The sequence below is a fragment of the Penicillium subrubescens genome (genome assembly GCF_028828155.1).
Source record: "Penicillium subrubescens strain IBT 31985 chromosome Unknown utg000003l_segment0_segment0, whole genome shotgun sequence".
Taxonomy (NCBI): domain Eukaryota; kingdom Fungi; phylum Ascomycota; class Eurotiomycetes; order Eurotiales; family Aspergillaceae; genus Penicillium; species Penicillium subrubescens.
Window position 1 is genome coordinate 983,555 of NW_026643153.1, and position 112,446 is coordinate 1,096,000.

At 48.5% G+C, this 112,446-nt stretch overlaps 25 protein-coding genes across 25 annotated transcripts; 12 read left to right on the forward strand and 13 right to left on the reverse strand.

Moving 5' to 3' along the window:
- Positions 1 to 135: 135 nt before the first annotated feature.
- N7473_004424 (uncharacterized protein) lies at positions 136 to 483 on the forward strand (the record flags this gene model as incomplete). The annotated part of the gene is made up of 1 exon (XM_057150364.1): positions 136 to 483. One exon carries the CDS (start codon positions 136 to 138, stop codon positions 481 to 483), a length of 348 nt encoding a protein of 115 aa, XP_057010474.1.
- A 4,690-nt stretch (positions 484 to 5,173) lies between these two features.
- On the forward strand, positions 5,174 to 9,236 carry N7473_004425 (uncharacterized protein; the record flags this gene model as incomplete). The annotated part of the gene is made up of 3 exons (XM_057150365.1): positions 5,174 to 7,180; positions 7,256 to 8,564; positions 8,659 to 9,236. The coding sequence occupies 3 exons, from the start codon at positions 5,174 to 5,176 to the stop codon at positions 9,234 to 9,236; spliced, it is 3,894 nt and encodes a 1,297-aa protein (XP_057010475.1).
- Positions 9,237 to 16,694: 7,458 nt separating this feature from the next.
- On the reverse strand, positions 16,695 to 16,964 carry N7473_004426 (uncharacterized protein; the record flags this gene model as incomplete). Its single annotated transcript, XM_057150366.1, has 1 exon — positions 16,695 to 16,964. The coding sequence occupies one exon, from the start codon at positions 16,962 to 16,964 to the stop codon at positions 16,695 to 16,697; it is 270 nt and encodes an 89-aa protein (XP_057010476.1).
- Positions 16,965 to 33,276: 16,312 nt separating this feature from the next.
- N7473_004427 (uncharacterized protein) lies at positions 33,277 to 33,456 on the reverse strand (the record flags this gene model as incomplete). The annotated part of the gene is made up of 1 exon (XM_057150367.1): positions 33,277 to 33,456. The coding sequence occupies one exon, from the start codon at positions 33,454 to 33,456 to the stop codon at positions 33,277 to 33,279; it is 180 nt and encodes a 59-aa protein (XP_057010477.1).
- A 2,592-nt stretch (positions 33,457 to 36,048) lies between these two features.
- Positions 36,049 to 38,730, reverse strand: N7473_004428 (uncharacterized protein; the record flags this gene model as incomplete). The annotated part of the gene is made up of 3 exons (XM_057150368.1): positions 36,049 to 36,539; positions 36,640 to 38,107; positions 38,206 to 38,730. The coding sequence occupies 3 exons, from the start codon at positions 38,728 to 38,730 to the stop codon at positions 36,049 to 36,051; spliced, it is 2,484 nt and encodes an 827-aa protein (XP_057010478.1).
- A 1,468-nt stretch (positions 38,731 to 40,198) lies between these two features.
- Positions 40,199 to 41,817, forward strand: N7473_004429 (ribonuclease H1). The gene is made up of 3 exons (XM_057150369.1): positions 40,199 to 40,715; positions 40,780 to 41,373; positions 41,453 to 41,817. The coding sequence occupies exons 1-2, from the start codon at positions 40,327 to 40,329 to the stop codon at positions 41,342 to 41,344; spliced, it is 954 nt and encodes a 317-aa protein (XP_057010479.1). The 5' UTR covers positions 40,199 to 40,326; the 3' UTR covers positions 41,345 to 41,373; positions 41,453 to 41,817.
- A 1,550-nt stretch (positions 41,818 to 43,367) lies between these two features.
- Positions 43,368 to 43,622, reverse strand: N7473_004430 (uncharacterized protein; the record flags this gene model as incomplete). The annotated part of the gene is made up of 1 exon (XM_057150370.1): positions 43,368 to 43,622. The coding sequence occupies one exon, from the start codon at positions 43,620 to 43,622 to the stop codon at positions 43,368 to 43,370; it is 255 nt and encodes an 84-aa protein (XP_057010480.1).
- Positions 43,623 to 48,418: 4,796 nt separating this feature from the next.
- On the forward strand, positions 48,419 to 49,483 carry N7473_004431 (uncharacterized protein; the record flags this gene model as incomplete). Its single annotated transcript, XM_057150371.1, has 1 exon — positions 48,419 to 49,483. The coding sequence occupies one exon, from the start codon at positions 48,419 to 48,421 to the stop codon at positions 49,481 to 49,483; it is 1,065 nt and encodes a 354-aa protein (XP_057010481.1).
- Positions 49,484 to 50,804: 1,321 nt separating this feature from the next.
- N7473_004432 (ankyrin repeat domain-containing protein) lies at positions 50,805 to 51,932 on the reverse strand (the record flags this gene model as incomplete). The annotated part of the gene is made up of 1 exon (XM_057150372.1): positions 50,805 to 51,932. One exon carries the CDS (start codon positions 51,930 to 51,932, stop codon positions 50,805 to 50,807), a length of 1,128 nt encoding a protein of 375 aa, XP_057010482.1.
- A 1,623-nt stretch (positions 51,933 to 53,555) lies between these two features.
- On the reverse strand, positions 53,556 to 54,783 carry N7473_004433 (uncharacterized protein; the record flags this gene model as incomplete). Its single annotated transcript, XM_057150373.1, has 4 exons — positions 54,497 to 54,783; positions 54,250 to 54,331; positions 53,891 to 54,173; positions 53,556 to 53,830 (listed from the first exon to the last, which is right to left on the reverse strand). Exons 1-4 carry the CDS (start codon positions 54,523 to 54,525, stop codon positions 53,556 to 53,558), a joined length of 669 nt encoding a protein of 222 aa, XP_057010483.1. The 5' UTR covers positions 54,526 to 54,783.
- A 1,090-nt stretch (positions 54,784 to 55,873) lies between these two features.
- On the forward strand, positions 55,874 to 56,993 carry N7473_004434 (cysteine hydrolase family protein). Its single transcript, XM_057150374.1, has 2 exons — positions 55,874 to 56,360; positions 56,455 to 56,993. Exons 1-2 carry the CDS (start codon positions 56,069 to 56,071, stop codon positions 56,724 to 56,726), a joined length of 564 nt encoding a protein of 187 aa, XP_057010484.1. The 5' UTR covers positions 55,874 to 56,068; the 3' UTR covers positions 56,727 to 56,993.
- Positions 56,994 to 59,391: 2,398 nt separating this feature from the next.
- On the reverse strand, positions 59,392 to 60,336 carry N7473_004435 (uncharacterized protein; the record flags this gene model as incomplete). The annotated part of the gene is made up of 1 exon (XM_057150375.1): positions 59,392 to 60,336. One exon carries the CDS (start codon positions 60,334 to 60,336, stop codon positions 59,392 to 59,394), a length of 945 nt encoding a protein of 314 aa, XP_057010485.1.
- A 562-nt stretch (positions 60,337 to 60,898) lies between these two features.
- Positions 60,899 to 62,480, forward strand: N7473_004436 (uncharacterized protein; the record flags this gene model as incomplete). Its single annotated transcript, XM_057150376.1, has 2 exons — positions 60,899 to 61,333; positions 61,389 to 62,480. 2 exons carry the CDS (start codon positions 60,899 to 60,901, stop codon positions 62,478 to 62,480), a joined length of 1,527 nt encoding a protein of 508 aa, XP_057010486.1.
- Positions 62,481 to 64,060: 1,580 nt separating this feature from the next.
- N7473_004437 (uncharacterized protein) lies at positions 64,061 to 64,474 on the reverse strand (the record flags this gene model as incomplete). The annotated part of the gene is made up of 1 exon (XM_057150377.1): positions 64,061 to 64,474. One exon carries the CDS (start codon positions 64,472 to 64,474, stop codon positions 64,061 to 64,063), a length of 414 nt encoding a protein of 137 aa, XP_057010487.1.
- A 7,198-nt stretch (positions 64,475 to 71,672) lies between these two features.
- On the reverse strand, positions 71,673 to 72,496 carry N7473_004438 (uncharacterized protein). Its single transcript, XM_057150378.1, has 3 exons — positions 72,246 to 72,496; positions 72,025 to 72,184; positions 71,673 to 71,955 (listed from the first exon to the last, which is right to left on the reverse strand). The coding sequence occupies exons 1-2, from the start codon at positions 72,282 to 72,284 to the stop codon at positions 72,098 to 72,100; spliced, it is 126 nt and encodes a 41-aa protein (XP_057010488.1). The 5' UTR covers positions 72,285 to 72,496; the 3' UTR covers positions 71,673 to 71,955; positions 72,025 to 72,097.
- An 8,087-nt stretch (positions 72,497 to 80,583) lies between these two features.
- Positions 80,584 to 81,745, forward strand: N7473_004439 (DUF2841 domain-containing protein; the record flags this gene model as incomplete). Its single annotated transcript, XM_057150379.1, has 4 exons — positions 80,584 to 80,716; positions 80,779 to 81,228; positions 81,279 to 81,464; positions 81,516 to 81,745. 4 exons carry the CDS (start codon positions 80,584 to 80,586, stop codon positions 81,743 to 81,745), a joined length of 999 nt encoding a protein of 332 aa, XP_057010489.1.
- An 815-nt stretch (positions 81,746 to 82,560) lies between these two features.
- Positions 82,561 to 83,783, reverse strand: N7473_004440 (uncharacterized protein; the record flags this gene model as incomplete). Its single annotated transcript, XM_057150380.1, has 3 exons — positions 82,561 to 82,574; positions 82,630 to 83,249; positions 83,458 to 83,783. 3 exons carry the CDS (start codon positions 83,781 to 83,783, stop codon positions 82,561 to 82,563), a joined length of 960 nt encoding a protein of 319 aa, XP_057010490.1.
- A 538-nt stretch (positions 83,784 to 84,321) lies between these two features.
- N7473_004441 (uncharacterized protein) lies at positions 84,322 to 85,275 on the forward strand (the record flags this gene model as incomplete). The annotated part of the gene is made up of 2 exons (XM_057150381.1): positions 84,322 to 85,170; positions 85,216 to 85,275. 2 exons carry the CDS (start codon positions 84,322 to 84,324, stop codon positions 85,273 to 85,275), a joined length of 909 nt encoding a protein of 302 aa, XP_057010491.1.
- Positions 85,276 to 86,525: 1,250 nt separating this feature from the next.
- N7473_004442 (NAD(P)-dependent oxidoreductase) lies at positions 86,526 to 87,176 on the forward strand (the record flags this gene model as incomplete). Its single annotated transcript, XM_057150382.1, has 1 exon — positions 86,526 to 87,176. The coding sequence occupies one exon, from the start codon at positions 86,526 to 86,528 to the stop codon at positions 87,174 to 87,176; it is 651 nt and encodes a 216-aa protein (XP_057010492.1).
- Positions 87,177 to 89,735: 2,559 nt separating this feature from the next.
- Positions 89,736 to 90,731, reverse strand: N7473_004443 (uncharacterized protein; the record flags this gene model as incomplete). Its single annotated transcript, XM_057150383.1, has 1 exon — positions 89,736 to 90,731. The coding sequence occupies one exon, from the start codon at positions 90,729 to 90,731 to the stop codon at positions 89,736 to 89,738; it is 996 nt and encodes a 331-aa protein (XP_057010493.1).
- Positions 90,732 to 90,793: 62 nt separating this feature from the next.
- N7473_004444 (uncharacterized protein) lies at positions 90,794 to 90,982 on the reverse strand (the record flags this gene model as incomplete). Its single annotated transcript, XM_057150384.1, has 1 exon — positions 90,794 to 90,982. One exon carries the CDS (start codon positions 90,980 to 90,982, stop codon positions 90,794 to 90,796), a length of 189 nt encoding a protein of 62 aa, XP_057010494.1.
- A 3,012-nt stretch (positions 90,983 to 93,994) lies between these two features.
- N7473_004445 (uncharacterized protein) lies at positions 93,995 to 95,670 on the forward strand (the record flags this gene model as incomplete). The annotated part of the gene is made up of 3 exons (XM_057150385.1): positions 93,995 to 94,971; positions 95,034 to 95,594; positions 95,654 to 95,670. The coding sequence occupies 2 exons, from the start codon at positions 93,995 to 93,997 to the stop codon at positions 95,371 to 95,373; spliced, it is 1,317 nt and encodes a 438-aa protein (XP_057010495.1). The 3' UTR covers positions 95,374 to 95,594; positions 95,654 to 95,670.
- A 2,969-nt stretch (positions 95,671 to 98,639) lies between these two features.
- N7473_004446 (HAT dimerization) lies at positions 98,640 to 99,725 on the forward strand (the record flags this gene model as incomplete). The annotated part of the gene is made up of 1 exon (XM_057150386.1): positions 98,640 to 99,725. The coding sequence occupies one exon, from the start codon at positions 98,640 to 98,642 to the stop codon at positions 99,723 to 99,725; it is 1,086 nt and encodes a 361-aa protein (XP_057010496.1).
- Positions 99,726 to 100,769: 1,044 nt separating this feature from the next.
- N7473_004447 (FMN-binding negative transcriptional regulator) lies at positions 100,770 to 101,576 on the forward strand (the record flags this gene model as incomplete). Its single annotated transcript, XM_057150387.1, has 1 exon — positions 100,770 to 101,576. One exon carries the CDS (start codon positions 100,770 to 100,772, stop codon positions 101,574 to 101,576), a length of 807 nt encoding a protein of 268 aa, XP_057010497.1.
- Positions 101,577 to 105,466: 3,890 nt separating this feature from the next.
- Positions 105,467 to 106,321, reverse strand: N7473_004448 (uncharacterized protein; the record flags this gene model as incomplete). Its single annotated transcript, XM_057150388.1, has 1 exon — positions 105,467 to 106,321. One exon carries the CDS (start codon positions 106,319 to 106,321, stop codon positions 105,467 to 105,469), a length of 855 nt encoding a protein of 284 aa, XP_057010498.1.
- Between the last annotated feature and the right edge of the window lie 6,125 nt (positions 106,322 to 112,446).

Sequence of the window (112,446 nt, forward strand, 5' to 3'; positions counted from 1 at the left end):
AAGCAGTACTACATCCCTTCATTTCTTAAGGTATAAATCTCCTCGACGTCCTCGCTTCCCATGGTAATATTATGACCCAGATCCTTCATTTTATTCGCGGCGATAAATTCGAATCAACCATTCCTGATACACGATATGCCTTGGAACACTGTCCTTAGTGAGCTTTCTCAAGCGGTCCGAAACAATGTCGACAAGATCACGAAAATTCTACCAGACAATTTGACCACCCGCAGCAATGCTGTTAAAACGGTTGATCTAAGCATAGATGTTCATCAAGATTCAAAGGACCCAAACAAAGCTGTTGCTAAAGTCCAGGCGAATGCACAGGCCAAGGACAACGCTGTCAAAGATTATATCAAATCCGGAAACAAGGGTGGTGGTCACAAGGGAACGCACAAGAACATCACTAGACCTCGCCACGACCCGCGGGTCACCCTGACGACCCGGACCGCGACCCGAACCACGGAGGTTCCTGGGTCGTGAGTCCCGACCCTGACCCTCTAGGAGGGGAGGGTCGTTGATGCTGGGACCCGACCCTCAGGGCTACGACCCTCCCCTCAGGGTCGTAAAACAATGCAAACATCAGCAGGTCACGAGGTGCATAAATTGTGTAGATTTTGGCGGTATTTTTGAGTATCTCACTTACAGTCTTACAGCATTCGTAGGTCTACTTGGTTAGCTTTAATCACTCTGAAAGCACTGAATCAAAATGAAATATTCAAATAAACAGATGAATTAAACGAACTAAACTGCATGTTCTACGTCTCATATCCATCAAGCAACCTTGAACGCTTGCGAACTCTACCTGACACTCGGTGCTGCTGCTGCATCTTTGGCAGAGACGTCACTTTACTATCATCCTCCTGATCACTTTCCGCATCCTCAGCTATATTCCTTAGGCGTCTTTTGCCAATTGCCTTTGCAGATGGGCCATGCGAAGTTGCTCGGAGCTGTGAAGTTGCTTGGAGCTCGGTAGAAGGCCCTTCATCCTCTTCATCATCACTAATTGGATCAACAGTGATTTGTTGCTGTGTTCTCTCTTCCTTTGCAGCCTGTATCTCCTGAGCCGAAAGGTATTCAGAGAGCATTATTCGCTCTTCTTCATGAATCTCAAACCGTGATGTACACATATACATCATAAGGTCCGAAATCGTTTGAGGCTGTAGAGAGCCTCGACGATAATGACAGATATCTCGTGCAGAGTTGAAAAGCCGCTCTACTCCTGCACCACTAGCGGGAATAGAAAGAACATCTCGTGCAAGCCTTGCCATTGCAGGGAATTCATCTTGGTGATATTTCCACCAGGTTCGAGGCTGGGCATTTGGGACTGTGTCTAAAAGAGAAATCAGTCATTATTTCCATCGAGATCAAGAGAAACTGAGACACTCACTGCTACCAAGATACCTTGTAAGCTCGTCCGACTGAACTGGCTGTGGAATCTGAGATTGCTGCGACTCGTCTCTAACACAGGCTAAATCAAATTCATCTGTTGCCGTATTGGCCAGAGGAGCACCCAATATCTGCTGCCCCTGGGCAAGATTCTCCGAGTACTTCTCGAGAGACGACTCAAGGCTCTGGCGATAGGTTGCTCGGTAATCAATTCCGCCTTCCTCTAGGTCCCAGTCTGCGGTTGAGAAGAACTGAAGTTTATCCTGCGGAGAAAGAATGGTGCCAATGGCGTAGAGATGACCATCCATGTTGTCAGTGTCTCGGTAGTAAATTGAGAGCTTGTTCTTTGCCGCTTCGAGGGACGCAAGCATCACCTGCTTCCACGCAACTCTCTTCCGTCGAAGCTGTCTAATCGACTTTTCCAGGTGGTCAAACAGCTTATTGTAGACCTTAAAGACCCGATGGATAGTGACATCCTTGGACTTCGAGAGAAGGGTTGTGAATTGGTGAAAAGGCTGAAGAATGCAGATAAGATAGTCCACTTGCCTCCACTGTTCCTGGCTCAAGGAAAAGTTCTCTTGGTCGTACTGAGAGCAGAAAGCATCGAAGGCCTGCTGGAGTTTCTTTGCGCGTACGAGCATTAAGAACGTGGAGTTCCATCGAGTAGTAACATCTTGGATTGGCACAAGTTTTGGCTCCTTGGTTTGCAAGTTGTAGAATGACTCTCGGCGCTGAGGACTCGCGTTGATATAAATCGCAAGGCTTCGAACCTAAGAAACACATTAGGATAATGAATGATAAATTGCTAATAAAGTCACGGTGTGTTACCTTATTCAGAGTGTCCACGATCTCGCGTTTCTGCTGTCTCGCACGAAGACTATCCACTCGATCATCAGACCATGCCTGCTCAACCGTGTCATTTTTTGGAGCAGCCTTCATCTTCCCAAGGAGATTTTTGAGGCTTAGCTGGATCACATGTGCAATACACGGTACCCGAATAATAACGACATCGTTCGAGGATTGTAGTGACTTAATTGCCTCGTGGACACTTGCCATGAGAGTAACGTTATTGGAAGCGTTATCGGTGGTTACCGCAAGCACTCGGTCTGTGATCCGGTGCTCCTGTAGCAGCTGGAGGAGCACTTCACTTAGATTTGCACCGGAATGAGATCCATGTAAATACTCGAATCTAAGTAATATCTCATGATACTCCCAGTCTTCGTCCAAGAAGTATCCTGTAATTGCCATAAATGCCTGCCGAAATGGAGATGTCCAGCAATCGAGGGCAAGTGATAGCTTCGCACCAGAAGGGAGTTTCTGAAGAATATTCTTTTAGTTCTCACGGACGAGGTCTCGAAGCTGCCGGCGCATAACCTTGGCAGAAGGAATTTCTGGCATTGATGGTGCTAGCCGGGCGTAAGAGATCAGATCACGAAACTCGGTGCGCTCGAGAAAAAGAAAGGGAAGATGCGAGACAGCAAGGAGCTTAGCAAGCTTCTGCTGCTAGACTCGCTCGTCAAATATTCGTACCGCCGTATTCTGCGCCTGGACGTCTAGGTCAGGGTTGGGCTGCTCACGGTCAAAGTTAGGTCTTAGACATACCGCATGCTCTAATGCTAGCTTGATGTTTGGTTTCTTGCCTGCAGCTGAGGCCGCTTTCCGGCAATTGATCCTATTGTAATGCTTGTTCATTGAAGATGTCCCGGAATGAGCCCATCCTGGGTGATCAAGCACCTTCCGATATTGCTGGCACATAACCCCAGGCTTTCCATCTTTCTCAAGCGCGACTTGATCAAAATTTTTCCAACACTGCGCGGCTCGCTTCGCATCCCAAGATATCTGTTTCTTTTTCCCAAAATCGGTCTGAAGCCACCACTGCACGAATTCGTGACCCATTTCCGGGGAGTACACGATGAATGATCGGATCCGATTAGGGCAAATCCGGGGAAGACAATCAGGTGCCGCTCGAGTCTTAGACGACGGAAGGGGGGTATCTTGACTTCCAGATGGGATAGGAGAGTAAAGCTGATTTCGACCATCATCAGCAATGTATTCAAGAAAATCCGAGGGTGGACCCCCATAAGCAGATGAGAATGGGTCAGAGAACTGGGACATGGTGAAAATGGTTAGGACTTAGAAGAGGGAAGACTTACCAGATTTCCTTTGCAGTTCAGCAAAGAACTCAGGGGTAATTGAGACTTGTAGACAATTGTTTGTCTCTGTGGACACAAGGAGATAAAATGACAGATCACATTTGATACTGCTCATGCTAATTGGCTAGAACTTGAGGATCGTGAGGGTGACCCTGAGGTTCATCCTCGCGACCCTAGGACTTTGGCAGGACATAGTTGGACTTGATTGATATATTTCGCTCAATTTTGACAAGTATAAGTATCGAGAGAGTGAATAATATATACTAAATATAATTAAGTCAGGATTTTCGGAGGTTCAAGGGTAAACACCATGAATGTCAAAGTTCTCCAGATTATAGTGCAACTAGCGCCTATGATCAAAATATATTTCCCCGTTGTTACAGGCGACTCTCTCCAACTCTTCTCAATACATACCACAATGGTGTTACTGAGACAGAAAAAGGTGTCAATCTAGTATTACTGAGCAAGGAAACTTATTCAAAAGGGATATTTCATAAAAATACGTTGGGGTTCTATAGAAAAAGATGGATTCGCCGTCGGACATACGAAACAGGTATAAGAAACAGTAATTTACGAGTGTGTGTCAGCAGATTTATGCATCCTAATTAGGAAAAGCGTGAAAAATTTATGCATATGCGGGTCGTGAGGGTCGCTTGGCGGGTGACCCTCCAAAGATTTTATGACCCTCAGGTGCGACCCTCCCCTCCGGAGGGGCGGGTCGCGGGTCGCGAAGAGGGACCCACGGCTCGGGTCATGGCGAGGTCAGCTTGCTCTCTCCGTGTTCCGGTCCCCCGCTTCGCGTTTCTCACTCCTCTACTTTCCTTTCTTTTTCCTGACCGTCCTTTCCCCGTCCGCCTCCGGCGTCGCCTCGTTCGACTGCCTGCTCCGTGCCCCTCTCTGCTGCACGCTACCGTCACTATGCTGCTCGCCGGCTGCTTCGGGTCTCCTGCCACGTACGGGTACGGGGATGGGACACTGGTCGCGCTCGTGCACCTATCTGGGGGCGATCAGGAGGGGGCGAGGGTTTCTTCCGCTGCCATATCGTTCACGTTCGCAGCTTCCCTGTGCGCGACGTTCTACATGTATATACTCTACCGTAAACCGTCTCGTGTTCAATATACTACGCTTTTTCACCCCGCAAGATCTCCGCTCTTCTGCACATGGCTTCTTCACTCCCTGCGGCCCAGCGGGTGCTTTGCTCATTGTGTGCGCGGCCCTGGCAGTCTACTCGGTATAAGACGTGCGATAACTGTCGCCGGAAGAATAGGCTTCGGAGACGCCCGACTTCTCGCCAGTCAGTCCCTTCCAGTCGCCCCCCGTCCTCTCCGCTCCAGGCTCCTTCTTTGTCTTCTCCATTGCCCAGCTCCTCAGCCCCGCGTGGACTCTGCTCCCGCTGTGCACGACCTTGGAATCCCGTACAGTATAACACCTGCGATGCTTGCCGCGTAAATAGAAGTCGGGATCGTCCGCCAGCGACTTCCACATCCGACTCTTCCCAGCAGCTGCATGTACTCTGCCCCGGATGCGCACGACCCTGGAATCCTGTGCAGTATAAAACGTGCGATACTTGCCGCGCGAAGAATACCCAGAGGCATCGCGCTACAGGAGATGTACTGTCTTGGTGGGAGCACATGAGTAAACATCCAGTCTCTCCATTTCACCAGGATTGGTCCAAGCGCTGCTCCTTCTGCGGTGTTACTCTGCTCTCCCAGGAATCCGACGGATGGTGCTGCAACAAGGGCCGGAGGCGCCTACCGAAGCGGCCACAGTGTGAGGAGCTCCTAGAGCCCCTTCTGGACAGTTACCGCGGTCGTCTCTCTGCTATAAGCCGTCGTGTGAACAATCCCTTTGCGTTTTCCGCCATCGGCACCTCTGGCCGCTTTGTACACTTCCAGGGCCTTGCCAATGTAGTCTTGGAGGGCCGTGTCTATCACCGACTGCTGGATGTGGCAGAGAAAGGTCACAGTATGCACTGGTTCCTCTATGATGAGACCGGACGCGCTGAACATGCAAAGCGGCTGGATGTCCCCCAAGATGTGGTACAGGTGGTGCGCTCCTTTCTCAGTCAGGTCAGCCCATATGTACGTTGCCTGAGCCATGCCATCAGCCAGACGACTGAACAAGCTATCCCACTTGGTATCGAGCTCTGTGTACCACCAGCTGGTGGCGAGCTTGCTTCTGTCATCAATACGGAGAATCTTCGCCAGATCAGCACTCGCAAGATTGTGTTCTTCCGCAAGGGAGACCGCCGGCCACGCTTTGTTCCAATCCTGTCTTGCCAGTATGAGCCGCTGCAGTACCCGCTCTTATTCCCACACGGCACATCAGGCTGGGGCTTCCGAGCACCCTCGCAGAAGAATCTCCCCTGTAGCCAGATCCAATGGTACCGCCACCTATTCCTGACGGAGCCGCGTTTGCAGATCTTCGGCCGCCTCGCCTGTGAATATGCGGTAGATATGTTCTCTCGCACAGAGGAAGAGCGGCTACACTTTTTGAAGACCGGTCGACGTCAACAGGCGGTAGGGATGGATGAGGCGCAGGATCCGGCTGTTCCTGATCTCTTTCAGAATAAGATCCCCGCCAGCTTTATGGATTCTCGCGCGTGGGCGTCAGACCAGGTTGCAGACTCTCTAGCTATCGCGCGCCAGCTGGGAAAATCATCTTTCTTTCTCACCATGACCACCAATTCTCACTGGCCGGAGATCCAGTCACGGCTGCTCCCGGGCCAAGATGTCACTGATATCCCGGCTGTGGTATGCCGTGTTTTCAGCCGACGTCTCCTAGCCTTAAAGGCCTTCTTGCGCCAGAATTTCAGTAGAATACTGTATGAGATCAGTGTGACAGAGTTTCAGAAACGGGGCCTACCACACGCCCATATTATCATCAAGGTTAGCCACGAACCCCCTCTATCTGTGCTAGACACCATCATCTCCGCAGAGCTACCGAATCCTGTGGAGAAACCATGGCTCTATACGGCGATAAACCGTTTTCATATACACTCTCGTGACCATCTGACCCGCCCTACATCCCGCTGTAACCGCAATGGCCGTTGCATCTATGGCTATCCCCAGCCGATCGCTCTACATACGTACATCGACGATATTGGCCGCGTGCATTATCGCCGGCGCAAGGAAGAGGACCGGTGGGTGACTCCTCACATACCAGCTCTGGTGGAGTTAATGGACTGCCATATCTTTGTGGATGTCTGCTCAACCGCCGTCATCTTCCTCTACCTCTTTAAATATCTGTTCAAGGGGCCGGATCGCACGCGCTTCAGCCTTCCCGCCCTCTCATCTCCACAGGATGGAAATGAGCTGGTAGATGAGTATGAGGACTACGTCAGCGGTCGATATCTCTCCTCTTCCGAGGCTGTCTATCGCATCTTTGGCTATGACACTGTCCGGAAGAGACCGGCTGTCCGCTGTCTTTCAGTGCATCTGGAAGGGAAGAATCTGCCCCGCATGCATCATCCGGCTGCACCAGGCTTCACCGCCATGAGTGATCTACTTTGGTATTTCCAGCGCCCACGAACAGCAGACCTTCAGGAGCTAAAGTATTCGGAGTTTTTTAGTGTCTACTATCTGCAAACTCGGCCATTTGATATCCCCCTGGAAACCACCCAGCACCCTATTATCACTGTGAGTACAGATCACGGTTTGTAGTAGAGGGTGATCCGCCGGCGGACCCATGAGCCAATTGTCACACGCCTTCAGACAGTCCCAGTGCGCTCAAAAGAGCTCTTATATCTTCGAGCATTGCTGCACGTGCGGTCTGCGTTCAGTTTCCAGGATCTCCGCACAGTCCGTGGTCATTGCTACCCCACATACCAGGAAGCGGCGACCGCTCTGGGATTGTTTCAAGATGTCCATGAGGCAGTTTACGCTATGAATGAGGCAATTCGGGCATATAGTCGTCCATCCCAGCTCCGTTTTCTCTTCGCCTATCTCCTCTTAGACTTGCCGTTTCCAGCGGTGGAGCTTTGGACACAGTTCCAGCAGGAGCTTTGTGTGGACTACCGACTGCATCACCATCCTGTTGAGTCGTCGAACCTGGCGCTCGCAGATATTGCGCGCTACCTGTCTGCGCAGGGCTCCACCCTAAGCCAGTGTGGTTTACCAGAGCCACATTATCATGCCTCTGAGCTAGACCTGGAGCTAAATTTCTTCTGTGATCGGATACCCACTCTCCGCAGAAGGAGCGAAGACGCCTATGCCAAGATGAATGCAGATCAGCAAAACATCTTTGACCGCATCCTCAGCCACTGTGGCTCTAGTGAATGCTTCTTTATTGATGGCCGCGCTGGTCGTGGCAAGACCTTTTTAGTGAGTACCATCTGCGACCGCGTCCGGGGGGACGGACAAATTGCGTGTGTGACTGGCACGACTGCACTGAGTGTTATCCACTATGAGCGTGGTCGTACAGCCCACTCTGCCTTTGGGATTCCGGTGCAGGAGACGGATGTGGGCTTGGAGTCCAGGATTAGTGTCCACTCGGGCCGCGCGGAGTTACTGCGGCAGGCCGCTATTATCATCTGGGAAGAGCTGCCGATGGCAAAGAAGGCTATAATAGAGTGTGCCAATCAGCTCCTGCAGGATATTATGGGGAATAACCTACCCTTTGGAGGGAAGCTCTTTATTGGCTTGGGAGACTTCCGCCAGGTGGCACCGGTCATCCGCGGCAGCTCTGGCCCAACGGCTACTCTCAACAGTTCAATCCGCACTTCGGACCTCTGGGAGAGATTCAAGATACTACGACTGACTATCCCCATCCGGAATGCGGGCGACCCTGTATATGCACGATGGGTAGATCAGGTTGGTGATGGCATCACTCCGTACGAGACCAGCGTGTCGCTGCAGCATCTGCGTCATCTAGAAACTCTGGGTGAAGCAGCAAACTTCCTCTTTCTTAATGATGGACTTCAAACCTCTCCCGCTGCAGTCCATCGCGCCTTTCTCAGCCCGTTCAATGCCCGTGTAGATTTATTTAATCTGCTGATGTTGGATCGTCTATCAGGATCGCCAAGTATATCTCCCTCTCTTCTGATTCTCTTATATTTTGCTTTCTTTTTCTCTCTACATACTGCTTGCCACTCTATTGATATATCACGGGATTCCAGCCGCGTACTACAGCCAAGACACTATCAAGGAGCTGGATGACACCACCTTCCATCTTCCTGCAGGCGCTGAAGCTGATCTGCTGTCAATACTGCACGAGTCAGGTGTGCCACCGCACGCCCTGTCGCTGAAGATAGGTTGCATTGCAAGCATCATGCGGAATCTCTCTATTGAGAAGGGTCTGGTGAAGAACGCGAGGGTGCAGGTGGTGAACTTGCTCCCCAATGTGATTGAGGTGCGACTGCTCCAGCAGCTGCAACCAGTACCAGAACAAACTAACTCTCCTTTCTATCTGCCGCGAATCACGTTCGAATTCAAACCACTACGCGCAAATTGGACTGTCCAGCGTCGGCAGTTTCCTTTGCGCATTGCCTACGCCACCACGTTCAACAGCTGCCAGGGCCTCACTTTAGACTGTGTGGTATTGGACCTGGCCATGCCTGTCTTTGCCCATGGCCAGCTGTACACCAGCCTATCCCGGGTCCGAACAGCTCCGGACATCTGCATCCTACGGAACCCCGATGAGACGGATCACTCAACACTGAATGTAGTATACCATGATCTGCTGCTCCCTGCCTAATGAATTCAGAGTAGTTTCCCTTCCATTACACTCTCCTGCGTAAGCTACTCACATCTGAACCGGAGCAGCGGCCGAAGGCCGCTGCCAATGCGACTCGTATAAGATTATTATTTTCCCTTGTCTTCCTCGCTGCTGCCTTCTCTTCCATGTTTCGCTTTTCTGATGCCGTCTCTTCCTGCGCGACGTACTCTCTGTTCTGGTTGCGCCAGACCGTGGCAATCCACACAGTTCAAGTCGTGCGATAATTGCCGCCGCAAGGCCTCTCAGCGAGCATTAGCTTCTCGACAATTTACGGCCGCTGCGGGGGGAGTAAACGTTCTACTGGACCGCCTCCTCTAAATTCCGCTTCCGCACCTGCATTTCCCACCCTTCGTGTTTTAAGGCCTCTGGTACCAGTTTCGCTCGCCCTGCACCCCGTTCATGATACTGGGGCATCCTTGCCAGCAACGAGGACTCCTTTAAGGCCTCTAGCACCAGTTTCGCATCCACCACTCACTCTGCCTCAATCGTTACACATTTCAACCGCTACACTTCGGCCAGTTCCTGTGCCATTAAACCCGGGAGCTGAGCCGAGAACAAAAAGAGTGCTGCTTCCTGCGGGTCCTCTGCCAGTGCCTCCCTTACAGCTGCCATTGATCTCCGAGCCATCCCCAGTCGCCGCCGGAAAGCAAAGGTGCAACCCGGGAGCCGAACCGAGAACAAAAAGAGTGCTGCTTCCTGCGGGTCCTCTGCCAGTGCCTCCCTTACCGCTGCCATTGTCCTCGCAGCCATCCCCAGTCGCCGCCGGAAAGAAAAGATGCAACCCGACTTCATTGAGCGCCACGCTCAAAAGGCAAAGACCGCTAGAGCTGGGCACGTCACAAGATAGTTTACATCGGGCGCTGGGTTTTCTGCGCGATGAGCTGGAGGCTCGCGCCGTCGCCTCCGATGCGTTTCCCCCTGAGATCTCCTGTTCACATATACGAACATCCGTAGCCAGATTCGAGGATGAGATTTCCGCTGCTGCGAAAAGATGTGTCTGTTGTTCATGCGGAAAACTTGTCCCCAGCACTAATATCTACCATGTGGATAATGATGACCCTTTACTGCTGCCATTGGAGGGAGCCCTTGATACTTGCGGCTGGCATGATGACACTTGGGATCTCTGCTCGTCATGCCATGCTTCACTCAATCGAGACATGATTCCTAAGTTCTCTGCGAAGAACCTGGTGAATGTAACTCTGTGCCAGGACTATCCGTCCGCTTTGGAAGGCCTCACACTGACGGAAGAATGCCTCATTGCAAAGTGCCATCCTCTTGGTGTCGTTTTGAAACTGCGGCCAGGCGGCCGCTCTGCGCCAGTCAACTACCATGCCCTCCGCGGCCATTTCATTGTCATCCCACAAGACCCAGGACCACTACTCGAGATCCTACCGAGCCCGGAGTTAACTCTGCATAGCCTAATCAAGGTGTTCTGGCTGGGTGCTCGACCCCCAAGGACTCGGACCTGAATCCATTCCTGCTCGTTCGGAAAGCGAAGGTACTGGCGGCCTTGCAATACCTTGTTCGACATAACCACCTCTACCATAACCTCATAATCAACCGTCCCGTGATCGATAGCTGGGGCGATGAGTTCATCCCGCCAGGGCTGCGCGATAACATCATCAGCCTCGACGAGCCCGATCACCATGAGCGTGAGGGGTACACCGTAAACCTGCAGACAGGGAATTACGAGAACGATCTTCAGGCTGCCCAAGATAGTGCGCTTGACGCCAGTGGTGGTGGACCTCTCATCACCGGTTCCGTCTCTACAGACATCAATAGCGAACGTCAGGACCCCAATCTTCGCGCGTTGGACGCACTGTTTAGCGTAGCCGTGAATAGACCAGCGCCATCGCGTCAGGACATGTCGGCTAGAGAAAGTGAGACAAACACGCGGCCCCTCGATCATAAAAAGATGCCGATAATCTCTTACACAACCCGTGGAGAAGCCACCCTGGTGAATCACTGGTCAGATCCCCATTACTTTACCGCCGCATTCCCAACCTTGTTTCCGGCCGGGATCGGGGGCCATCTCGATGAGCGAACTGTCACGGTGTCACTTGGCGCTTTTGCCGACTGGGCTTTGCGTCACCATAGTAGAAGGTGGGTCGCTTTCTTTGAAAATATTTAAGTAGTGATGCTGGCCTCTGCTTATTCGCGTAGGTTCGCACGCCACAAGACCTTCATGTACCTGCTGTATGACGTGATCCAGCTTCGGAAGTCATCAACGGGCAACATGTTCCTCATCAAACGGCTGAATTGGCAGTCAACAATGAATGACATCGCCTCTCTGACGGTGAACCGGCTCCAGGATGCAGCGAAGACGGTCGCAACTGGCCAGAAAATTGAAGACCCGATCATTCGACGACTGCTGCGAAATATCGAGACGATCGGGATGCAGGTCCCAGGATCCTTCGCCCAAAAACTAAGAATGCGCGCTGAAATTCGAGGACTGATTCTCCGGTACGGCATGCCCGCTTTTTGGATCACTATCAACCCCTCCGATCTGCGGAACCCCTTAGTCCTGATCCTAGCCGGTGTTGAGTACTCTAGGGACAACTTGGCCGCGGCAAATGCCGTTATACGTGAGGCTGCAGTTACCTCTAACCCCGTCGCTGTTGCTGAGTTCTTCCATCACGTTTGCAAAGCCATCCTGGACGGCCTTCTCGCTACCAATACTGGCCAGATTGGCGTCCTGGGCGATCTCTCGAACCATTTTGCTGTTGTCGAGACGAACGGTCGAGGCATGCTGCATCTCCACGGATTAGCATGGGCCAGAGGGAATCTCACTTTCGACAGTTTACGGGATCGGCTGCTCCAGGATAGCGACTTTGCGGCCCGTATAATTCGCTACTTGGAGTCAATCATTGTACAAGGCGTTGATGAGAGTATTCCGCACGACCCTGAAGTGAACCTTCCCAGCATGCCGCCATCGGCCAAAGACTTCGAATCCAATCACGACTTTCATCTTCGACTATCTCACGATAGTAATTGCGTCGCTCGTAAAATGCAAGTCCATTCCCGAAACCATCTCGCCACATGCTTTAAGTACCGGCAAACGGGATCCAGAAAGAATGCCTGTCGCTTCGGCATGCCCCGAGATCTAGTTCCTGCCTCTAAGATAGACGAGTTTGGCTTGATTCACCTCGCTCGAAATCATGCCTGGATAAATCCGTGGAACCCGGCCATTGCAAGTTGCATCCGCTCCAATCAAGATATCTCTTGGATTCCAACGATCTCTAAGTCTTTGTCTCTGATCTACTACATGACGAACTACGCCACGAAAGACGATGTCTCTCCGTGGCAGATAGTTGCCAAGGCGGCTTTGCTGAAGCAGTCCATTGAGAAGGCAAAGCTTGCTGAGCCACCAACAACGACAGACCTACGGCTTCGAGAAAAGGGGGTCGAAAATTTTGCACTACGCTGCTTTAATGCCCTCTCTCATGACCGAGAAATCAGTGGGGTGCAGGTCGCCAGTGTGTTGCTCCAGCTACCCACCTACTACACGCTTAACTACGGCTTTACCCGCCTCAACCTGTGGTGGTTAAGGCGTTATGTCCGGGCGATCCTTCAGCCAGATAACCTTGAAAGTAGCCGCTCTTCCGACCCCATGGCAGAAGAACCTTGCACGTATGAAACTGGAGACACCGCCCCCGTAAGCATCTTTGACAACTATAAATGGCGCGGACTGCACCTTGCATCTCTTGCGCTATTTGAATACTGCATGCTTGTAAAGACCAGGCATACTCGCGATGCTATTGCGGACGATATGTACTTCGACCCAAACCACCCTAGATATGCCACGCATGTACAGCGCCTGGCGCGCACCCCATCCCAAGTAGCTACCGTGACTTTCAACGGACAGCTAACCGAATTCCAGGTCGCAGAAGACGCTGTTCCGGGGGGCATCCCCAAACGACTGCGATCATGAATGATGTGGCCGAGATATTATTGGGGCTCTTTGTTCCCTGGAACCAATTGAGTAATCTCTTCCGACGGTATGCAACACAACGGGACGCCTGTGTTCAAGCATGGGCCGCCGCCGAACTAACCCTCGCGTTTCACAACCGAGGTTTTGCGAGAAATATCGAGCTCCTGCGGAAATCCAAGGAAGACTGCCAAGCTGACGCAAAAATGTGGAAATCTGCAAACGGCCCAGCTGATTCGCTTCAACATGATGTTGATGGGTTTGATCCAGCAAATTTTGATTCTGGTAGCGAAGAGGGCGATGAATTCTTTCGCCTGCAGGATGAGAATTTTAACGCGGAGACATTGATCGCAGCCTACCACACCGTCAGCACAGCATGGCATCGAGAGACGCTGGTCACTGGACGGCGGATCCCTCCCTTGCTCCGTGGGATAACCCCCACGCGACACTTGCTCCTACGGAACCTCCAACCTCTGGATATCTTTCACACTCCTGCATACGAAACGTCTGGCCTAAGGTTCCTCCCACCACCCACTTTACAAATATGGGAGTTTCGACTGAAAAGTTTCACCAATCTTGATCATGACGAAAGCACGGTTCGTGCGACCTCTAGCTTTGCACTTGACGATTTCGACATCCAGATTGAAGATGGCATCTTGCAACCTACGCTGGCTAGCTTAGACACGATCCCTGCTATGGATGATCGCCAATCCCGGGTTGGCCAGAATCCCACTGGCGCCTCTCTTGCGTCCCTCGTCAGTGAAGTTATCCCCCTAAATCAGAAACAACGAATGATTGTAGAGAGGGTGCTATCTGAAGCTTTGGCCTGGGCGGACTACCCTTATGATTCGGCGCAGCGCAAGCAGACCCTCCTCTATATTGGAGGTGAAGGCGGCACGGGAAAGAGCCAGATCGTCAAGGCCATTGAAGCCGGTATGAACCTCATCGGACGGAAGCACGAGGTGATCCTCATGGCGCCAACGGGTGCCGCGGCCGACAATATCGGCGGGAACACGTACCATACGTCTTTAGGGATCTCTATCGACCGCTCACGAGCATCTGCAATGAGTTCCCGAGTGAGACGGCTCTGGTCTCGCAAAACCATTATGTTCGTGGACGAAGTAAGCATGATGGATCTGACCATGATCAGCGTGATTAATAATCACTGCAAGATCGCCAGATCTCTCGACAGATCCTCCACCGATCTTTTCGGTGGGCTTCCCGTTGTCATCTTTATCGGTGACTTTTTCCAATTTCCACCAGTTCGGGGCCAGCCACTATGGAAGCAACCAAGAAGGGGCGCGGATGAGGATGAGAACGGTCGGCTGCTGTGGCATCAATTCAAACAGGTAATCATCTTGGATGAGCAAATGAGACAGTCAGAAGATGCTCCGTTCCGCGATCTCCTATCGCGAGCCAGGACAGGGACTTTATCTGAAGCCGATCGATCCGTCCTTAACAGCAAAACCATAACGTCCTTGGTCAGCCCTCAATTAGAAGATGCCACTGCCATTGTCAAGCTGAACTCTCTGCGCCACTAGGTGAATCGCGTTCGAATAGAGCAATTTGCACGTACCCGATGCCAAAATGTCTATATATTTCCTGCGCTTCATACGCGGACCAGGTCCACTGGCCTAATCAGCCTGCGACTTCGTGCAGATGACTTGATCCAGCAACCGGACCAAGGCACCAAGATCCCTTTCCCGGGACTGTTTCTGTACACTCCGCATATGCCTAGCGCTATGCTAACCAACATCTGTACTCTGCTGGGCCTGGTCAATGGCGCAGCGGGAACTGCTGTAGGGATCGTGGTAGATCCGACTGGTAGGTTAATATTTCGTTACCTGTCATAAACCCAACTACCTGACACCTCCCCACTAGCTGAATTCTTTCAAATCGACGACCTCTATATCATGTGCACCACACCGCCCGCGTGTATTTTATTCAAGCCGCATAAAGCAAGGGAAACAGGATTTCAAGACCTTGAACCTTCCGTCATGCCAGTTTTTCCATTAGAGAGATCTATCACCCTGAAAGGCTATTCGGTCCGAAGAAAGCAGGTCCCTATGTGCCCGGCTTTCTGTCTCACCGACTACAAAGTGCAAGGCGCGACCCTCACAGCTGCGATCCTTGACCTCAAAGATGACCCTACTATTCGGGGACAAGATCGTCACCGGAAGTATTGCTCGATGTATGTGCAGCTATCCCGACTTCGATCGTCAAAAGGACTCCATCTCCTGCAGAAACTCGACATGCAAGACCTCCGATTCGGACCTGACCCTCAACTGCTAACTGAAATGCAAAGACTGCAAGAACTAGAGAAAAAAACAATGTCAGACTGGGAAGGAGATACGTGGAATAAAGGTCATAGCTTATCCCAAGCAGATGAGAGAATAGAATGATGTCGTTCACGTCTGTCTAAAAAACAGCTACGTCAATCTGCAGCAAACCCAACCAGTAAATAACACGTACCTTTCCTAGCGATCTTCTCGATCCCCCGGCACACAAAACATTTTGTGTGTCCTCCAATCTGCTTTCTGATGCTCGATCCCGCAGTAAACTACAGCCTTGCATCGGGCACATCTCTTTATTCCCTCCGACTTCCCACACACTTTGCAGTCCTTCGCTTCCGTGCGCATTTCATCTGAAAGTTGCCGTCTCAGCCTGCCCACGATCCTGTCCATACCATTCCTCGTCTGTGTTTCACATTTTGATTTCCCGCAAAGAGAATGGACCCACACCGAAAGAAACGGATGCCCAGTATCTTGAATAATGGATATAGGCGTTTGCAAGATTTGCTCCGTGGCCGAACCACAAACACCACACTGGGGACTTGATGCTGCCTGACAAGCAACTTCATGCTCTTTGAGGATCGGCAGTAATGCGCGTTCAAACAGCACGGCGTATTCGGAGTCCTTCGGAATGACCGTAGAATCGACGGGAACGAGACTACGAGGAAGATCGTGAACGTATGAGAGCAGGTTAAACGTATTTTCACAATTGAATTCAACCCGAACTGGGCACAGAGACATGGCTAGACGATAGACCTCTGAAGCAAATCTCTGGTTTGTCTTGTCATTCAGGAATAGATATGGGGTGACAGAGTTGGTTCCCCGCCTAACCACAGATGTCATCACATGCTAAATATATAAGCTTTGCGGTCGCATTTCCTGCACGTCCGTGACCAATCAAATGACTCTACAGACATTCACGTCCCTTTCTCACCGTATTGTCTAATATCACATCCATACTCATATTTCTTACAGCTATCTCCACTTTCTTCACTTCGTTTCAGGGCATCAGCGTGCGGAGCTTGCGCAGCGCGCGTCACCAGTTCCTTACGTTTCGCCCTGCTGATTGGTCCGTTTCGGGCGCCAAGTTTTACTCCTATTTGCTGTTTTAGCTGTTTCTTCTTCGCTTTTACTTGCTGTTTCTTCTTTTTCTTCTTCGTTTTCACTTGCTGTTTCTTCTTCACGCCTTCGACTTTCATTTGCTGCTTTTCTTTGCTATCACGTGTCTGTCGCGGGCGTTTCGTGGCGTATTTTGGGGTTCTCCACGCTCTCTTCTCTTTTGCTGTTCTTTCCTTTCCAGGCTCTCTTCCGATTGATAGTTTGTCTGATACCTGTCTTTCTTTCCTCCTTAGCCTTGGTCTCCTTAGGCTTGGTGCTTCCCTGGCTCGTATTAACACCTCGTGCTTTTTCTCCATCTCTTAATGAACGGATACGGTCGAAGGTATCGGGCCTACAGGATGTGCCACCAGGTGTGGCTGCATGGGTCATGGCGCGGTTAGACTTGCGGGAGACAACGGCTGAATCCGATAGGGTTCGTTTGGGTCTTGGTAGTGCGAACCGCTTCACAACACGAACATAGTGTTACACAAAAAGCCCCGTGCACAGTCGGTCCTCGCTCGTGATAGGAGATTATGAAATGGAGCATCCTCTGCCTGTCTCATTTGTTCATGCAAGATGATTACCTGTTTGAAATGATGCCAGAGGATCCGACCGTTCTCATCCTCACCCGATCCCCTTCTTGGTTCCTTCCATAATGCCGGGCCCCGAACAGGTGGAAATTGGAAAAAGTCGCCTATAAAAATGACGACGGGAAGGCCACCAAAAAGATCAGTGGAGGATCTGTCTAGGGACTTCGCGATCTTGCAGTGATTATCAATCACGCTGATCATAGTCAGATCCATCATGCTCACTTCGTCCACGAACATGATGGTTTTGCGAGACCAGAGCCGTCTCACTCGAGAACTCATTGCAGTTCGTCTTGAGCGGTCGATGGAGATCCCTAAAGATGTATGGTATGTATTCCCGCCGATATTATCGGCGGCGGCACCCGTTGGCGCCATGAGGATCACCTCGTCTCTCCGCCCGATAAGGTGCATACCGGCTTCAATTGCCTTGACGATCTGGCTTTTCCCCGTGCCACCTTCACCACCAACATAGAGGAGAGTCTGCTTGCGCTGCGCTGAATCATAAGGGTGGTCTGCCCAGGCCAACGCCTCAGATAGAACCCTCTCCACGATCATCCGTTGTTTCCGATTTAGGGGGATCAATCCACTGACCAAGGATGTAAGAGAGGCGCCAGTGGGGTTATCGCCAACTCGGGATTGGCGATTATCTGCAGCAGGGACCATATCGGAGCTAGCCAGCATGGGCTGCAAGATGCTATCTTCAATCTGGGCTTCGAAATTGTCAAGTGCAGAGCTAGAGGTCGCAACCTCATGATCTATGCTTTTCTCATAGTCAAGGTTCGCGAAACCTTTCAGTCGAAATTCCCATGCCTGTAAAGTAGATGGTGGGATGAATCTTAGGCCCGATGTTGCGTACGCGGGAGTACGTAAGATGTCGAGTGGCTGAAGGTTTTGTAGAGCTAAGCTTCGAGTTTGGGTTATCGCACGGAGCAAGGGAGGGATCCGCCGTCCAGTGAGTAGAGTCTCTCGATGCCATGCTTTGCTGATGGAGTGGTAGGCTGCGATCAATGTCTCCGGATTAAAGTTCTCATCCTGTAGGTGAAAGAATTCATCGCCTTCTTCATCAGAACCGAAACTTGCGGGCTCAAAGTTATCAACATCATGGCGAAATGAATCAGCAGCACCGTTTGCTGACTTCCACATTTTTGCATCAGCCTGGCAGTCTTCCTTGGATTTCCGTAGGAGTTCGATGTTTCTTGCAAATCCTCGGTTGTGAAATGCGAGGGTTGGTTCAACGGCCGCCCATACTTGAATGCAGGCGTCCCGTTTTGTCGCGTAGCGTCGGAAGAGGTTAGTTAGGTAATGCCAGGGAACAAAGAGCCCCAATAATATCTCGGATATGTCATTCTTGACCGCGGTTGTTTTCGGATGGCCTCCTGGAACCGCATCCTCCGCGGCCTGGAATTCAGTTAGTTGTCCGTTGAAAGTCACTGTGGCCACCTGGGATGAGGTGCGTGCCAGGCGCTGTACGTGCGTGGTATATCTAGGGTGGTCCGGGTCGAAGTCTATGTCGTCCGCAATGGCATCGCGTCTATTCCTGGTCTTTACAAGCATGCAGTATTCAAATAAAGCAAGAGGAGTGAGGTGCGGTCCACGCCATTTATAATTGTCGAAGATGCTTACGGGGGCGGTGTCGCCAGTTTCGTATGTGCAAGGTTCTTCTGCTATAGGATCAGAAGGATGATTACTTTCAAGGTTATCCGGCTGAATGATTGCGCGAATGTATCGCCTTAGCCACCAGAGGTTGATGCGGATGAAGTTGTAATTGATCGTGTAATAGGTTGGTAGGTGAAGCAAGACGCTGGCGACCTGCACACCACTGATTTCTCGATCATGAGAGAGAGCATTAAAGCAGCGTAGTGCAAAAAGGCAAAGACAGCTAGAGCTAGGGACGGTACCGGATAGTTTAAATCGAGCGCTGGGTTTCCTACGCGATGAGCTGGAGGCTCGGGCCGTCGCCTCCGATGCATTCCCCCCGGAGATCTCCTGCTCACACATACGAACATCCGTAGCCAGATTCGAGGATGAGATTTCCGCTGCTTCGAAGAGATGTGTATGTGGTTCATGCGGAAAACTCGTCCCCAACACTAGTATCTACCATGTGGATAATGATGACCCTTTACTGCTGCCATTAGAGGGAGCCCTTGATACTTGCGGCCGGCGTGGCGACAGCGACACTTGGGTTCTCTGCTCGTCATGCCATGCTTCACTCAATCGGGATATGATTCCTAAGTTCTCTGCGAAGAACCTGGTGAACATAACTCTGTGCCAGGACTATCCGTCTGATCTGGAAGGCCTCACCCTGACGGAAGAATACCTCATTGCAAAGTGCCATCCTCTTGGTGTCGTTTTGAAACTGCGGCCGGGTGGCCGCCCCGCACCAGTCAACTACCATGCCCTCCGCGGTCATTTCATTGTCATCCCACAAGACCCAGGACCACTTCTCGAGATCCTACCGAGCCCGGAGTTAACTCTGCATAGCCTAATCAAGGTGTTCTGGCTGGGTGCTCGACCCCCTGTAGATTCAGACCTGAATCCATTTCTGATCGTTCGAAAGGCGAAGGTTCTGGCGGCTTTACAGTACCTTGTTCAACATAACCACCGCGAGCCTGCTACCCGAAGGACGGCGGCATCTCATAAGGTACTGGGTGTGGACCATTCTCTGATTTGCTACTATTTTTGACGCTGTCCAGCGTGCACTGCACCCTATTCGAGACTCTACGTCATCCTTGCCAACAAGGGGATGTCTTTTAAGGCCACTGGCACCACTTTCGCCCACACCGCATCCTGTTCATGACACTGGGGCATCCTTGCCAGCAATGAGGTCTTTTTTAAGGCCTCTAGCACCAGTTCCGCAACGGCCACTCACACTTCCTGTGGCACCAGTTTCGCCCACCCCGCATCCTGCTCATGACACTGGAGCATCCTTGCCAGCAACGAGGTCTTTTTTAAGGCCTCTGGCACTTCATCTCCTCCAGAAGCTAGACGTGAAAGACCTGCAATTCAAACCCGACCCGCGATTGCTCGCCGAAATGCAAAGACTGCAAGAACTGGAGAAAAACACAATGTCAGACTGGGAAGGGGATATGCGAAATAAAAGTCATAGCTCATCCCAACCAGATGAGAGAATATATTGATTTCGTTCACGTCCGTGTAAAAAATAACTACATCAATATGCAACAAACCCACTGATTAAATGGAACGTGCCTTTCTTAGCGATCTTCCCCATCCCCCGGTACGCAAAACATTTTGTGTGTCTTCCAATCTGCTTTCTGATGCTCGATCCCGCAGTAAACTACAGCCTTGCATCGGGCACATCTCTTTATTCCCTCCGACTTCCCACACACTTTGCAGTTCTTCGCATCCGAGCGCATTTCATCTGAAAGTTGCCGTCTCAGCCTGCCCATGATCCTGTCCATACCATTCCTCGTCTGCGTTTCGCACTCTGATTTGCCGCAAAGAGAATGGACCCACACCGAAAGAAAAGGTTGCCCAGTATCTTGAATAATGGATATAGGCGTTTGCAAGATTTGCTCCGTGGCCGAACCACAAACACCACACTGGGGACTTGATGCTGCCTGACAAGCAGCTTCATGCTCTCTGAGGATCGGCAATACTGCGCGCTCGAACAGAACTGCGTATTCGGAGTCCTTCGGAATGACCGTAGAATCGACGGGAACGAGACTACGAGGAAGATCGTGAACGTATGAAAGTAGGTTAAACGTATTTTCACAATTGAATTCAACCAGAACTGGGCACAGAGACATGTCTAGATGATAGACCTCTGAATCAAATCTCTGGTTTGTCTTGTCATTCCGAGATAGATATGGGGTGACAGAGTTGTTTCCCCGCCTAACCACAGATGTCATCACATGCTAAATATATAAGCTTCGCGGTCGCATTTCCTGCACGTCTGTGACCAATCAAGACATTCATGTTCCTTTCTCATCTCATTGTCTAATATCACTTCCATACTCATTTTTTTTACAGCTATCTCCACTTTCTTCACTTCGTTTCAGGGCATCAGCGTGCGCAGCGCGCGTCACCAGTTGCTGCGCTCCCACTGCCCTGAAACGAAGGAACGTAGTGAAAGGGTTTTACAACCCTGCGCGAGCTGCCCGCAGAGCTTGGCTGCGCTCCCACTGCCAACCTCTTTGTTTTTCTGCTTCCTAATTGGTGCTTTTTACTGCCAAGGAATACTCTTATTGACTGCAAAGGCGCTCTTCTCGTTTGCTGCTCTGACTCTCCAGGCTCTCTTCCGATTGCTGCTCGCATACTTTGTTTCTTTCCTCCTTAGGCTTTGTGCTTCCCGAACTCGTATTCGGCCTCTGTTGCTTTTTCTCCATGTCTAGGGATCCCAGTCTTTCCGCTAGTCTTGCTGTCGGTGGGCTTCAAGCCTTCTCGCCTTTCTATTGTGATTCCATCCTTATTTGTCTTGAGCATCCTGCGGATAGTAGTCCTGTGCACTCGTGCGCACGGCGGACGTGTTCGATTTCTACTATATGAATGTTCAACACGCATCTTTCTTGCTGGCCCCAACCTTCTCGTTTCGCTACTCTCCCAGTCCGCCTCGAAACGGATGCCGTTTGCTAGCTCCAAGTCGTCTCTTCTCTAATGACATCTCTCCCTGCGCAACGTACTTTCTGCTCTGGTTGCGCCAGGCCATGGCGCTCTACACAGTTTCGGTCCTGCGACAATTGCCGCAGGAGGGCTTCTCAACGGGCAGTCAGAGCCCGACAGCTTTCAGCTGCTGTGGCCCGGAGTGATATCTTAACTGCGCCACCTCCGCCTCTAACTTCCCCTTCCGCTCCTGCCTTTTCAACGCTACATTTTTCGTGCTCTACATGTGCGCAGCCCTGCCGGTCGTCGTATCGTAGGACCTGTAATCGCTGCCGCCAGGCAGGTACACGGAGGACGGTGGCATCGTACCAGGTACTGGGAGTGGTCCGTCCTTATCTGCTGCGGTTTTTGACCCTGTCCAGCACACACTGCAGCCCATTCGGGACCCTGGAACGTTTTTGCCTGCAAAGGGCTCTACTCTAAGGCCTCTGGCCCCAGTTCCGCACACGCCGCATCCTGTCCATGATACTGGAGCATCCTTGCCAGAAAGGAGATCCCGTTTGCGGCCTCTGGCACCAGTTCCACAAGCGCCGTTGGCTCTGCCTCTATCGTTCGATATTCTAAATGCTGCGCTTCGGCCAGTCCCTTCGCCATTATATCCGAGAACCGGGCCAGGAACCCAGAGAGTGCTACTTCCTGCGGGTCCTTTGCCGGTGTCCTCCCTACAGCCGCCACGGGTCTCACAAGTATCTCCTGTCGCTATAGAGACTAGATGCTATCCAAATACTTTACAGGCCACGGCCAACAGGCAGAGAACGGTAGATTTGGAGAGGTCGCTGGCTAGTTTAAATCGAGCGGTATGCTTCCTGAGTGCCGAGCTAGAGGCTTGTGCCGTCGCCTCCGATGCTTTCCCCCCGGATATCTCCTGTTCGTATATACGAGCATCCGTAGCTAGATATGAGGATGAGATTTCTGCGGCTGCGAAGAGATGTGTCTGTTGTTCGTGCGGGGAACTTGTCCCCGACACAGATATCTACCACGCACATAATGAGGATCCTTTACTGCTTTTACTGTTGGGGAGTCTTGATCCCTGCGGCCGATATGGTAACACTTGGAATCTGTGCTCGTCGTGCTATGCTTCGCTCAATCGAAATATGATCCCTAAATTTTCTGCGAGGAATCTTGTGAATCTGACTCGGTGCCAGGACTATCCGTCTGCTCTGGAAGGCCTCACTCTGACGGAAGAATGTCTTATTGCAAAATGCTATCCTCTCGGTGTCGTTTTGAAACTGCGACCGGGTGGCCGCTCCTCGCCAATCAACTACTATACTCTCCGTGGCCATTTCATTATTATCCCACAGGACCCGGGACTACTGCTCGAGATCCTACCGAGCCCGGACTTGACGTTATATAGTCTGATCAAGGTGTTCTGGTTGGGTCGTCGACCTCCTGTAGATGCGGACCTGAGTCAATTCCTGCTCGTGCGGAAGGCGAAGGTTCTGGCAGCCTTGGAGTACCTTGTCCAACATAACCACCTCTACTGTAATATCATAATTAACCGTCCTATGATAGATGACTGGGGCGATGACTTTATTCCGCCGGACCTGCGGGATACTATTATCTATCTCGACGAGCCCGATCACCACGAGCGCGAAGGTTACACGGTAAACCTGCAGACAGGGAACTACGAGAACGATCTTTAGGCTGCCCAGGATAGTGTATTCGACGCGAGTGGCGGTGGCCCATTCAATACTAGCTCCGTCGCCACGGATATCAACGGAGAACGTCAAGACCTGAATCGCCGCGTTTTGGACGTATTGTTCACCGCCGTTACCAACTAACCGGCCCTATCTAGTGAGAATACCTCAACCAGAGAATGTGCAGGAGGCACGCGGCCCTTCGAATATCGAAAGATACTACTAATCTCTTACATAATCCGTGGCCAAACAACCCTGGTTAATCACTGGACAGACCCCCGTTACTTTACTGCCGCGTTTCCAACCTTGTTTCCGAGAGGTATTAGGGGCTATCTCGATGAACGAACTGTCCTAGTGTTAATTGGAGCTTTTGCTGAGTGGGCTTTGCGTCACTATAGTAGAAGGTCCGTGGCTTTCTTTGAAAAAAAATATCTATAAATACTGATCCTTGTCTCTCCTTATTCGTGTAGGTTCGCTCGTCACGAAACCTTTATATACCTGCTGTATGATGTGATCTAACTCCGAAAGTCGTCGCTAGGGAACGCATTCCTTATTAAACGGCAGAATTGGCAGTCGGTAGTGGACGACATCGCCTCTCTTACAGTGACATAGCTCCAGAATGCAGCGAAGACGATCGAAAGCGGCTAGAAGATTGAGGATCCGGTTATCCGACGACTGCTGCGAAATATTGAGACTGTCGGGATGCAAGTTCCGGGGTCCTTCGCCCAGAAACTAAGAATACGTTCTGAAATTCGAGGACTGATTATACGGTACGGTATGCCGGCTTTTTGGATCACTATCAACCCCTCGGACCTGCGGAATCCCTTGGTCCTGATCCTGGCCGGCGTAGAGTACTCTAGGGATAACTTGGCCGCGGTAAATGCCGCTATCCGTGAGGCTGCTGCTACCTCTAATCCGGTGGTAGTCGCTAAGTTTTTTTATTACGTCTGTAAAGCTATCCTGGACGGCCTTTTTGCTACTAATACTGGCCGTATCGGTATCCTTGGCGATCTCTCGAACTATTTTGCTGTTGTCGAGACGAATGGTCGAGGTATGTTATATCTCTACGGATTAGTATAGGCGCGAGGAAACCTGGCTTTCACTACTTTGCGAGATCGGCTCCTCTAGGATAGCGAGTTTGCGGCTCGTATAATTCGCTACTTAGAGACAATTATTACCTAAGGCGTTGACGAGAGTATTTTGCAAGACCCTGAGGTGAACCTTCCCAGCATGCTACCGTCGGCTAAAGATTTCGAATCCGATAACGACTTCCATCTTCAACTATCGTATGACAGCAACTGTGTCGCTCGTAAAACACAAGTCTATTCGAAACACCATCTCGCTATATGCTTCAAGTACCGCTAATCAGGACCCGGAAAGAATGCTTGTCGATTTGGCATGCCTCGAGATCTGGTCCCTACCTCTAAGATAGATGATTTTGGACTGATTCACCTCGCTCGAAACTATGCCTGGATAAACCCGTGGAACCCCGCTATTGCTAGTTGTGTTCGTTCTAATTAAGATATCTCTTGGATTCCGACAGTCTCTAAGTCTTTGTCGCTGATCTATTACATAACCAACTACGCCACGAAAGATGACGTCTCTCCCTGGCAGATGGTGGCCAAGGCGGCCCTGTTGAAGCAATCTATTGAGAATGCAAAGGTTGCTGAGCCACCAACAGCGACAGATCTGCGACTTCGAGAAAAGGGTGTCAATAATTTTGCACTACGCTGCTTTAATGCCCTCTCTTATGACCGAGAAATCAGCAGTGTGCAGGTCGCTAGCGTCTTGCTTTAGCTACTAACCTATTACACGATCAACTACAACTTTGTCTGTATTAACCTCTGGTGGCTAAGGCGTTATATCCGGGCAATTATTTAGTAAGATAACCTTGAAAGCGGCCCCTCTTCTGATCCTATGGCGGAAGAACCTTGCACGTATGAAATAGGCGATACCGGCCCCGTCAGTATCTTTGACAATTATAAGTGGCGTGGGCCGCACCTGGCTCCTCTTTCATTATTTGAATACTGTATACTTGTAAAGACTAAGAATATACGCGATTCTGTTGCAGATGACGTGGACTTCGAACTAGACTATCCTAGATATAGCACGTATGTACAGCACCTGGCGCGTACACTGTCCTAAGTGGCTACCGTGACTTTCAATGGACAGCTAACGGAGTTCCAGGCCGCAGAAGACGCGATTCCGGGAGGCTATCCGAAAACGACTGCGATTATAAATGACATGGCTGAGATATTATTGGGCCTCTTTGTTCCCTGGTATCACTTGGTTGATCTCTTCCGCCGGTATGCGACAAAGCGGGACGCCCATGTTTAAGTATGGGCGGCCGTTGAACCAACCCTCCTATTTTATAACCGAGGATTTGCAAGAAATATCGAGTTGCTACGGAAGTCTAAGGAAGACTGCTAAGCTGATGCAAGATTGTGGAAGTCGGCGAATGGCGCAGCTGATTCATTTCACTATGATGTTGACGGGTTTGAGCCGGCAAATTTTGCTTCTGATGGCGACGAGAGCGATGAATGCTTTCAACTGCGGGATAAGACTTTTAACACCGAGACGTTGATCGCCGCCTATCACTCTATCAGAAAGGCATGGCATCGAGAGACGCTGGTCACTGGACGCCGGATTCCTCCCTTGCTCCGCGCTATAACCCCGATACGAAGCTTGCTACTACAGAACCTCCTGCCGCTGGATATCTTTTATACTCCTGTATACGTAATATCTGGCCTAAAGTACCTCCCACTATCCACTTTACAAGTATGGGAGGTTTACCTGAAAAGTTTCGCTAATCTTGATCATGAGGAAAGCACAGATCGTAATGCCACTAGCTCTAACTTCGCACTCGACGGTTTCGATATCCAGATTGAAGATAGTATCTTGGAACCTACGCTGGTTGGCTTATACACGATCCCTGCTATAGATGACCTCTAGTCCCGGGTTGACCAAAGCCCTACTGGCGCCTCTCTAGCGTCCCTGGTTGTTGAAGTGATTCCGCTAAATCAAAAACAGCGAATGGTCGTAGAGAGGGTGCTATCTGAAGCTTTGGCCTGGGCGGACTATCCTTATGACTCAGTGCAACGCAAACAGACTCTCCTGTATGTTGGAGGTGAAGGGGGCACCGGTAAGAGCTAGATTATTAAGGCAATTGATGCCGGTATGAACCTTATCGGACGAAAACACAAGGTAATCCTTATGGCCCTAACGGGTGCAGCGGCCGATAACATTGGCGGGAATACGTACTATATATCTTTAGGGATCTCTATCGACCGCTCACGGGGAACTGCGATGATATTAAGAGTTAGACGACTCTGGTCTCGCAAGACCATCATGTTCGTGGACGAAGTAAGTATGATGGATTTGACTATGATCAAAGTAATTGATAATCACTGCAAGATCGCTAAATCCCTCGACAGATCCTCCACTGATCTTTTCGGTGGGCTTCCTGTCGTTATCTTTATCGGTGACTTTTTCCAGTTTCTACCTGTTCGGGGACCGGCCCTATAGAAGGAGCCTAGAAGGGGTAGAGATGAGGATAAGAACGGTCGGCTCCTCTGGTATTAGTTTAAACAGGTAATCATCTTAGATAAGCAAATGAGACAATCGGAAGATGCTCCGTTTCGTGATCTCCTATCACGAGCGAGGGCAGGAACTTTGATAGAAGCCGATCGAGCCTTTCTTAACAGCAAAACTATCACGTCCCTGGTCAGCCCGTAGTTGGAAGACGCCACTACTGTCGTGAAGTTAAACTCTTTACGTCACTAGGTAAACCGCGTTCGAATTAAGTAATTCGCGCGGACCCGGTGTTAGAATGTATATGTCTTTCCTGCGCATCATACGCGGACCAGGTCTACTGGCCTAATAAACCTGCGACTCTGTGCAGACGACTTGCTCTAACAGCCGGACTAAGGCACTAAGATCCCTTTCCCCGGGCTTTTTTTGTACACGCCAAATATGCCTGCCGCTATACTGACGAATATCTGCACCCTGCTCGGCCTTATTAATGGAGCAGCGGGGACTGCTATCGGAATCGTGGTAGATCCTACTGGTAGGTTTGTCTTTATATAGATAGTCGCGAACCGAACCCTCTGATATCTCCCTATAAGCCGAATTCTTTGAGATCGACGACCTCTATATCATGTGCACCAAACCACCTGCCTGCATTTTATTCAAACCGGACAAACCAAAAGCCACTGGATTTCAAGACCTTGAACCTTCAGTCCTGCTAGTCTTTCCATTAGAGCGATCTATCACCCTAAAAGGCTATTCGGTCCGTAGGAAGCAAGTTCCTATGTGCCCGGCTTTATGCCTCACCGACTATAAAGTGCAAGGCTCGACACTTGTGTCTGCGATCCTCGACCTTAAAGATGACCCCACGATTCGGGGACAGGATCGCCACGGGAAGTATTGCTCGATGTATGTGCAGCTATCCCGACTGCGTTCATCTAACGGCCTTCATCTCCTGCAGAAACTCGACACGCAAGACCTCCGATTCGGGCCTGATCCCCGACTACTAACTGAAATGCAAAGACTCCAGGACCTCGAGAAGGAGACGATTGCTGCATGGCGTGAAGCTTCAAACAATTGACGCCGTGCTCTATCATAACAGAATAGTTCCTGCAACGAATTAACTTAAAGGTACTCATTTCGGACCTCAGACTCACTTGCCAGACAAAACACCCGTGCGAATGTGTAGTTACTAAGATTGTCAATCCCTTTTAAATAATTCAATTTAACTTTACGGATATATTTCTCCGTCCATACTGAACCAATCCCTTTTGCGCCACACGGCGCTACGCGATTTGGCGTGCATATAACTGACTCATCCTGATATCTGTGCGTATTCGTCTCGTCTTATCAGAAACAACCGTTCGGCTTCATGTTATCTCTTCAAATCCAGTTCACTTTTCAACCCGTTTCGTTTCAGGGCCACAGCGTGCACAGCGCGCGTCACCAGTGCCAAACTCGTTGCTGATCTCGACGCTGGTTCGTCCGCTTTTGTGCCAAGAATTGCTCTCATTTGTTTTCTCATCTGCCTTCTTAGGCGTCGTGCATTTTCTTTCGTGTCTTGTCACTTTCTCCATGTCAAGGGATCCTGGTCTCTTGTAGTTGAAGAATTTCCAACGACCTGGCCCTCTAACATATGATTTCCTCTTCTTGTTGCTTCATCCATGTCCGCCACGTATCCCGTCATTTATTGCTTCAGCCTGACAGGTCATCATGTCGTGCAATGAATCTGCAAAAGGAGGTCCAGGTCACACGTAATGCTCACTCGCCAAAGGAATGCACATAGCACCTATACTGAGAGGCCCCTCTAGTGTATTCATTTTGACTTTATGGTTATATTTTCGCAACCATACTCATCCGCTCATCGCACCTTATGCCGCGCTGTGCTATGCAACTTGATACGCATATAATTGGCTGATACTAGCGAAATGCATGTATCTTTCTGGTCCCTTATTAAAACCAAGCGTTCGACTTTCGTGTTAACACTCCCCTTCGCTTCACTTTTCGCACTTGTTTCGTTTCAGGGCCACAGCGTGCGACAGCGCGCGTCACCAGTCAATCAACCTTGGCATCCAAGATTGGTTTGGGTTGGCCTAATCCTCGCCCTCATTCGTCGGATTGAATTACTAGCCAATACTGTCTCAGCTTGTTGAATCATCACCACATGACTTTGCCCATCAGGCACCACACATTTACCCCTTAGTATGTGCTTAGTATGTGACAACGACATGGCCAAGATTGGGCCAGCAGCCACTTGCGCACAGGATCTACGAGGAAGCGAAGGGAAATCTTGGGGACAGAAAGGCAAATCTGGCATTCTCTGGGGAAGGAAGAAGACCCCAATCTAAAAACAGGAAGGCCCTGATATTGGCCAAGAGAACAAGGAAAGCAAGAAAACATCCTTTCTGCAGGAATCTTCCTGTTAGAGACCTGCAAGGAGAAAAGGGAAGGAGACATCCAAGAGAAACAATCGTCCACACGGAAACGCATATCTGTAGATATGCAGGAACCGACATCGAGTCCGCACAATCTCCATCAGTATGCCAGCCTTTTAGGCTCTTCTTCTCTGATTTGCCCCCCTTTATGACAGAATACTACAGTGGGAGCCAGCTATCTCACTAAGGGGAAGATGCGGGTTCGCGAACGAGTGCAAATCAGTAGAGTTGGGCGTATTTATCACAGTCACATCTTGTAAGTGGTGGGTAGCTGCCATCCCGTGTAACTGTCGCCATGGCGCACTACTTGACATGGTCAGAATAGATGACCAGTTAGCAGTTTGTGGCAGGTGATCTAATATCTTACGATTTGTGCACTTAATCGTATGTAGGTCGACTCAACAGCGCGTCGGCTTCAGCAACCGCGAGAGCTGCAGTTTGGATCACGCCAATTATTGCCTGAGCCACGATCTGCTCACTAGATTGGAACGGCCGTCCATTTTGGAGAGAGTGATAATATCCTTCCGGGGGGTACTCCACGCGGACACTGCGTGTTGAGATGAGGGGTAGGATCTAGGAGAAGCGATAGCATATGCCAGCAATTGAGTAATATTGAAGATGATATCTTAAACTAAGATAACGCCTGAGTGGAAGTGTGCTATACACACTTCCCGAAGATCCACGTTATCGTATAAGGTTAGTGTGCCTCAGGGAGGACGATCTACTATCCAGTAAGGCCTCAGCGGCATTGAAGACTGCTGAAACCTCAACACTGTGTAGTAGGTCTTCCATGTACTCGTTGACATGAACCATTGCCAAGCAACCGATAGCGCCAAGCCGCTAAGGCATCTTAGTGCTAGAGCAGGATTCGATATTTTACATGCAGCCTCTCCTAATATATGACTTGAATCGAAGGTTCTGATGGAGTACCGTCCTGAGGATTTTTATTTCAAGTTCCGGTGTGAATGCCACACCGTCCACGTATAATATATTGGCGGGGCGTTGCCGTTGCTGCTGGCTTCTCATGAAGTGGGTCAACTGTCTTTCGGCCTCAAAATGCTGCGTCGGGTCGTGCCTTCGCTCGCGGGATGATCTTCTGCTGAAGCATTGTCGTGTTTACTTCCGCAGACGGACGACGTGGGTGTAATCGTGGACAAATGTGACGGCGCCTTCCCCGTGGTAATTAGAATATCCACTAGGCTCGCATTGCGGAAAAAAAGATGATGGGAGAGAGTGGTGAGCGTTGCGGTATCCCTGCGTGTCGGACTCCCACTTCTTCAGACTAGTGTGTATTTACCACGATTAAAAGGTGCCACGCGGAGAGAAGACATTAACCTGTTCAATTTAATGGGCACCATTGTTCGCCCTCTTGCTGGGCTCTAGTTATGGTGTTTAGCAAGCGCGTGGCCCGGCGAAGGTTTCGCGACGCTTTCCTCGAAAGCGAACCAAAATATTACCAGTAGTCCGCAAGATGGCGGGGACAAGTCCGCCCCTCGATGCGTATTAGATGACGTGGATAACAACTGCGAGACAATAGATCCCCAGCTTTTCCTGGGCTACTGACCTGCGCGCCGGGTAATATTGTGGGTGCGTTCACCGACAGTAACTGGGCGAGCTCTTTGGGATAAGCGATTACCTTTTGCAGTTCCCTGGCCACTTTATAAGTTCCTTCAATTCCTTCCGGTGCAGTGCTCTCGATTTTGACCATCGTTAGTCTCATTGCGACTCGCATCATGAGATCATTATTGCCCGCTGGAGGATCTAAGGCTCGATTTATGGCTGTTCTGGTCCCTGATCTGCTCAAGAGGGAGAAAGTCCTCCATTGCGACTGCATCAAGCATAATTTTGATCTTGAACCATAGGCCACTAGTGCCTGTTGAATCAGTCTAGAACTTGTGGTAGTTAGATCGAACGCGAGGTTCAGCGTGGAACGGGAGGACGTGGTGTGGACGCGGTGCTAGACACGCTCCTTTTCCGCTCGTTGAGCCTCGTAGACATTCTAGCTTGGGGAGGAACTCAAGCAAGATAGAACAATTAGCGGAAAGGATGGACCTTCCTTTTACCACGTCATTTGCGTTTCAGCATTTCAAATGACCTGTCGGTTTTGGGTCAGGCATGCCAAATATATAGTTCATGACAGACCTTGCTGTTGAGGTTTCAGCAGTCTTCAATGTCGCTGTGGCCTTACTGGATTGTAGATCGTCCTCCCTGAGGCTGTTGAAGAAAGGAGGTTTTTTTTTTGATGCGAAGGAAAGGAAAATGCGCCAACTAGGCAGCAAAAATTGATTGTTGGAGACTCGAGGGATTCAAAGGAACCCCTGAGTGGGAGGGTACTTTATATCCTCTATGAATACGACTATCTGTCATACAAAAGCAATAACTATGAAATAATACAGTCACCAGCGGTAAACAAGGCTGATTCCTCAACAGAGGCACACTAACCTTATATGGTAAATTGGACAGCTGGGAAGCATGTAAAGCACGCTTCCCCTCAGGGGTCATCTTAGTCTAAGATATCTTCAATATTACTCTATTTGCCGGCATATGCTATCGCTCCTCCTAGATCCTATCAGTGCCCTCATCCCAACACTCGGCAATGCTGACTAAGGCCCGCACGGGCTGTGGGTGGGTTTCAGTGGGCGTGGGGCTGAGGCCTAGATACCCATTTCACCATATCGTATGACGTATACACTCTTCATCGCCATCGCCACTTCAACAGGACTCCAAAACATCGCATGTGCAGCTCTCTGGATCTAAATCACCTCAGTATTCCATTTCCTATATTTTAATGAAGTACAACAAGTACTCCTTGCCAAACGGGCAGCAGATCAATGTCAAACCATCCTTTAGGGGGTTTACATTTATAGTCGATGAACACAGCTTGCACGGCTCTTTTCCACCTGGATGGTCGATATCTCTTTATACCGAGAACTCGGGTAGAGGAAAGCCGTCAATTGACGAAGATGGCCAGTTCCTAATCGATTCTGTCTCGTCATTTACGAAACCAACTCTCCTCGGCGATGTGCTACACCTATCTTCAATGTCGACGCCGTCAATCAACGACGCGAAACCTGAGAGCGCTGTCACTAGACAAGTGGCCATGATTTTATTTGCCACTTTTCTCTGGTATTTCCAAGAACCTGCACTAGACCAGCATGAGCCCACGTCGTATGGAAATGAACTGCCAGGGTTTGCCACAGATACAGGAGGAGAGTGGATTTTAAGAGTCAAAGGAGACGGCCTTCTTAGTGGGAAACACCGAATGCAGAAACTCGAGAGGATGGGCCTTATCGCGACTGCTGATCCTTCGGTGGGTTCGCAAGAGTGCCTAGAGACCTTTTTCGAGATGTTCATTAGCCAAAGAGCCTTCTGGTAGTTGGATCCCGGGATCTATCTGTTTACTCTGGATCCGCCGTATTTTCCAGTCAGTGACAATGAGGCATGGAGTTCTCTTCTATCATTGGATGCTTTTGGAAGAGGATTCCCCTTTGGTGCGGGGCCTAACACTTCTGGGACCTTCATACCCTTATATTACCCTCCTATCCCACTTCAGTATAAATTCACTGATAGCATTCGCTATCTAATCCGCTTAAGAGCACCACGGCAAGGAGAGGTGTTTTATACGAGGTTCATTCCTAGCGGTGGTCAGAACATGACGTTCCGTATACCTCTAATCCCAAAGGGAAGCTCACTGAGGTTATATTCCACAACGACACAGCCAAGTGAATGGAGTGGTCCAAACTTATGCCTTGACCCTGAACTTATGAATGATTTGAAGTTGCTTCACCGATGGATGAACCAGTCTCCAACCCACACAAGCTTTATCCAGAGCGGTTCTTTAGAGGTCCAGAGGGAAAATCTCAAAACTTGCATGTCAAGCAAATCATCTTTTCCTGTACTAGCATACTGGGGCTCGACACCTGTTGGTTTTCTCGAGATTTTCTGGGTCCTTGAAGATCGTCATGGTAGGCTGCGGGGCAAAGTGGAGGACTGGGATAGGGGCTTCCGGTTCTTCATTGGAAACGACGGCTTCAATGGCCTGGATGATCTGGCACTCTTCCTGAGTTCGGTGGTTCATTATTGCTGGTTGTGCGACCAGAGAACCTCTTCCGTCTTGGTGGAGGTTAGGGCGGAAAATGAAAGGTACGGTCCTTTTCAGACGAATAGGTACCCCTGCCAATTGTTGATTTTTTGAGCCCAGGATTCTGACAAGCCAATACTAAATTAATCTACAGGTTCGTCTCGTCCCTACGAGACATTGGTTTCTTTAGGGAAAGCGAAGTGTATATTTCGCAGGAGCGTGCTGTCATCATGAAAATTAAGCGTAGTTTCTGGGTTGCGCCCTCTACCTAGCATATTTACCGTTTTAAATATATTATAAGGCATAGAAAACATGTTTGGTGCTGGTTGTGGCTAGATGAACTCTGTTAGCTTCAGCTAGCTTTGTTACTGTCACAGGGAAATGTCTGCTGTTGGTAGCATACCCCATGAGACCTTAGCTTGTTGACACTAAGACTCACTTCTTAGTGGGCGATAACCTCATATGCCCAACTGAAGATAATAATATTTGCGCCGAATACTAAGGTCCTTCAAGATTTTGCATAAGGAACAAAGTTGTCGAGGAAAGTGACGTGATACCACTAACTACTTTGGGTTTCTGGACGGTCCCGACTTCTGCTTCATTTTACAACGTGATTCCAAGCATTTTCTGTGACTCAGGACAGCTGGCAAACCTTTCGAGTTTCTCGAGGGTACTGTGTCATTCCATATGTCTTAGGCGGGATCATTCATCTGATTTTCACTCTTCTTGAGGGGTATATAATATGCCCCTCGCCTTCCGCTCTTTTCGTTCAATCAATCAATTCAGTCTTCTTAGAATGTCACTGACAGGTTCAAATCTCTTCAAACTCCCCAGTTAATGCATACATCTCGTACTGTTTTGGCTTGCTCAGACACAAGTTCATGCTCTACGGGACCTAGATAGGACTTTGTCGATTTTCATTTTTCAATTTTTTAATTCTCTAGGCTAGATGATACAGTACTCCGGGCGTTAAAGGCTACGGGAAAAGCACAAAATACGCTAAACCCTGATATATTGCGGTTGTTCTCAGGTTTCAATGTTTTAGTTAATGTAAATTTGGGCTGTAAACCGCAGAAAGATATTTGGTGCGATTAGATACATTGCACTGCTGTTTTTCAATGATAAACCTAACTAGTATCACTCACAAGATAAGAGAAATGCGGGTCAAGTAGAAACTTAGGTACTGGAACTGCACAATTCGACGATTTAAAAGGTGATGGAATTTGGCAGACTAGGGAGAGTGTCTGTTTTGAGGCCTGGTGCTCGCAGGAAGCGCGACTGCGTTTTGGCACCACGGGGGCCAAGGAGATCAAAATCCACTACTTCACTACTTCACCACCTCTTCACCACTCACCACTTTACCACCCCCTTTTTGCCTCCCTTTCGCCTTCTCTTGGCAAGCCCTCTAAGAGGGTCAGAGAGTTCGACCCTCCGCCGTCCGAAGGTCGGGAGGTCCGACTCATTTAAAAACCCTAACGTAACTAATCCACGGCCAACTCGATAACACGGCCAACTCGATAACACGGCCAAGTCGATAACACGGCCAAGTCGATAACCCCAAACCACCATACTAAACGCGAATTTTTCAGGTCACGGTGTATCAACAACCAAAAGCAGTTTTTGTTTTATTTTCAGTAAAATATAAATTCTTAGTATTAGGAACAGTGTAGCATAACTGAAATATTCTGTCGAGCTGAGAGGTGGTATTTTACCACTAAGAACTGGATGATTCAGCGACTACCCACTCCTTCATATGTTTTTGTATGGTAAACCGGGTCAACTCGGAATACCCGCATTGTAACACGCAATACTAGCCTCTCAGACTATGAGACGCTCTCAACAGCGATCTCCAGGATAGTTCTTCAATCAACTCATTCAATTGGTTCCCTCAGTACTAGCATGTACGGAAATCCTGCAGTCCATCACACAACAATTCAAGAATGTGGGGTGTAAGGCTACCAGGGTTTCATACCAGAACGGTGACGGTGATCATACAATGCAAACATGCGAAACACCCGACTGAGAGTTCCACCGACCCCGATCCCCTCCTCCTGGGCCCCTCACAAAAGGGACACATTGCCTCGTACTCCGTACATTGGACGAAGTTCCTTGGTTATGCCACCAGAATCAGTCGGGCATAGTTGGCGTTACACCACCCTCTTGCGAGTATACGTAATTGGTTCACTTCCCAGCCTGGGTCAATATAGAACGTCATTACTGTCCATCCTAGATACAACGCCTGCTAGACTTCCGCAGAGCCCACAAAGCCCAAAGCCCAACCTGGGCCCAGCCCGCAAATGGGTTGGGTTTTGGGCCCGAGGCCGGGCCCACCGGTGGGCTATGGGCTTAAGGTAGGAGCCCACTGCGGGTTTATGGGGGCCCAAATGGGCCCCAAACAGTACAAACATGCCGATTCTTGGCATTTGCATAAGTAATGCAGAATTTCCTAGTATTTTCGAGTATTCAAATTACCGTCTAAGGCCACCAATTGACTGAGTTCTCATGAGAATTAACTGAATTGACTGATGGATTGACTGATGAGATCGGTGGATTAGATAGTAGGTGAGGTTAAATTAGCTACACGCTAATCTAATAACGTTCATACAGTTCGTCATCAACATGCTTCCTCTTCCTTCCCGATGTCCGCACCTGAGACGGTGCAGCAGTGATAGTAGCACCGTCATCGTCAGCATCTATCAGATCACTAGAACCAAACTCATCACCCTGCTCTTCAGTGTCACTAATCTCTTCGGCTTCGACGTCGACATTATCTGGGTACTCATTCTTTTCTTCCCTCAGTGCCTGGATTTCATTAGAAGAGAAGAATTCTTCAAGATCCTTAGCTTCCTGCATTTCAAGCTCAAACCTTGATGTACAGAGGTATAGCATCAGCTCCTCAATAGTCTCAGACTTCAGACGACCGCGGCGATAGTGGCAGATATCGCGCGCAGTGTTGAACAGTCGTTCCACGCCAGAACCAGTTGCTGGAATTGCAAGGACATCCCTTGCAAGTGTAGCAATAGCTGGAAAACGGGATTGATTCTCTCTCCAAAAGGAGAGCGGCTCCGAATCAGTCACATCTATATGAAATTAGTATCGAGTGGAATATAGGGATGGCTATAGGGATGAACATGGGGATAAACATAGGGATGGCCATAAATTTAAGAAGGGTTAACTTACTGCCGTCAAGATACTGCGTCAGCTCATCTATAGCTGGGCCTGGCGTCACTTTGGAGTGAGACTTCTGGCTTCGAACCAAGTTATGAAGGAATGATCTTGGTGTCGATCCGGAGGAAGACCCTTGCGGGCCTTGGGCATTAGCACTACTAAGACGTTCCTGGATAGGAGTGAGGGCATCTTGGAAAGCCACTCGATACTGATCACGGAGTTTTTTGGCATCGGCCCAGTCATCAGAAAGAAAGAACTGGAACCTACTATCCGGCGATAGCATCGTACAAACCGCATAGATATGCCCCCGCATATGGTCCGTCTGCTCGTAGTACTCAGAGAGCTTTGCATGGCTTGCTTCGAGGGAGGTAAGCATCTGTTTCTTCCAAACGACACGTTTACGTTGTAACTGTATCTTTGATCTCTCAAGATGCTCAAATAGCAAGTTGTAGATCTGGAAGACAAGATGTGATGTCACGTCTCGAGTCTTTGAAAGGGCAAGGGTATAATCAAAGAATGGCTTTGTGAGACAAAGAAGGTAGTCAATCTGGCGCCATTGATCATCGCCAAGTGTGAGGTCTTCGCAATTGAACTGATCACAGAACTTCATGATGAAAAAGCGGAGTCTCTTTACCCGGCGTAGCATCAGGAACGTTGAATTCCATCGAGTTCTGACATCCTGGATCGGCATAAGCCCTTGCCCTAGGGGTTGGACAGCAGTGAATAACTCCCGACGCTGCGGACTGCCGCGGATGTAGATAGCAAGATACCGTACCTTATTTAAGGTATGCGATATCTCCTTGGATTGTGCATTCGCTTTGGCGAGGTTGACTTGGCGGTGTGTCCATGTGGTCTCAGTCGTATCATTCAGTGGGACAGCTTTCAAGCGATCAAGCAATTGGTTCAAACTTAATTGGATCACATGGGCAAGACAGGGGACTCGGATAACATTGATATCGCCAGACAAAGACTGTTGAAGCGTATCAACCAGTGTCTTATTATTTGACGCGTTGTCAGTGGTCAATCCAAAGACTCGATCCACAATTCCGTGCTCAGTGAGCGTCCTCATAAGAACAGCACTTAGGTTCGCACCCGAATGTGTGCCATGAAGGGGTTTGAAGCCAAGCAGCACCTCGCGGTAGACCCAGTCGGCGTCGATAAAATAGCCAGTGATAGCCATAAACGCCTGCCCAAACGGGGATGTCCAACAGTCCAACGCAACCGAGATCTTCACATGCTCTGGTAGCAAGCCGAGTGTATCCCGCTGTCGTTCTTTGACACGAACAGACAGCCGACGTCGAATTGTATCAGCCGATTGTATGATTGGAAGGCTTGGAGTTGGGGCGGACTGCGAGTGCGAGATCAAGTCACGGAAGGTTGGATGTTCAACGAGATTAAACGGAAGGCGGTTAATGGTGATAAACTGTAAGAGTTTATCCTCCCAGGCCTCTTGCGAGAACGGTCGATCGGCTGGATGACCCTTTCGATAGAAATAACTAGTTAGCTTTTTCAAAGAATGATAGGCTTTTACATACCGAGTGCAGAAATCCCTTCAATCCCCCCCCTTTGTTGCCGTACTCCAGTGGCCTTTTGGCAGGTTAAGGTCCGAAGATGACGGGTAATAGTCGTCGTGCCATGACGACCAACCCTCCCATTGGCATCCTTCTTTGTAGCATAAGGGTGCTCAAGAATTGCATCGCAACGCTTGCACATAACCTTCGGGCTCCCAGTGCCCGTATGCGCTACTTGCTCAAATTGTTTCCAGGTCTCCGAAGCGGAACCATGCTGTGACTCCCAAGTGATCTTGTTATTTGATCCATAGTCAGTCTCCAACCACCAATCGACCCAATCGCTGTGATTCATCCCGCTGTAGAGAAAAAACTGGCCTCTCCTACCAGGGCCCACTCGTTGGAAGCGTTCTAGGGAATCTGGGGCGACAGACGAAGGAACAGACGGCTGAACGAACGAGAAGCTGTCAACCTGCCAAGAGGTAGACGGGGTAGCTGGGCAGTTGGAAGGGGTAATAAACGATAAGTCGTCGGGCTCAGAGTCGAATAGACTCAACTGAGACGATCCAACCTCGGTTTGCTGGCTTTGTAACATGATCAGTGATGGTCAATTGACAATGAATTCGAACTTCAAAGTGGTATGGTAGGAAAGGTTCAAGTGAATTAGGGTGATGAAGGAAGAATTGGACATGACTTACCTTCTTAGTGAGAGAACTGTCGACGCGGCAAACAGAGCATGTAAACAAAGGATCATCATAGTACTGGTCGAGATTTAAACGGATGATCGCGATGCTAGTATCTCATTGGCTATATGGTGCATATCAAGTGGACTCGGCCCATTCAAAGCCCATAGATAGCCCAAGAATAGCCTATCTCCCCGCCCATTTACCAATTTGTCCACCTAAAAAATTTCACCCCCATAGCTTATGGTATGTTTTTGAACCTCCGTCCCCTCTGGAGTCGTCAAGTTATTACTTATATATGAAAGCAGGTTAGATGAGAGAGGATTAGCTATCTTTTGGTATAAAAATCAACCATATAAACCCACGAACGAGAAAGTAGCGATTGAATTTACACTTCACTTGAAAGATGCACTTACTTCAGTTAACATGAAATATATGTTTCTGCATGTTGACACTCCGTAATTCTCCAATTGCCCGAATACTACCAAATCATCGTAATCTTGGACTTTTTTCTAGCAATGTCTATAAAAACTGGTATATACTATAGCTAGTTTTATCCATAACCTTCATTACCGGACGTTGGCCACTGAATCCTGAGATCTTGATTCTTGAAGTAGTTGAACCCCCGTATTGGGTTTAGTGGACCGTCGGGCCGAGATCTCGGCTTACAGACTAAAACGTGCGTAAAAAACAGGCATTAATCATAAGATTTGTGAGCGCCAAGACAATAGTTATGCATAGAATTGGGCTTTATTGGGGGCCCATAAGGCCCCCACTAATGGGCCGTGGGCTTGGTTGGGCCCTGGAGGTCAGGCCCATAACCCACTGCTGGTTGGGCTTTGGGCCCAGACCTCGGGCCCATTTGTGGGCTTTACAGAAGTCTAATTTATGCACGATAACGCATCAACGCATACTGCACATATTGTACGCGATCTATTAAGGGATATTGGCGTGGAAGTTATGCAATGGCCACCGCATTCGCCTGATTTAAACCCGATCGACAACCTATGGGGGCTATTAAAGAGGAAGCTACTCGAATTGTTTCCTGAGCTATATACGATGCCAAATAACGAAGAAACGCGTGTATATCTTATTGGAGCTGCGCAGTATACGTGGACGCAGATAGATCCTGAGATACTACATAACCTAAGTGTGAGTATGTGCAATCGGGTCAAAGCTATCATCGAATCGCAGGGGTGGTATACCACTTACTAGTGTGCGAATATATCAGTATATTTTAATTCAATTATTTAATTTTTTTTTGCTGGCAGAATGTTATGTAATAAAGTGGAGGTGTATGCAAACTTCTTGAGGGGGACTGTACTAGCAGATACAAGATTACCTCGCTCTGTTACTAATTATTGATTGGCTATTACCGCAACGAAACTCAGATTGTACCTTACCCCACGCTCTCAACCTTTGTCTTCACTCCGACCATCACCTGGTCAAGCGACTTATCTCAGCACAAACGTACAGAACGACAGACAGGCAGAAAACAGACATCTCCAATGCCTCGCGGTTGGTACCTCGCTCAAGGCCTGGTCCCACTCGGCTACAGCAGCAGCGACGATGACGAAGGCCCATGTGAGCTGCCAAACGGTCGTCTTGTCTGTGGACCTCACGGATTGGTGCAATGTAGTAGATGTTGCAGCGACTACAGCTTTATGGACGATGTCGTTGGTGAACATCGCGAAGAACTCGAGGATGACGAGAACGATGATGAGGACCACGATTTGGCTCCTGCTGGGACGCCATCCACCATAGGTGTCCCTTCCCTAGGACCCAATGTGGTGAGAGGCACTGGTTTGGTGTTCCCCTCCAAGTTTGCACCTTGTGTTAGCCCTCTGCGACCGATGGAGTTGTTTCGCGGCAGGGCTCGGTTCATGAATATGGTTAGGTATGCCGCTTTTTCTTCGTCGCATGCTTTCACGTGCTCAGCTGACCCACGGTCATGGTCTCAGGTGCACCTACCCAAACGACAACTCTATGCTCCTCATCATGACCGATGGGGCATGTCTCAACAACGGCCAAGCCAATCCGAAGGCGGGTTGGGCTTTTTTCCAGGGGCTGAATATTGAGGGCCAACCGCTCGTTGTCTCGGGTCGTCTGGAAACGCAGGGTCCTTGGGGCGATGACGGCATCCAGAGCAGCAACCGGGCCGAGCTGCGGGCCGTCATCGCCGCCCTGCGTTTCCGACACTGGCCGGGCGAAGGCTTCAGCACAGTTGTCATCGCCACCGACTCGGAGTACGTCGTGGAGGGTTCGACACAGTGGGCGAAGACTTGGGTGCAGAACAATTGGAGGAGGAAAGGCAGGATGGGAAATGACGACGTCAACGTCAAGAACAAGGACTTGTGGGAGATGCTCCTGGGGGAGTGCGAGAATGCCCACCGCCAAGGCCTGGCCATCCAGTTCTGGAAGATCCCACGCGAATGGAACACTCTCGCCGATGAAGGTGCGAAGAAGGCTGCCACCGCGGAAGAAACGCCTGTCGAGTGGCTGGATTACCAGGGCCTCGCATTCTAAGGGCGAAGGCGACATAGTACTGTCTTTCTGTGAGTACCAGGCTAGCTGTCAGCCTACTGATGGCGGAAATATGCCCAAAGAGGAGGGATCTGGGCTTACCGCACATAGCCTTCACAAACGGGCCAGGCGCAACGGATTACAGCATGTTCACGTATTTTCAACCTTGTGTTATTTCTTATTTCTTTCCTTGGGGTGCAAGCCCGATGACTTCCGCTAGGCGATGGAAGTCATCCACCAGATGATCCCACCGATAGATGGTGCCACTCGAGCGCCACTCGCACCTTGTCCACATACGACACCCGATTTGCTTTTCCTTCATAGTGCACAGCGTCTCTAAATGCCATATTGATTGGAAGATTGTACGGCACTACATAGACAGGAAGCTCTGGTATAATCCATGATTCACTCTAGTGGCATAATATATTTTTTGGAATTCAGAGGCATGTGGATTGAATTATTCTTTTTGATAAGACAGAACCGACTGTGTATAGAAGTGAAAGTTCAGATTAATGTCCAATCAACCGTCTTCTTCGTATAGATAGTGCAGGAATTATTTCTGATGCTGCGGCATTATTCCTGATGCGCTCTTGTATCACAACATATTTCAATTTGTGCTGACTATACACCGGTCTCCCTTCTTTTAAGGACAGCTGTTAAACAAAGCATGATTTGTATAATGTCGAAAGGTCAGTTGGAGGTTGAAGCTAGTTATGAATTGAGAATTTCACGATTTACATAGGGATTTCTCGAATTTATTCCGATCCGGCTGGATTCCTGATCTGCTGCAGTCTCGAATTACTACACCAAATTGACGCCGTGCGAATATGTACGCGATTTCTGTCTTCGCATTGTGAGCTTCCACTTGCGTATGTCCCACGAACTTAGGAGGCTACACCCTATTCCTGACTTCTACCAACATTATATATCCCCGTTAGTCTCACTGACCGCGCTATTAGCAGTCTACGAGGGGCACAAAATATCTCATAATAGCCCGATAAGGACTACCTCGCGGACAGGTCAACCCTCGTATCCGATATCTATAACCTGCGACCGCCCGTTGCAAGGATAATGCGATAGGTGGTTCTATACTCTCCTTAGTACTTCGGTTAATACACTTGGAATTATCGTGGCAGATTGTATATGGAAAAGACAGTCGGGATAGCGCAGAGAATCCGTACTAACAAGAAACACGAGGAACCTTCGGCTAAGGCTCAGCCGACAATTTGTGGGTAGGAAGCAACTCTATCTTTCCCTCTCGTGGAGCCAGACGAAGCCACAGATCGGGTCGCTCTTATAAGCACCGAGTCAGATGCCGGGGGGAATTGCAAGGAGCTGTGTCGGCAGGGGCTGTGCAGGTATAGATAGAAGGGCGAGAAAGGCGCGTTAGTCTAATTCAAGCCCGTGGCTCGCCGCCTAGTTACAGAGCCAGCCTAGTCTCCTTCGCTCGGAGGCGAGGACTTGAGGTACTGGGTGGAACAAGTGCATCAAAGTTCAATCGCTTGTGGGTATCCTTAGTAGAAAGAGGGGTGCGACCTGGGTTCCTAGGTGTACAGCCGCCCTAAGCAGGCTGAGCAGGACTAGGGGTCATATTCACGAAATCAGCAAAGTTAAACTACTGATCTAGCGTACCTAAGTTGGGAGTGAATATAGGAAGGACTGTATACTAGGTTAGGGGAGTGGATGGTGGGAACGGATGGTACGAACCGCCTACTACGCGAGCCGGGGTAGGCGACTTGGCTAGGTACATAAGCAGGTCTGCGCCATGTTTGTGCTGTTCACTCCGGGCTAGATGGGCATGCTTGGGAGGCGGTGTATAAGGCGGCGAGGATCCCTATATAGAGCTTATATGCCGGAAGCTATGTATAGGCAGATCCGGGTCGTTCTCCTTATCAGATAGGGCTTGATATACAGGAGAAGATAGCTCGGGGATTGTGGTATCGGATATGAAGGGGCAAGGGTGCCGGCGAGTTGTTATATAGTAATTGAGGGCCGGTGAGGACGCAGGCAATTGGTGAGAGCTCTTCTACGACAGTCGAGCAGCCTTAGCCGGACGCTCGGTATCAGAATCAGGCCGGACACGCTTACGGCTGGCCGAGAGCATAGGCTGCATAATGTGGGAATTGAAGGTAACGGCATGCTTGTTGCGGGCTGATCGAGGCCGCTCTTTGGAATATGCTGCGGCTCGGAGGGGAGGGGAGGTCATAGGTGTCTCGCACCGGCTGCGAGAGAAGTCAGAGGAGGAGTCGGAGGGGTTGTCACTGCTGTCCTGCGTCGGCATCAACCCATAAAGTCGGCCATACTAGTACTTGAGCTTGGCTAGGCCCAATCGGTTCTGTAGACTCAGTGAAACCTATAAGACCGCCGTCCAGGTCAGCGTGCGTTGATTCTTGACTGGGCACGAAGGTTCTCGAGGCAGTGAATTGTCTATCTGGCCCTCCTAAGCTATTGCTAGGGCTTGACTAGTCCGGGTGCAATCTGCACCCTAGATACAGACGGTCCACTTCTATTCTGAGGCTCTCGAGGTTTGATGTTTTTTGAGGTATTCTTACCTAGGCTATTTCCAGTTTCCGAATGGCCTTCTCTGCGGAGCCACGCTGTGAGGACAGGGTTATGGCGGGCAAATGAGGGAAGGGAAGGAAAGTCGAAGGCAGGGCAAGAGATGGTCCTTTGCTATGGAGGATTAGGCTTGGGCGTTCGCTGCAAGGGCGGGCTGAGTAGAATTGCTGAGTGAGACCCAACTAGCGAGAAGAAAACCGGGGCCACTTTGGCCGAGAATAGAGTCGGACAATTTGGGTGAGACCAGGAAATTACAATGAGAGAGTGTGTGATATAGAGCTTTTATTCTTCGAAAGAAGCATAGCCCACCCTCATCTATCGTCTTTCGAGATACAAAGTGATATTTCGCAGAGCACACGTGGACAGAAACGCGACCGAGCAAGGTAAGAGATTGGAAGCCAAGGCCCTGGTGGTGATTATTCATCGCAGCTGATGCGCTGCAAGACTAGTGGTAGCGCTGTAGGCTCCTTTTCTTGATGATGAATTCTGCTGTATGCGACGAGATATTCTATTGAGCTGAGGTTGGGGCCGCTTAAAGTTGTAGGTGGGCGAAACGCGTCCCGTCGTGTCGCGCCGTCGGCATGCTAACAAAGGCGGTAGCGGTGCTAGGATTCTCTACGCCGAGGCTTGCCGGTGTGAGTAGCTTTCTAATGTCCAAAATGCGATCAGTTATGATTCTTGATCGCGCGACGACTTGTTTTGTTCGGGATAGTGGTGCCTGGGTTGGGGCGTTGATTAGGCATACATCGTTCGCGAACTAAGGCGAGTACTCCGCCGCGTCTCGTCATACGGGCTACCGCTGCATCGTATGCTCCGTTGAAGTTTTGAACCGCAGAATTCGAGTGCTTCCTAAGCTTATGATCATATGATGATTTTCCACAAACTGTGGCAGTGTATTGGTCGTTACCCTTCCTATGAGGGAGTAGCCTGAACTCTTCCTTATCAGCAAGAACACCAAGCTCGCTTGCGTTCAATCACTCACATCTCTTGCTGTCACATTCTCATCGAATGAAAGCCGTGTCGGCTTCTTTAGCCTTAACCCGGCATTGTAATAAAATCCAGGAAACATGGCCGTCGGCTCTGATGAGGTATCAAACCAGTCGAATAGGCAGCAAGTCCCTGTCACAAGTGGGCATACTTGGTGCAGGGCCAGTTCAGCAGGAAATGAGTCGAACTATTGGAGCGGAGACAATGAGTAGATGGCGATACACGGTGTGCAGACTGCGCATAGAGACAAGACGGGCCTACCATAAAGGGGATGGGACCGTTGGAAACTGTTCAAGGCGGGGGCGAGATGAAAGGAGACCGGTGCCAATCGACAACTTGACGTGCAGAGAAAATGTTAGTCACACAGTCATCAAGGTATCTAGCCAATCAGTACTTACAACTCCAAACTCTATACAGGGGCGTGTTCGTGAGCGACTATGTTTTTCAGGATTAGCCGTGCCTTTCGGACGCGTTGTTATATATGGACAAGGTACAGTATTTTAGAAGTGCTCAACGAGATACATGGTCAGAGCGTATGATGTATCGTCACGGTGCGGAGTGTAGATAAGGCCCATGCTTGTATCACCCTTGGTATCAATCAGCCCCACATCAAGCAAGCAGAGCGACGAGGCGTACTTACATGCAAGTTTGGCAATCGTCAGAAGGGCCTTGGAAGGAGGAACTGCGGCTGGTCAGCACATCTTAGATCAATCAGAGCGTACAATAGGACCAGTGAGCCTTATGGGTGTTGACTTTCATACAGGCAGGCTGCAATCTGCGCGCTTCGTATTAGAAAGACGGAACGATGGCTGGGACTATCAAAGTGTTGTATAAGTACGGAGGTCCATTTCAAAAGTCTTTCTATATTTGCTTTTTTTATTATTTTTAATATTACTAGCGTCGTTATAGGCCATACACGCCTCTCTAACCTTTACCCCTCCTTCGACCTCTCCATAATCTCTCTGTCAATCTATCTACATTAATCTCTGCTTCAAAATGGTTAAATACGACGTCGCTACGCGTACTGCTGCGATTATGATGTCTGTTTTTGGCATGGAACCTCGCTATATCTCTGATTGGACTGGTATACCTACCGAAACCGTTAAAGCAATATATAATCGTGCTATCGAGCGCGGATTCGATCCTTCGAAACGACCTTTTACGTTAATTGATGCCTATGTCGCTGATGCTACTCGCACTGGCCGTCCAAGGAAGCAGATACCTGCGCTTGAGACTGCTGTAGTTGCTAAGGTTCGACGCGATCGATATGGACGCGAAAAAACCTGCGCTGATATCGCTAGCGAGCTACTTGATATATCAGCTACGACTGTATGGCGTGTGCTACGAAACGCTGGTCTAAAGAAGACTAAACCTACCCGAAAGCCTGGCTTAACGGATCGAATGCGTACTGATCGATTGAATTGGTGTCTTGAGCATCAACACTGGACGCTTGAGGACTTTAAAAATGTGATTTGGACCGATGAAACCTCTGTGATCTTACTACACCGCCGCGGAAGCTATCGGATCTGGCGTACGAAGGATGAGGCTTTTCTTCGAAGCTGTATTCGGGAGCGTTGGAAAGGAAGCTCCGAATTTATGTTCTGGGGTAGCTTTTCTTATGATAAAAAAGGCCCTTACCACTGCTGGCTTCCTGAGACTGCTGCTGAGCGTCGAAATTCCGAGGCTTTAATTAATACTTGGAACGCTGATCTCGAACCTAAGCTACGCGCTGAGTGGGAGCTTACAAGCGGTGTTCGACGGATTAATCTTCGAGGTCAAACACCTGGAAAGAAGCCTATATGGCGGTTTACTACGAAGACCGGGAAGCTTACTCGAAGTAAAGCTAAAGGTGGGATCGATTGGTATCGATATAATACTACGATCTTAGTGCCGAAGCTTTTGCCCTTTGCGCAAGCGTGTATGGTCGATCGGCCTGATACTCTTGTCCAAGAAGATAAAGCGCCTGCGCATGCGCATCAACATCAACAAGTAGTATTCGATATGGCTGGTGTTTCACGCCTTCTTTGGCCAGGAAATTCGCCAGATTTAAATGCTATTGAGCCTGCGTGGCCGTGGATGAAGCGCTATACTACTAAGAAGGGTGCACCGAAGAGCAGGGCAGATGCGATTAAGGCGTGGGGTGAGGCATGGCATACACTACCGCAGGAGCGTATTCAGCAGTGGATTGAACGATTACCTAGGCATATTGAGGAGATAATACGTTTAGAAGGGGGTAATGAATATAAAGAGGGCAGGGGGCATTAAACCAGTCGAATACTGGTTAAAAAACGCCTAGGCTAAATGAGGTATGGTATGAAAAAGCAAATATAGAAAGACTTTTGAAATGGACCTCCGTAGGCCTCCTTCTTATCGTTCAGGGATGTCTGCAGGCTGGTGATTGTATTTATAGATGTCGCTCGCCCCATTCTTGGTAGTTCCGTGTCAACGTTGAAGTATGTTCAGCATCTCGTAGCGTAGCCTTGCTCACTCCTTACAAGTGTGCTTTCTACCCTTTTCAACAGCAGGCAGATTAGACTGGATTTTCAAGATCAACTTGTGGCTTTGGGTCGATGGTGACTGTCAATTCAACCATGGATTATGGTTGCAAACGTTTCTTCAACGCGGCTTTCTGTTCTCACCGCGTCGTTGACTCAACGGCCGCACTCACAACATCACCATTACATTTATGTGCCATAACTGCTATGTGATGTACATGATGCTGGCGTCAGGTTTGCCTCCGCTACCACACCAAGCAATTCACCACTTGGCAAGGAACTGAGTCACTTGGTACGAATCGCGAATCTGCCAATTTGGACCCTTATCAATTGCGGTCGCGCTTCCTCCTGGCACTGGGGAACCGCAATAAAAACTTTACCGGGACCGGGGCATCTACTTTTTCTTATACTGTAGCAACTTGAGAGCTCCTGGCTCCGTTTTTGTTAATTACTGTACATACTTGTATGTCTCTTGTTGTGTGCTGGGTAATAGGTGAATTCATATATATGATGACGGGTACATTTTGGCGCTCGACGGGCAAAATATATCTTGTCAATTTGTGGCTTAAAAAATCAGAACCAACACATGGAAATGGTCGCAGATGCATAGCGATTCAGCAGAGCTGCCCTTTAGAATAACCTCTGCTTTTCAGAGCAACTTTTTGTCCGAATTGGGATCGGAAGAGGACAAACCTATCTGGAGCTCAGAAAACTTGGGGAAGTCATTACTCTTGCGAGAAACAAAGAGGAGATCCATTGAAACTTGTGGCGTATATGCTCGTTTTCTTTTTTGGCCTACTAGTACAGTGCCAGGCAAGAAGTTCTCACACACCCTTCCTCCCGCCTACCTTACCGCCTACTAATTCAAACAACCTACCCGGCCACCCTGCCAACCATCATGATAACCATCAAAATAAACATCAAAATAAACATCAAAATAAACATCAAAATAAACAATACCCCTATTCAAAGGGGCCTATTCAATAGGTAAGCTAGTTAACCCTCCTATTCAACCTTTCAATCACCACTAATTAATATGCCTCGAGGACCAGAACTATCACCATCTACACGATCGCGAATCTGCAGCCTTCGTACCGATGCGAAGTACTCCTACGGTAAAATCGCAAGCCTTTTCCCTCATATCCCACGAAGCACAATTGTCTCGACCTGCAAGCTTGAGGCTATTCGTGGTAAAGAGAACGATTCATGCAGACGTACCGGTCGCCCAAGGATCCTCTCTGAAGAAGAGAGAGATTTAATCTACGATTATATTCAACAAAAACCAAGCTGCCGATACTATGAGCTTCTTGATTTAGTGGATAATAAAATCTGCGAGCGTACTCTACGAGACCTACTAAAAGAATTCGGCCTACGGAAATGGCGCAAGATTACTCGACCTCAATTGACTGAAATCGACGCAGCGAATCGTCTTGCCTGGGCCGAGAGATATCGCAATTTTACGCCAGAGGATTGGTCTCGGGTCTATTTCTCTGATGAAACCTCAATTGAACGTGGTTCAGGCGCAGGTGCTGAGTGGACCTTTATTCGGCCAATTTATCAAGCGCAAATGGGTGAGGTTTATCAGAAACCCTGCGGGAAACAGCTTCGCCAGATGTTTTGGGCATGTTTTAATGGCGATACTAGGCGAACTGGCCTAATTCCTATGTACGGCGATCCCGAATCAGCGCGTGGTGGTGTTACTGCGAACGTTGTACGATCAACCTATTCAACCTTCCTTCCAACAATACTATCAAATCGATCTAATGCGATTTTTATGCATGATAACGCATCTACACACACTGCGCATATAGTACGCGATTTCCTAAGGGATCTCGACGTAGAAGTTATGCAATGGCCGCCTCATTCGCCAGATCTAAATCCAATTGAGAACCTATGGGGATTACTAAAGCGTAAGCTGCTAGAGCTATTTCCTGAGCTCTACGATATGCCTAATAGTGAAGAAACCCGCCGCTATCTAATCGAAGCTGCACAAGCTACCTGGTCGCAGATAGACCTTGAGATCTTGCGTAAGCTTAGTATTAGTATGTGCAATCGTGTGCAGGCAATCATCGAATCTAAGGGGTGGTACACTACCTACTAGGCTATGTGGATACCTCAGTCTGTTGATTTTAATTAATTTAATTAATATAACCGGCAGAAAATTATGTAATCTACTAGGGTGTGTGAGAACTTCTTGCCTGGCACTGTAACTCCACCTTCCAGGTCATGCGTTCGAATCTTTCGGGCATCGTTATTTCTAAACGATGTTCAAAATTTAGTCCATCAACTCCCGCACCGTGTCATTGCAGTTCGCCTAACTAGAGAGGCGGATGCAGCGCGTTGTCTCCACACCCTTCCCGCATCCTTCGTAACTCTCTTTTGCGATCGTTCTTGGCGTCCATCGTTGACGAACGCGCTACCACAAAAGGATAGTGCACATTTCGTGCTCTTTGCCGTTCGCCCTTTAAACCAGTTCCCGTTCATATATCGGACGAGCCTGCGTTTTCCTTTGTGACCGGCTAGCAATTGGACGTCAGCCGTCCACGGAAACAAGGATCGTAGGCAGAGCTAGTCCGATTAAGACTAGCCACGTAGCGATTGCGGCCTCCCCATCTTCTATGCGGGGCATAATGGGCTTTGAGGTTATCGCGACGCGTGAAGCGGCGCTGGCACTCCGGAACCCAGCAGGCATATGACCTTTCAGCCAGGTGGCCGGACAGATGACGCTGTAGGCCTTTGAAATGTCGAAAGTGACCGCTGCACCTTGCAACGCTGCATTTCAATTGCCGCCACCGAAACGGCCGTGGTATGCTGTTGCGGGTGTTGCTGGAGTGTCCTTGGTTGCCATAGACGAGGCGTGTGACAATCATTTGTTTCAACAGCGCCGCTTTTGTGACTATCTGGCACGGCGAAACGTCATCCTTAGTAGCATAGTTGGTAATATAATACAGAAGAGACAACGACTTGGACACGGTTAGAATCTAGGAGATATCATGATTTGCTTTAGGGTACCGGAGTGTGACGATGTGGGGCACGCAAACTGCTTGCCAGCCACAACCGAGAACTACTAGCCAGTCCCCGCTCCCACAGAGGAAAATGTCGTAGGGGTCATGTTCTTAGAAAACGCTAGATGAATTTAGCGTTGTTACAGTATTATTCCGGTTGCCTGAGTATTCCCCTCCGCTAGTATCCTTGTCTGACTGAGGTTGAGCTGGCTCTATTTTAGAATTATATACTCTTTTCATACTATTTAACATTGTTGACTAGTAATGGGTGTTTCTTTCGCAACCTCCAGTCTTCATCTGACATCACCAACCAACTAGACGACGTAGAGTTATTCTGTCCATATCCAACCTGCTCGAGCTAGTTCTAGCCGGACGCTATTGTAACCGAGATATACCATTCGGAATACCATTTAGACATCATTTCCACATGTTCCAAAACCAATCCACACTCCCTCCATTACGATCCGGCTTCGTCGAGGACCATTTCCTCAACAACTGATTAATTTCCACAAACCCAGGCCGATGCGATTCATTGCCCCGGGCATATTCCATTATCGACAAATATCCCAGCACATACCCAATCTCTGGTTTCGCCCCTCCCACTTCCAACAAAACCCGAACTGTCGAAACATGACCGCGAAATACCGCACGAGCCAGCGCACTCCACCCGCCGCGGTCACAGTAATCAACATCGGCCCCTCTCTTAATCAAAAGTACCACCACCTCTTCATGCCCCATTGCGGCCGCATACGAAAGCGGCGTCCTCTCCCCCGGCGAAGAATCCGAAAAGATACTATATTTCCCATCCTTCGAATTCATATCCACTTTACAACCGTCTTCACAATCCAACAAGATCTCCACAATCTGCCTCTGTCCCCTCTGCGCCGCCCATGATAATGGCGTCCTCTCTAATAAATCCCTCGAATCCGGATCTGCCCCTCTCTCTATCAATCTCCTCACGATCTCTTCCTGTCCATCCTCCGCCGAATGCGACAGCACCGTCCGTCCATCTGGTGTTCCCCTCCTATCCAAATCAACTCCTTCACTTTCCAGCAATGCCGACACAGCCTCCTCGTGTCCACGAACCGCAGCCACAGCCAATGGCGTCAACCGTCCATTTTCCTCCGTGCTATTAGGATCGGCGCCGGCTGACAGTAAAACTTTGATGACGTCTGTATGGCCACTCCCCGCGGCCCAAAAGAGCGGTGTTCGACCGCCCGGGTTGAAAGTGCGTCGGTCGAGGTTTTTTGTTTCGATATTCGCTCCGTGTGAGAGAAGGAGTTTCACGATGGACGTGTGGCCTTGGTCGCAGGATATGGTGAGCGCGGTGTGGCCTCGTTCGTATTCATGTTGGTCGTCGTTGTTGGGATTTACACCTTCTTTCGTGAGGAGTGTGTGGACGAGAGAGAGTTGGCCGGCTTTACAGGCGTGAATTAGTCGGGTGGCGAGAGATTGTTCGGGTAAGTAGGAGGAGGTTTGCGTTTGTGTTTGTAGTTGGGGTTTCGAGAGTGGAGGCGAAGGTTCTTGTTTGGTGGTTCTGTTCATGGCGCCCAGTTTTCCTTTGTACAGATAGGTAGCCCTTTAAACTCCTAAATCTAGTTTCTGTGGTGGCGCTTTGGGGGGTGGCAGTTTACTCGATTACTAATCTCGATCGCCCTAGACATGTATTCCGCTAATCAGAGGCTCGAGAACACGCCACGACATCGCTAACGCGCTCACTGGCATATTTGTGCCGGCGGTTTATGCGTCGCTTTTATTACAATTCACCAAGGTTTACAGATGTAAGCTCTTTCTCTTTGGATTCGGCTGAGTACCACACTGACAGATATTCTGAAGCAAAGGGTGAGGCGAAGAATTGATACCATTGGCCAATGGTGTTCATTGCGTGATGAAGTGGGACACAACGACCGCAGTGGCCTCCTATTCGGTAGTGCTTGTCCATGCAGACACCTAGCCCGTGTGGCTCGAAATCCGTACTAGACACATATCGAGAGCCACGAGGCCAGTCATGTAAAAGATCTGTCGAACTGCGTCCAGACGGGCTTCCAGTCTGGAGAGGTGGGTCCACGGCGGAGAAGCCGTAGCGATAGGAGTCTCCGCTTCCAGTAAGGAGGGATTCCATTGGCTCACTGTGTTCATTGCCTGCTGAAGTGGGTCAATATCGAAATATACCCACTGAGTTCAAGAAATGGCTACACCTTCAGTTCGCTTTGAATTCATCTGAGAAGGTACAAGCAACAAATTTGACCACAAGGGTATCTCCGAACGGCGAGTGCAACCCAACATACGGTTTGGCCTCCTCCATTGCCGCCACAATTCTCTGTCCCAAGCGATCCAAGTTGAGGCGGATGCGACCCTCACGACTCAGGGCGACGCGGCCGACCCAATGAACCGACCCTACCCCAAGCATATCCCGTGGCTTGATTTCCCTTAACTCCAGGAACAAGTCTGTGGAAGTTCGACTGTACCGCTGCCTTTCCCTTGCGCCCACTGTTCTCTTCTGATACCAAATCGATTATGTCTTTACGAATATCCAGAACAGACAGATCTATTCGGTAGCGTCTCTTCGGAATTTTGAGCGAGATACGGTGGTTAACTTTGTCGAAAAGGTCATAACAGATGAACCCCTTCGACATGAATTTGGAATCCAAGGCTGAGTCACATTCTATGATGGTGCAAACCCATCGGAAACTGTAGCAAATGAATCTTCAAGACGCCCCGACCGTAGTCGCAAATTTGGAAAGACAAGCAAGTGCTTCTCGTACTGGAGCCAAGAAAACATCAACAGAAATTGGTATGAACAGGGCTGGTGAAAGGAAACATCAAGCGAGACCTCGAACTGAGAATGAATAACTACTATCCGCCTTATTGAAGCCATCACATTCGTTTATGTAGGATGAACACTCTGTACGTGGAATATGTATGAAGGTGGTTCAGTAAAGAAAAGCTACTAAGATAATAAGATTCGCTCCGTGGCTTTTAGTTGACCTAAAGAGATTGGCTAACGTTGCTCAAGAAAAACCTATCATGCTCTTAGGGGTGGTTTCCGCCAAGCGACTGCGTGGATCCAAAACATACGTCGCAGGTTCTCTACATAGGTTTTCTAAGTATAATTTTCGTCCAGTTAAGACAGAATTCGATCAAAGACTCGCATCACTATAACTTACACTACAAGATAGCACAGCACCTCTCTGCTTTATCTTTAGGTTCGAGAAGTGAGGCCGCCGATCCGGTCTCGAAGACATCTTTGACACCCTCCCCAGTCAGACTAGAACATTCAAGGTATCTATAGGCGCCAATCTTATGCGCCAAAGCGTCGCCAAACGATTTAGGTGTAGGCTTCAGCCCATTTTTGCGAAGTTCTTCAATAGTGACTGTGTCATCGCGTAAGTCTTTCTTCAAACCGACTAGGATGATCGGGATGCCAGGGCAGAAATGGGCGGCTTCAGATATCCACTATCAATTTCAAATAGCGATCAGCAAACAATTTGTTATCGGAGTACCGCTTCCTATTGCGAGAACAAATCCAAGAGCATAGGGCAAAATGACCTTTTGCTCTACATTATCCATAGAATCTGGAGAGTCAATGGCGAAGCTGATGAGGACAACGTGTGCGCCGGGATATTTAAGTGGCTCTAACCGGCCAAAGTCATATACCCCTGCTGTGTCCCACAAGGCGAGCCGTATGATAATACTATGCCCTTTTTCATTTGACACATTGCACTCGTAAATACCGGGACAGTGTTCGAAAGGCACATTGTGCCTGAGATCAAAGGTGCCTTGAACCTAGATAATTGCGATTCAATTATACTTAGAATTTTAAGAAAAGCAATTACTGCGAGGCGGGACAAAGGACGCTTACCTTTTCCGGAGAATTACCATATAGCGCAGCCCGTAGTAAAGAAGTCTTGCCGCAACAGGAATCCCCGACTAGGGTCAACTTCCTATATTCGATGTCAGCGTCGAATGTTGAGGTGGGTGGATAACACAAAGATCATTTGAAAGACGTTATTTGGCTCTCAACAAGCAAGAGCTGTATTATAGACCACGATAATATGGTGTGGTCAGGAGTGAGATAATGCGGTGATGAGCTCAATTGCGTGGCGTACCTTTGTGTGACCTTGTGTTCACTAGCCATCGTTTATGAAGCAGGCAAATCTCCTAGTGAGTGCGGGAGATATTCTTGAGAATCAAGTTAGGGCCCCGTATCGCATCAGAAAATATTTTCTAGTGAGAAGAAGTATCGTCCCTAGGGTCGAGTGAGAGGGAGGTTCGACTTTCAGCCGTCGAGAGAGCAGTTGTGCGAGGAGAATATCAAAAGTGGAGGACGAATGTGCAGACTGATGTGATAAAATTAACCAAAACGAGGGGCCATTGTGGTGACACTTGACCAATCATAACACGGACAGAGTGCTCGTCACGGCTAGCACGCCCAAATAATAAATTTTCTATACGGATAAAACATAGGTATTATATAGGGGACAGCCATGCGGGGGTTTGCCGTTATCCTAGGCAGGGTGTTCCCCAATCAGATCCGGAGGGTGTGGTTATATAATATCATATCTCTTACGAGCTGCGCTGGGCAGTGGCCTCCGCTTACTGGAGTCAGAATGAGTAGCAAAAACGGAAAAGCCAACTCCGTACAAAACACTAAAAGAGGTGCTGATCGGACAAAGAACGGAGACTAGGATCCGCTCTAATAAGCCTTTGTCCAATGGCACTGAAAGCATTCGTCCAATACCACTGAAGCACGACAAGCCAACCATTGCGATTTTGGTCCAAATTTCGCCACAATTTTTGTATGGCTTTTGGCAGTCTCACGAATATTTACGAAAATCAGGATCAGGTTCTGTCACGTGCAGGAGGTTCCCCCTCTATCGGAATCCTTCTTTGTGGATCATACTGGTGCACCAATCGGATATCAACAAGTCTGAATTGCTATGCTGCCCGTTGCTGGCAATTTGTGTGGGCATAATAATGACTAATCCCTCGGATCTATAGTATCTCCTTTCTTCCGGGTATCCACCTATGCTGCTGTTCCGACACCCTCCACTCGTTCCGCGCTTCAGGGCACGTGACCTGGGACACGTGAGGGTAAGGCAGATCCGATAATGCAGAACCCAAAATCCAATGACAGTGAAGAATGCAAACCAATTGATCGAGCAAGCTAAATCAGTAATGGCTAGTATTGCAATGAGTGGGGATTCTAGTGGAAGGGGAACCAATCAGTAGGATTGACAGATTGAATTGATTGATTGTAGATAAAATGAGTGGCAGGCGGGTATGTTAAATACACATCTGCAGATTTGGTCCATAGTTGATATGTGGATGGGACCAATTCCTCCGTGTCTTAGAGGACCCATGGGATACTCGAGAGTGACTCGAAAGTGTTGTCTCGGAACCCCGTAATTTACATACAAAACACAAAGAAAGGCGGGGGACGAAGGAAACCAATAGGAGGCAGCTGTAAGTAACTGCTCCACTATCCTCGACATGGTGGTCAGTGCCACCGGTGGTGGATATTGTCGTTGTCTGCTCTGACACTGACCCATGACTCACTTTCCTCCTGCTGCCTTTTTCCTATGCAATCTGACATTGACTTTCTTCCACCAACATGAAGACTATCCTTCGCTTCGCTGACCTATTCATCATCCTGCCCTCCCATCCTCCCTTTCCCAACCATGGCTCGCACCGCCCTATTTGTGATCGATATTCAAGCCGATCTAGCCCAGGATCCTCGAACTGAAATTCCTCACGCCGCTCGAATCCGAGATGTTGGGGCCGCCGTTCTTTCAAAGGCACGAATAGCCATCGACAATGAACTTGGTCGCGGCCTAGGTGCCAATCTTAGCATAATCATCGTCCAACACCACGAAACCCCTGAAAATGGCTCTTTGGTTAGAGGCAGCAAGCCGTGGGAGTTAGTTTTCAAACCACGTAATGAAACAGAGAGGATTGTGGAGAAGACTACCAGTGAGTTAAAACTTGACCGATTGCTTCAATACAATCACGATCTCTTGTTTTACAATAGAAAATGGTGTCCGGGCCACTTACTGTACTTATATAGGGGACACGTTCGAGTCCAACCAGCAACTCGCAGATCAGCTAAAAGCCGAAGGGATTGAAGAGATTGTGGCTTTTGGAATTCAGAGTGAATGTTGCGTTCAATCAACCTGTGAGGGGGCATTAGCTGCTGGCTTCAAAGTTGTGTTGCTGCAGGGAGCCCATTCGACTTATGATATGGGAAGTAGGAAGGCAGAGGAGATTGAGCGGGAGGTTGAAGAGAAGCTCCGCAAAGCAGGTGCGGAAATTATTCCATGGGATACATGGCAACCTTGACATAGATCAAGGATAGCCGCAGCCGACGTCCGTCCTAGTCATAGATAATGCATCCTTCCACCACTCCGAACGGACTGCGTAATTATATATCAATATCGGATTCAAGTTGGTTTACTGTATCTACCTCCTTATTCGCTAGATATAAACCCGGGTGAAGGAATTTTTGCCAAGCTCAAGGGCTTCGTTCGAGCTTAGCTAGAGCTACTATGAAGATCATCCAGACTGAGGATTTGGTTTATTTTTTGGCTGGTATTATCATGGTTGGAGATAGAGAGCAGAGTAATAAAGACCATCTTTAGCACGTAGGCCTGACTATTTGTACTCCCTATACTAGATCCCCTTAGCGGCACCGCTCCATTGAGCGATCGGTCTCTCATTGAGTCTCAAAAGCTGCAATTATAATAATTCTGCGAGAAAATGAAGGAAATGCATTGATGAATTTAGGGCTTTTGGACTTGTCACTGCTCTCTTGTGTCACGGGCCAATCAATACCCGATATTTGCCGCGTCTGCCACGAGACCTTGGCACGTTGACACGGCGAACGTGCGGGGGAAAACTTCTTTTCTTTAAGCCTTTTGTACACACACAATTTATTAACGCCCGGCGGCTAACCCGAAAGGGCAACTATCACTGATCTATCAACACAGGTCCTAATGTACATATGCCGTATCTCCTTCGAGCCCATACATGGATCCTTTCAGTATATGTCCTCTCAGCTGTCGATATCATACGGATCCTTGTGGGTTAGTAATTTTATTAGTAGACTGGCTTGAAGGCGCTTCTTCAAGTGTTCAACATCCTATCCTCGGCAGTTGAAGCGCGTTTACCATCTTTGGCACAAGGTGGTTGGTGTATGTTAGTTAGGGGCCGAAAGACATTAAGTAGCTTCGACAGGCCTACTTGCATAGACCACTACCCCAGTTTTTCACCCGATAATTGAGGCTTCTGGTCCTTTGAGGTTCACCACGCCTCTCACCCTGGGTGTCTCTCAGTTTGCTCCATAAGCATACATCACGGGCAGGCCAACTAGGACGACACCGCTTCAACCGACCAAGGTCGGTCTCAGGCCCCCAGTGCGAGTGAGGTAGTTGACTCCCGGGTTTTTGTACACCGACACGCGCATCCGTCCTCTCGGGCTATACAGACAGTCTCTTGACAGGCCCCGACCCTGTCGCAGTGGCTGCCATTGCACACCACGCCCCGCGAGAGCTTACACTCTCGTTTCGCGTTACCTGAGGAGGTCTCCCTCCCTCAGGCCGACCGTGTCTTGCAGAAAGTTCTCTATACGCTCCCTCCGGCAGTGTATATTGGTTGCTCTCCACTAACCAAGCTTGGTCCCCGGTATGTGAACAGGGTCGACGGGTTGCCCGTGGCCAAGCCTTAACGAGTTCCGACGGCTGCCACCAGCTAAATACCGATATTTTCCAGATTGCCCGTGTGTCTCCCAAAGAGGATGCCCGTGTCTCGGTGGTGCCCGTGTATCAAAGAACAGCCGGCCTGGAGGGTGCCCGTGGCTGGGCCTTAACGAGGTCTCCAGCGAACGACGTCTCTGAGTCTTAACGAGGTCCGAGCCTTAACGAGGTCTCTGGGCCTTGAACGAGGTCTGTCCGACGTTAGCTTGACTGCCTGTGTCACCGGTTCACTACCGCCTCGCCGCATCTCGCACGATGCGATCCCAGACCGTATGCTCAGGGGTGTCCTGTCTTCCTTTTAGGGCGACACCACTTTCACAGGTAATGCAAGGCCAGCTTCTGGGCCCGAGTGCGAGTCGGGTAAAAAGAAGTCGGGTGATTTTCGTATCCCATTATCCCCTGATTTTGTTGTGGTTGTGCGATCGTGCCCCGCGCCTCCCACACCGGGTCGGACCGCACAACCACGGCGGATTCACTTTGGTCTCCCAGCGGGGATTAACACCGGACACCACGAGAAGGTATGAATCCATTGTCCCAGCAGCCTGGCGAGGACTGCTGCCCAGTGTGAGCTCACTGGGGGCGATCGGTACAGTGATATTCGAAATCAGTTTTACCTCCAATCTCTCTCTGTTTCCCAAAGCCCCACCAAAATCGCACTAGTCCGTATTTGAATATCTCCGCAGCCTTACATTTTTCCGTGAGTCAGCGTAATTACAGTAATTCCATCTCTTGCGTCTGATTCGCCAAAGCTCTGGAGAATGCGCGTGAGGCTGTGATCTTGGTGGCTTAGAGGTATGTACTAATTTTGTTAGAGGATTCCTGCAGCCATTACGCTACGCGACACAACTTAGCTCCTTCATTTCCGTGGTGCTCGCCACCCCGCCAAATACTATGCCACTGCTTCAGTAATCTTCGAGGGAAGAGGACGAAAAACCGACAATGACTACATCACTCACGTCTCAATACACTGGAATTGCGAGTGAAATACTTACCACTTGACCACGTGTAAGAAGAGCACATGCAAAAAAGGAATAGAAGAGAGCATATGCACTCTTCCTAATCATGAATCTTCTAAATTAAGCTTGGCATACTGATCGACAAACCCATCGAACAGCTTGTTTAGTCCGAGCAGGTTCAAGGGATCCTTATCACCTTGTGCATCCATGAAGCAAAGCATGTTATGGATGTCAAAAGTGATGGCCAACAGGTATCCGTATTCAGATTCCAGAAACACCTGATCCCCGGTATCTGAATCACCGGGTCAGTTTGTTCCACTGTCTGGCATACTCGTCACAGAAATGTCTCTTCTCGTCCTCGGTATATTTCCTGCAGCCTGCTATCCTGCTCTCCTCATCAAACCACTTGAACATCTTTTGCATGAAGTGCCCACCAATGTCAAATGCTCGGTAGTTCTGCATCACGAACTCAAAGTCAATTAGGATGACTTTGCTCTCCCCTTCCTTCACATGACTTTTCACCATCACGTTCATGAATTGGATGTCATGAATACACCATCCAGTCTTTCCTCCTATGGTTTCCAGCTTGTCCACCACATTTCTCAGTCTCCTCCCATAGTCATAGTCGACCAGTTTGTCGATACTGATACCTGCTTCTTTTCCAAGTGCCTTCAACTTGTCCATTTTGAGGTAATCCCTGAGTCCATTGATGACGGCTTCATAATATAAATCCACCGCCTTTTTCTCCAGTGACATCTTCAAGACATGAAACGTCGCCAGTCCTCTGGCAACATCCGCTCGGATGACCGAATTCTCAACATCCTCCGGTTCCATGTTACGTGCATCCAAGAACTCCTCGACTCTCCCGAGTGTGCAATCTTGTGTCTTGAAGAATCCATAGACTTTGGCTCCCAGCCCGGTTCGACCGTATTCGTAGCAGAGAAGTGCTTCCTCATGCTTGGTTGGTGCCAAAGGCTTGAAGATTTCGAGGCAGCTCCCGGTGTCATTGTGAAATTTAATGAACACCTTCAAGGTCTCAGTAGGGGTGCCAGTAGCGGGCTTCGGTCGCTCCACGTGACAGTGGGCGTTGACAAACGATGCATGGTATGACATAGTCAGGGTTTCTGGATCCACAGATCGCCATTCTTCCGTCAGGAATGTGCCTATAATGTCCCTGACGTTCTTTTTAGTTGGTACTTCGTCTTTGGAAAAAGTGACAGGAACAGGCGTCAAAGTGGCCATCTTGCTTTGATGTGTGATGGAGTGCCTTGAGCGATGTGAAAAGAGGCAAAAAGGTGGGTAGGTTAAAGTATGTGCCAATGGTGTGATGATTTATCAGGGGACTTCGCAGTTTTTGCATGTCGGCTAAATCGCGAAAATGATTGGTACAGCGCTGAAAATTGTTCTTTATGATTTATGGAAATAGTGCCGGGGTCCCGAAGTAGTTTAGCGTCAAATCGATACCCAGTCAGGAGAGCCGGATGGCTTGCGGCTATTCCAGATCCAGGTTGGTGCACTTCTTAATAAAAATCTGGAGATAGTGCGTCTGAATGGGGAAACATATCTGGTCTCAAATACGCAGTACTGCCGTGGGCATAATAATGACTAATCTTGGCGGAGGTAAAGTATTTCCTTTTTCCGGGTATCCACCAGCACTGCTGTTCCATCACCTCCATACTACAAGAACTGGTCATGTGACCTTCATCCCTTATTTCCCGAACATCTGTTTCAGACGGAGGTGCATAGTACCTCAGTTGAGCTCACTTGCTGGGACGGCCAGCACAAATGCACGCAGACAGTCTATATGGCTACTCTTTCTTTGCTCAGGGGGAACGAAATTTCGTTAGAAGATGCCCTGACCGACGACGATAATATCTTACACCGCCTGGACTACCCACAGAAGCAGCAAGCCTTCTGTTCATATTTACTTGACCACAAAGCGGACATCGAATCATTGGTTTCATTCCATCTTGGCGTGAATCTATGTGAAATTGCCGACCAGGTTGATTGGTTATTTGGGAGTTACAACGTGTGCATTCCAGTCTACGTGAATCGGCCATCTGGCAAACGTGTCCTATTTCGAATCCCACTGCCTTTCAAAGTTGGAGAAGAGGCGCATCCTGGGAATTCAGACGAGAAGCTGCGCTGCGAAGTCGCTACATATATTTGGATTCGCGAGAATTGTCCAACTATTCCGATACCTTTCCTTCATGGGTTCGCGTTCCTCAATGGGCAAACTGTGAGTTAATGTCCTGTCTCCTTTTATTGGATTGAAAGTGCTGAATGTACTATAGTTTATCCATGAGCAATCTATGGATGTCTGTACTCGATGGTTCCACCGTATGAAACGAACACTGCGATCACTGCTTGGGTATCCCAAGACATGTCCATTTATCGGCACCAAGGGTAGCGGTGCCTTTCGCATCGGATATATGATTATTAGCTTTGTTGAGAGTGGCAGCATGCTGTCTAACACGTTGTCAAAATTCCTTCTGACGGACAAGACTCGAAGACAAGCTCTTTTCAGCGATCTTGCAAAGATCATGCTCACTCTTAACCAGAATGAATTTTCACGTATTGGATCTCTGACTTTGGATGATGATGGCTTGATTCATTTGAAAAATCGACCCCTTACGCTGCGACTCCAAACTTTCGAAAATGAAGGCATCCCCACTATACCAAGGAACTCTACGTATCAGTGTGTGGAGCCTTACATCTTGGATCTGTTGCAATGTCACGACAACCGCCTCCACTACCAGCCAAATGCCATTCATGATCTTCAGGACGGCCAGGAACAGCTTGCTGCTTTGACTATGATGCGAAGTCTCTTGCCTCGATTCACTTCTCGTCAATATCGCGACGGTCCGTTTCTACTCACACTTACTGATCTCCATCCAAGTAATATCTTTGTGGATGAAGATTGGCATATTACGTGTTTGATAGACTTGGAATGGGCATGCACTTTTCCCATTGAGCTACAGACACCGCCGTACTGGTTGACTGGTCGACCTATCGATGATATTGAACATGGAGAACACCTCCAAAATTTCCAATCTGTCATTTCTGAATTCATAGAGGCTTTTGAGCAGCAGGAAAAATCTGCCCGCACAGTTGTTACATCTCAAGCCGAGATCATGGGAAAATGCTGGGATAGAGGGAGCTTCTGGTATTTCCAAGCTGTCCATAGCCCCAAGGGCCTTCTGCGAGTGTTCAACGAGCATATCCAGCGAATTTTCTGTGAGGAGCACTGCACCCAGCGAATTTTCGATCGGACGGTGAGCCCTTATTGGTCCGTGGACGCGGGGAATTTCATTCGAGCAAAGGTGGAGGAAGATGCTGACTATAAGGATCGGTTGAGGACTCGGTTTGATGAGATTGGTCATTGATTCCTGCAGAAGCGTGTCGGGTTGAACAATTCTAACCCACCCTGGTACTCCATTTAGAGACTCGTTGAGGTTCCTTCAGGCGAGTACCTACCACTTAATCTTTTTTGTTCAATTTTCTTTTTCTCTGTGCCTCTGATCCCGAAGATATAACCTGATCGATATTTGGATTATTGGCGATCCGCTCAGAGGGCAGCTCAATGTCTTTCTTCCCTCGAGCTCTTCGAGCTTCTTCGCCAGAAGACATGGACATACTGATGAGCTGATTCTGCTCTATTCGTTTTGATTCAGAGGAAGCTTTGTCTTTTTGCTCAGTCATGTTGGCTATCTTCTCGCTCGCAAAGATGAAATTATGGTAAAATCGTTGATGGCATATCAAAAGGAGGGGCTGGCATGCACTCTTACAGACCACAAAGCGGGGGATTGAGATGTCACGTGACGACTGATACAGTATCACTGGAAAAACGATTCGTATGACATGAATCGTTCTGTCCCTGTACTGAGGCACCGCTTCCCATTCTTGGGCTGTTACGTGGGTGACATAAACTGACAGCACGAAGTGACGGGTTCGACGAAGGATGGTCCAACATGTTACCAGAGCCAGCCAAGAACAGATGCAGCCCCCCAGAGCCTTTCCTGCAAGATATTGTTCTTGAGAAAGCCAAAAATTACATCAGAAAGACAAAGAAGCCTCAGTGATGTTTAATATTATGGAAACGCCCAACTTTCCATTCATTGCCTGTCGCAAAAATATAGCGAATACAAGTCAACTCTACGACACTTTTGAGAGACGGACTTGCAGGATCGAAGGTGCCATACGTGTGACAAAGTGTTGGCTTCAATATAATACTCATACCGCTTGTCTTCTTCATATGTGGGGGTCACCCGCACTGCACCTTCCTGTCAAAGCATATGTTGCGGAGTGAAGCCACTCCATCAGACGGCACTCCATAAAAAGCTCGATCTTCGTACAGTGCAGTCATGGCATAACATGTCGATGTGAGCAACAGACCGATAAAGAGGCACGTTCGATGTGTCTGGCGAGCGAACTACTGGCGGCAGCCACAGGGCACCACTTCGCTGGGGAGGGCTGTGCCAGAGGGTCAGCTGTTGTTCCCTGGATGATTAATGACCACTTACCTGCTTTATCGTGGAGAAGCACCGTCCCAGCGCTTGCACAATTGTCATCATGAAGCACAACATGGTAGTCCGGGCGACTTGGGCCGAGCGTGCGAACGGATTCCGTCTCATTGTCTTCCCAACTGACCAGAATGTCCCCGGGGTATGGCTTCAAATTGATGCTGTGTGGCAGGTATCGCAGTCGCTGTCCAATCTGACGCATGAACTTTATTTCTCCTTCCTGTAGTTGTCCGAGCCTATATAAAACCGGCATCCGCCTTCATGACTTGAGCTCAGGCGAACCTGTGTCTCCCGGTTGCCTGCTAGATTCATTACAGCTGAATTGAATGGGGCCACCTAAGCATATGCAGGGGATCAGGCAACTCAGGGCCCAGATATCCCAAGATCAGAAGGTATATTTATTTATATCAAATGAAAAATAGTAGTAAGGCTGTTGTGCGACGCTACATTTCAGAAGTGCAAACAGGAGACTTGCACTCATACATCAGGGAATAACTGCAAGACAACCTGATGTCATGGCAAACCGCTGTTCGGTCGGGATCGATCTTCTCATAACACCGTCCAATCTTGTTGTTCGGGCTGTCCTCCCAGTACACATTATAGTCGGACCCGTCACGAACGTAGCGCAGTTTCTTGCCCTCTCGGTTGCACGGGTTATACGAGTCCATCCGCCTCTCGCGGTAATTGTTATCCCAATGGGCACCCTTATCTGTTGAGCAAGGGTCGCCGTTAAACGCGCCGCCACTGATCATGTACGAACCCGAGAACCCGTAGCAGGTGGAAGTGTATAGCTCCCAATCTGCGGCGGCCGGGGCAGCGAGGAGTGAGATAGCAAGGACGGCGGCGAAGGGTCGCATGTTGGCTGCTATAGCTGTTCAAGATTAGAATAAGGCAGCTGGAAGTTGCTGGGGGTGAAGGCTTCTGACCTGGAATTTAGTCGGTGATATTGTTTAGAATTTCTTGTTGGGAGGTCAGGACAGGCTTGTTTGCCTATCAAGGTAATTCTTATATAAGGTCTTCAAGGACTTGATAAAGAATCATTTACTGCTAACTAGCTAGCAGGTAAAAATATTTCCAGTCTCTGACTATAAAAGCATTTGACATGACTCTTGGCCCATATTTATACCTTTCATGGTGGTAATTTTTTAATAACTTTCAGAAGGCTGGTTTTCAAACATCAACTTTGGATCCTCGTTAAGAGCGCGCTGATAGTCATATCGCTTAGAGAAGCATGATCGAAGCTCATCGCGCCGTTGAACGAAAGAAGATGGCCAATTTTTGCCAACAGTAGCCGGTGGGCTCTCACCACGCGCAGCTAGTAGAATATTGGCCATATCGCGCACGGTAGAGGGCCTAGGGGCTGCACCACGCGTATCCATAGATATAATCCACTCAGCTAGCGAATCCTCTTCCAATTGGGTCAATTTATGACGATGCCATCGTGTATCGACGCGTGGGGCTACTCCGGAAGAGCGCGCATGCAGAGTAGCGTAGGGTATATCATATAGCTTCGTCGCTGCGTGTAAAGATTTGATTCGACCCTCTTTAATATCTTGGAGGGCTAATTGAATCTTGCCCTCCTGATTGACCAATTTTAGCCAGGATTCAGAGCGGATTGGTGGCATGGTAGGTGGTTGAAGTTGGTGTGTTGGTAGGAAGACGCGAATTTGGAGGGGGTTATCGGGTTAACCGGGTTATCAGGTAAGCCGGGAACTACGTTAGTAAATCATTCCCTCTAATGTGACGTCATTACCTTGCTTAGCTAATACGTCAAAAATCTCGATGGCTTAGTTATCTCTTCACAACAGAACATCCAGAAGAAAGCGGGCATGGCAAGGCGTCCTCGGAGTTTGTATCGATCCAGGTGCCCTTCCATAAGACGACTCTTAATGACTCGAAGCGGATCACTGCAAATGCGCCTTGTCCCATTGGCCTAGTAATATACATACTAAAGTGGGAAAAGCTCAAGGCAGCCTGATCAGCACAGGTAGGCCGAGGCACGAGAGAGATAAACACAACAGCAGGTCCCCTGCGCGGACCATCCCGACACGCTGACGAGTACTCGCGCGCACTGGTACACCGGTCGCCCGTCGTTTCACGAAGGTGGGCAAACAGCTCGCAAAACGTGGCGAGTTCCGTCCGCCGGTACCGTTCCTTGGGTTCATTCCACAGCTCGCGGGATGAGTCTAGTCCCGCGACGTGCACACTGATGTGGGGGGACAGGTACCGGAGGAGTATGTGGTAGGCTTCGGCTTCCACTCATGGTGGCGCTCGAAAGCTTGGACCTCCACTTCGAGGCGTGCATCGATGGCTCGCTGCCTCACCGCCTCATTCAGGTGCGGTTCCACCAGGGGGTTGATATCTGCCGAGATGGGCTTGGCATACTTGAACAGACAGTCGGGGCGCTGAAGGTCGCCCGACACAACGTCCCAAACCTGCCTAGTTTTCAGGTAGGAGGTCATCAGGCGTTTCCAGGTAGCGTAGTTTTCGCTTCCTGTCAGAGGCTCATAACATGTTGTAGTTCAGTGGAAAGTTGATTCGGTTATTCCTGTATCTTCTGATAAGATACAAGAGGCTTATATACACAACGTGAAGCCCATATTGATTGGAAATTTGGTTCTTCATATAGAAATGCAAGAATGATTTCCGATGTTGCGGCTTTGTTCCTGATGTACACTTGCCTTGTATCACCACAACACAAAACACCTCCAGCTTCGTCATAGGTACGGAGTACAAAGGCCACAGGTTGATATTCGTCATCATAGATCATCCTAGAGACAGCGGAAGGGACAGGAGTTTCCAGTGCTTGGCTGACTATCTGAAAGTAGGACGGCACAAACGCTATGCTTCATCACTCAAGATACAATGTTCGGTTTCTTCCACTTGCGAGTTTGATCGAAGGAGCTTTCATACTCCTTCAATTCGCAAATTGACTGCTCAGAGAGACATGGTTAGTAAGCTGCCAAAGTATTTTAGTGATGAGAACGTACTTGCCAGCTTCCTTCATCAAATAGGTCATGGTGGCAGCTTTAAATCGCCGTCCGCATTGGGACACGGCCAAAGCAGTATGCCGTTGGATATACTTGATCTAGCACCAATTGTCAGCAGCTGGCGCAAAATGCGTGTTCGCCACTCACCGTGCTCGCGGCCTAGATGTGCCCCCCCCCAACACCAGCCACAATAGACCATCCCGATCGGACTCGTCAGAACGGTCGAACCAGAGCTGTGTTTCACTGCGTCCCCATGTCAGTGTGGTTTCTCGTAACTGAAAGTGGTACAGACTTGCCGCCATGTAGCCTGGCATCAGCATAGGCAAACCAGAGACGAGGTAGCAGGCGTCAGCTCGATCACACGTGCATGATGGCGCGGGATCACTCCGTACCGCGGGGAATGGATGTGGGCAATATCGTCCAATGCAGAGCTATTTCGTATTTGCTGTTCGTGTGCCCGGCAAATATTCAACCGTGTCAGGACAAAGTACCACTGGAGGAATGATTCATGGTATTTAGTCTAGGGCAAACTAGGAACTGACCTGAAACGACTGCTCTTGCGGCGAGAGACCCAGTAGATCCAGTACTGCAGCCTGGCTTGTTGCTTGCTCGGCTACAATCAGGGCTTGACAGCGCCGGCCCTCAGATTGTGGTCTGTAATTTGATGCATCACTGGCTGATTCTGCTTTTATAAAAACCGTGGTCTTTGTCGGTGGTCTTCGATGCTCAGCTTCTCTTTGTTGTCGCCGGATGCTGCGATAGCTCAGTCGGTCTAGCATAGGACCAGATCGTGTCTGTCGGAATACGCAAGGTTTCTAATGCAGTGACAGTTAACCTTTGGTCGAACAGGATGAAGCTAGAAGAGAACAAAACATTTTGGAACTCTACTATATGGCTAATCGAAGAGTACTGGGCCTTCCTAGATTTATTCCGTCAATGCGAGCGAGATGGACGTTTTAAGTATGTGTCTTGAATGAGCGAAGCAGAAACACACTAGAGTCAGTGGCCCGGCCTGTCGTGCATCTTTGGTGTTGAGGACGATGGAAAGGGGCGGCTCGGTCGTGGCGAGTGCCATGTTGGCATCTGTCTTATGATTAGAAAGAGGTATCAGCGATCGTTTCTGATGAACAGAGAGCACGCTAAGATAAAAACTCGGGTAAATAGCCTCCCCACCGAGATCCAAAATGTAGCCCCGGCCATGACGGTCAAGATTGAATCTTTCTAAGATGGCGTCCTTCCTGCTTGATTAGCGTTTGTCCAGCGAAAGGAGGTCGGTACGCACCAATTTTGATACAATTCCCGAAAAGCATCTGCTGGCATCCAGTCTTTGACGTAGCTGGGGGAGATGCCGAGAAGCACCGCGCGTCAGGGCGCTCGGTATGTAAGGAATGGGGGTTTCTGACATTGGAGCAGCTCGCGTTCAAGCTGCTCGTTCGCCTGAGCCATGAGGCTATCCTCCTCGCTCGCGTCGGTGTCGTGATTGGTTTGTCATTCTTGAATATCCCGTAGGTGACCAAATATGAGTTTTGGAAGGGAATTGACTGGAGAAGGGCGGTAGTATTTATATTCTGGCTTTCATATTGAACCACTAAACTTACAAATATTGAGCAACGGTCATATTCCTATCATACGATAATAGTCTCATGATGAGGAGCAAGTGGCTCACTTCCTTGAGTCTTGCCTGTCAAAATTAAGAAGCGAATGCTGTTATATTGTTGGTGCTGCAAAGTTGATCCTTAACGTTAACGGTGGGACTCAGCAATTTTCGGCGATGCGTTAAGCAACGGTGACGGCATTCGACCACTGCTTTCATGTTGCCCGCTCAATACTGAGTCAACACGCTTGCATAAACATCTGCCGAGGGTTAATTTAGCACCGCACTTACACCAGTGACTGAACCGAGCCTCCAGACCTGCAGGCACACGAGCGCTCGAGGAAAAGGAAATTGCTCAATGCCTTCAGGCATGGCGACCAGCTAAGGGGTTTCTTGGCTTCTCTGCCCTGCGTCACCTGTGCGCAGCACAGTTTACAAAGCATCATGAACAGATTGCAGTGATTTCCATGAAGCACCAATCACAGGACAGTAAGTTTGCTAATATTGTGTTGGGCTGACATGGCTATTGGACCATGAGAGGAAGTACATGGACTAGAAGAACAAACATCCCTGGAATTTTTCATCACTTCATTTCAGGTTAGGACATATCAACGGCGACAATAAAGTGTGATAAAGCATATCTTATCTGGTAGATTAGTCTATCCCTAAAAGCTTCTTGGTGGGTCATGCAATCGCTTCTTACATATTTGGATTCTCCGCACCTAGAAACTCGCTCTCACATGAAGACAATTGGACGACCAAGGAGGGGTTGCTATATCACAAAATAAACTAGAGACAGAATAACCACCAGGGATCTGAAGACAGCCTTACCAATACTTCCGTAGTACATCATGCCGTAGTATGGGAGGTGGCTTGCACGAACGTCAAACACTTCGAACAAGGTCTAGTAGCCACCAATGGCATTCGCGACATAACCCCCTATGAAGAGCACTACTAAGCTCAATTGGAATTGAGTACAAGCAAAGTAAATTTAGGTGGCGTTTCCATCTCGTAGGAGTCGCGGATAGGCCATGAGGATAATCCCAAAATTAGAAAGCAAAGCCGACGGGATGGCCGCAATGACCATACGGTCGAAGACTTTGGTCATTGTATTTTCGAAAGATCTGGGTAGCAAGGGATCCTTAGATTATGTAGTCGGATCTCGCGTAATCCCGTAGAATTATCGAAAAGTGTGCCGTTGCTGAGCTAAAGCTGGCTATGGATAGCCAGGTAATGGCGCAAAAGAGAACCAGAAGACGCAAATAAACGGCGACTCCGTAGAGTAAGTAGACATCATGTAACCACAGGATTGTTTCCCCCGTCTCGATCTTTAATGCCAATGCTTTGTGGTCCGCAAAGAGAATGAGAGAGTAAGAACAAATACTGGAAAACGTGAACCAACGATGCCTGTGGGGCACGGTACATGTGTTATATACTGTCCCCGGCGCGCAAAGCCTGAAAAAAATGCCTTTGGTCAGTGGAATGTGGTATTTATTGTATTAGGTCAGGATTTTGGATAAGAACCTTTCGCATTAGGGTGCAACCGTACTGTCCACTATACTGATTCGACGTCCCAGGAGCAGTACAGTAGGTCCTTGACCTAGATGCTCCTAGGACCAAACTGGAGGTTGATTGATTGATTGATTGATTCATGAACTGCTCCAGCTGCCTATTTGAGTTGGTTTACCCAACTAGGCCAAAATACGAATCCGTACCTAGCCTAGCGGGCTATGGTTTATAATCCAACTCTCCCCCGTAAACCATAAACGCTTGGCTTGGGGGCGGGGCATGGAGCTCTGTTGCCTGGCTGTGCGGCCAATCACAGGCCTTATTCTGGTGGCTCTGGTTGCTCGAACATGCTGACTGTGGGAATTGAACCAACGTGCACAAAGGTTACGCTAATTCGGGCTCATAACCAGTTGGTTTACCCAACTAGGCCAAAATACGAATCCGTACCTAGCCTAGCGGGCTATGGTTTATAATCCAACTATTTGGCAGCTATGCAGCGTGTGCTATGCTAAGTGACTAGTGAATTAATATAAGTTTATACTGTCCAAGTAGCCATATCTAGCAGGTATGCATCGTGTGCCTACAATAGGTACTCCTACTCCCACGCTCAGAAAACAAGCCGTGCCTTGAAGAAACGACGTCCTTTTTGGCTCCGGCTAGTCGGTCAATACCCAGAGTGATTGACACTGCAAGTATGTAAGACATACATATTGGCATGTGAGGGGTTTTATTTCAAGGTCATTGAGCATCTAGCTCCGCTCATTCCTCTCTCTACTCTACTCTTGATAGGTTCCTAGAAATGCATGAATTGAGTTGCTTATCTTCTCAGCATCTAAGGATCTAATGGACGATAGTAAAATGTATGTATGTTGGAGGATTATCTCAACTTAGTGAGAATGAAATGCTCATGTAGAAGAGAACACGACAAGATGGAATTCTGAACTTGGGTCTACCTGAAATCTCGATGATTCACGGGTTCCAAAATACAAGTTTCTAGACCATTAAACCGTTCAGCAAGAAGAAGTTGACAATATCACCACCAGAGATTACTTACATTATCAAAATCATGATCAATAAATGCGCCGTAGCAAGAGCTGCCCATATTTGAGGTGAGCAGAAATAAGCCGGACCTAAATTCTGCATTCTGAGGTTAGAAAAGAATATCCAACGTGATTTGTCGTACACCTGTCACAGGAGCCTTTACAAAAGTCAAAATTTGATGCGGCCAGATGAGACCACCATCAGACCAGCACGATACTGTATAGGGAATAGTCAATGACAATAATAATGCCTGACTGGGACCTCTTTTACATATAAGCATCTCGCTCACTCCTCGATTTTACAGTCATTCTCGATTCAGGGACCGCAAAGGGTCGGTGAACTAGATCAGTAGCAAAATGTCTCATTAGCAAAGTGCACATGGGGGAAGGGTGTTGAGACAGGAGGAGCAGGAGAGCGAAGAAATAATGAGAAGTTGAAGCGGCGATGAAGGACGGATTCCATTGAAACTTGTACGGAGCAGGCGACGATAACTCGCAGGGATGCACTAAACCAAAGTAGGCACGCTAAATCACATCACGTGTATGGCTTCTGAAGTTCTGTCTCTTTTGTATTTCTTGTACATCTAAAAGCGTGGATTCTATGGGCCAGTACCCGGCTCCTGTTACATTTAATCGTATGGCACTAAGCGGCTTTGGCCAGCTGTTGCCTCCACCATTTCGGGGCGGCAGCTCACCCCTCGTAGAGACCACTAATCAGAGCCATCCCTTGTGGACACCTTCTGTCTTTGGAGTCAACTCACTTCTACCTTTGTCAGCATGAAGTGAAAGTTGCATCCGGCCCTGGCGCTGCTTAATGAACTACAACCGGCCGCTTACTACCAGGCTACCGCTACTGGCCTTTTTTTCGCTAACCAAAAATACTATATCGATCAGAGAGCAGCTAGATACTCTAGAATTGTAACCTTTGCATTCGCATATATATAGGGAAACCTAACGCGTCAGGGAAAACCTATATTAAGGCATATTTTATCGAGATAGACCTCGCAATCTTCAACCCCCTTATACCATTTAAATAATATAGATACGACAGCGGGCATTTTCGGGATTCACTTTGTGGAGTCAACTTCCTCGTCGTCGTCCTCGTCGTCCCCGTTGTCCTCGAAAAGTTCGGGAAATTGCGCCCAGAGCTTCGCATCTAAATTCTTCTCCCACTCCGCCCTCTCCGCCATATACTCCTCGTCCTTCTATTGATTCCGTCCCTGTCAACGGTGCTTATATAGTTGAGCGTCTCAGTCAGTGGCTAAATTACTTACCTCTAACTACTATCCATCCCGTATATTGATCCCTATTCTAACGCAGTTGAGCGTCCAAGTCAGTGATAGTCACTTATTCGTCTGATTTCTCCCTTTCTCGCTGCTTTTCCTCCTCTCGCTTTTGCTTCTCCTCCTCCTGCTGTCGTCGCGCCTCCTCCTTCTATTAACACCGTCTGTGTCAACCATGTTCTCATATAGTAGAGCGCCCAAGTTATACTTACTCGACGCTCAAAGTAACTGTCAAGAGCTCTGTCAGACATTTCCTTCTCACGACCAGAGAACTTAATACACGTTGAAAATGTTCTGGGGTTCCTCCATATTCAAGTCGCATTCCCCCAGCAAAATTTCCGACCATATTACTCACCGAGTAAAGAAGGTCTGTTTTTCAGGACGAAGGCTTATCAACTGGTTAAGAAAGGAAGACGTGGAGGTACTCTAGGTCTCAGGTTATTTAACATGAGGTGATTCGCTTGTGAATTGGAAGTGTTTCTCTTTCAGCTCCTTAGCCGATCTCTTCACCGCTACGATGACGTAAATTCACCGCCCCTTTATCCGACCCCGCCCTCCCCCTTCTTTCCTTCTCATAGAATTTCTGGATGCTCTGCATCTCGATTGAGTCTAACCCGATTCAGATCAGCTTGCATCAAGCATGTGATGCAATATAAGGCTCACAGACTCTGTGATTCGCCTACGTGTATTTTTTCCGGAGCTGCTGCTGTAGGCTACACCTGGGACTGTCCAGCTCCGCTGCCGTGGTCTTCAGGCTACCGGGTAAAGGTGGGAGGCTTAACCGAAGGTAAGAAAGGTAAACCAGACACCGTCTCGCGGACTAGAAGGGCCAAGGCCGTGCTAGACTTCGCTGAGGCGTCACAACGGTTTCGGAGTCGCGCGCCACGAGAGCAGCCTAGCAGAGCGAACGGTAACTAGGCCACGGCAGGCCTCGACGAGGCTCTAAGTTCGTTTTCAGGAAGTGGAACACTCTATATGTACCTACGCAGATATAGATAGTTGTCATATCCTGTATATCGCTTTTTACTGCGAGGGGTCAGGGTAAATGATATCAACCAACTTAACCAACCATTGTAGTACAATACTCGACCCAGCGGTACAGGAAGTTCCTGGGAGCCGCGTCGGCTCTAGGATCAGTGCAAAGAATCCTAGCCGTTATCCCATGGAGTTCTGTATTCATATCTTTGGGGCCGCCACAAGCTGGTTGCTCCTTGTACTCGAGCTGGTGCCTTGTTGTCCCTTGTCTACGACGTGACAACGGGCATTCGTATCCGGGAGACGGGTTAGGTACAAATTTTGTTAGCAGATGCTTCTGGATTTTTGGCTTTTCTTACTTCACAATTAGCATGTTGCAGAGTTCCCCGCTAGTGAACGGCCTCTGAATATCTACATCACCGGTGAGATCCATAGGAACAAAAAAGGCAGCTAAGAGTACTATTGCTTACATCCTTCGACAGCTGCTCAGCAATGGGAGTATCTGATCGTTGCGGATACTTTCACTAGGTAAACGCCTTACTACAGCCCCGTCCTCAGCTAAATGTTGTTTACAGTGATCATGGAAGCCCCGTCCATCCCGATCTCTACAGCGCATGCTGCAAAGTCTCCGATGTGTTCGTCGAACATGGATAGGACTGGGCGCCACGAGGATGTCACGATAGATAATGTGACGCAGATCTGGGACCAATTTGTTGAAGAATAGTGACTGCGACTGCCAGTAGGTTTGGGGGGTCTGGGGAGGCAGTGTCAGAGAGCGCCGAGCTCGTGGGAGTTGTACTCGTGCTTGACCACCACGACTGCAGATCTAATCTACTAATATGCTGACCAAGCATGGTCGACCCAGAGCACATGACCCAGTACGGACTAGTGCTCCAACAAGAACCACGCACTGCACACTGCCAGAGGCGACCAATCAGTGTGCGTGTAGTTAGCAACGTACTGAGGATTATATCGCGTGCTAGCGCTCGTCTAGCAGGGATGGTCATTCTGCGTCCTGGGCGGAGAAAATTAAAGTGCAGTGGAGGCTTAAGCTGGTGTGGGTTGGTGCACAGCACGCTGCAGTCGGCTGGGCGATCGGGAGACCGTCGGCAATGCTGACTAACCCCGGCACAATACCCCATGTTAACTTGTCGTCTGACGTATAGACTCTTCATCACCATTGCCACTTTAACGCGACTCACGAACACAGCCTTGTGCACCTCTCGAGATCTAAATCATCTCAACATTTCATATCCTATATTCTAATGAAGTACAATAAGTACTTCTTGCCGAACGGGCAGCAGATCAATGTCAAACCATCCTTTAGGGGGTTTACATTTATAGTCGATGAAAACAGCTTATGCGGCTCTTTTCCACCTGGGTGGTCGATATCTCTTTATACCGAGAACTCAAGTAATGCAAAGCCGTCCATTGATGGGGATGGCCAGTCCCTAATCGATTCTGTCTCCTTTACAAGACCGACTCTTCGCAGCGACGTGCTACATCTTTCTTCAATGTCGACGCCGTCAATTAATGACGCGAAACCTGAAAGCGCTGTTACCAGACAAGTGGCCATGATCTTATTTGCCACCTTTCTCTGGTATTTCCAAGAACCTGCACCAGACTGGCATTTTCCCACATTGAATCGAAGTGAACTGCCAGGATTCGTCACAGATACAGGAGCAGAGTGGAGTCTAAGAGTGAAAGGAGACGGCATTCTGAGTGGGAAACATCGAATGCAGAGACTTGAGAGGATGGGACTAATTGCGACTGCTGACCCCTTAGTGGGTTCGCAAGAGAGCCTAGAGACCTGTTTGGAGATGTTCATTAGTCAACGAGCCTTCTGGCAGTTGGATCCCGGGATCTATCTGTTTACTCTGGATCCGCCCCGCTTTCTAGTCAGTGATAATGAGGTATGGGCTTCTCGTCTATCATTGGATGCTTTTGGAAGAGGGTTCCCCTTTGGCGCTGGGCCCAACACTTCTGGAACCTTTATACCCTTATATTACCCTCCAATCCCACTTTAATATAAATTTACCGGTAGTATTCGACATCTAATTCGCCCAAGAGCTCCACGGCAAGGAGAAGTGTTTTACACGAGGTTTATTCCTAGCAGTGGTCAGAACATGACGTTCCGTATACCTTTAATCCCAAAGGAAAGCTCAATAAGGTCATATTCCACAACGACACAGCCAAGTGAATGGAGTGGTCCGAACCTATGCCTTGACCCTGGAATCATGAATGATTTGAAGTTGCTCCACGGATGGATGAACCAGTCTCCAACTAACACAAGCTTTATCCAGAGCAGTTCTTTAGAAGTCCAAAGGGAAAATCTCAAGACAAGCATGTTAAGCAAATCATCTTTTCCTGTACTAGCATACTGGGGCTCGACACCTGTTGGCTTTCTCGAGATTTTCTGGGTCCTTGAAGATCGTCATGGTAGGCTGCGGGGCAAGGTGGAGGACTGGGATAGGGGCTTCCGGTTCTTCATTGGAGACGACAACTTCAATGGCTTGGATAATCTGGCACTCTTCCTGAGCTCAGTTGTTCATTATTGCTGGTTGTGCGATCAGAGAACCTACTCCATCTTGGTGGAGGTTAGGGCGGATAATGAAAGGTGCGTTTCTCTCCAGATGAATGGATGCTCCTGCCAATTTTTGATTTTTCAAGCCCAGGATTGTGTCAAGCCAATACTAAATTATACTACAGGTTCATCTCGTCCCTGCGAGACATTGGTTTCTTTAGGGAAAGCGAAGTGTATATTTCGCAGGAACATGCCGTTATCATGAAAATTAAGCGTAGTTTCTGGGTTGCGCCCTGTACATAGTATATCTGCCAGTTGAATTTAATATAATGTCTAGAAAAAAAATTTGATCCTGGTTGTAACTACATGAAATTTTTCAACTTCAGCTGGCTTGTTACTTTCGCAGGTAAATGCCGGTTATTGGTGGCGTACACCATGAGAACATACACGGAGAACATACACGGAGAACTTCTCCTGAGAGAAAGATTATGTCTTACGATTTCTCTCAGACTTCGTCCTAAAAACTCAAACTGTAGATAGCGCCAGAAGCCTCGGTGTATAGAACGATTTATGGCGCAAATGGCATTACACGTTATAAAGATACTTAGAACTTTGCTGGCAGGTTGAGAATGAGCTTGTTTCCTTTACTAGTGTACCAAATTGCTCTTTATCGTTAAAGAAAATACTATATAATATGGCGATTTTTTCTTCCCCGGCATTGCTCTTTAGGGGGATCTTGGTTGTAGATTCAATGGCCAGAAAATTTTAGAATGATCAACCATTATCAATCTTTCAGACTGTTTTGCTACGCGATATAACAGCCTCGGTCATTTGTGACATGCTATTTATCATGTCTTGATTATCTCATGCTTGATTGGAGGCAACTGAGGCGCCATTTTGGTAACGACGTTCGAAGATGGCAAACGGCGTTGTTGACACACCGTAAAGAAACCTAGCCTTTTCTCTATGCTCACCCTTCTCACCCCTCTGCCCACCAAGCGGGTTAAATAATGCCCTGAAATGAGGAAGGAGTGTAATGGGTTACAAATCGAGGGCCTGCGCGAGGCGAACGCGATGAAGTCCCCTTCGTGCCAAGTTCCGCCTCTAGAAGCCTCCTTTTCGTCGAGGCCTTCGTCGTTTGTAGTAATGTTGAAGTTCTGTTATGGACCATAACGTTAACTTTCTTGTCCCGGCGGAAGCTGTGTAAATGCCAGCTCGTCATGTTGTGTATTCGCCAGCGAATCTTCCGTCTGGTGGGTAATAGAGTTCTGTTTTCCTCGGCCGCGAGAGCGCCTTATATTCGGGCTATTTCAGTAAAAGGGTTTCTCATTCGTTAACGACATAGTGAGATCTCCGTCTCATGAGGCCATGAACGCTGGATACAGTAGACTCTGTCTTGAAACGAACGAAGTGAGAGGAAGGGAAAATGTCCCGCACGTGACAAATCCCTATATGTTTCGCGACTCAACAGACTGCCAAAAGTCCATACAAATTGGTGGCGAATTGCGTCCAAAATCGAGGTGATTGGCTTGCTGTGCTTCGTGTCATTGGAGAGATCTCGTTCGATGTCATTGGAGGCTATTCTTACAGTGTCGTTGGACGCAGCTCTTACCGGAAATGACTCGAGTTTGTAGTTCTCTGTTCTGATCCAATCCGCTATTTTGTTAGACTTGGAGCTCGTGTTTTGGGCTGCCTCGATTCCAGAAAATCCTATCGGCTTCTGTTGTTGTCTTCCGCAACTTTAACTGCGCTATGACCTGTGCAGCCACAACGCCTCGGTCTACCACTAGGCCCGATATATTCGACTACTACCACATGAAAGAATCTTTCTTAGCCGATTCTCAGCTACGCTCTCTTAATCCGATGCCATGATCTCTCGTTCAACAGGGATTCTCATTTGCTACCTTCTCTCAAAAAACTTCCCTTAAAAAACAAGTTTAGCTACGACCTAGCTAATTTCCTCTCTGACGGGTGACCTCTTTAACACATTTAACGCGTGAATGCTTGTTGGACACTTTGTCTGCTCGTGATATGTTACAATGTTTAGGTTATTGGCCCAACATCGTCGACATCATGACTGCCGTCTACTATGTCCACCACCGTCACTACGCCTATTACAATCATTTATTCGTGCAAAGTTTATCACTCGTGCATTGCTACCGAAATATGTGGAACTTAATATTTATGCGCCTACACGTCTCAACCGGACTGGGGTCTTGCGCTACAGATGGAGACTTCCCTGAAGCTTCCTCTTCAAACGGATGTCCATTCCCACGTTATTCCTTACTAGGGGTAGCGGTGGCTGAAGTAAAGAAAGTTTGCGACTTTTGCTGATCTCCGACCAGCCGTTGGTATTCAGACCCGGAGATCGGCCCTCGTTGCCTCCCCGTTGCATTCATTAGGGTGGCGCGAGTGTCATAGCCCATCCAGAATTGCTAACCACATACTTATCGATCTGACAAAGGTAAATCTAGTTCTTTCTCCTTTTATACAGGTCTTAGAAGTACGTCTGTATTTACACCCTTCTGTAGTAAAGTCTTCTCCCCTTGCACACTGTCTGCACGTTCCGGCATTTTTAACGCACTCTTATAACCCACCTTTCCTAATATGCACTCTATGAACAAATCCAATGATAACCCACTGCCGATTCTGCTGCCTTCATCTCAGTTTGATTACTTTTAGAACTCGCTTCCAAAAATTTCAACAAGACGTCGTCCTAATTTGTTTCATAAGACATCTCTCCCGCTGTTGGCACCTGCCGCCCCACGTGTGCAACAGGCTCCTAATCCACTTATCATTGAAACTTCGTGCGACCAGCAACGGACTGGGTGCGACCAAAGCAGGCTATACCCTAAACGGAAAAAGCTGGCTCCTCCAGACCCAAATAGAATACATTATCTCGCAGAACAAGCCTTGACCTTATTGCAACAAGACCTAGACAGACGTGTAGAAGCGTCAAATGCATTCCCCCCGCACTTGTCTCCTGCGCATATACGTTCAGCCGTGGCCCGATACGAGGAAGATATTGAGAGAGCCGGCAAACGAGCCGTGTGTTCCTGTTGTGGAAGACTCCTCCACATCACTGATATCCACGAGGTTGGGAAACAGGACGCCAGACTGCGACTGCTACGCGGTAACCTTGACCTCTGCGGCCAACATGAGCACACCTGGAACTTGTGCTCGACGTGCCTCACTTCACTTCCTCAACAAACAATCCCAAAGTTTTCTGCTAAGAATTCTAGCTTATATATATATATTCAACTGATAAGGTTTCAGACCATATAAACTTCGATTCTTATGCCCCTTTATGGTTATATCCAATAAAGTTACCTTTCGGGTACCAACCTTCGTTCCTTTTTTATTTCTCTTGTCGTTTCAGGGCATCGGCGTGCGGAGCTTGCGGAGCGCGCGTCACCAGTTACTACCCTGCGTGAGCTGCCCGCTAAGTTTTTCGTGCGTTCGCTGCTTGAAACCCTTCGACATTCTCGCAGCCTGATTCGTCGATTTTGGTCGCCAAGACATGTTGTTGCTGGCTACTGGCTACGTTGTCTTATTGCTCATCAACTTCTCCGTGCTCTCTTTTCATTGCTTCTCTCCGAATTTCCTTTCCTTCCTCCTTAAGCATCGGGCTTTCCCATATTCGTATTCGGCCTGGCCAGCTACAGTAGAAATGGGCAATAGCAAGCTTAAAGTTGCGGGGAACAGGAAACGGCTGCCGAAACCAATAGGGTTTGCTCTAATCAGATTACGAAGGGGCTCCGAGCATACATAAAGATATTCGGTTTGTAGTCTTGATGATGGTTTGGGGACGCAAAGAAATGTATAGTAGTTAGAACCTCGATCACATCAACAGTATCAGAGTGCACATCTGTTAGAAGAGGAAGATTTAAAGAAGTCTCAATCTGTAGAGCAAAGGATCAGTAACAGTACGGGCAGGATCTGATGTTCGTGGCTTATGATGGTAGTGGTCTCCAACTCAGTCACGATGTCGACGACGTTGAGCGAAAAACCTAAGCATGGATATCGCAAAGGCAGATAAGCAATCATCAGGGTATTGGACTAGCTACTGCGTGAGCGGCGAGGCAGCATTGCCCAATAACATGCTTAAGGTTCCGGGGAACAGGAACCGGCACCGAACCAGTAGGACTGGTTCTGTCAGGAAAATGGAGAGTTACATGCAGCCTCCTCTCATTGGTTGCCGAGTACTTTGGCATAACCCCGCTCCTTTCATCCGATTATCGGAATAGACAGATGGGTATTTAAAATGCCCTCTGTTTACCACGTTCTTTAGACCTTTCTTGAATCAATCAACTTTGCTTCCATGTAATTGGTTCCCCTTGGTAGAATAGACCCGTATACGCATACCATGCCATACTGTATTAGCTTGCTGTGACAGATTCTTTCCCGAACACCATCTTGAAATACGCTAATGTATATATGAGCTAGCTTATTTCCGAACATTGTGAAAGGTATTGTTTTGAGGCTATCACATGATAAGCGGCTTACAATTACTTGAAATATACATACGGTCGATACATGCACCTTACTGCCCCTCTTTTCTTTTTTGGGCCACCCCTTGCGTTCAGCATTTTCTATTACACGCACTCTGACACTCCCACTTTTCTTCGCCGGGTCACCGTGTTCAATATTCGTCGGCTACGCCTAGCCCGAACTCCCTGAGTAATACGATATATCTGGGGCAAGCCACGCGAGACTTCAACTGCACCGCCTACGCTTGCCCTTATTGCATTATTAAACGGATTGCTGCGTTTCTACAGCTCGAATCTGAACTGTTTCGGTATCGAGGCTCCGAGGCTCGGTATACCTGTGATATCGCCCTTGACCAACACAATGGATTTGACTCGGCCACAAATAGCCGGTGAAGAACTCGAACTAGGGTGCTACGATGGCTGTCTGCCAGGACAATACAATGTGATATCTTCTCTGATCTAACCTGTGTATGAACGAGTCCAGGGTCTGTTCACTGGTAGAATGTTGGCTAATCGATATCTTTCGAGCAGATCCTAAACATCTTGCACCCAAATTTTGCGATGATTTATATTGATCACGATGGCAATCTCCTGGTTGAGACCTCACCCTTGCTTGCGGGGCGCGGCGGAGCCATCTTCACGCCGGATGTAGCGGGCCGTTTTATGGAAGCGGTGATCTCGAGTTCTCAACCCGGTGGGTGGTCAGCCCTGGCACGATTGCCTTTAGTACGAACTAACTATTCTCGATATTCGCAGACCAACAACACCCTTCCCCTTACCCATGGAATATGGAGCCGAACGCTGGTTGGGCGTGCGCCAACAGCCATACTAAACCCGTCGAATTGATACCTTGCGAATTGCAGTCTCAACGGAGCCGGCAAAAGCGACGTGCCTTAAAGCGACCTCGACCTAAGCCTACCCCAAACCCTCCAGCACCACTGAGACAGACGATTCTCCGAGTCAGTAACAGGGACCTACTGCGGCAGTATTATGAAAAGGCATTTGAAAACTTTCAGCAATTAAATTGCCGAGCCATCGCCAAATCATATATAAAACTCCTCGAGCCGCGAAAGCAGGTAAATTATCCTTACAACGGGCGCAAAGTCGTCTCCGGCATAATACAACAGATCGACACCGAGCTTACTAAGCCTGGGTGGTGGCCTGCTGGTACGATACATCGGGAACCTGATCACCTACTGAAGAGCGGTAAGTCGTAATACATCGATGGTTAGGCTCCAATGCTGATTGACTTCAAGACCGAATTCGACTCCTGGTTCATATACTATGTGATCTTAAAGACACCCACGGAGTCACTGCGGACAAGCTCCGGAGGGCCAGTCTCGACCTGCGCCGCTATATAACGCCGGCAATTCGGCTGCAAGTTCTGGATGAGATTTATTTCGTGCGACAGATGGAAGAGCAATTTTTGGAAGGAGAGATCGGTAGGTTTATCCACGCGATTGCGACAAGATCATGGCATTGATTTGAATTAGATCCCAACACCCTAATTCAGACGACCCAGACTCTGCTCCCTGTGGACGTTCATGACATCCACCAAGCTCACGTGTCACCTCACAGCGTACCTGCTATCCCTGGTCTACTTTTAGATGCCGACAATGATAGACAGGGCTCCCGCGACGATAGACATCCGCCCTGTGATTATGGCTCTTCGATGATACAAAGCCGGCAAATTTGCCCGCTCTCACACGCCACCAGTGGATAAGATGGTTAGCAAAAGCCTATCAGATGGTATGAGCCACATCTTATTGGCGGCTTTTAGCTTTTCTTGAACGGATGTCTCGGTGGTCTGATTGAGCAAAACGCCGAGTAAGTGCCTCCGGTATCCGTGGAGCTTACAAGTTGATCATTACGGAAAAATCTTCTAACAGGAGCTGTTATTTGGACTTTCACTTCTATACACAGTCGCTTCTGTCTTATCAAAAAGAATAATTCAATCCACATTCCTCTGGATTCCAAGAAAATATATTATGCCACTAGAGTGAATCAGGATTTATAGCAGAGCTTCCTGTCTAGGTAGTGCCGTACAAATTTCCAATCAATATGGAATTTAGAGACGTTTTGCACCTGCGAAGGAAAAGCAAATCGGGTGTTGCATGTTTTGTTAACGTTGGTCCCTCGGTGAACTACCAGTGATCTGACAAAGACCGTAGCTGCTTTCGAACTGGCATCCAACGCTCCCTCGATCTCTTGGACAATGAAGACAAAGATGAAAATTCCTTCGGGTACCTCCACACCGCTACCGCAACACATCCAAACCCCGTCATTGAGCACCACCGCTACGCACGATGTACAAGTCGTCTGCGTTCGCACCCCGAGGACCACGTATGACATCTGGTTCGGGAACTCGGTGTGGCTGAGCCCGCATCGGCACCAAGCGGTTACACGAACTTGGTAACAACACAAAACTGCAGCCAAAACTCCAAGAAAATCTCCTTCCTGAACTGAAATGATGGGGCAAACAGAAAAGAATTTTTTTTTTTGGGTACAGTAGTATGGTGATAAATACAGACTTATTTCTTATCCCCTCTGTCCTATAATGTAAGTCAAGAAATCCACCAAACGGTGCGGATGATGGCTGATGCGGACCTCTCGATTGGAAAGTGATAGCTTCCTCGTCAGAGAGGCACTGGTTACTCGAACCGTCCCATGCAACATGTGAAATCCTCAATCTCTTAGGCTCACTGGGCCACAGTCTTCCCGTGAGATCGCCCATACTCTCTTGAATTACCCGGCTTTCCAGCTGTTTGATCTGCAAGCCGTACATATCTTCCCAGAGTCGAACCATTTGTACCAGGGACGCCCCGTCTTCTGACGGATAGGTCTTGCAAAAGCGATCAAACTCCTTAGTCCGATATAGGAGAATCTTGTCAACGCCCATTTTCCGCATCTGGCAAAGCCTCTTCCAGAAAAGGCGGCACTGACGCTGGTTAGCAAGGCTGAGGCCATAACCCGCTTCTCTCATGAAGCGCTCGGTCGCAACCTTCTCGGCAATTGTGAACTCATCGAGAGGCCCTTTAGGGGTTGGCAGACTCTTCGGATCGAGGAGGTCTGCACCTTTCTCTATGATCTCCCAATACGCGGTTTCGTTGTACCGAGTCTGGATGTTCTTGCTGGCTGAAAAGGCGTTTTCTTGCTTGATCGCTTGGATAGCATCGGAGTAGTCTAGCTGGATAATTTCATCAACGAAGCTTTGAATAGTCTTGACCCTGGTTGTCACAGTTGTCTGTGCAGATCGTTGCCCGTACCTTCCAAGCTGATCGCTCAACCGCACACAATTGATGAGTATATTCTCTAGGATACTATCTGGCACCCTGTTCAGAACCGTTTCGATCCCTTGGGTGTTCATGGGGATGACTGGCTGGTTTGAGAGCGCCTGAAGCTGGAGGCAGGGGGCAATCTCCGCTAGTTTCTCACTCGTCGAGGGTTGCGGGAGAGGAGCCCCCTTCCTGAGTTACCACAGCTTCTTTTTCCTTCTGCGTATTATCATTCGCCCCATGGCCGCCCTTAGTTTTATCTTTGCGTCTCCTTTTCTTCTTCGTAGGCGCCCCATCTAGCCCTGTGTAGTCTGGCCTGCTTCGTTTATCTGATGTCGACAAGAATCGGTATGACCCACGCTTTTCATTCGCCGCTGCGTCAAGGTTCGGGCTATGTCGGGGTGTAAGTATTGGCGGTGGATCTGTAAGTCCTGCCTGCAGCCTTTGATCATGGACTTCTATGCGTCGGTATACAAGTTTTTCCATGCTGCGACTCGAGAGCTCACCAAAATTGGAAATGGCGAGGACATGCTGTTTGATGGGCTCATCGCTACAGTCACCGATTCCACAAAACACTAGCAGTTCATCAGTTCATGGATCTTCCCAGCGGGCAGAGATTGAAAGACTTCTTCCATACCTGTTTTGGTCAATGGAAGTCGGGAAAAGAGAAAATGGGGGAGGGGGATCAAGGATAGACCATTCTCTTGCACAGGTCGCACTAATCCCAAACAGGTAGGATTGGGGCCTAGAACCTGCCTCCCCAAAGTGAGACGGAAACAAATGGAAATAACACCTGTCTTTCCTAATACCCTGGCCCCTCCCACATTTATCTTGCCCCACTCCCACACCCCAAAACTCAGTGCCTGCACTTCATTCCAACCCCCCCCCCCCCCCCCCCCCGGGTCCTTTAAGCGGTTCTTGGGGCTCTGTTCTGGAGGGCAAATTTAAATCCTGCAAGACTCGGGACATCCAAGCAGGTCTACCACCTGAGAACGGGGCCTCAACTGCAATATCAACCCTCATGATGGATGACCTTGATGAGTCAATCCAGAGCCGTCGCCAGGCAGTCCAGCTCACGCCTGAAGACCACCTTGAATTTGCAGGGCGGCTCCACGAACTAGCGGAGGGGCTTCGAATGCAGTATCAACGCACAAGGGAGATAAAGGATCTTGAAGAATCAATCCAGATTCAACGCCGGGCAGTCCAGCTCACACCCAAAGACCACCCCGATTTTATAGCGAGGCTCAACGACCTAGGAGGTATGCTTTTAGCGAGTAGTGAACGCACAAGGAAGACGGAGGACCTCGAAGAGGGGATCCAAATTTGTCGCCAGGCGGTCCGGCTTACACCTAAAGATCACCCTGATCATCAACTGAGGCTCAACAATCTAGGGGTCGCATACCACGTGCTGTATGAACGAACGAAGAAGATAGTCGAACTCAAAGAAGCCATCCGGATCTTTCGTGAATCCGTCCAACTCACGCCTAGAGACCATCCTAATTTGGAGGGGAGGCTTAACAACGTGGCAAACCTCTTTGGTCTGTTGTGTAGACGCACACACAAGATAGACGACATCGATGAGGCGATCGAGGACTCTCGCCAGTCACTCAAAGCCATATCAGAAAACCATCCGGAATATCCAAGGTGGCTCGACGGCCTACAGCAACTGCTTCAACTACGGCACAAACAGACAGGGGATACAGATAGCCTCGAAGAAGCGATCCGCCTCGCTCGCCAGGCAGTCCAGTTAACACCTAAAGATCATCCTGATCTTGATATTTTGCAGAGTAACCTGGGCGACGCGCTGCAACTGGAGTATAAACGAACGGCTGGGAGTAGGCCGTTTCACTCGTCTGAGACGCGCATTGACATAGTAGGGGAACCACTGGACATACAGGGGCGCTTTTTCCGACACTAGTTCGTCATCACGGAACGCCGAGATTATCTGGAGATGTGGGCCATGGTGGAGAAGCTGTAGCGATAGGGCTTTGGCTTTAGGTCCCGTGACCCAGAACAGTTGACTGGAGGCCAAGGCCTGAGGATGTGGACACGGACCCACTTTGGACGTACGTCCACTGCTCCAGGTCAAGCAGGGCTTCCTGTTGAGATGGGTGATGGTAAGATTGATAATTGTTGTATATTCAGTTGATATCTTATATTACAGGGGCCAGATGCCGAGTATATATGTCTGTTCCCAATCCCTGCCAAGGTGCAGCCACCGTTCATAAGGTTCAGCCACCGTGATATTCAACACTTCCAATCTGTCAACTGGCGGCTGCTATGGCTGAGTAGCCACATGGGCTCCAGGTCTTTTGACGACGGTCCATATGGGACACAAGTCTTTTGATCTCACGAACCCAGGCACATTGGCTGGCTAGGCCGGGTGTCAACTGGCGACAAAACCCATTCTTTTCGCTTTACTTTGAAAAATGCGCTTTTGCATCACACATAGACGAAACGCCCGTGGTATGATGCACGCCTGATCTTCCTCTATAGTGCGTACAATCACAAGCTTAGCTAAAGGTACTTATCTCATTATGGTGTGGTATCCCGTTACGTTATGGCTCACCCACAACGCGGATCGGTGTAGGTAAGCTAATAGTCACGAGTACCCATCATCCTTCAGCTCGATCAAAAAATACGAGTATGACAAATCCGGATCCCGTCTGGTGGTAGTTAGGTTATATGGCAGGCTTGAAATCCAGAAATGGTTGAATGACTAAGCGGAAGACGGACAATCTACCTTAACTATCGGTCAAAGGTGGTCAAAGGACAAAGCAGGTATCGCCCCCCCTCGTAAGCAACAGGATTTGTAATTCTACGGACTCTGCCTTTAGCGAGCCCCGAGCGACCACACGGACTTCTGACTACAGAGGTGGCCGCAAACAGGCATATTGATGAGGTCAACAGCCTACGCGTCGCTTACTGCCTTGCGGTAGCTGAGCAAGCACTAACTAGGCTTCACAACATGCCCAAGACCTTATTGTAGCCGGTCCTTACGTCGACTCAGCCCTAAAATCCTCGATAGAGTTATGCCACAGCTATATATACCTCCTAGGAGCTCGTCGGTTATGTGTCGTTCCAAAGCATCTATCCAGTTCATCATCGATTGATCTTAACAAAGTTAAAAAATTCACTTAAAGCATTTTACTACGGTCTTAACCAAACCACGTCCCCGCGGTTAGGAACAAAGTCAGCACCCTACCACAGCGCAACAGCATCTTCAATATGCGTGTCCTTGTTATTGGTGGCAATGGAGAGACTGGCCGTTTCGTCATCGATGAAGCATTACAGCGCGGCATCAAGGTTACAGCCTTGATTCGAAATCCCTCTACACTTCCAGGCAAGGAAGGCCTAACCATTGTGAAGGGCACACCAGTAGAACCTTCGAACATTGAAAGGGCTTTCAACGCAGTCAAAGGCGACCTCCCAACTGCCGTGATCGTCACGCTAGCATCCCCGAAAGTAAAGGGGACTCGAATCATGACTACCGCGCACGAAAACCTCATCGCTGCCATGAAAAGCCATCGTGTTTCCAAAATTGCGACATTGTCTTCCTTTGGAGTTGGGTCTTCGTTTCCAAATATCACTGTGCTTATGAGATTCGCAATTTCCCGCACCAGCTTAGGGCATACATTCGAGGACCATCATCAGGTCGATGAGACGCTCAAGAAGAGCGGATTACAATTCGTGTTGTTTAGGGCAGCGAGACTTACTATGGCGAAAAAAGCGCCCGTTCAGTTCTTTGGCGACGATGGGAAAGGACTCGGTGTTTTCGCGGGCTTGGGTGGGATCTCGAGGGCTAGTGTGGCGGCGTGTCTGGTGGATGCTGCTGAGAAGAGCACTTGGGATCGAAGCACTCCGGTGATAACGAACTAATGGGATGTCCCGGTACTGTATAGGTCTCTTTATTATCTCTTGTTGGGTGTGGCTGCTCGCGATTGCCTGGCGAACTGGGTAACTATCGAGACTACCCACAACTTGGTATGACAAGACGCCCTGCGGACACAACGGTGGAAAAATGTTGTGCTTGAGGATCTTGATATTCTAGGCGTGTCAAGAGGTGCCAGCGGCTTTGCTTGTTCAACCATCATCATATTTATGAGTTGCTTGTACCAGTTTGAGAGACCTAGCACGTAGGTCTTTTGCGACGGTTGATGCTCAGTTAATTGACCGTTAATTAATTACTGTCTTTTTTTCTTGCCCTCGGTTATATTGCACCTCTAGACCCAAGCGACCTAAATGACCCGTTTAATTGTGGTTTCAACGCGGTCAACGGAAGAGAACGGCGGGCGGTGAAACCGCACTTTATTTTCAATAATCCAGGTGTTGTAAAACGGAGCTTGCAAAATCTGGGGAAGAGCTGTTGGTTAAACATAGTCTTCACCGAATTATCTACATTCAGTTTTTGATCCCAAAGGATAGGATTTTCCAACGTAACAGTGTTCTACTCTCGCCTTTGAGCATAGTTAGCGAAACCGTGACTTTGTGCAAGTATAAAAAAATGCTGATCCGCAGCAAAATTGAGACTACTTAGCTAGTTAGCTCCCTTGTTTTATTTCCCCTCTCCTTCCCTTGTCTAAGAGGGACGCTTGAGGTATCTCTTTATTCGTGGAAGTGGCTGCTTAGAAATGGCTGCTGCAACACACACCCGACCGAGTCGACTTGTTCCGACCAATAAAGCAAAGCGCCAGAAACAGTGTCGTCGTAAATCAACTCTGATGACAAAGGCATGCGAATACAGCAAGACGTGCGATGCAGATGTCTGTCTGGGTATACGTCTCCGTGAGACGGGCCAAGTGTATATTTTTTCGGCGGATGCTTCGGGATTTTGGGCCTTTCTTGGCTCTCAGCTAGTACGTCGCCAATGCTATCTGATGGAAAGTCCACTAATGCCTGCAGAATTCATATTATCCAACCCCGAAGCTAGTAACGGATCGAGATCTGGAGGTAGTTTGACGCGTATACTGTACACAACTCGGGGATGCTATATTTGGATCAAAAGAGCAAAATAACGAAACTAAGGGACCTGGGAGCTCGTTGCAACCCTGATATCTACATCCTGGATGACCTATGCTTTCTAAGTATAGCGTCTCTCTCCGTGCTTCTTGGATGAGCCCTAATATACCTACAGTGCATCACCTGCTCTTTGAATGCCGGGAGTGGCAACACCAGTGAGTTTCCCAGTATTATCGAAACTTTCTTTATGCTCATCCTTATCACCGGCCAGAACGATGCGAAGGCCAAAGCTCGTATCGATTTGACAGATATTTAGTACCGGCGCCAGCAGCTACTATCATTCGTGAAGCATATGCGGAATGTTTACGACGAGGAAGCGGAAGTGGAAGTGGAGACTGCGGTGGCTGCCCTGTGAGATATCGCAGTCTCCAGGAGTCTGACTGTTGGATGACCACGTGACCGTGGCCTTCCGCCCTAATTCAGCAATACGTAAACACGGCAGCTCCCTTTTCCTTCCTTTCTCCTTAAGATTGTTGTAAACAGTTCGTGGCCTAGCTAGATTGAATCAAGTCGGCTTCAGCCCTTCACATTCTCAATCAAAATTCAAATATGACAGCAGTCTGATATCGAACCACTCCTCCTATTCACTAATCCTCCTCCCCCTTAAGGGTGCGATCGATACCCCTCAATTCTGCGATCGCGACTAGGACCGCAGGGTTAGCCCAGACGCCTGTATACGTTCATGATCTTCTGGATTTAATTGGTACCGCTTTCGAGTCCTTAGAGGCGAGATTATCGAGCTGCTCGATATACCTCGTCGGCGGCGGCGAGATGCACCCTCCTGCTCAATCTCCTAAGCAACCCCCTAGTCATCGGTAACCTCCTAGTTATTAGTAACCTCCTCGTCGACCTCTTGGTTAGCTACCTAGCGAATCACCTTAGTAAGTAGCTCTACTCTACGCGAGGGTGAATATTAACGAAAAATAACCTGCACACCCTGAGTGTGCAGGAAATGGGCAGATTATATGGAAAAATGCATAAAAGTGGGTCCATCCACCAAATTATGGTGAAGAATGCGGATGTGTGACCGCGCCGGGCGTGGAGAATGTGGAAGTTGACTGTATATCTCTACTTCTTCCCAAAGCTGGATGGTTGACCTTTTAGAGCACTCCTGGAATCTCAGAGCCATAATGATTATGCTCTCGTGGATGTTGATCATCAGCTTTTCGAACGTGATATGTAGCATTGTGTTATTGGATATAGTAAGGTTGGATCTCGCGTGGCCCTGCGGAATAACCGCAAAGTGCCAGAGAGTATCTCGGCAGTAGGGCGTCGCAACACGCTCTGGTGGTCTGCTGGGGGTTTCTCAACGAATCTCTGCACTTAGACAAAACTCAATCACTTCAATTAGTCTTATGAATACTAGTCCGTACGGAGATTCCTTGCCTGTCATGTAGTCCCAAGGCTAGTATCAAGGTATTACCACCGTCCTTGATTCCAGAACCCCCTCGGATGGGTTCTCTCGAACCAACTGTCGCGAGGTGAAGGGGGCCGATTTTTCTCCGCTTCCTCCCACATTCTTTTTCTTTCTGCCTTCCACTTTTCCCAATCGCGCCGAACACCCACGTACTCAAAGACATCAGGAGCATCGGCAGGCGGATCTTTATTCTCAAATGCCAGCTCTCTAGGGATACTCATTTTGATGTAATCCTTGCTGAAAAACTTGATTCGCACTTCATGGGGGCCACTCGGGAAAGGTGATATTATGAAATCCGACCCACTGAATTCATCCGGTGGATCAAATGGTTCAAACTCGATGCTGTTGCTTGCGTTGATATAGATATGCCCGTATATCCTCTTCTGGTCAAAATCTGGCGGTGAATTGGAACCAAAATTATCCTCCACTGATAGGTGGTAAAATTCAACATATCCCGGTCCCAATCCATTGTAAAAATATCTAGGTTGGTCTCGGCAATGAATGATGTAAGTGGTGGCATGAAGAGACGGCATGGAGGTCAGTTTGTCCTCCTTTGGGGCGTCCATGAAAGAACGGTATGCCTGGTTGACCTTGTTTTCCATTCCGCTTTCGGACTGAATCATGTCGAGTATATCTTGTCGTTCCCGTTCAAGCTCCCTTTTTCGTTCTTCGCGTATTTCTTTGAATTCATAGTAAACGTCGGCCAAAGAATCAGCATGTGATCTCTCAGATGTACTGTCGTCTTCGTCTTCGTCTTCGTCTTCGTCGCTTTCCCGATCGCTATCCTCAAATTTTCTTCTTTTCCTCGTTGGCCACTCTTCATAACTCTCTGCTCCCTTTTCCTCTAGATCAGAGAGGTCCTCATCAAACTCGTAGCCACAGGGCGAACGATCGCTAAGGACATAAGGACCGAGGACGCGAAAGAACCACGGAGGATAAGGGTATTCCTTATTCTTTGGCGAGTTTTGAAGGATTCCCCTATTCAATGAGCGGCCCATTTTCCAGAGCTGCACCCCTAACCCAAGGAGCTTGGATTGTTGCTTTGTCTGGATTGTCGTAGTTATGTGTACACCGCAAGTTCCGTGTCAAAGTGCCTCAGGGGCGGAAACGCACTCTGTCGCGCCCCTGGCGGGAACTCGCTAAACAGTGGGGCAATCAGTTTCAGAACAGACAACTCTGGTGATCCATCCGTGACGGTCACTCCAACCCCATGAAGATGCCATTTCAAACTCTTCCCCTTGAGGTACATGATGGTTAGTGTAACATTATCGGTTGTAATTACTGTCTCATCTGAAGGTTGTGTTCGTGGGTGTTCGATTAACCCTTCTGAAGAATGGCCCGGTTGTGGTGGAACTCAGGCCGCGATCCACCCGCAACAGTTTGCGACGCCCCTCTTTGATACAGTGGCCGATCGCTCCGTCGGTTTTCAGCTTGCTTTGCCCTGCAGAGGTTCGAGACAATTGAGACACGCCCAAGATACAGGATCCAACGATAGTTAGCTAAGTCAAGAAAGTGATGCTGACTAATCAACAACCATTTGTCAAATGTATTCTGCATTTTTCAGGCTCCATAAGGAAAGACTTCTTTGTTTCTTACCCACCGTCAACGTTGAATGACGACAGCAGGCGCAAGCTGATCAACGAATGGTTGGTTACGTTTAGACTTTAGGGCTAGAAGTACACGTCGATATTTCACATCCCAATCAGACTCACTTCAGTGTCGCGGTCATCTCCGGCAGTTGAAAAGAATTCGATGAGGGTTGAGAGCTCAACATACATCATCACTTCTAGTACACATTACGTCCTGAACCGTACGTGCACGTTCACAAACGCTGAGAATATTTCATAGCAAGGGAGACACTCTGTCCGTGGAAGCTCTGCCGAAAATAGGGTCTCTCAGAGGAGATCAGCCAGCACGGCCTGTACAGGACGCGAGTATATCACTCTGAGGATCTCCTGAAAATCTTGCGACCGTCCCCGGATAGTACAACCATACTCAAATTTTTCCAGGCCTATTCCAGTCATGGTAGAAGTTGGGGCTGAGAAGTGCCAGCCTTCCATCCTTGTGTTGCGCACAGAGAGATACTATGCGGAGATACTTAAATGTCTTTCACTTATCGCGTTCAGTTTGCTTTCCGTCACATTCGTCTGCGAGCAATTGCACGGATATGGACTGCATTTATCCCTTATAACAGAGATGTTTTTTAAGTGTCTGGTGTTACCGCCGCCATTACTGCCGTTGTGTCCCTTGTGCTGTGGTACCACAGTGACGATGACTTGACGCCAAATGAGTGCTTTAAAGCAAGTCTGGTTTTGGTCCTCTACGGCTTGTCTGTCCTTGAATTTTTTGCGGGCTACGAATGCACTTATCGCAAACCACTTTCGGGGGCGGTCCTTGGTTATATGGGGCTGTTCGCTGCATATTTTGGTGGAATCGTCCTATCCGTGTGGCGCTCGCAAAGAACAACCCTCCGTAGCAATCCACAAGACGATCTTGATCTTCATCGAGTCTCACGGATGTGACACATGGTATGTAAAGCAGTACTTCAAGATGGCGATACGTTAATTACTAATTGATGTTGAGATCACAACAAATACTGTCTGGTTGCCTTGAAAGAATCGCTACTTCTACTACTGTACTATATCTTCGGTCCAGAAACTGGCTATCTTCCCGGAATCTATCGCCACTGAGATCGTCTACGGTGCTCACTCCGATAAGAGAGCGGCGTTTCTTGTGAACCACAAATTCGTTGACTCATTCGCTACAGGTCAATGCTCATTCTCATGTATCTACATGAGAATTCCGAACGCAGCACTCAACGTTAGCAGTTGATGTTAGCAGTCAATGGTCAACGTTGATTGATGTGTTGAACTGTCAACGTAAGTTGACTTTGTTTGATCCCATTCTTTAGGGGGGTGGGGTTGACGAGGCCGAGAAGACTCAGAAGAGCAAGTCGGCTGAGGTTTGTTTGGTCCTGGTTCGAGTATCATTATCATAGATGACTGTTCGGTGGATGACTCGACGTTCATGCGTTGGGGTGATGGAGATGCGGTGCTTGAGTGTATGACAGTATCGGGCATCTCAAAGACGGGCTTCAAGTCACGATAGATGATCGGCCATATACATTGTGCCAAGTGACGTTGCTGCATCTCTTTGATAGGATTTTTCTGGAGTGTGTACAAGGGCTTAGTCGATCCGCAGGCAAAACAGCACGCTGTTCAGCCAAAGGCTGCGAGAAGCTTGCAGTACAAGCGATTCTGGGCCACTTGGGCAGGGGTGACAGCGGTAAGCGCTTGGCTATAAAATAAGAGGGCTCTAGCAGCGATAGTAGAGTAGGTGATCGGGATTTGGTGGAGAGGTTTGTTGTTGGGTGGTGGGGTAGTTCGATCGGGTGGAGCAGTGGGGTTGGCGGATTTGAGGAGCGAAGAAGGATGACGGAGGGCTGAGAGAGGCTTGGGCTTCCAGACACCCCTAGTGTCTGGATGAAGAGATTCCATCCCTACTGATAAAGCCGGTACCTCTTCTCTCGGTCTCCCCTCAGGTACAGTGGCGGCCCTCCAACTACGGTATCAAGTCTCCAATTCATCCCATCCAGGCTGCCTAGTTGCGTATAATGCTCTCATCCGTTTCCTCCTCACTTCAACATACTGGTGGATTGTCTAAGGCTAAAAAAAATTCGGAGGGAATCAAGAAGGAAGTAGGGACGCCTTTACAGCTGTTGTAAATCAAAGGAAGCTGGGTTTTTTTCAGATTTCTAAGGAGATACATAGCCATATATACAACGTAAAAATCAACTTGGTCTTTGTGTAGATAGTGCAGGGACTATTTCAAGTCTTGCGGCTTCGTTCCCGAGCAGCAACTGCCTCATATCAAAATAAAAGCACGTCAAGTATACTGGGAAGCTCAACCGAGAGGTAAACCAGATATCGTCTCACGAGCTAGGACGGTCAGGGCCATACTAGACGTTCCCGAGGTGTCACAATTTTAGAAGTTGCGCGCCACGAGGGCGGTCTAAAAATGGGAGCGGCAAATTGGCTGTCCCCTCCCAGGAGACCTCTGCTTCAATTGCATAGCATCGAATTGATGTGTGGCTGGAACAGCAGCTGAGTCATCACGACATCGTCTCCGCTCCGCCTCATTTAACCAATCAGAGACGGAAAGATTTTAGTCAATTTCAATTTTGAAGCGGCCGCTGATGACATCGAATCCCTTGTTCATTTCATTATCCAGGGGGTGCTCAAAAGCCTTCGATTCATGAAAGATGCCCACCAACGACGAAAATTTCCATGAACCTCGTCAAATTATTTATAACGAAGCGAACGACTTTATCACTTGCCGCCATGATAGAAGTCTACGCCCTCTCCGCTTTACCGATATCTCCCTTTCCGAGTTCTCTGATGAACTAGAGGGTTACTTGTCAGTGTTAAACGGGGGTGGTAGTATTGCCCTCAGTCGCGGAGAGGACTTGGCCAGTATTCGCCTGAGCAAGTGCCTAGATAACCTTTTCCTAACCCCGAGGCCCCCCGTGAGGGAGGGACAAGCATTGACCTGGACGAGGGTCGTCCTCTTTGCCGGCCCTCACTTTGAAGGACCATCAAAGCTAAAGATCGGAGAATCCTTGGTGGAACTACCCGAAGATGACCTTGAACTGCTTAGATCCGGTAGGCCTTGGCGTTTTCTGTACCCTTGGCCAGATAAAGGCGATTGCGAAAAGGAACTTGGGTCGAGTGAGACGGCTCTAAAGGAGCTTAAAGATGCTCGGCAGATAATCCATGAAGGTGGGCACCTCATAGTCAGACCTTACTCTACAATGGTGCATAGAAAGCTAAACCAGGTGATGGCAGTTTTGGAAAATATGTTGGTAGTTGAGCAACGTCTCACGAATCATCACGATGTAGTTGCTCAACTCTTCCAAGATCAACCCCATGCTACTCTTCAAGAGGAAGCTCCGAAACCTGGCGGTGCTCGAGGCAATCCTCTTGGTGAAGCCACTTCTGAGGCCAGGGCTTCGAGAGAAGAGACATTAAGCGACAGAGATCGACCTCCCACCCGTGGGGATACTCACCAACCCAACAGTGATCAAACTACTCCACCAATCATTGAAGAGCTACACGAAAAAGGCGAGGCAGGAGGCTCTGTTTCGGGAAATACTATGCAACACGAGAATCCACAGCCCATGAGTACTGCAAGTCAAGCACCCAGATTACATTTATCTGATTTTGTTCAGAACTTGAGCGAGTGAGTAAAGAAAACAAACCGAGATCCCAATTTTTTTTACTTTTGTTACTAACACGTGAAAGGGTTCTCGATGATCCGAGAAATACAGAAGCAATGCGTTGGTCAGAAGATGGGCAGTCTATCTTTCTTGCTCTAGAGGACAACTTCCCTGCGCATTTGCTTGCACGGCTTTCCACCAAGAGCTACCAGTCTCTCGTTCGGCGGCTTTATTACCATGGGTTTCGCAAAATTGGGGGCGCCTACCGCCACGATCTCTTTATTCGCGGTCGACCCAGCTCCATATTGCCGGTTCGTCAAATGAGCCACAGCCCATCCCATCCTTCGCCTATGCGTAATAGCGTTTCTCGATCTGGACCTCGATACAAAGTGATCAAAAAGAGGCGGGCAAGGCAAAGCGTTTGACGGTTGCTTGGATTTGATGTGTCCGGCTGTTTCTCGACGACAATTAAGATTGGTGCTATGGGATTTTGGTGTGGTTTGGACACTGCTCACTCCATAGCTGTTTTTTGTGGCTGTTTATTGTTATCCCTTTTGTTTTTAGCTTCTGGCTCAAGTGTGCCGACCGAACAGCCTACCCCAAGTGATCAACATCGCCAGCCGCTGCTGATGCTGCCCCTTTAGCAGTAAGCAAGTCGCCAGGACAGATGTGTATGTAATAAGTAATCTGACAATTCTCCCACAGCGTGAGGCACATATACAACATTTTCCAATCAACTTGGTCTTCGTATTGATGTGCAGGAATTATTTCCGACGTTTGCGGCTGTATTCCGAAGCAGCAACTGCGTCATATCGCAACACGTGTGCGTACCACAAATCAGCCGCTACCGACTCGAACGGATCGTAGTTAGGACTCACGGACATAGCGGCGCCACTAGTTATCCGCAGATGGGCAGTTTGTTGCCAGGGTATATGTTGCGGACACAGTGGCACAGATTTCCGTAGTGGCGGTTGTTATCAGTACGTCCAATATCACGGCTTTGTTCCTGATCAGCACAAGCCTCATACATATCAGTACGATTTTCGACTAATCTAGTTCTATTGAATCGTTTCCGCTCTTGGGAAAGCTACCTTGTAGCTTTACGTCGACGTAATGACCCGATCGTAGAACCCGTCATATCCGCAACGGTGATTCTTGATTGGCTAATTTATGCACATGTCGGGTTCAGGATTCAACAAGAGAGGGTTGAAGTCTCCCATCTTAGAATATCATTGAACTAGCTGTGGTGTTGAATGTCACAGATTGGTTGGCTCACGGTGGGAAGAACAGCGAAGAATGGCCGTATAATCAAGTGACAACCATAATGTATGGGTTCAAATTGCAGTATAGGAGGCAATGAGGAGTACTGAAGGCCGTAGAATTTAACCAAGAAAACTTCCATTCTCAGATCAATCTAAGAAAATTCTCAACTCCCTTGAGTAATATGAGCTTGTTCTACCTATGAAGCACAAGGGCATTTGTCATATGTAGGGTCATAAGAGGCGCCGACATGGTTGTGGCCTGTGCCAGCATCATTAATGTCTGACAGAATTTGAAGCATAGTCTAGATTACCGTTAGTCTTCAAGATTTCGGACGAAGAGATTCACGTACCAATTGTCTCAACAGCAACATTGTACAAGCCAGTTGCTTCCAGAGTTGGAAGAGTAACTTGCCCATCGAGCCAGTAATACTCGTTATGCCAGTGATTAGCCTGATTGGTAAACCAAGTGTAGCCATCATCAGTGCCACCCGTGGCGTTGTGGCAGACTCCAGAAGGATTGTTAAATTGTTACAAAATGGAGCCGGTACCGCTCCGCACGAATCGAATCGAATCGAACTTTTGCCTGATTCGATTCGATTCGAATTATTATTGAACAGATCGATTCGTACGAATTCGAATTCACGGCCGATTCGAATTCGATTCGAAGTTCGCGAACTTTTGGGACCAAAGCCTCATTGGGAAGGCGGTAAATGAGGACTGGCAGTGTCTGCAGTTCCACGCCATGCCATCAATCGACGCCACATGAAGTGTAATAAATGGCTGTTATTGAGTTAACTAGTTAAATAATCAACAGATACAGAAATAGATAAGCTAGGGTTTGTCTATTACATAAAAATTAAACAATTTGACCTCGAATGAAGAGAGTTATAGGGCAGTATCAATAGACGCGAGTGTTTGGCAATAACCTCTATGCAAATAATATATAATTTTTAGTTCTAATTTAGTCAATAAGACCATAACCTTATTTCTTGTCCGTTTTGCTTCAAATTAAATTATCCTATAGATCGCATTGAGATACACGTAACCTATTAATATAGAGGGAAGATATCTATAGTTGCACATTTTATTCAATGTAGAGCAAATGGACAGTCTAATCGGGCTAGCGGAGATTCCACTAGGACGCGTGGAGACGCGTATATGCTTTTATCCAGAACAACATCCGAATCGTGGTTAAACGCTACTGAAAACCATCACTTCTGGGTGCTCTAAAGTAAGCGATCAATCAAGACATAATCTTGATATACTAATATTATGTAAAGATGACTTCTCCACTTCCTATGATATTCGGCTGTCCTAATACTAGGAAGAATAAACGCGATTATGCGGCGCTTAATAAATATGGCCTCCTCGCAGAGGATATATCACTCCTACCCCCTCGAAGGAAGAGAGCGGCCTAACGCGCCCCTAAGTTACCGACTCCTCCGATTTCAACTTCTCCTACGGCTCCTAGCAATGTTTCCAGGAGTTTATCGAACCTTGATACGGAGATATGCCCTTCGCAATCAATATCTCAGGTCGAATGCGAGGTTGAGAGGGTTGAAATCAAGCAGAATGATGAGACTAAGTCGAAGGAGCGGAGCTGGGTATGGAAATACTATAGTACAACACCTGAACCTGGCACTTGGAGATTAGGAAATAAGGAGCGGCTCGAACTTAAACACCTGTGCATTGTATCGCTATCTACCTGTCGATTCTTTCGATTTGTATCTAAACTACGATCTTCAACTACAGCGTTGAAACAGCATCTGCAGCAAGCACACAAGCTCTTTCAGGACGGTTATTTAGAAGGCCAAGGACTACTAAGCTCATGGATTTCTAAGGAAAAGAAGCTCCCCTTCGAAGAGGCACTCCTAAATTGGATTATATCGACCTGCCAGCCGTTTATATGTGTCGAACACCCTTTATTTAAGGCTATGTTAAGGTCCGCAGGCTTTTAGGACTCCTTACCGAGTGCGGATACAGTGTCCCGCCGATTAGGTCTTCGGCTTGATGCTCTTGATAGTGAGCTTCGAATTTTGATGTCTTTAGCTTCGTCAATCGCGCTATCTCTTGATGGTTGGACAAGTCAGAACTCGTTACTAATGCTAGCAATTAATGCCCACTGGATGTCCCCTGATTTTCAGCAATATCGAGCCTGTATTGAGTTCGTTGAAATCGAAGGCAACCACTCTGGAGAGAAGCTTGCTGATATTGTCGCGACGGTTCTCGACAGGTTTTATATATCTGATAAAGTGATGACAATTACAGCCGACAACGCATCTAATAATGACACCCTATACCGGTGCCTCTACCAAAAGCTGTCTTAGCGGTATGATAAGTACCTGGCTGAGACTATCATCCGAGAAGGGATGATGAAGTTTACCCAGAACTCCTAAATCCGCTGCTTTGCTCATATCTTGAATTTGGTCATGAAATCTATACTGAGGTCTCTACGCGCGAGTTCGCATAAGGAAGCCTGTGGTCTTCTTGATGATGTTGCTAAGGGAAGCTGGAAGACTATCAATGCTCCTACTTCGCCTATTGCAAAGCTTCGACTACTTGTCCTTTGGATTGCGCGATCTCCCCAGCGAATACAGAAGTGGGATAATCGGCCTGGCTGTACAAAAGCTATTAATTACGATGTTGACACTCGATGGAACTCTACCTTTGTTATGATTGAGAGAGCCGAAGAGTGTCGCCGGCAGCTCGAAGATACGGTCAACGACGAGCCAGATATTGAAGCCTTGCGTCTCACACATGACGACTGGAGACAACTCTCAGATATCAAAAAAATCCTGACTCCCTTCAACGAATATACTGAGTACGTCTCTCGAGACAGTCCTTTAATTCATATGGCGGCGCGTATGTTTGAAGAGCTCCGTTCTATACTCCTCGCTATTAAGGAACGACGAGGCGAGTGGCAGAAAACCTCGGCAGCAATAACCATTTCTGTTTCCGACGGAATCTTACTCCTGGAGAGGTACTACGACTGTGTTAAAGACAACGATATATACTATATCGCAAGCATTCTGGATCCTCGAATTAAGACCAAGTGGCTCAAAACGCTACTAGATGGAGACAAGATTATCGACCGAATCAGGGCGTTCCTGAAGAAAGCATATCACACCCCGGAACAGCCTGCATCGACTGCTCCAAGCACCAATTACAAGAGCTTCGAATATCGATTTTTGGAGGCCTTTCAGCCAACGCAGTGTAACGTCGCTGAGTCAGATATCGACCAGTATTTCGATACTCCTACAATCAGCACTGGTTTCGAAACAAGCCAGAGCCAGACTGAATTTATACGGGACTGGTGGAAGGCCAACAGGCTTGAATTTACTTGTATGGCCAAGGCAGCACAAGATCACCTTGCTATACCAGCAGCGGAGGTAGATATAGAGAGATTATTCAATGGCGGGAGAGATGTACTGGGAATTCGACGTTTCTCTATGAAAGGCAAGACTCTTGGGACCTTAATAAGGCTGAAAGATGCTGCACGTTGGAAGTCTGAATAGTTACGCAGTTATGGTTTCTTTTGGAATACATGCGGTTGATATTATGCATTTGCTAAAGTCTTTTTGTCGGGGCCGGACACCTCAAAAACTCCTCTCCAAGGCGTGCTTCTGCTAAGAAAGCTAGAAATTAGTTCGCGAACCTGTTCGAAATTCGCGAATTTTGACGAATCGAATCGCGTACAGATTCGAAGTTCGAAAACCAAGGTTCGAATTCGATTCGATTCGTCGAAATTCGCGAATTTCGAACAGTTCGAAAATTCGTGCGGAGCGGTAGGAGCCGGCTTGTCAGCATATTGAAAGCCGCCTCCCCCAGCAACAAGCTTAAATGTGTCCGAATGATCGACAGATAAATCCTCAGTAGCACCAGCGTGCCTGGATACGATTTAGCAAATGCAAAATAGAATAAGGCTAGCACGCCGTTCGTACTTCCAGTACTCCACCTCCCGTCGCACCCTGATATACCCAGTTCCTTTCAATGTCACGTAATCACTGTTGTGGAATAAAAACCATGTGCCGGCTTGGTGTGTTGTCAGAATCATTTTTTATATGTAACCAGCTGATTGCTTACAGTACTTAGGGCACTCTACGTACGTACCAGTTCCTCTGCCGCCGGGTGGGGCTTTCCTATCTGAGCTGCCGCCGCTTTTATCAGGGCACTCAGAGTCAGGCTCACTGAGTAAATTTCAGTCCGGCCTCAGACTCACTAAGTACGCAGTATTGGAAAAATAGCGAAGTGGAGCATACGGGTGCACCAATGGAATGTATGATAGGTCTGGATTGCTATGAGACCCCTTGCTGGCAAATTAGATGGGCTCTACTATATGACTGATCTTGGCGGGATATAGTATGTCCTGCTCCGGGTATCCACATATCCTGCTGCGTTCCGACACTAGAAGGGAGTCGCACCCACAGGGAGAGTCGTGACTCACGCCATGTGAGTCACCTCGTTAGTTTTCCCTTGATCCACTAATTTTGACTACCTCTTTCCCTAGCTTCCTACACACGCTCGAAGATTTCAACTTCAGCCTTCATTTTCTCGCCACCATGTACCAACGAGACCTTTATACAGAGCCGTCATTACAGTTGCTCTTTGAATTTATCCGGGAGAATCCTCTTGGGCTTATTACAACCGCGATTCCCTCGTCTTGCTACCCTTTGCTGCAATCTAGTCATATACCATGGGCTCTGAATGTTCACTCTCATGACGTCGAGGCTCCTGTGAAAGGCACGTTGCGAGGGCATATGGCAAGGCAAAATCCTCAATCGAAGGCTATGTTGGAAGAAGTCACCAATGCGCCAAATGGGAAACTGCAACACGATGTAATGGTTATGTTCACAGGGGCAGATCATCATTATGTGACTCCCAAGTTCTACACTGAAACCAAACCCCAAAGCGCCAAGGTAGTGCCCACATGGAACTACGCAGCCGTTCAGATATATGGCAAAGCGACCATTTACCATGATCCATCCTTGCCAGAGACCTGGAACTACCTTTCCAATCAGCTTCACGATTTATCACAGCACTGTGAAACGTCCATCATGGGCTACACGGGGCATCGTGAGAGTCTGCCACCGTGGAGTGTATTTGATGCCCCAAAGAGTTTCATTGAAGGGAAAAAAAGGTCTATCATTGGGATCGAGATCACAATCGAGACAATTCAAGGCAAGTTCAAGATGAGCCAAGATAAAGGTCATGGCGACCGTCAGGGTGTCATTGCAGGTTTCAGAAATCTTGGATCGGATGTTGGGACAAACATAGCTGACATGGTTAAAGAGCGAGGAGACGCTCAGGATGCTAAGAAACGAAAGAAGTCTCTCAGATTGGATTGTGATAGACAGGTTGAAAAATGATATGTACGCAGAATAAGATATTTGGATCAAGAAAAGGAGATAAAGAAATATAGTGGAGCATGAACTTAAAAAACTTCATTGATATTCACTAGGCACAAATTCGATGATTGAAACTCGTCCCGACTTGTGTCTTAACGCAAGAGTATTGTCTTTGACTGCCGAAGAGTGGGGTCGATACTCGGGAGGAAGCCATAGTGCCTTTTCGCCTCGAAAAGTCACCCACTGACCTTCTACTAGGAGCATACTGGCCTGGGTTCTAGTTGGACTGCAGGGCAGCATGTCATGGGAGGTTTGGATATTGAGGTTCCCAAGATTAGTATTGAGGTATGAACAACTTGCAGAAATTTCTAATTTGGTGACTACACCCTCGACCTCAAGAGTCTTCTGTAGAGCGCCCGTGGCCACATCCCAGAGCCGGACAGTCTTATCCCATGACCCAGACACCAGTAGCCGGCCGTCGGGCAAGAAGACCACCGAATCAACTAAGTCTGAATGGCCCTCGAGAGTCTGTAATTCTGCACTTCATCTCTCTTAAATATCTGACAACACGCGTATCCAATCTAGGCGTTGTTGAGGTTTCAGCAGTCTTCAATAACGCCGAGGCCTTACTAGATAGTAGGTTGCCCTCCCTGATGCCACCAGCCTTATACGGTATCGTGGCATTCGGGATGTGTGAATAGCATACTCCCGCTCAGGGGTTATATTAGTTTAAGCTGTCTTTAATATCACTCAATTGCTGGCATACGATATCGCTCCTCCGAGATCCTATCTGTCGAGGATAGTGGAGCAGTTACTTACAGCTGCCTCCTATTGGTTTCCTTCGTCCCCCGCCTTTCTTTGTGTTTTGTATGTAAATTACGGGGTTCCGAGACGACACTCAAGTCACTCTCGAGTATCCCATGGGACCTCTAAGACACGGAGGAATTGGTCCCATCTACATATCAACTATGGACCAACACTGCAGATGTGTATTTAACATACCCTCTGCCCGCCACTCATTTTATCTACAATCAATCAATTCTATTCTGTCAATTCTACTGATTGGTTCCCCTTCCAAAAGAATCCCCACTCATTGCAATACTAGCCATTACTGATTTAGCTCGCTCGATCACTATCCCTTATCTCAACAGGCGTTCCGCTTTAAATTACTGCCGAATCATTGTAGTTTTTGGTGCAAATATAAGTCCTACATGATAAATTTGAAAGGGAATGTCGTCTGCCATTCATCGATTTCTAAAGAAAGACCGCTTTGCATCATGCAAAAATTCCGACACTTTCAAGTTTTCATCCTTCTGTATAATTAGCGTAAATAAAATCAGAACACTTAATAGACACGTGTAAAATTGACTGCAGTAGGTTAATAATCCCCACAACCCCCGAAGCAAGACCTAGAATACACATTGCTTCTATCCAGTACAGAAAATGTTTCTGAAGAAATGAAAATGCATTTTCTGTTTCAGCAATAGGGTCCTTGCTTTCTATCAGATGATATGCCCAATAGCGACAGGAGTATTACAATTCTAGGGAAAGACAGTAATCGATGGTTTAGCGATCAATCTCCGCGTGTTTTGTACCAAGGCTTAGGCCACATATATTCCTTCGCAGAGTATCACACACATGAAGACATCGTGCAGTCAATTTGTGATGCCCTCTTTTCTGACGACCCAGAAGAGTGCCGCTTTTGTTCACTGAGTAGACCTGAGCACGTCTCTGAGCGATCTGATCCAATCAGTGAGCATTATGTAAGCTCACTGAGCGCAGGGGTGACCAGCCAGGAAGCCACGCCTCAATAAAATGCAACACGCTAGCCCCACCACGTGAAATCATCCTCCATTAGATTGCTCCCACTGCCCCTTCAAAAAGCACCGACATCAATTCTAAGACTCATTTTTTGTGTCTATCCTGGGTTTCGGAATAGATTTTCAGCTTTAACTCACTTTAATACTTCGGGGAGAACAAAAAGTGTGTGTTATCTGGAGTGATTTATTTTACTATCATTTCCGACATTCTGAGATTCCGGTTTGTCAATCCCGGTGGGGAAAGATTTGCTCCCCATAGGCACAATCTTATAGTGTCCTTTAACACAAGCAGAGTTGAGGGCGTTTCCGCGGTAGCCACTCCGGGCGTTGAATTCGGCTCCGCGCTCTAGCAGTAGCTGTATAGTCTTATCGTGTCCTTTATGTCCTTTAGAACAAGCGGGTTTGAGGGCGTTTCCTGTGTCTCCGTAGTCTCTACCCTAGTCGTTGATATCGGCTCCGTGATCTAATAATATCTGCACGACCGTTTCATGTCCATCTAATGACGCCCATACGACGGCGTACGTTCTTGTGTCATTAGGTATATTAAGAGATCGTCGGCACTTATTCTCTATGAGTATGCGAGACCGACACTATTAGAACCACTCTTCGCGATAAGAAATTCTCTTGCAATCTGGTGGATGAGGTAGATCTTAGAGTAATTAATAAAGACAAAAAGTCTATATACACGACAGAGCTTCTCACAGAGAAGCCTCTTGGTGTAGTTTAAACACTGCTTGATCCATAGCTATTGTCGTGGCTGTTATTACTGTCTCTTTTGTTTTGACTTCTAGCTCCAGTGTACCAACCGAACAGCCTACGCCAAGTGATCAAGACTGGCAGGCCGCTAGGATTGTGGGACTCTACCGACGCTGTGGGAGTCGTGCTGCCGAAGCACCTAGAGGGGGAGAAACTCGACAGAAAGAAATAAACTTACGAAGGAAGCTCACGGCCGCGCGGGTAACGAAAGATGCGGACTGTGGCTAGGGCTAGATCAAGATAGCAGATCTCTTGTCTATATTTCTTCGAGCAAGCATTAGAGTCGTCTTGAATTCTGCTAACGAGTAGTCTCGAGGGTGGAACCGATTTCTTAAGGGCCGCCGCCCTAGTTGTCGGTAATTAACAGCAGCGGTTGAGAGGCCGCTAGGGAATAGTGTTTATGTTGGACTGTCAAGAAAATTGGGATCGGACCCACCAAATGCAGCGTGTTCTTTTCGGACTTATCCCCATCCTCAAATTCAAAGTAGACTGCAACTGTGGTGATGGCATATCGTCCCTACAATGGAGGACCCCAGTTTTCATATATATCCAAGTAGCGTCGCTTCAAGCTATCTGTTGTAAAGCAAAAGGATGCTTGATTATTATCATCCAGAGGGATCCAAAGAGGCCACATATACAGCACGAAGTCCAACTTGACTTCTGATCAGCTTTGGACTTCGTATAGATAGCGCAAGAATTATTTCTATTATTTCTGATGTTGCGGCTTCATTCCCGAGCAACAGCAGCCTCAAATCACAATACTGACAAGATGCCTCGCGGTGTTTTTGTATTCTTTGCCCTAATATGTTCTTCCGATCCTTCCGTAGGCCAAGGGGGTCAACAGAAGGTTTGTTTATCCTCCCTTTGGTAAGGTTGAGAAATCCATGACACCCTTCACAACCGCTTGGTGACCACGCAACGGCCTCTGCGGCTACGGTGTGCTAGTTTAATGGAATATCAGTCACCTCAAAACGTCGAAAGGGGCAAGCATCAAGACAAATCCCTGTCAAAACTGAGAAAGAGATCAGCTGAAGAGTGGGTTCAAACTTTTGTATAGACTGTAGGAAGATAGGGGGTAGTGCTGCGATACTCGGAGTAAGTGGTCCAAGTTGGTGCTTATTCTCAAGAGTACGAACAAAAAAATGACAAAATGTAGGGACACAGGAGCGATCAAGAAGAGAAGGCTGTAAGTGATTTTCCGTTGTTGTTCGACAATAGATCTCCATCCTTCAGTCCCTACACACATCTCAATACTTTTCAGTGTCCTTTCTTTCCGCTGCGAGCAACAGTTCACTGCGTCAGACTGGTCCCATAAGCATATTCCCTGCATAGAACCTAACTCAGATTAATGAAAATCGATTGATTCATTGCTTCAGTCTTTAGCTTTGGGTTCAGTCGTGGGGCGGGATAGCAATGTACGGTGGACGTAGGTCTTGACGGAGTCGCGAACCTTTGGGCGAGACCTAGACCCGCACGGTCGGGCGAGTGCGACCCCCGCCGCTTCGCTGCGAGATTGAAACGGCCGTCCTTGCGAGGTTTCCCATTGCTCAGGCCGAGACCGGTCTGCAAGCTGGCCTGCTTTGCGGACGGGGTCGCGAGTTCTGGGAAGAAATCCCACTTCTTCTCGCGGAAGTAGTGGTTTGTGCCAGTGAGGTTCTGGGACCAAAGCGACGGGCTGCTATACTGGGCATCTGAGTGCAATGTCTCCAAGGTGAAATGGACCCTGGCGGCAACGGACTTGACGGATGACAGCGAGTCAGTGGGCGAGTCGTTTTCTGATAAGAGGGGTTGTTGGGATGACGACCGGATCGGACCCGGACTGTGATTGGCGGGGGCCTGGTGATCGACCGGGTGATCGACCAGGTGATCGACCGAGGCGCTGAATTCGTTCGAGCCGGGGCTATCGAAGAAAATGGGATACCTCTCGGTTGGGTCACGTAGTTCTCTAAGGCTAGCAATCGACTCGACGGTGCTCTCGCTGTCGCTAGAGTCGCTCCACAGACTGTGATCGGCGAGGACTGGGTGATCGACCGGGTGATCGACCGAGGCGCTGAAATCGTTCGAGCCGGGGCTATCGAAGAAAATGGGATACCTCTCGGTTGGGTCACGTAGTTCTCTAAGGCTAGCAATCGACTCGACGGTGCTCTCGCTGTCGCTAGAGTCGCTCCACAGGGCGGAGTCCTCGGACATGGTGTCGGACAGTGGCTTGTGGGGAGCAGGCTTCATAAGGAACAGCTCGGAGCAGGTAGGCAAGAAGGGGGGCTGCTTCGAAGAGGGGTCAGATCACTCGCTCTAGACCTTTCAGCGACTTTGATGGTCGCACTTAAGGCAGTATACGGCGGCTGGCGTAGGTGTAGTTAAGGGAAAGTATCGGGAAATTCTGGATAGCTACTTTCCGGAGTGGTGGCGGTACGGTGGTGTTCAACAAACGTGGTAGGTGATAGTTCTCGGGGCGATTATGTTGCTTAGGAAGAGGAGATTTGAAACACCCCAGTTAAGGCAAGCAAAGATGACCGGATCTGGGGATAAGAGAGCGAGAAGCACGGAAAGTGTGAAAGGCACTCCAGGCCAACGAGTGTTAGCAAGACAACGACCAGAGCCGCAGACAGTATTAGTAGTCGAGTACACTCGAGTATTCCGTCGTACTAGGGTGAGGACTCCTCAGTCAGCATTAGGCTTTGGCCATAAGCAAGTATATCTGCAGAGTCGTATTCTGGGTTAATTTCCACTCGATGAGGAACCCCGTCATGGATGGCTAAGCTCTTAGCAGCCTTGTTCAAGCCTAGTGTTAGCGCGATAACAAGGTTATTGTTGCTAACCAAATCGAGGACTCTTCCGTGGTCCCCACTCATTGTTTTGTTAAGGCAGACCCATGCTTTAGACAGCAGTTGACATTCCCAGTTCAAAAGCCTGTGTCAATCTAAAAGCCCACCTAGCAATTTTGACCTTCCCTGGCTACCCCCTTCATAAATCTCATGAAAAACCAGAAAATCTGGTTTTACATGCATTTCCTGTATACCGAAGGGGGTCTATATTTTTTTTCAATGTTTCTGTGGTTGGTAATGGGTAAATGGGCATTTGGATTAATCGGGCGTTTGAATTGGGAGTTGGAGGGGTGAATAGCAGAAGCCAGGTACTGTCGATAAGGAGCACATACCCGCTGACAAAATATCCGACCCAATTATCCCCATTTCTATAGACAATTTTCCCGGCGCGGCCTGGAATTACATATGTGAATGACGCTAGCCGTTTACGTTTTTAGGGGAAAGAGTGAATTGCAATGGATTACTTTATAGAGAGTACGGGCCAGACCAAACGAGATCGCACCAGGCAACACAGCAGAGAAGAAATGCAAGGAGAAAAAAGCATGGACCATGGACCTTATACTCTTGCAGACGGGGGCAGGGCCCCAGCGGACTAGCTAGAGTATGAGTACATCTAATGACTAACTTCTTAGCTGGCTAGCTAGGTAGTAAAAGCTTGGTGCCCAAGCATACCGTGTTGCATTACTGAAACAGTAGTCTCGTGCCCATAACGTGTTCCGGTGCCTCTTTCAGCACCTTGTACACCGCGAATGCTAACAATCTCCGAGTCGATGCCAACACGCGACTTAGAAGCCGATGACCAACACGAAGTTAAAGTGTTCAAAGTGTGAAACACCTATGAGATGATCTACATTTCTAGAGAAATCGGAAGAGTAGCCCTCCGAGTGCAGCCCATGGATACCTGGACAAGATATAGAAAACGCCAAGGGTATAAACTCTAAATTTAGAAACCGAAAGACCCGCAAGAAATTATCTGCTATGGTCGAGGACAGTTAGAGATGGATGCAAACATGCTAAATAGGGAAGATAAGGTTTTCATATTGTGACGTACGTATACCAGAACGCCCCTATATGTAACTATTTCTTCTTTCTTCTTCGCCTAGATTCGCTGCTTTGGTCTATAGCACAACGCACAATTTGATCCTTTGGCCTTCTCCTTGGCAGTATCATGATCGATTTAAAAATCAAATTATCAAATTATCTCTAGAACGCACCGAAGTGCCGCCGAAATATCTCCCAAACAAAACTAAAATGACCCGAGGGTCCCACCGAAAATCCAAATCCGAAACAGCCGTAATTCCGCCTTCAAAGAATATTCCTGTTTCACACCTTTATACTACGTTAAGGAAAATTCTACTTTCGCAAAAAGCTTTTCCTAGCTCCACCTATCACTTTAATTGTACACAGTACTAGCATCTAAACCCTTTCATGGAGTAGTGGCTAGAATAGGCCCCCCAAAAATGGGAAGCAGTTATAATGAATATGCAGGCCTGGGCGGTTAACTGCAGGAAAGCCTTTTGTCATAGTTATATCTATAATCTTCCTCTAAATCCGCGGAGTTTAACCCATCGCCCACTTCCAGTGAACGGAATCTGCACGAAATTTGAACTTGTTACAATTGGATAGTAACAATTTGAATCAAATCATCTAGCCTTTACTGGTTCTTCACCTGACGGACAGGCTACTATCCTGACACATATGACACCATGAAAGTCTATTCTTCAAGTAGTTAATTATCCATTGCGTGTAAACCTTATCACTACCTACTCCCTGACTTAACTATGCTTTACTGTATTGTAGGTCACGAAAAATATTTTCTACATAAGTCATAGAGTGAGAATGCGTGGTTTACGTGCAGGAGTTGGTTGCGAGGAAACTACGACGCTACAGGGAGATTTATCCAGTACGGAAGTCCACCATAGGGGCATAGCCATTGGAATACTCTCGAGCCTGTCCGCAATCGCCTAGACCCATTGGCAGTTCACTATAACGCCCGACGCATTCTACGCCTGAAACATGATCCTAGCGACAGGCGGATCTGTCACAGGAAGGTAAACATCTTGACCTAGATGTTTTTCCCTACGGTAAAGGACTTTCCACCGGATGGTCCGGATAAGGGTGCGCGAAGCCTATAAAATACAACGTCATACCTCTCTCTAGCACCGTATCGCTGTCGACCTGTTTAAAATCGACGCTTCCTACAACTACTACCCGCCTAGATAGTACCGCTTCTAGCCTATGGAACGCATAGTTATCTAACTTATTCTTTTCACTAGGCACTAAAAGCCAGTTTGTTGTTCGGCCCCGCTGCCGGCCTAGCGTGGCCTAGTCACACGGCAAGGAGATCCTTCTAGACCGTCTTCAGCGGTCGCAAGACTTTGATGATCAGCGCCCGGCCGTCCTTCTGGAAGGGGTCCCGCTCGCTAGCGTCCCTACGAGGAGTAGGAGCAACCAATGAGAGGAGGCTGTAAGTAACTCTCCACTTTTGCTGACGCTTTAGGTTTCGGACGGCCCGTCCGCGGTAAAGTCTAAATGCGTTGTCAGCTAGTATCCTTGTCTGTGGGTGTCCTGCTAAGGCACGGATATCGGAGGATGCAGCTCGGAAGAACACGAGAGTTTCGGGGCCGGGCACACTCAGACCCACTGCGTTCTCTTGGCATTTGTAACTTAGGGTAGCCAAAGTCTGCTCACCACACCTTCCAACTTACCCTGCTGAGACGGACCTCCCGGGGCTAATTGTTTGAGGGGCGGCAGCTTGCTGTGATCTAAGGATCAGTAGCCAATTGCAGGTGGATCAGATCAATTAGGTCGGATCGTCAATTTATCGGAATTAGGAAATCATGGAGTATCAGGTTCGCAATGCAAAGCGTGGAATAGAGTAAAACAATCGTATACGCGACAAATTTCAATGGATCTCCTCTTTGTTTCTCACAAGAGCATTGACTTCCCAAGTTCTTCTGAGCTCCAGATAGGTTTTTGTCCTTCTCCGTTCTCAATTCGGACAGAAACTTGCTCAGGAAAGCAAAGGTTATTGCAAAAGGCAGTCCTGCTGAACCGTTATGCATCTGCGATCATTTCCATCGGTTAGTGCTGGTTTGAGCCGCATATTGATAAGATATATTTTGTCCATCTAGCAACGAAATGTACCGTAATCATGTATATGAATTCATCTATTACCTAGCACACAACAAGATGTTGAGATGAGGGATAGGATCTAGGAGGAGCGATAGCATATGCCAGCAATTGAGTATTATTGAAGATATCTGAGACTAACATGCCCCCTGAGGGGAAGCGTGCTTTACACGCTTCCCAGCTGTCCACTTTACCATAGAAGGTTAGTGTGCCTCAGGGAGAACGATCTACTATCCAGTAAGGCCTCAGCGGCATTGAAGACTGCTGAAACCTCAACACAAGAGACACGCAAGTACAGTAATTAACAAGAATGGAGCCAGGCCTATCAAGTTACCACTTGAAAAGTAATGGATGCGCGGATCCCGGTAAAGTTTCTATTGTGGTTCCCAGTGCCAGGAGGAAGCGCGACCGCAATTGACAAGGGTCCAAATTGGCAGATTCGCGATTCGTACCAAGTGACTCAGTTCCTTGCCAAGTGGTGAATTGCTTGGTGTGGTAGCGAAGGCAAACCTGACGCCAGCATCATGTACATCACATAGCAGTTACGGCACATAAATGTAACGGTGATGTGGTGAGTGCGGCCGTTGAGTCAACGACGCGGTGAGAACAGAAAGCCGCGTTGAAGAAGCGTTTGCAACCATAATCCATGGTTGAATTGACAGTCACCATCGACCCAAAGCCACAAGTTGATCTTGAAAAGCCAGTCTAATCTGCCTGCCGTTGAAAAGGGTAGAAAGCACACTCGTAAGGAGTGAGCAAGGCTACGCTACGAGATGCTGAACATACTTCAACGTTGACATGGAACTACCAAGAATGGGGCGAGCGACATCTATAAATACAATCACCAGCGTGCAGAAATCCCTGAACGATAAGAAGGAGGCCTACTTATACAACACTTCGATAGTCCCGGCCATCCGTCCGTCTTTCTAATACGAAGCGCGCAGATTGCAGCCTGCCTGTACTAAGGTCAACACCCATAGGACTCACTGGTCCTGTTGTACGCTCTGATTTGATCTACGATATGCTGACCAGCCGCAGTTCCTCCTTCCATGGCCCTTCTGATGATTGTCAAACTTGCATGTAAGTACGTACGCCTCGTCGCCCTGCTTGCTTGATGTATGGCTGATATCAAGGGTGATACAAGCATGGGCCTTACACTCCGCACCTCGACGATATATCATACGCTCTAACCATGTATCTCGTTGAGCACTTGTAAAATACTGTACCTTGTCCATATATAACAACGCGTCCGGAAGCCACGGCTAATCCTGAAAAACATAGTCGCTCACGAACACGCCCCTGTATAGAGTTTTTAGTTGCAAGTACTGATTAGCTAGATACCTTGATGACTGTGTGACTAACATTTTCCTCTGCCCGTCAAGTTGTCAATTAGCACCGGTCTCCTTTCATCTCGCCCGCGCCTTAAACAGTTTCCAACGGTCCCATTCCCTTCATGGTAGGCCCGTCTTGTCTCTATGCGCAGTCTGCACACCGTGTATCGCCATCTACTCATTGTCTCCGCTCTAATAGTTCGACTCATTTCCTGCTGAACTGGCCCTGCACCAAGTATGCCTACTTGTGATAGGGACTTGCTGCCTATTCGACTGGTTTGATACCTCATCAGAGCCGACGGCTATGTTTCCTGGATTTTATTACAATGCCGGGTTAAGGCTAAAGAAGCCGACACGGCTTTTATTCGATGAGAATGTGACAGCAAGAGATGTGAGTGATTGAACGCAAGCGAGCTTGGTGTTCTTGCTGATAAGGAAGAGTTCAGGCTACTCCCTCATGGGAAGGGTAACGACCAATACACTGCCATAGTTTGTGGAAAATCATTATATGATTATGAGCTTAGGAAGCACTCGAATTCTGCGGTTCAAAACTTCAACGGAGTATACGCAGTAGCGGTAGCCCGTATGACGAGACGCGGCGGAGTACTTACCTTGGTTCGTGAACGATGTATGCTTAATAAACGCCCTAACCTAGGCACTACTATCCCGAACAAAACAAGTCGTCGCGTAATCAAGAATCATGACTGATCGCATTTTGGACATTAGAAAGCTACTCACACCGGCAAGCCTCGGCGTGGAGAATCCTGGCACCGCTACTGCCTTTGTTGGTATGCCGACGGCGCGACACAACGGGACGCGTTTCGCCTACCTACAACTTTGAGCGGCCCCAACCTCAGCTCAATAGAATATCTCGTCGTATACAGCAGAATTTATTATTAAGAAAAGGAGCCTACAGCGCTGCCACTAGTCTTACAGCGTATTAGCTGCGATGAATAATCACTACCAGGGCCTTGGTCTTCCAATCTCTTACCTTGCTCGGTCGCGTTTCTGTCTACGTGTGCTCTGC

Coding starts and splice junctions, on each gene's coding strand:
- N7473_004429 (XM_057150369.1), top strand. CDS start 40,327: ATGCCTCGCGGTTGGTACCTCGCTCAAGGCCTGGTCCCACTCGGCTAC. Junction 40,716..40,779: donor CGGTTCATGAATATGGTTAG/GTATGCCGCTTT, acceptor TCATGGTCTCAG/GTGCACCTACCCAAACGACA.
- N7473_004434 (XM_057150374.1), top strand. CDS start 56,069: ATGGCTCGCACCGCCCTATTTGTGATCGATATTCAAGCCGATCTAGCC. Junction 56,361..56,454: donor GATTGTGGAGAAGACTACCA/GTGAGTTAAAAC, acceptor GTACTTATATAG/GGGACACGTTCGAGTCCAAC.
- N7473_004438 (XM_057150378.1), bottom strand. CDS start 72,284: ATGTCTGACAGAGCTCTTGACAGTTACTTTGAGCGTCGA. Junction 72,185..72,245: donor ACAGTTACTTTGAGCGTCGA/GTAAGTATAACT, acceptor CGGTGTTAATAG/AAGGAGGAGGCGCGACGACA.